Raw genomic sequence first — 144,179 nt, 5'->3', positions numbered from 1 at the left:
CCATTAATCTTTGGCGAACATGTTATGACAGTTTAATGAGAAAAGGAAAGTCTTTCCAACAAATGTGGGAATAAGTTGGGGGGGAACAAACCACATACTCCTTCCTTAGACCACAAACAAAAATTATTTTGAGATGGATCATAGGCATAAACATAAAGCTAAAACTGTAAAACTTGTTGGAAAAAAAGTAGGTGAATATCTTTTAGACTTTGAATAGGGAAAGATTTCTTAAAGGATGCCAAAAGCACTAATGTAAAAAAAAAAAAGATAGATTAGGATTTATCAGCATTAAAAACTTGTGCTCGTCAAAAGACTGTTAGAAATTGAAAAGGCAAGCCACAGGCTCAGAGAAAATATAAACAATACATATATCTGACAAAAGACTGGCATCAATATAAAATGAACTCCTATAAGTAATTTTTAAAAAATCACAATTTGAAAATATTGGACTAAAGACTTGAACAGACACTATGTAGAAAGATATGCAAAAAGCTATGATTAGCCACCAAAGAAATACATATCACAACCTCACACTGGAATGGCACAAACTAAAAGTCTGCCAACATCAAGTGTTGGTGAATCTGTGTAAACTGGAATTCTCATATGTTACTGATGGGAGTATAAAATGATACAGCTATTTGGGGAAAATGTTTGGCAGTTTCTTATAAGGTTACATGCACCAACTCTATAACCTAGCATTTCCACTCCTAGGTATTTACCCAACAGGAATGAAAATATTTATTCATAAAGAGACATGTAAGAATATAATAGCTTTAGACATAGTAGCCCCAAAATGGAAACAGCCAAATACCCATTTATGAGGGGAACATATTAAAAAGTTATGGTATTTTCATACAATGGACTTATTGTTTAGCAATAAAGAACAGTGAACTATTGATACACTCAACAGTGTAGGTGAATCTCAGACACATTATGCTGAGTAAATAAAGCTAGTACATACTATATGTTTTTCTGCAACTCTCTTGCTTTTTTGATGATCCAGCGAATGTTGGCAATTTGATCTCTGGTTCCTCTGCCTTTTCTAAAACCAGCTTGAACCTCTGGAAGTTCACGCTTCACATATTGCTGAAGCCTGGCTTGGAGAATTTTGAGCATTACTTTGCTAGTGTGTGAGATGAGTGCAATTGTGCGGTAGTTTGAACATTCTTTGGCATTGCCTTTCTATGGGATTGAAATGAAAACTGACCTTTTCCAGTCCCTGTGGCCACTGCTGAGTTTTCCAAATTTGCTGGCATATTGAGTGCAGCACCGTCAGAGCATCATCTTTTAGGATTTGAAATAACTCAACTGGAATCCCATCACCTCCACTAGCTTTGTTCATAGTGATGCTTCCTAAGGCCCACTTGACTTCACATTCCAGGATGTCTGGCTCTAGGTGAGTGATCACAACATTGTGATTATCTGGGTCATGAAGATCTTTTTTGTTCAGTTCTTCTGTGTATTCTTGCCACCTCTTCTTAATATCTTCTGCTTCTGTTAGATCCCTACCATTTCTGTCCTTTATTGAGCCCATTTTTGCATGAAATATTCCCTGGGTATCTCTAATTTTCTTGAAGAGAACTATACTCTTTCCTACGCTATTGTTTTCCTCTATTTCTTTGCATTGATCGCTGAGGAAGGCTTTCTTATCTCTCCTTGCTATTCTTTGGAACTCTGCTTCAAATGGGTATATCTTTCCTTTTCTCCTTTGCTTTTTGCTTCTCTTCTTTTCACAGCTATTTGTAAGGCCTCCTCAAGACAGCCATTTTGCCTTTTTGCATTTCTTTTCCATGGGGATGGTCTTAATCCCTGTCTCCTGTACAATGTCACGAATCTCCGTCCATAGTTCATCAGGCACTCTGTCTATCAGATCTAGTCCCTTAAATCTATTTCTCACTTCCACTGTATAATCATATGGGATTTGATTTAGGTCATACCTGAATGGTCTAGTGGTTTTCCCCACTTTCTTCAATTTCAGTCTGAATTTGGCAATAAGGAGTTCATGATCTGAGCCACAGTCAGCTCCTGGTCTTGTTTTTGCTGACTATATAGAGCTTCTTCATCTTTGGCTGCAAAGAATATAATCAATCTGATTTCAGTGTTGGCCATCTGGTGATCTCCATGTGTAGAGTCTTCTCTTGTGTTGTTGGAAGAAGGTGTTTGCTATGACCAGTGCCTTCTCTTGACAAAACTCTATTAGCCTTTGCCCTGCTTCATTCTGTACTCCAAGGCCAAATTTGCCTGTTACTCCAGGTGTTTCTTGACTTTCTACTTTTGTATTCCAGTCCCCTATAATGAAAAGGACATCTTTCTTGCTTTATTGACTATGCCAAAGCCTTTGACTGTGTGGATCGCAATAAACTGTGGAAAATTCTGAAAGAGATGGGAATACCAGACCACCTGACCTGCCTCTTGAGAAACCTGTATGCAGGCCAGGAAGCAACAGTTAGAACTGGACATGGAACAACAGACTGGTTCCAAATAGGAAAAGGAGTACGTCAAGGCTGTATATTGTCACCCTGCTAATTTAACTTATATGCAGAGTACATCATGAGAAATGCTGGGCTGGAAGAAGCACAAGCTGGAGTCAAGATTGCCAGGAGAAATATCAATAACCTCAGATACGCATATGACACCACTCTTATGGCAGAAAGTGAAAAGGAACTAAAGAGCCTCTTGATGAAAATGAAAGAGGAGAGTGAAAAAGTTGGCTTAAAACTCAACATTCAGAAAACTAAGATCGTGGAATCCGCTTCCATCACTTCATGGCAAATAGATGTGGAAACAGTGGCTGACTTTATTTTTGGGGGGCTCCAAAATCACTGCAGATGGTGATTGCAGCCATGACGCTTACTCCTTGGAAGGAAAGTTATGTCCATCCTAGATAGCATATCAAAAAGCAGAGACATTACTTTGCCAACAAAGGTCCGTCTAGTCAAGGCTATGGTTTTTCCAGTGGTCATGTATGGATGTGAGAGTTGGACTGTGAAGAAAGCTGAGTGCCGAAGAATTGATGCTTTTGAACTGTGATGTTGGAAAGACTCTTGAGAGCCCCTTGGACTGCAAGGAGATCCAACCAGCCCATCCTAAAGGAGATCAGTCCTGGGTGTTCATTGGAAGGACTGATGTTGAAGCTGAAACTCCAATACTTTGGCCACCTGATGCAAAGAGCTGACTCATTTGAAAAGACCCTGATTCTGGGAAAGATTGAGGGCAGGAGGAGAAGGGCACGGCAGAAGATGAGATGGTTGGATGGCATCACCGGCTTGATGGACATGAGTTTGAGTAAACTCCAGGAGTTGGTGATGGAGAGGAAGGCCTGGCATGCTGCGATTCACGGGGTCACAAAGAGTCGGACACGACTGAGTGACTGAACTGACTGACAGACAGACACTATATGGGCCCATTATTTTTTTAAAAGCTCAAAAACAGGCAAAACTAATCTTTGGTAATAACAATGAGAACAGTGCTTGCCTTTGGGATGTGGGGGATTGATTAAAAGGCACCTGAGGAAACTTTCTGGAATGATGGAAAGCTTCTGTATTTCTATTTTGTTCGGTTATTGCACAATTGGATTTCTTTATCAAAATGTATCAAACTATAGGTAAAACCAGTGTTTTACTGAATGTAAATTTTAATTTAAAAAATGATATTATTTTTGTAATTTCCTCTGAGTCTATATTACTTCAAAATAATAGGTTCAGAAAAGTACTCTATCATTTCCATTTGTTGAAATTTGTTGAAACTTTTGTGATCCACATGTGGTTAATTTCCATAAATGTTAATGTGTGTTCTTTAAGCACTATGTAGTTGAGTGCAGTTTTCACTGTCTCTTTTTTTCTTGAAAGAGAAATTGTTTCCTAGTAATTGTTGAATGACTGCAGGACATTATATATAAACTTCCCTGATGCATAATGGCCCAGCGAGTAAAGAATCCACCTGCAATGCAGAAGACACAGGAGACTCTGGTTCAATCCCTGGGTGGGGAAGATCCCCTTGAGGGGTAAATGGCAACCCACTCCAGTATTCTTGCCTGGAGAATTCCATGGACAGAGGAGCCTGGCAGGCTACAGTCCATAGGGTCACAAAGAGTCAGACATGACTGAGGGATTAAATACACAGATGTATAAAAAGTCATAGATACTATGGATGATGGTATCATTCTCCAGAGGCTTACATTTGCTTCTGATAGGCAGTTGGAGTAACGCAGACCTCTTCAATCTAATGAGGGACTGAGCTGATTGAAAGCTTCAGTTGTATTTTTAAGGCCGTCATTCTAGGATGCAGCCCTTTAAGGCATCCTAACTGAGAGCATGGGATATTCACCTGGGCTTTTCCTGTATCAGTGGTCCCTGAACTCTAGTTTTCCTTCCTCCAGCATCATTGAACTATGAAATGTCCTCTTTAGCTCCCCAGCCTCTTGGCTGCTGTTTTCTGCTTGGTCTACATTGTCTATCGATGAGCACGTGCTTAGAGAGACAGAATGTGGAGCTGGCTTCTCTGGACTCCCCTTTACTTTGGGGTCTCCTCCACCTTGTGAGCCTGTTAAAAGGCCTCCTCACTTCATGTTGTCTACAAGCAGCTGCTTTCTGCTTGGCTTCTCAGCGGTTTTGTCCTGCGCCTCAGTAGATTTCAGGGGCTTCCCTGGTGGCTCAGTGATAAAGAATCCTCCAGGCAATGCTGAAGACACGGGTTTGATCCCTGATCCCGGAATATCCCATATGCTCCAGGGCAACTGAGCTCATGTGCCACAACGATTGAGCCTGTGCTCGAGAGCCCAGGAACCTCAGCTGTTGAGCCCATGTGCTGCAACTGCTGGAGCCCACATGCTCTAGAGCCTGTGATCTGCAGCAGGAGTAGCCCCTGCTCACAGCAACTAGAGAAATCACCAGCAACGAAGACCCAGCACAAAATAATGAGTAAAAAAAAAAAAAAAAAAAATCAGATTTCTTGAGAGGAAAAGTAGTATGATGACTACCCTCATTTTTATTTACCTTCTCCCTAAGTTCTTGGCCTCTTATGTCCTGTCTGCCTTGGTAGTACTCCAGTACCTTCCAATAGCCTTTAAAAATAATTCTGTCTAGCTGTTCTAGTTGTTTCAGTGAAAGTTGGTCTGATACAAGCTTTCCACCTTAAACATAACTGGGAATCCTTCTCTAAGCCCACACTGTGAACTCCTCCCAATGGCCATTGCCATCCTGAGAATTGAAATGATTTCTTTCTGTGTCATTGTCTTTTCCTGGGGTTTGTGAAGGGCATATATGAATCTGGAGTTGTTCCTGGACATTTCCCACCTCCTTTCCAGTTAACATCTCCAGTCATTAAGTCATTCCCATTCCAGTGTATTTAAAGGGATTGTGTGTACCCTACCCACAGGGAGCCCATTAACCTAGTTAACACTGTGGTTGGTATTTGAATAAAAAGGTGCCCTCATTATTTCTAGGGAAGGAAATAGTCTAATGATTACTGTCTTCACTAGACTGAATTTGTGTCTTCTATCTCCTTGAATTTTAACTGAATTACCATGAAAAATAAACATGAGAATTCTGTGAATAAAAGGATGGGAGCCTCAATATTCATGAACATGATCCTTTCAGCCTCTTCAAAAGTGGAAACAGTTTGTAATAAGTGTTTTCAAGGCCCTAGAACAAATTTAGGCTAAAGAATGCAAATTTAATATCACTAAACCTAATTAGAAACCTCAAGAAAAAAAAAAACAATAAAAAGCCTCTTTTGTAATGACTTCTGCCAGGGAATGGAAAAGAGATTCATTTTATTTTATTTATTTATTTTTTTATCTTTTTTTAAAATTTATTTTTATTAGTTGGAGGCTAATTACTTTACAATATTGTAGTGGGTTTTGTCATACATTGACATGAATCAGCCATGGAGTTACATGTATTCCCCATCCCAATCCCCCCTCCCCCCTCCCTCTCCACCCTATCCCTCTGAGTCTTCCCAGTGCACCAGGCCTGAGCACTTGTCTCATGCATCCAACCTGGGCTGGTGATCTATTTCACCATAGATAATATACATGTTTCGATGCTGTTCTCTTGAAACATCCCACCCTCGCCTTCTCCCACAGAGTCCAAAAGTCTGTTCTGTATGTCTGTGTCTCTTTTTTCTGTTTTGCATATAGGGTTATCATTACCATCTTTCTAAATTCCATATATATATGTTAGTATGCTGTAATGTTCTTTATCGTTCTGGCTTACTTCACTCTGTATAATGGGCTCCAGTTTCATCCATCTCATTAGAACTGATTCAAATGAATTCTTTTTAATGGCTGAGTGATACTCCGTGGTGTATATGTACCACACCTTCCTTATCCATTCATCTGCTGCTGGGCATCTAGGTTGCTTCCATGTCCTGGCTATGATAAACAGTGCTGCGATGAACATTGGGGTGCACGTGTCTCTTTCAGATCTGGTTTCCTCGGTGTGTATGCCCAGAGGTGGTATTGCTGGGTCATATGGCAGTTCTATTTCCAGTTTTTTAAGAAATCTCCACTGTTCTCCATAGCGGCTGTACTAGTTTGCATTCCCACAAACAGTGTAAGAGGGTTCCCTTTTCTCCACACCCTCTCCAGCATTTATTGCTTGTAGACTTTTGGATAGCAGCCATCCTGACTGGCGTGTAAAGGTACCTCATTGTGGTTTTGATTTGCATTTCTCTGATAATGAGTGATGTTGAGCATCTTTTCATGTGTTTGTTAGCCATCTGTATGTCTTCCTTGGAGAAATATCTGTTCAGTTCTTTGGCCCACTTTTTGATTGGATCATTTATTTTTCTGGAATTGAGCTGCAGGAGTTGCTTGTATATTTTTGAGGTTAATCCTTTGTCTGTTGCTTCGTTTGCTATTATTTTCTCCCAATCTGAGGGCTGTCTTTTCACCTTGCTTATAGTTTCCTTTGTTGTGCAAAAGCTTTTAAGTTTCATTAGGTCTCATTTGTTTATTTTTGCTTTTATTTCCAATATTCTGGGAGGTGGGTCATAGAGGATCCTGCTGCAATTTATGTCGGAGAGTGTTTTGCCTGTGTTCTCCTCTAGGAGTTTTATAGTTTCTGGCCTTACATTTAGATCTTTAATCCATTTTGAGTTTATTTTTGTGTATGGTGTTAGAAAGTGTTCTAGTTTCATTCTTTTACAGGTGGTTGACCAGTTTTCCCAGCACCACTTGTTAAAGAGGTTATCTTTTTTCCATTGTATATCCTTGCCTCCTTTGTCAAAGATAAGGTGACCATAGGTTTGTGGATTTATCTCTGGGCTTTCTATTCTGTTCCACTGATCTATATTTCTGTCTTTGTGCCAGTACCATACTGTCTTGATGACTGTGGCTTTGTAGTAGAGTCTGAAGTCAGGCAGATTGATTCCTCCAGTTCCATTCTTCTTTCTCAAGATTACTTTGGCTATTCAAGGTTTTTTATATTTCCATACAAATTGTGAAATTATTTGTTCTAGTTCTAGCTACCGTTGGTAGCTTGATAGGGATTGCATTGAATCTATAGATTGCTTTGGGTAGTATAGCCATTTTGACAATATTGATTCTTCCAATCCATGAACACGGTATATTTCTCCATCTATTTGTGTCCTCTTTGATATCTTTCATCAGTGTTTTATAGTTTTCTGTGTATAGGTCTTTTGTTTCTTTAGGTAGATATACTCCTAAGTATTTTATTCTTTTTGTTGCAATGGTGAACGGTATTGTTTCCTTAATTTCTCTTTCTGTATTCTCATTGTTAGTGTATAGGAATGCGAGGGATTTCTGTGTGTTAATTTTATATCCTGCAACTTTACTATATTTGTTGATTAGTAATTTTCTGGTAGAGTCTTTAGGGTTTTCTATGTAGAGGATTGTGTCATCTGCAAACAGCGAGAGTTTCACTTCTTCTTTTCCTATCTGGATTCCTTTTATTTCTTTTTCTGCTCTGATTGCTGTGGCCAACACTTCCAAAACTATGTTGAATAGTAGTGGTGAGAGTGGGCACCCTTGTCTTGTTCCTGATTTTAGGGGAAATGCTTTCAGTTTTTCACCATTGAGGGGTGATGCTTGCTGTGGGTTTGTCATATATAGCTTTTATTATGTTGAGGTATGTTCCTTCTATTCCTGCTTTCTGGAGAGTTTTAATCATAAATGGGTGTTGAATTTTGTCAAAGGCTTTCTCTGCATCTATTGATATAATCATGTGGTTTTTATCTTTCAATTTGTCAATGTGGTGTATTACATTAATTGATTTGCAGATATTAAAGAATCCTTGCATTCCTGGGAGAAAGCCCACTTGGTCATGGTGTATGATTTTTTAAATATGTTGTTGGATTCTGTTTGCTAGAATTTTGTTAAGGATTTTTGCATCTATGTTCATCAGTGATATTGGCCTGTAGTTTTCTTTTTTTGTGACATCTTTGTCTGGTTTTGGAATTACGGTGATGGTGGCCTCATAGAATGAGTTTGGAAGTTTACCTTCTTCTGCAATTTTCTGGAAGAGTTTGAATAAGATAGGTGTTAGCTCTTCTCTAAATTTTTGGTAGAATTCAGCTGTGAAGCCATCTGGTCCTGGGCTTTTGTTTGCTGGAAGATTTCTGATTACAGTTTCGATTTCCTTGCTTGTGATGGCTCTGTTAAGATCTTCTATTTCTTCCTGGTTCAGTTTTGGAAAGTTATACTTTTCTAAGAATTTTTCCATTTCTTCCAAGTTGTCCATTTTATTGGCATATAGCTGCTGGTAGTAGTCTCTTATGATCCTTTGTATTTCAGTGTTGTCTGTTGTGATCTCTCCATTTTCGTTTCTAATTTTGTTGATTTGGTTCTTCTCCCTTTGTTTCTTAGTGAGTCTTGCTAATGGTTTGTCAATTTTGTTCATTTTTTCAAAAAACCAGCTTTTAGCTTTGTTGATTTTTGCTATGGTCTCTTTAGTTTCTTTTGCATTTATTTCTGCCCTAATTTTTAAGATTTTTTTCCTTCTACTAACCCTGGGGTTCTTCATTTCTTCCTTCTCTAGTTGCTTTAGGTGTAGAGTTAGGTTATTTATTTGACTTTTTTCTTGTTTCTTGAGGTAGGCCTGTAATGCTATGAATCTTCCCCTTAGCACTGCTTTTACAGTGTCCCATAGGTTTTGGGTTGTTGTGTTTTCATTTTCATTCATTTCTATGCATATTTTGATTTCTGTTTTGATTTCTTCTATGATTTGTTGGTTATTCAGAAGTGTGTTATTTAGCCTCCATATGTTTGAATTTTTAACAATTTTTTTTCCTGTAATTGAGATCTAATCTTACTGCACTGTGGTCAGAAAAGATGACTGGAATGATTTCAATTTTTTTAAATTTACCAAGACTAGATTTATGGCCCAGGATGTGATCTATTCTGGAGAAGGTTCCGTGTGCACCTGAGAAAAAGGTGAAGTTGATTGTTTTGGGGTGAAATGTCCTATAGATATCAATTAGGTCTAGCTGGTCCATTGTGTCATTTAAAGTTTGTGTTTCCTTGTTAATTTTCTGTTTAGTTGATCTATCCATAGGTGTGAGTGGGGTATTAAAGTCTCCCACTATTATCGTGTTACTATTAATTTCCTCTTTCATACTTGTTAGCATTTGCCTTACATATTGCAGTGCTCCTATGTTGGGTGCATATATATTTATAATTGTTATATCTTCTTCTTGGATTGCTCCTTTGATCATTATGTAGTGTCCTTCTTTGTCTCTTTTTCACAGCCTTTATTTGAAAGTCTATTTTATCTGATATGAGTATTGCGACTCCTGCTTTCTTTTGGTCTCCGTTTGTGTGAAATATTTTTTTCCAGCCCTTCACTTTTAGACTGTGTGTGTCCCTTGTTTTGAGGTGGGTCTCTTGTAGACAGCATATATAGGGGTCTTGTTTTTGTATCCATTCAGCCAGCCTTTGTCTTTTGGTTGGGGCATTCAACCCATTTACATTTAAGGTAATTATTGATAGGTATGGTCCCATTGCCATTTACTTTGTTGTTTGGGGTTCACGTTTATTCCACCTTTCTGTGTTTCCTGTCTAGAGAAGATCCTTTAGCATTTGTTGAAGAGCTGGTTCTGGTGGTGCTGAATTCTCTCAGCTTTTGCTTGTCTGTAAAGCTTTTGAATTCTCCTTCATATCTGAATGAGATCCTTGCTGGGTACAGTAATCTAGGTTGTATGTTATTCTCTTTCATTACTTTAAGTATGTCCTGCCATTCCCTTCTGGCCTGAAGGGTTTCTATTGATAGATCAGCTGTTATCCTTATGGGAATTCCTTTGTGTGTTATTTGCTGTTTTTCCCTTGCTGCTTTTAATATTTGTTCTTTGTGTTTGGTCTTTGTTAATTTGATTAATATGTGTCTTGGGGTGTTTTGCCTTGGGTTTATCCTGTTTGGGACTCTCTGGGTTTCTTGGACCTGTGTGGCTATTTCCTTCCCTATTTTGGGGAAGTTTTCAGCTGTTATCTCCTTGAGTGTTTTCTCATGGCCTTTCTTTTTGTCTTCTTCTTCTGGGACTCCTATGATTCAAATGTTGGGGTGTTTCACATTGTCCCAGAGGTCCCTGAAGTTGTCCTCATTTCTTTTGATTCTTTTTTCTTTTTTCCTCTCTGCTTCATTTATTTCCACCATTTTATCTTCTAGCTCACTTATCCTGTCTTCTGTCTCTGTTATTCTACTCATGGTTCCCTCCAGGGTGTTTTTTATCTCATTTATTGCATTATTCATTTTTAATTGACTCTTTTTTATTTCTTCTAGGTCTTTATTAAACATTTCTTGCATCTTCTCAATCTTTGTCTCCAGGCTATTTATCTGTAACTCCATTTTGTTTTCAAGATTTTGGATCATTTTTATTATCATTATTCTAAATTCTTTTTCACGTAGATTCCCTATCTCCTCCTCTTTTGTTTGACTTGGTGGGCATTTTTCATGTTCCTTTACCTATTGGGTGTTTCTCTGCCTTTTCATCTTGTTTAGATTGCTGTGTCTGGAGTGGGCTTTCTGTATTCTGGAGGTCTGTGGTTCCTTTTTATTGTGGATGTTTCACCCAGTGGGTGGGGTTGGACGATTGGCTTGTCAAGGTTTCCTGGTTAGGGAAGCTTGCGTCCGTGTTCTGGTGCGTGGAACTGGATTTCTTCTCTCTGGAGTGCAATGGAGTGCCCAGTAATGAGTTTTGAAATGGGTCTATGTGTTAGGTGTGACTTTGGCCAGCCTATATGTTGACACTCAGGTCTATGTTCCTGTGTTGCTGGAGAATTTGTGTGGTATGTCTTACTCTGAAACTTACTGGCTCTTGGGTGGTGGTTGGTTTCAGTGTAGGTTTGGTGGCTTTTGGATGGTCTTAATGTTCCATGTAGTCAGGAGTTTTCTGGTATTCTCAGGTTTTGGGCTTAAGTCTCCTGCCCCTGGATTTCAGTTTTATTCTTCCAGTAGTCTCGAGTCTTCTCCAACTATACAGCACTGATAATAAAACTTCTAGGTTAATGATGAAAAGATTCTCCCCCATGAGGGACACCCAGAGAGGTTCACAGAATTACATGAAGAAGAGGAGAGGGAGGAGGGAGATAGAGATGACCAGGAGGAGAAAAAGGGGGACTCAAGAGGAGAGAGACAGATCTATGCAGTTCTCTGTTCCCAGAGTGTTCTCCGTAGCCCAGACACCCACAAAGATTCAGAAAATTGGATTGGGAAGAGAAGGGGAAGGGAGGAAATGGAGGTGTTCTGAGGTAGAAAACGGAGAGTCAAAAGTGGGAGAGAGTAATCAACACACTCCTGAATAAAAATGGGAACTGAATATTGGATTCTTAAATGTCCACAATTTATATCATATACTGAAAAAGAAAGATTAAAAATCTAGAGTAGAGGTTAGACTCTTAAAAATACAATATTAAAAACAAAAACAAAAAATTTTAGAAATATATGTGAAGTTCAGTTTAAAAATAGGGCTTCTCTCTCTCTTTTTTTTTTTTTTTTTGCAAGGTTATAGTGAAATGAAAATGAAAATTAAGGAGTAGTAGAGGAGTAATAGAGGACTTTAAAAGAAAATAAGAGAAAAAGAAAAAACAAAAAAATTTTTTTCCTAATTAAAAAAATCGTAAAAATATATGAAAATGAAAGTTAAGGAGTAATGGGGGAGTAATAGGGAATTTTAAAAGAAAATAAAAGATAAAAAATAAAAAAGAAAAGAAAAGGAAAAAAAGGTAAAAATAGATCTAGGAATTTCTCTGGAGCTGTTGCGGTCAGTGTGGGTTCGGTTCAGTTTCAGATAGCTCCTCGTTCCAGTTTACACTTCTCAATAACTGTAGGCCCCTTCCCGTGTAGTCGGTGTTATCTACAGGGATTTTAATCTGTTGCACCGGTCCCTTCTGAAGCGGTTCCCTTTGTTTCTTTGGCTTCTGTTTGCCGGTCTCTTCAGTGCCTAATTTCCTCCCTGACACAGGCGGGCGGAGGTGGTCTCTTGTTCAGGTTGCTAGTTCCATCACGCTGCGGGGAGGGAGGGGCACTGTTTTCCCCGTCTACGCTGCTCAGGCTCCCGGCTGCTCTATATGGAGCGGGCCCTGCGTTGTGTGCGGTTCCAGTTTTAGGGTGTTCCACAAAAGTGCGGACTCGGTTGCGCCTGCATTTTGTGCCTTCCCCGCCGGAGCAGCTCAGGCATCCAGGAGCTTGATGGGCACACTCTGCCCGGGTGCAGTGCGCCTTCTCCCCTCCGTGGCCCCAGCCTCAGTTTCCGCGCACGCTGGTCGGGTGCGTGCGCCTTGTGTTTAGCCGCGACCCTCCCGGCGGATGTCAACCATACAGAGTTTCAGGAAGTCTTTGGTTAGAAACCGGAGGCATGTTTGCAGTGCGGTAGGGGATGCGGTCCTTGGGGCCGAGCCTGCCCCTTTCCCCTCCTCCCTGCCTCCTGCCTCCGGCCGGGGTAGGCCGGTCCGCAGCCGGCTAGCTCCTCTGGACTTGCTCAGACCCTTTGTTCTGCGAATGGCCGGCAGTGTGTCTGGGCCGGTTAATTTTCTCTCTCTTTTGCTATCCCACAGTTTAAGTTGATATCTCACAAAAGCTCCCTCCAATTGTCCTCAGGGCAGTCAGGCCCGGTCCTTACCCTAAGCAATGCCTCCCGCTCCTCTCCGTTCCGCCCCCACTTGCTGGTGGCGGATGCGGGCATCTGGGGTACTTTTCTGCTGGGAGTTGCTTTTAGGCACGTAATCTGTGGGTTTTATTTATTTTTCCTCCCAGTTAGGTTGCCCTCTGAGATTTGAAAACTTCCCCCAGACCCGCCAGTGCGAGGGTTTCCTGGTGTTTGGAAACTTCCTCTATTAAGACTCCCTTCCCGGGACGGATCTCCATCCCTAGCTCTTTTGTCTCTCTTTTTATCTTTTATATTTTGTCCTACCTCCTTTCGAAGACAATGGGCTGCTTTTCTGGGCGCCTGATGTCCTCAGCTAGCGATCAGAGGTTGTTTTGTGAAGTTTGCTCTGCGTTCAATTGTTCTTTCGATGAATTTGTAGGGGAGAAAGTGGTCTCCCCGTCCTATTCCTCCACCATCTTCAAGAGATTCATTTTAAAGCTGTCTTCGGAGAGAAATGAAGATATAAAGCTCATGATTTTTTTTTTTTCTCAACAGTTCACAAGAGCAGTGATTCCCAGGCTTTCTCAACAATGTACCCTATTTCTGGGCACACTTACCACTGAGGATAAATTCTTCTTTTTACAAGAAGAAGAAAATTTTGGAGGAGCGCTATCTACAAGGACGTGTAGCTATTCAGAGAGGTGAGTCGTTTGTTTAGAGGATGGGGAAAGAGGTAGCTCACAGAGAAAATACTGAAGAATGTTTCATTTATTGTGAGTGGGACTTGACGTGGATGGTGTGCATTTCACTAAATATCAAGTTAAAAGATCCTTGTCATTGATGGTCTTCTAATTCTAGATTTAATTCTCAGTTCTTTACATGCCATCTGTGTAAATTTGGACAAGTCAATTAAATTCTCAGAGCTCCAGTTCTTTTATCTGTAAGAGAAAATTTCATATGAGAATGCTTTGCCAATGGGAGAGTGTAATATAAAAATAAAACTGTTATTGCTTATTGTTAATTACTACTATTTGCTGCTGTTATAAAATTCTGTGGAATAAGTTAGTGGCCTTGTGTTTCATGGTGCAATTGGTCTGTTGAGCTTTGTACTGTAGATTTAGGGCTTTGTCCTGAGAGCCTGGAGTAGAAGGCGTTCCACACCTGTCCCCCAGTAAATGCAGCATCATACTGTTCTTTCAACTGCAGGTATCTGTCACCTACTTTTTGAAACTTGGAGGAAAGGGTGGAAGTTAAAGACGATCAAAGATGAGAAAACAACAACTGCCTGTATTATTTGTTACAACAAGCATTATATTCAGTGTTGTTTAATGCACACACCAAACCTTGGAAAGTGAGTGTTATTCCTACTATGACATTTTTTCTTAAGAGACAGGATTCCTTAGGGAATTGCTTAAAAGCAGATGAAAACCGTTTTGTTTTACCATGATTGGGGAGATATTATTGGATGGAAGGAACTCGAAGTTCATGATTTTTCTTAATGTTTTCGATGACATGTACAGTTTCTATAATGATAAAGTGGCTAATTAAAGATAAACAGTGGATGAACAAAATCTTTGTGGAGCACCTCTTATGAATTAGGTCCTATTGTAGATGCTAATCCCCGTCATGAATGAAGCAGGTGAATGTCCCTGCCCTCATGGAGCTTGTTCTACCATGGAGAGAAATAGTAAATAGTGTACACAGTAGAGAAATAAGCTAAAAGTAGTCAGGATGTTAGAAGCAGAAAGAACACGGGAAAAGAAAAAGCAGAGCCAGGTAAGGGGAAGTAGACATATGCTGGGTGGGTGGGAAGATAGATTTCAGGGTCAAGTGAGGTGGCAGGACCTGCCTCATGCAGGAAAGACAGGAATTCCGGGCTTAGCCCTGGTGTGTTCAAGTGGAGAAGGAGCTAATACAAAGCTCCTAACAAGGGGACATGGTGATGTCCCAAACAAAGCCAGGAGGCCTGTGAGCTAGAGTAGAGTGGGTGGGAGAGAGAGGAGCAATGTCAGCTCTAGAGGAAATAATGTCATTTCCTTGGTTTAGATACGTAAGGAAAGTTACCTTGTCTTCTTGTCTCTCTGGTTTATTCTAAGTATTTTGTTCTATTTCCTCTGCAATTAAAACACACACATGCACAGTAAGTAAACTGTACCTCCACCGCTGTATCAGTTTCCGAGTGGTGCTGTAACAAAAGACCACAAACTGGGTGGCTTAAAACAAAGAAATGTATTGTCTTGCAGTTCTGCGAAAGTCCCAAATTAAGGTAGGGTCACGCTCCCTCCCATGGGATGGGAGGAAGTCACGGTGGTGGCAGTCATTGCCTCGCGTTCCTTGGCCTGAACTGCATCACTCCAGTCTCTGCCTCTGTAGTCATGTGACTTACTCCCTAAATGTTTGTATCTTCCCTTGGTGGTCCTTTCTTTTTGAGGAATCTAGACATATTACATTAAGAGCCTAACCCAGGCGTCCACAACCTCTGGGATCCAGTGCTTGATGATCTGAGGTAGAGCTGATGTAATAATGATACTGGAATTGAAGTACATAATAAATGTAATGTGCCTGAATCAATCCTGAAACCATCCTCCCCACCCACCATGGTTCATGGAAAAACTGTCTTCTATGAAACCAGTCCCTGGTGCCAAAAAGACTGGGGACTGCTCTAGTTTGACGCCATCTTAACTATGACATCAACAATCACCTTATTTCCAAATAAGTTCACATTCTGAGGTACTGGGGGTTAGGAATTCAATACATCCTTTGGGGGGACACATTCAACCAAAACAGCACCTTAAATAATATGTAATAGCCATTATTATCCCCATCTTGCAAGTAGAGAAACAGGCTCAGAAAGCTTAAATGACTTGGCCAAGATCAGAGTCAGTAAGCAGAAGAGCCTGGTCCGTGTTATTTTTATCATGGACATATCAGTGCTTTCATCAGTGTGGTTTTATCATGCTGTGACCGTTGACGGAAGGATGGAGGTGACAGAGCCCTGCCCAGGTCGAGGGCAGGAATTACTCACATACACACAACATTGTGGTCCTCATCCGTACTGCTTAACCCCAAGGTAGCTCACAGTTAACACTCTACCTCAGCTTCCTGTCAAAAGGAAAATAGGTGCCCCTCCATAGACCACTCCCCATTTTGCATTTCATTCCATAGCATGATAAACATAGGAAACAGATGCTTTTCCCCTCCTTCAGGATTTTTTTCCAGGAAAATATTGCTACAATTTCTGTGGCTTGTAGAACATTTTGTAACAGGACCACATGTTTTTTTCCTCACACAACATAGGAAAAAAAAAACAACACACGACTCTCTGAGTCAGTTGGCACATTGCAATAAAATTAGGGGACTTTGAAAGCATTTAATTTATTTTGCTTTCTCATTATATTTAAGCATTTCTTCTTGACGTAAAGCTTATCTAGCCATTGGTAAGCCTGAAATCAACTCTAGAACCTTGTTTATGCTCAGTCTTAAGACTAAAGGAAACACCAAGAAAAAGAAGGATGCAGCAAAACTGAACTGAACGCTTTTCCGTGGGTCACAGTGAGCAGTGACATTGTTACGGAACCAAACTTTACCCACTCATCCATGTGCAGTAAAGCACATCTCCTCACACCAGGTTCTCATGAAGGGAAATACCGCATTTATCGTAGGGCACCAAGCAAGAACAGGCAGCTCATGGTCGAAAGACCCGAACTCCCTGGGTCTTTTCAGAAGGGATTTTAAAAGCAGCATGAAGGAGGGGACCCAGGGTATGTGATCAGTGCACAATTCTCGGATTGGTTGGCATCAAGGTGGGGTTTCACTGGTTGGCATCAAGCTTCATTAGCCTTTTGGTTTCAACCGGTCTGGGGTCTGTGTTCTTGTGGTCAGTTTCCATCTGGAGCTTCCTGTAAAAACAACCTAGGAACGTGTATCAGGCCTTAATCTGTGTCTTTCAGGGAACCTTCAGTCTGATGATTCTGCAGTGTGTCAGATTTATATGCTAAATTATTAGCAATTTCCTGGCCCAACCGCTCTTTGTTTCTATATCTTCACATTTCCTTTTCCTTAACTCGGAGTCAGCCTTTAGAGACTCAAGGGAAGCCTGGGAGACTGAAGCAAAAGCCTTTTACTTCAAAGAACAGGTACACAGGGGCTTTTTTAGGGTTTCCCCTTTTCTTTGATACTCCTCAATCTTCAGGGGAACAGGTTCAGGAAAAGAAAGGAAGCAAAGTTTTGGATAAAGGGGTTAATCATAAACTCAGCAGAGAAACTCAGTTTCAGGGGGACTTGGTTTCAGCATCCCCTGGCCAGGCTGAATACATGAAGTCCTCAGAGGCAGGGGTCCCAGAGGAATGTCTAAACCGTGGTCTAGGAAATCAAATGTTCAAGGCTAAGCAGTAAGTCTAGGAGATGGGACCAAGCCTTGGTTGAAAAAAGAAGTCATAAGGTCAGAAGTGGAAAGGTCAGAGCTAGATCAACAAGTCTGGTGGGAGACTACCTGAGTGGTTTAGCAAATCGGTTGGGTGAGCGTTTGGGAGGCCTGATATTCTATGGCCCTAACTGCACGGGGTGCGGCCCCAAGAAGGAAGGTGTGGGGTGAGACGGGCCGTCCCAAACCTGCTCTTCCCAAATATGATCATTAGCGGTTTTGTTGTTGTTACATAGTCTACAAGTTTCTTTTCAAATTCCCTTCTTTTTATCCCAACTCAGTATTTTCATTCCCCCTACATTCTGGGACTTTTCTTTCCACTTAACAGCTGACTGCTTTGTGTCTGTGTGTGGAAGCGTATGTTCTTCTTACTATCAAAAAGAAGTGGGGAAAAACTGCCTTTCTTCCAAAGATGCTTCTACTCTTTGTTAAAACTGATGATCTGTGATCCTGAGAGTGTGTGGAAAGAGCAGTGTCTTCATATTTTAATACTAAACGGAAACGACCCCTGGCCTTTGACGTTACCACCACAGAAGGCCACTCCCCAGAGCACAGCTTGGTCACACAGCTCTGGGAGGGGGCAGGGGGCTCGTGAGCACGGGCACCCGCTCCGCTCGAGATTCTCCAGCCACACAGGTAACCGGGTGGGCAGTGGCTCTTGCTGCTGCTGCTGCTGATGGTGATGATGATGAAGGACCAGGCAGATCAGGGAGCAATGGTTAGAAGTACTTCCCTGAAACAGACATTATGGCAAAAAGCTGGAGTTTCTCTAAGACTAAAGGGTGACAAACACTGGAAATGGCTCTTTGCAACCCCATGGACTGTAGCCCGCCAGGCTCCTCTGTCCGCGGGGTTCTCCAGGCAAGAATGCTGGAGTAGGTGGCCATTCCCTTCTCTAGGGGATCTTCTCAATGCAGGGATTGAATCCAGGTCTCCTGCACTGCAGGCAGATATTTTGCCATCTGAGCCACCAGGCTCTGGGGGTTTACCTCTTCTAGCTATTTCATATAAAGGACATCATGCAATATTCTTTCTGTGTCTGGTGAAACATTTGTTTTCTGTTACAAGTCATTTATTTCTTTCAGTCTGCTCCTAGCATTGCCCTCGGATAGCTGAAATGCTCTGGGAAAATTAAAATTTCTGATTAGGACCTAAGAAGACCTCTTTGGGAATATCTACTTCACCTTGGTTGCTGGTGAGCTTATGAGACAAGTAACAGTTGAGAATGAAGTTACTGACTTTGCAAGGATATGAAGAATTGGACGTTACCTTATTCACATCTATCTTGACTCTCAGTTCCTTCCAGCAGCATCTCCAGTTTATGTCTTGTGTAGCGGTCTGGACACCAATTTATCCCATTATCCAAATGAACCTGTAATTGATATTTTGGCATCAGGATACTAGAGATAATATTGCTGGCCTGAGCAACAAAGCATAGTCTCCCCCCAGGGAGTAAAATGATACTAGCTGTTGAAGATGAAAATTTGAGAAATACTTTACACTCTCCTCTCTTAGGGAAGCTGCTCATCCTCCCTCCTCCCTTCCCTCCCTGAAGAAATAGAGGCTGCCCAAGAGGGCTCTGGGATGCAGACAGCAGAGGCTTGAAATAAGATGCCTCTCTCCATCTGCCGGACGTAATCCAAGATGAGCTGCACAGATGAAGCTGGCAGAGAAATGGGGAACCGGATGGCAGACAAGGTTCTAAGGGGACGAAAATCCTAGCTAAATCCTTTTGTGGGAGCAAAAGAGCCTGCTGGTCTAATAATGCGGAATCCAAGAAAGAAATTGATGTAGTGCTAGTGGTTTAGTGAATGAAAGTTTCTTTTCTGTAGACCCCCTGGGATCTAACTAGTAAAAACTAACTAACTAGTAACAACTAACTAACTAGTAACAACTAATGTGTTCTGTGGGATGACAGTTAAATATGGGACAAGTGATGACTCATCTGCACCAATGGTGATTATCATGTACTGTTTTATGTGCTAGGTGAGATTGAATCATTGACTGCCTGCTCTGAAATATCTCTTCCAGGAGCCTGAAAATTCCACTTTAGAGTAGCAGATGGATTTGATAGGGTCCAGCAATGACAGGGAGGGGTGGAGCATTTTTGTTGATTCCTGCTCCCGTCTCTCCCTCCTTCCCTCCTTCTCTCCTCTCTCCCCATCTCCCTCCTTTCATTCACCTGTAAGGAACTTGTTATGCACCAGACCTTGTGCTGAGGACTTTTGTTGTTGATCTTCAGTCTAACTCTTCATGACCCTGTGGACTGCAGCACACCAGGCTTCCCTGTTCTTCACCATCTCCCGGAGCTTTCTGGAACTCATGTCCATTGAGTTGATGATGCCATCCAACCATCTCATCCTCTGTCACCCTCTTCTCCTGCCCTCAGTCTTTCCCAGCATCAGGGTTTTTTCCAGCGAGTGGGCTCTTCGCATCAGGCGGCCAAAGTTTTGGAGCTTCAGCTTCAGCATCTGTCCTTCTAATGAATATTCAGGGTTGATTTCCTTTTGGCTTGATTGGTTTGATCTCCTTGCTGTCCAGGGGACTCTCAAGAGTCTTTTCCAGCACCACAATTCAAAAGCATCAATTCTTTGGCCCTCTGCCTTCTTTATGGTCCAACTCTCATATCCGTACATGATTACTGGAAAAGCCATAGCTTTGACTATACAAATCTTTGTTGGCAAAGTGATGCCTCTGCTTTTTAATATGCTGTCTAGGTTTGTCATAGCTTTTTTCCAAGGAACAAGCATATTTTAAGGGCTAAGGATGTGAAATGAGACCCTGCCACCCAGGGGTTCCTGGTCACTTCCTTCTTATTTTCTCTCTTTTGTTTCCTGTTCTACTGTTACAGAGAACTGTAAGCAGGTGTGTATTTGTCCATCTCTCATAGTAGGAAGTAGCTTCCAAAGGCCAGAGTCCTTCCTGCCTTTAAGCCTTTGATTCTATTGATAGCATTGCCCTAGCAGAAATTCACTGAATTGAATGCAGATATGTAAACAGATAACTGGATAAAATACAGTTAGTGATATTTGAGCGAATTTTGCACAAAGTGCCTGGAAGCACATGGGGCAGAGTCAACAACTGCCAAAGGCAGCCAGCAGGCCTCCTGGAGGTGTCACTGGAGCTGTCCTGAAAGATGAGAAGGTGTTTGCCAGACAAACAAGGGGGGTGCCCAGTCTCCTGAGGTCATACCTGCGTGAATGTTTCTTGGGAGGTGATCCTCTAATCCTGCCCTTTTCTTTCTTTAATGAAATTTCAAATGAAGCAAGTGATTCTGCTTAATTTGCCAGTAGCTTTGGATCAAGTCCTGGGATTAAGTATGGGCTTCCCTGGTGTCCCAGTGGTAAAGAATTCACCTGCCAAGAGACATGAGTTCACTCCCTAGGTCGGGAAGGTCCCCGGAGAAGGAAATGGCAAATCACTCCAATATTCTTGTCTGGAGAATTCCATGGATAGAGGAGCCCCTCGGGCTATAGTCCATGGGGTCACAAAGTGTGGGATGCGGCTGAGTGACTAAACAACAACTGCGACGGTCCAGGTGCCTTTCCAGAAAGTGACAAAGCTGGTTTCTTCTAGGGGCTAAAGCCCCTCTCCCACCAAAAAAAAGAAAGTCTGTTGACTTCCTCACCCCTAAAATGCAACCTGCTTTCATCTTCCTTTTCCTTATTGAAATATGAAATATTCAAAATTTCATTTCCTAAACAAGTTTGAGTTGGAGCCAAGATTTCACTCCAGTGATCCTTTCACCATCGCAGCAAACACGCCCAGAGAATGCCTGCACTGCTCTGGAGTGGAGACTTACAGAGACTGAAGGGGAGAGACTTTCTGCTCCTAAAGAGCCTAATGCTGTGCTTTGCTTAGTCACTCAGTCGCATCCAGCTCTTTGCAACCCCGTGGACTGTAGCCTGCCAGGCTTCTCTGTCCATGGGATTCTCCAAGCAAGAATACTGGAGTGGGCTGCCATGCCCTTCTCCAGGGAATCTTCCCAACCTAGGGATCGAACCCAGGCCTCCCACATTGCAGGTGGATTCCTCACTGCCTGAGCCACCAGGGCAGCCCAGAATCCACACCAAACAGGAAGCGAACATCAGCCCAGAGGTGCTCCTCTCTGCTCTTTACTGTTAAAGCAGATCTTCCTTGCACACAGAGTTGACATCGACACTTTTTGACACAGCTGACTCTAACCCTGAAGTTTTTAAAATTAATCTATTTTTTTTGCCACACCATGTGGCTTGTGGGATCTTATTTCCCTGACCAGGAATCGAACCCGGGCCCTCGACAGTGAGAGGGCAGTCTTAAAAACTGGACTACCAGGGACATCCCTAAACGGAAATTTAGAAGTTCCAAGGCCCAGGGAACAGTGAAGAGAGCCATACTCACCACCAGAAGATTTACCAGAAGAGCATCTTTAGTCTAAACTTGACAGTTTTTACATTTTAAGTTTTTAATATATTTTAAGAAACCTCGGAAAGTCCTTTCCACGCAGAAAAATACCCCCCAAAGGAGCATTTACCTAAAAGGAGCATTTATTATTTGGTTATATATATTCATGTATTTTAAGAGCCTCTATCATTTTATTTTCATTTATCTATGATAAATTTCAGTGTTTTGTGGAACTGAAGAATTTTCTTAGGACTGGAACCCCAATTTATAATTCTGATGATTACACAGATGAGGATGTCACTTAGCAAAGCTCGTCCTGCCTGCCCCCCGCAGTTCCTTTTTAAAAATGTTTATTTATCTTTGGTTGCACTGGCTCCTTGTTGCTGTGTGTGCGCTTTCTCTAGTCGCTGTGTGAGCTCACTGCGGGGGCCTCTCAAATGTTGCCGAGCACAGACTCTAGAGCTAGGGCTCAGTAGTTGCAGCACACACAGGCTTAGTTGTCCTGCGGCATGTGGAATCTTCCTGGACTGAACCTGTGTTCCCTACACTAGAAGGCAGATTCTTTACCACTGGACCACCAGGTAAGTCCCTTAGTGATTCTTGAGTTGGGCAGCAGTTGTTATAGGTAAGGTTGCTCACCCAAACTTCCCTCTTCTCTCTTGCTTTTCTAGTCATCAGCCTAGCTGTGCTTCAGTTCAGTTCAGTCGCTCAGTTGTGTCCGACTGTTTGCGACCCCATGAATTGCAGCACGCCAGGCCTCCCTGTCCATCACCAACTCCAGGAGTTCACCCAAACTCATGTCCATCGAGTTGGTGATGCCATCCAGCCATCTCATCCTCTGTCGGTCCTTTCTCCTCCTGCATCCCCCAATCCCTCCCAGCATCAGGGTCTTTTCAAATGAGTCAGTTCTTCGCATCAGGTGGCTAAAGTATTGGAGTTTCAGCTTCAGCATCAGTCCTTCCAGTGAACACCCAGGACTGATCTCCTTTAGGATGGACTGGTTGGATCTCCTTGAAGTCCAAGGGACTCTCAAGAGTCTTCTCCAATACCACAGTTCAAAAGCATCAATTTTTTGGCACTCAGCTTTCTTCACAGTCCACCTCTCACATCCATACATGACCACTGGAAAAACCATAGCCTTGACCAGACAGACCTTTGTTGGCAAAGTAGTGTCTCTGCTTTTTAATATGCTGTCTAGGTTGGTCATAACTTTCCTTCCAAGGAGTAAGCGTCTTTTAATTTCATGGCTGCAGTCACCATCTGCAGTGAGTTTGGAGCCCCCCAAAATTAAGTCTGACACTGTTTCCACTGTCTCCCTATCTATTTGCCATGAAGGGATGGGACCAGATGCCATGATCTTAGTTTTCTGAATGTTGAGCTTTAAGCCAGCTTTTTCACTCTCTTCTTTCACTTTCATCAAGAGGCTGTTTAGTTCCTCTTCACTTTCTGCCACAAGGGTGGTGTCATCTGCATATCTGAGGTTATTGATATTTCTCTGGCAATCTTGATTCCAGCTTGTGCTTCTTCCAGCGTTTTCTCATGATGTACTCTGCATATAAGTTAAATAAGCAGGTGACAATATACAGCCTTGACATACTCCTTTTCCTATTTGGAACCAGTCTGTTGTTCCATGTCCAGTTCTAACTTTTGCTTCCTGACCTGCATACAGGTTTCTCAAGAGGCAGGTCAGGTGGTCTGGTATTCCCATCTCTTTCAGAATTTTCCAGTTTATTGTGATCCACACAGTCAAAGGCTTTGGCATAGTCAATAAAGCAGAAATAGATGCAAAGAAATAGAGGAGAACAACAGAATGGGAAAGACTAGAGATCTCTTCAAGAAAATTAGAGATACCAAGGGAATATTCCATGCAAAGATGGGTTCGATAAAGGACAGAAATGGTTTGGATCTAACAGAAGCAGAAGATATTAAGAAGAGGTGGCAAGAATACACAGAACTGTACAAAAAAGATCTTCACAACCCAGATAATCACAATGGTATGATTACTCACCTAGAGCCAGACATCCTGGAGTGTGAAGTCAAGTGGGCCTTAGAAAGCATCACTCTGAACAAAGGTAGTGGAGGTGATGGGATTCCAGTTGAGCTATTTCAAATCCTGAAAGATGATGCTGTGAAAGTGCTGCACTCAATATGCCAGCAAATTTGGAAAACTTAGCAGTGGCCACAGGACTGGAAAAGGTCAGTTTTCATTCCAATCCCATAGAAAGGCAATGCCAAAGAATGCTCAAACTACCTCACAATTGCACTCATCTCACATGCTAGTAAAGTAATGCTCAAAATTCTCCAAGCCAGGGTTCAACGATATTCGAACTGTGAACTTCCAGATGTTCAAGCTGGTTTTAGAAAAGGCAGAGGAGCCAGAGATCAAATTGCCAATATCTGCTGGATCACCAAAAAAGCAAGAGAGTTCCAGGAGAGCTGTGCTTTAAGGACTTCAAATCCAAATGCCAGGTCTTTCATAATTAATTCTCTGACACCTCCCACTCTTCCCAGAAGTTTTTTTTTCTTCCTCCAAACATCCACAGCACTATGGTCCCTTCATCCACCCATACACACTCAAAACCTAACATTTTCTACCTGGTTTATAATTTTTTGGTAAATATCTCATCAATTCAGTTCAGTTCAGTTGCTCAGTCGTGTCCGACATACCTTCTACTAATTAATATTTCCCCTGGAGTCAGTGATATTTTCTTTATGTCTTTATATATATCTCATCTCCTCTTCCCTCATCCCAATAAGCCGTCTCAACATAAAACCATCACAGATACTTGGTAATAATTCACTCAATGGAGTCAGTGGATGGAATTTCCATCTTGATAAATGTATCCAAGAATGTCTACATCCTTTCTAGATACCGTAATCCATAGCATAAATCCTTATACCAGTGTTTCCCAAAGTATGTTTCATGAACAAATATTCTGAAGAATGTTTAAAAAAGAATTCTTAAAATGTCTATGGTTAAAAACTTTTGGGAAATTCTAACAAAGTTTTAAACAGGATTCTTACTGTGGGACTTCTCACGTAAGCGTTGAGGAGTTTTAGTTTCAGAGTCTAAAATGAGGCAGTAAGGCTGTGTTCCTTCTGTAAGCTTGAGGGGAGAATCCCTTTCCTTGCGTTTTCTAGCTTTTAGAGATGTCTGTCTTCGCTGATTCAAGGCCCCTTCTTCCATCTTCAAGGCTGGCAATGTAGTATAAGGATGGAAAGTTTTTCTGTTTTTCCCTTCTAGGTTCTTTGGCTAACCTAATAATTAAATTGCCACATGAAAGACCGTTGTTGAGTCACTCAGTCGTGTTCGACTATTTACGACCCCATGAATTGTAGCCCACCAAGTTCCTCTGTCCATGGGGTTTCTCAGGCAAGAACACTGGAGTGGGTTGCCATTTCCTTCTCCAGGGGATCTTCCTGACCTAGGAATCGAACCTGCATCTCTTCTGTCTCCTGCATTGCCAGGTGGGTTCTTTACCACCAGCACCATCTGGGAAGTTATGATAGATTAACAGGAGAAAAGCAAATTTAGCTTTGTATATATGGGGGTCCCATATATACATGAAAATATGAAACTCAAAGAAATCACCAAAGTAGGAAGTTTGCATACCTCTTAGACAAAGGAACAATAAATTTGTGCAACCTTGACAAAACAAAGAGATTTGGGCTTGGGGTAGTAAATTAGTGAAGAAATAACAAATTTTCTTTGCACAGCCTTCTTGGTCCTGAATTCCCCATGTCTGGTGAGAAGGATGCCTTCTATCCCCCAGGGAGGATACCTTTCACATGGGATACTTATTTCCCATTTTTAAGGGTGACACGTGAAGGTCAAAGTGCCCTTTTTGCACTGGCTCTTTCCCAAGTAACTTCAACTCAAAGTAATCCGTGTTCCCAGATGGCATATTTTAGGGTGGCATATTCTGCTTGCCTTCAGTCTTATGTTCCAGTCTCTCTCCCTCTCTGACGTCTGCTTCTGTCATCACATCTCTTCCTATGACCCCTGACACTCCTTCCTCCTACTTATAAAGGTACTTGTGTTTGCATTGGGCCCACCTGGAAAATCCTTCCCATGGGATACTCTTCATGTCCCAGTACCCTTAATTTAATCATCTCTGCAAAGTTCCAGTGCACAGAAGGTAGCACATTCACAGGTTCTGGAGACTAAAAGGTCACCGTCTCTGGGGTTCCTGTGTCTGCGGCAGTTAGGGGAATAAACCTTTCATTCCTCGACAGAGAACTGGATGGAATATCCACCACCACCTCTACCATTATTTCTAAAGGAAAGTGAATTCTGAGTTGTGGTGCAAAACAAGTTCACATCTGCAATACACAATCACGGACAAACTGTGAACTCTGTGTATAGTAACATCAGCAGTTATGACAGTAAAAATCACTGACAGCCACTCTACACTCAAATCTGCCTAAACTCTTCTCTCACCGTCCCAGGTATATAGCCCTTGTCTTCACAGTACATCAGACAAATTTTGTGATAGAACTGTCCACTAGGATTATTTTTCCCTTCAGAGTTTTCCATGACCTTTTAAATTGTTTACAAATGTGAACCTGTTATACATCATTTTGCAATGAGTTTATATCTCTGTACAGGAAGCTATACTCTTCCGGTAGTCTTGTTTTTAACCATGTCTTACCCACTGCCCCAGAGACGTCAGTAACATCTATCCAGTGTTATCATCACTAAGTAGGGCGTGATGCAAATGGTAAACCAGAAACATGGTACATGAGAAGCTTGGTAAGGTGTGAAGACTTGTGGGAAGAGGCTGACTATGAGGAAGACTAGAAATATACAGTGGAATATTACTCAGTTGTAAAAGGGAATGAAATTGTGCCATTTGCAGAGATGTAAATGGAGCTCGAGACTGTATTACAAAGTGAAGTAAGTCAGAAAGAGAAAAGCAAAAATATCATATATTAACGTATGTATGTAGAATCTAGAAAACTGGTACAGATGCAGCTGTTTACAAAGTAGGCAGAAGAAGCATGGACACCAGTGAGGGGAAAGTGGAGGTGAGATGAATCGGGAGGTTGACATATGTACATGTTGATGCTGTATATAAAATAGACAGCTGATGAGAACCTGCCGTATGACACAGGGAACTCCACTCGGTGCTCTGTGGTCTCTATGGTGACCTCAGTGGGGAGAAAATCCAAAAAAGAGGGGCTATAGGTAAACATAAGCTGATTCACTTTGCCGTACAACAGGAACTAACATAGCGTTGTAAGGCAACTATACCCCAGCCAGATGTTTTTAAAAATCAACCTAGAGGTGGAAAAAAAAAAGCTGACCAAAGAATAGAATTATGAATTGAAGTCTGAAATGTGTCGTGTTTTAAAAGACTTTGTGGGGAGTAAACCCATAAACATTGTCCCATGCAACGGAAATCAGGTTACCTAAGGAAGCTACTTGATTTCACATAACTAGAATGATTTCTCTAGTGTCAAAAAACTGGACTTTCCTTACAAAATACAGGCATGAAAGATCTTTGAAACTTCATACTGAATTACATTATCAGGCATTAGGAGGGAGCAGTGTAAAACTGATTAATAGCAGCCTCCCTTCAGCCCACACAGACAACATTGTCTCATAACACACCAAGTTCCTCCAAGGCAAGGACATTGTCTCATTAATCTCTGAGTCCCCAGCCCGCACATGTAATTTGGCATATTGTCATAATGTTTGTTGATCACCAAGTAAAATGGTTGCAAAGTTAGTCCCTTCCTGTATGATGATTCATTCTGAGGAAATTATATTTGAAAAAGCTGACAAGGGAGGAGTGTATGAGAAAAGAGAAAGAGTGTGGTATGTTGAGATTTTCGAAGGAGATGTCTAGAGATTTTCTTCATTCCCAAAGTGTTCATTTTACTACAGTTATACCAAAGTATTCCATCAAAAAAAAAAAAACAACATATGCACTATCAATAGAGAGCAACAAAAGTATATTGAGATTCTGATGTTGATATTAAGTTATGAGAATCATTCTTCAACTAAATTGCATATGTTGTTATATACCCACTGTTGCATACATAATCTTAAGGAATCACTTGCAAATAATCAAATTGGCAATTACTAAATCAAAGAATTCTCACAGGCTACTATGTTTTCCTTAGAAGATTAGGAAGACAAGTTTTGTCATTTTTGTATTCCAATTGGAGCATTCTCTATCCTGCCTGTTGAGATTATAAATTTTCTGAGGATAGAATATGACTTATGCCTCTTTTCTCTCCCCAATTTGTGTAGTTCCATTTTGTGGGCTTCATGGGCATTCAGTAAGTAGTAGAGGACTTGGATTAAATGGAAAAATATACCGTTGTGAGCACTGTAAAAGTCAGTGTGGATAGGCATAACAGGATGAGAAACAGATTTGCATGTGTTAACTATATTGATACATTTTCGCAATCCCGTCCTAACATTTCACATAGGTTGGGTAGATTATGCTTTGTAGTATACCAATAGAACCTGTGAAAGAAAACATGTATCTGATTCCAGGTCCATCTGACAGAGCACTTTTGTAAATCAGTCCTAGGAAATTGCATTCAAAAACAATATTGTGTCCTTTATAGCAATATGACAGTGGTACCAAAGAAGAAAGTAGTGAAGCTTCAGAATATCCAGTTGTTCAGTGATGATGGAATTTAAGGCTACCATTAACAGAGTCGTGAAGCTAAAGAAGCAGCTAAGAGGTACATAAAAGGAATCAAAATTGAATAAAGAACTGTTAATATTATAGCTTATTTTTTAAAGATAATCACAATGAAAAGTAAAACCGTGGGGATAGAAGTAGTGCTCTGAAAGTGGTTTGACTTCCTCCTGTGGTTTGACCAGCTTGGATACATCTGGACTAGTCTCGGTAGAGAGATGACATTTAAGTTGAGACTGATTGTTTTCTCAATAAATTCAGTAACCGTAAGAGAGGGATGGAAGTAATAACTTTAGAGATTTGTGTTGTGGTGTTGAGGAAAGGTGTAAGAAAAACATTCAGTTTCATCTTTCTACCTGAGATTTTTGGTGAGCAACGTGGGTCATGAAAAGTATATTTTGAGTTTTAAGAAAACACTTCATACTGGGATGTAAAAGTAGGGAGGATGTTTAACTTGCTTAACACAGCCACTGTGATGTGGGAGCTTCAAGGCATAGAAGGGGGTATAATCACAACATGGCTTTAATATGCAGGGGAAAGGTGTGCAAATGCTTCGTGACAGAATGTTATAAGAAACAGCTGATAAACTATACAAATAACAAAGATCCAAAGTTAGAATTTTATGGAAGCGCAGAGAAATGAATGCTTCAAAAATGTGATTGGAATTTGAAAAAGTTTAATAAAGGTAAAAAGATATAAAAGACATTTTGATACTAAGACAATTTAGGTGATTATTTGGGCTTCCCAAGTAGCTCAGTGGGTAGAGAATCCACTTGCAATTCAGGAGACACAGAAGATGCGGGTTCAGTCCCTGGGTTGGGAGGATCCACTCCAGTATTCTTGTCTGTAGAATCCCATGGAGAGATGAGCCTGGTGGGCTACAGTCTCTGATGGGTCTCAGAGAGTCAGACATGACTGAAGTGACTGAGCACATACATAGTTGATTACTTACACTAAGTAGAGAGATAGTTGCCAAAGGAACCTGTGGGCATAAGCTAGAAAAACTCATGGAACTTAATTTTTCTAAAGAAACAGAACTTAAAATGGAAATGTGTTATAGCTGGGAAAGTAGGAGGATAAAAATTGACCTTATATAAATGCAAACATTTCAAAAAATGATTTTTGCCTTAGTTTGTCAAGCCAGGAAAATTTTTTCTCTAATAAATAATCTCTGCAAGGTAAACACTTCTGAATTACTTGGGAAATAATACAGGAATAAAAGAAGATGATGATGATGTTTTTTAAACCTGTTCTCTTATCCTAAAAATATTATGAGAAATTAGACATAAAACAGAATACAAATCTTGGGTATTCATGAGCTTTTGAAATAGAAGAGATGAGATGTGAGAAAGTTGTATATTTGGCAGGATATATTTTTCTTATGCATAGTTTGGAAATTATGTCGTTTTACCCAGAATAAACATTGACTTTATTACTACTAAAAGAGAAAACATCCCTGAGCTAATCCTGCCTTTCCTTTTCAGGTATGAGGAATACAGTAAATTTCTCCCTAGGGGCAGGGGTCAGCAATTTGATGGAGACTGTAATTCACTGAATGTGCAGTTTTGTGGACTGTGAAATGCAATAATAATTTCAGGGTTTTATTACAGGTATTACTTTGTCTCCTCCATCTCTTCCATTTTATTACATATCATATGCATCAACATGATGAATGGTAATGTGTTTTCTTTCGCTGAAGTGGAAGACATAGAACAGAACTGGTAATATAAGTGTGGGCCACTGTTTTTTTCCAGTGTCATAAACTTTGTGCTCAAAGTCTGTATGCTATACTTTTTATTTCAGTAACATTTAACAAAATCTTGGCCATGGAGGAACTTAAACTTACACAGAATGTCCATACTGAGTCTCTGGGTGCTGATGCTGCAGGTATGGTACCAAGTGGTGACTCTGAGTTGCAAATTAAAGAGACAGAAGCCATCTCTTCCCTATTGTTTTTCATGGATTTAACTACAAATAATCCATACAATAACCTCAACTGTGTGGGACACAGAGAAACACCCAGATGTAAGTGAGCAAAGCAAAGGCCGCAGAACCGGAGCCATTCATCCTCTAAACTCCTGGGGGACCTTCCTAGCCTTTCCCTCAGCACCTCGTGATTCTCTCTGCATATGATCTTATCATGCTGGATGATCTAATTTCCTATCTCACAGGCCCAAGCAGCAGCAGCAACCTAATAAGAGGGCTTCCCAGGCGGCCCTACTGTTCAGGAACCCATCTGCCAGTGCAGGAAACATGAGAGATGTGGGTTCGATCCCTGTGTCAGGAAGATCCCCTGGAGGAGGGCATGGCAAGCCACTTCAGTATTCTTGCCTGAATCCAATGGACAGAGGAGCCTGGTGGGCTACAGCCCATGGGGTTGTAACGATTTGGACACAACTAAGTTGACTCACACACACACAACCTAATAAGAAGAGACAGTTAAACTCGTGAAAGAAGGAGGCAGAAAACTTATTTTGAAATAGGCACAAAAATGTTTTTAAGGCAGAAGGGCCATTGATAGAGACAGACCATCCTGTCTACTTTAGTTTCTCTTCAAGTTATTGCATCTGAGGTTAATAGTAATAGCCCTGAGACGTCAAGACTTTTAATTTACATTCTACACAATTTATTATTTATTAAAAATAAATTTTCTGTTCAAAATGCTTTAATGTTTAAAAATTTTGATACTGGTAGGGATAATGTTTACTTAACCTCTTCCTTCAGCCTGCTTTGCTCAGCTTAGTCACTAAGTCATGTCTGACTCTTTGGGACCCCACAGACTGTAGCCCACCAGGCTCCTCTGTCCGTGGGATTTTCCAGGCAATAAGACTGGAATGGCTTGCCACTTCCTAGTCCAGGGGATCCTCCTGACCCAGGGATTGAGCCTGTGCTTCTTGCGTCTCCTGCATTGGCAGGCAGATTGTTTACAATTACTGCCGCCTAGGAAGCATTATAATATAGTGCATTGAATGAACCCTGAAATACATCTGTTTTTGTTACTGGTAATCAGAACATTTTGATTTTCAACTTCCATTTCCTCTCTTTTTCCCCCCTCAAAATTCCTTCAAATGAATTACATGGAAAGTACCAACAATTGGATTTACCCTACCTTCCTTGGCAGAGAGAAACATGATATGTGTATACTAGTCGATCCTTGCTGGTTCATGTCCTGGGTTGTTCAATGTTTTCATTTTATTTTATCCAGAGCAGTTTTCTCTCCCTTTAAAAAAATTAGTTAGGTTGAAAATAGCGTATTGAGATGTTTATATATTTTTCTTTTTGAGAAAATAGAAATCTAAACCAGGGCAAGGAAGAACTTTGGAAAATATTCTGCGTGATGCCTGTACTAAACTTCCCTTCCTTTTCCTCCTCAACACACACCCTTGGGCCAACATGGCTTTAGTGTGTTTGTGAAAGCCTGTCCTGAGAGTACCTTTCTGTGACTCAGACTGTGAAGCTTTTACTACATCTCTAGGGAAATACAAAGTCTATGAGATCTCCCTATTTCCTTATTGTATAGGGTAAAAAAAACTTTTTTAGGACATGTATTTTATTTTTCTTGATCAGGTGACTCAGTTGACAACATTATTTCTTTTTTTTTCCATCAGCAGCAGCTTTTTATTAGATGGAGGATACCCAGGGTTGGCTCAAAGAAAAGTGGTGACAATTAGTAAGCAAGGAGTGGAGACACTCCTGGCAGTGGAGATGGGCACTCATGATGTTGAGGGTCAGGGTCTCCTGCTCAACTCTGGCCACCCAGGAAGCTCTTCCCCTTGCCACTCATTATCACCAGTGCTGAAAGGCATGAAAGGGTCTGCAGTGAGCTAGTTCAACTTGGCTAACAGTTCTTCCGGTTTTGGCCGAGCTCTGAACCTTCCCTTGAAGTCTTCTTCAGTGTGTTCTCTCTGACAATTTGACTCCTTCAGGAGGATTGCTTTGGATTATTTCCAAGAAAATCTCTGCAAACGTAGCGCTCAAACCACTGATCTGAGCCGCTCACTCATGGGTGGTAAGAACTGAGTCCAGTAACATTTTGTTGCCTTGGTCCTGAAGCTGCAGCACCTCTGTGGTTTTGGTGGGCATCGCATAACTTTCCTCGACTTTTAATGGAGAGACGATTGCAGAGGTTGTGAACATACTGGGCATAAGTCTCTGTCAGGGCCATGTCATGCGATCAGGTGAATGTTTAAAGCCCCGTATTCATGATCTGTCCCCAGATTAATGGGTCTCACTTCCACTTTCCCCTTCTTTTTGGGCTCTTCTGGCTTAACTAGATGCTTGTATCTTCCAATGCCATGCGTGGGCCTTGACCTGTAGTGCCGACTGGTGGGCAGCACTGCAGAACAGATGGGATTCTCTCCTGAAGTTCTGAACCTCAAGAGGGAAAAGGCTTGCTTAAAAATGGTGTCATTCTTCAGACACAGCATCTTTCCTAGTGCTCCCTTCATCCTTGGCGGCCGAAAACATTATTTCTTATCTTTCATCACTAGAAATCACAGTTTCACTTTGCTATGTGATTCATCTACACAGTTCTATAGTTATTTGTTGTTATCTGGAATATAAAAGGGGCTTCCCTGTGTGGCTCAGATGGTAAAGAATCCACCTATAATGCAGGAGACTCACTCAGGTTCAATCCCTGAGTTGGGAAGGTCCCAAAAGCGTTGGATTCTCAAGTTTCTGTTATCTTAACCCCAAATAAACCAGGTTCTATTTTTGGATTAGGAAAAAAGCATATATACTACCATATAGATAATGGCAGTATACCTCCTATCTGTTTTAAGCTATTATTTCCTTGAGATACGAGAAATTGTGCAGCCCATTGGCCGTGAACCTCAATAGAAAGTTGAGAGAAGGCAAGTTCTCCTTAGGGAATTTATACTATTGTTGGTCTTTGACTCTAGCCTTTAATTGGGAAGGAAACAGACCTGTAATGATCTCATTCCTCCACTTCTGTAACACAGCAAGATGTTTCTCTGTTCATGGACAAGGTATGGGTGGTATTTAATACAGGAATGGTAGTGGTTTAGTTGCTAAGTAGCGTCCAACTCTGGTGACCCCAGGGACGTAGCCCACCAGACTCCTCTGTCCGTGGGATTCTCCAGGCAAGAATAGTGGAGTGGGTTGCCGTTTTCTTCTCCAGGGGATCTTCCCGACCCAAGGATCAAAACCTGGGTCTTCTGTGTTGCAAGCAAATTCATTACCAACTGAGCCACGAGGGAAGCCCAATACAGGAATAGGAAGGAGAAAAAAAGAAAGTATTTGTTGAACTGCTTAGTACCTGTGAAAAAGCAGATACATGAAACCGTCATAAAAAGAGCTGTTATTCTGTTCTTATTGGAGTTGCTTTGATTACCTACTGTGTGCCAGGCACTGTGCTCCACATTACATCACACGTATCATTTTTTTTTTTCTTGGAGCCATGGCTTTATTGTCCACAGGATGGAAAGAGACCATTTGTCTGTTTCCCATGCTGACTTAAAAAAAAAAACAAAAAACGCAGAATAGAAGACTGTTGTCCTTAAAGTTGAAGGGGGAAATAAATGGCATAGAGAAAATAATGTACTTTAAAATGAGGCCAAAGAGTTACCTTAGGGTGCTAATTTTCATGCTGCTGATTGGCAATTCAAATGTGGAAAAACCTGAGCAGCCATAGATCACTTTCCGTTCAGTTCAGTCACTCAGTCGTGTCTGACTCTTCGCAACACCATGGACTGCAGCACGCCAGGCTTCCCTGTTCATCACTCCTGGAGCTTCCTCAAAACTCATATCCATCGAGTCAGTGATGCCATCCAACCATCTCATCCTCTGTCTTCCCCTTCTCCTCCCACCTTCAATCTTTCGCAGCATCAGGGTCTTTTCTGAAGAGTCAGCTCTTTGCATCAGGTGGCCAAGTACTGGAGTTTCAGCTTCAGCATCAATCCTTCCAATGAATATTCAGGACTGATTTCCTGATTTCCTTGAGAATTGACTGGTTGGATCTCCTTGCAGTCCAAGGGACTCTCAAGAGTCTTCTCCAACACCACAGCTCAAAAGCATCAGTTCTTCAGTGCTCAGCTTTCTTTATAGTCGAACTCTCACATCCATACATGACTACTGGAAAAACCATAGCTTTGACTAGACGGACCTTTGTTGGCAAAGTAATGTCTCTGCTCTTTAATATGCTGTCTAGGTTGGTCATAACTTTTCTTCCAAGGAGTAAGTGTCTTTTAATTTCACTGCTGAAATCACTATCTGCAGTGATTTTGGAGCCCCCCAAAATAAAGTTTCTCACTGTTTCCATTGTTTCCCCATCTGTTTGCCATGAAGTAATGGGACCAGATGCCATGATCTTAGTTGTCTGAATGTTGAGTTTTAAGCCAACTTGTCCACTCTCCTCTTTCACTTTCATCAAGAGGCTCTTTAGTTCTTCACTTTCTGCCATGAGTTGTGTCATCTGCATATCTGAGGTTATTGATATTTCCCAGCAAACTTGATTCCAGCTTGTGCTTAATCCAGCCCGGCATTTCGCATGATGTACTCTGCACATACCAGCCTTGACGTACTCCTTTCCTGATTTGGATTGGGAATAGATCACTTAGGTTTAGTCAAGTTTCCTACATTTTTCACGCATCAAGCGGATTCCCTTGTACTTTATCAGCTTCCAGGTTTTTGTCTGTGTTTTGGTAGGCTCCTTCTTGGCTCTTCCAAAGAAGAGTGGCATTTTGGGGAGGTCAGCCCCCACAGCGTGAGGCGTAGCAGACAAGACAGATCCTAAAGGAAGTTATTTCTAGACGAAGATGCTTCCCCTAAGATACACTCTCTTGGGAAGATGATCTGAAAAAACAGCCTTGGAATAAGGTTCTTCCCACAGAAATGTTGTCAAGGTGGTAAACTGAAAGTAGAAGAAATGCCGAGCTTCTGTGGCAAACACCGTTTAAATCTCTAAATACTTCGGATGGTATGTTCATTTGAAAATGAGGGACAGGCTTGGTTAGAGAGAACCTCACATTTCTTTCTGCCCTTAGTTTGAAGTCTAACCAATACTGGTGGGACTTATCCCTTGATCCCTGAGAACTTCTCATGTTTCCTTCCAGAAAGAAGTATTCTTTCCTCTGAACTTCCAAGAACAAATTTCATGTCATTGAAAGCTAAGTGAAGTTTCTAACTTTTAGACTCCCAAGATGGGGGTAGTGACTCTTTCCAGAGACCAGTCAACCATAACATGGAAATATCCTTTTGTTCCCGTGCTTGATCTGGGAATAAAAATGGATTTTAGTTTTGTTATTATCTTTAAATAATGTTAAAAGTAGAAACTTTAAAACATGCAGAAGTCTATTTTTATCAAGTTTATTAGAATGAAACAGTTTCACTTGTATCTTGATTACTCCAGCTTCTTGATTAGCATCCTGGATGCAATATTTGTTGCAAGTTCTCCTTTCTTTCTGGCTTAGCATTCATTGGTGGTAGTGTGTTAGTCGCTCAGTCATGTCCGACTCTTGCGGCCCCATGGACTGTAGCCTGCCAGGCTCCTCTGTCTATGGGATTCTCCAGCAAGAATACTGGAGTGGATTGCCACTTCCTTCTCCAGGGGATCTTCTCGACCCAGGAATCAAAGCCGGGTCTCCTGAATTGCAGGCAGTTTCCTTATTGACTGAGCTACGCGTTCATTTAGGACGTTCTAAAAGAATAGCCATCCCCCAGAAGTGCTCTCATTTATTACATTATGCTAGTGATAAATAGAATTAATTTATTTTTTTCTGCTTTTTAATTAACCTAAAACTTAAGTTTTTTTTCCTATGAAATATTTCTACACAGTGAAATTTTCATTAATCATCAGCTGGTACCCCAGAAGTTCAGCCAGAATAGAAAGAGAAGGAATGGCTATCTTTCTCTCAATGTTTTTGAGGGTAGGGATGAAATAGAATAGTTTTATTGCTTTGCCAGGCAAAGGGGGCCACAAGGGCTAATGCCTTCAAGATTCTTGAGCCTTTCTTCCAATATCAACACTGTTAACTTCTAATAAGCATAATGGGAGCAAGGACCACTCTCTGCAGGATCTATAAGTTGCCTTAGGATAAAAGTCACCCAGACGTTTCTGAATATGCTGACAGTCTTTTCACTGATTCTCTAAGAAGCCACTCCACTTGCTCATCAGATATTATTATAAAGAACAAGGGGTTACAAAGAGGCCTATTACACTGTAGCTTTTATGTGTCCTACCATCTTCTAGAATTTTCAACATAAAATTAATGAGAACAGAGTACTCAAGGTTTTTTGTTTTAAATATATTTTACAGAGCAGTTTTAGATTCAGAGCAAAATCAGTGTGATATTTTTTTTTTTTCAGTGTGATATTTTAACTTTAAAATTCTACTTATACAAAAACAACTTCATTGAGATATTATACACACATAAAATTTACCTTTTTAACTTGTATAATTCTGTGTTTTTCAGTATGTTCATGGAGTTGTGTAACCATCACCACTCTAAGTTCAGGATTAAGATTTACTTTTAAATGATGAAATTAAAATGCCATTTAAAGAATTTAAAGAAAAGGAGAAAAATATCCTTCAAACTCCCCATTCTAACCAAATTCTTGTCATTCTTGGTGCATTTTACTTTAGATTTTTTAAGCATTGAGATATTTTTATGACTAGTGATGAGAGTGTTCTATGTCATTGTTTAAAAATTTGAGAGTAGATGGCTTTGTCTCTTTAAGCTGCTCCCAGTGTGATGAAGTGTGCTGTGATTCTTACTGTGGTGTGTGAACATGAAATTATTCAAGTGAAGAAATAACTTCATGGCTGGCTGTGTATCCTGTGGTGTGATGCTGTTTCTCTTGGTATTTGAGCATTTCCAATGCACTGTTAAGCTTTAGACTTTTGATCACTAATAGTGAATAGTCTTTTATTCCTTTGTTCTGCGGTATGTAAACATTAGAAGCTGGAATGTCCTTAGATGATGGTGTCTCCTTAAACTCAGGGCAGATTTGGTATTAGGTATTGTGAAGGAGTGATTTCAGCAAACATCAAAGAGAGGACTGAACAGTAAGTATGTAAGAGTGAACAATAGGAAAAAGACAGTAAAACATTCATAGACAGTGGATCTAAACATGTTTACAGAAGTTACAGAAATGGCCAGAAATATATGGAAAGGTGCTCTGGGGTTATGAATGAAAACCTTTTTTCTGGAATCAGATTAAGAACAGTTGAAAAAAATGGATAACTTTAAATGGAATAAAGGACATGGAAAGGAGGTACTTCCACTTTGAGAGTATAATCGTTCAACCTTTTAAGAGGCTAATTTGAGAGCATTTGTTAAGATTTAGAATAACTTATCTTTAATTGAAGAATAGCACTCTTAAGAATTTTGCAGAAGTAATATCACTGTATATAAAAATACATGTATATAGATGTTCATTGAAGCCATAATTCAATTACAAGAACTTGGAAAAAACCTGTTACTTGGCAATAGGAAAATTGGCTAAATAAATTATGGTTCAGATAGCCAATAAAAAGGACAAGGTACATATATATGTATTGCTCAGTGCAGATGTATATGTGAAAAAGTAGAAATATGATAATCCCTCTTTTATTTTTTAAAAGGTGCGATTGTAGGTAAGTCTGTTTCTGTGTAGGAAAACAGGGATGGGGGAATATTTTACTTTTTGTTTTATATACTTTTTTTCAATTGATTGGATTGCGAGTGATTTTTACTTTCTTCCCCACCACCCCATGTTTCTCAAATCCAGCATTTGGAAAATTAAGTGACATTCTTATAAGCCTCTTGCAAAGAATGCAGTAATTTGAACCAAGCTGTCAAAATATTGCCAAGTAGAACTTCTTAAGGAACCAGCTTTACTGAATAGCTAACTGATTTTTAATTAGGATATTAGCAATTTATATGGAAAAAGATATTTCTTAAGTAGGTGGAAATAGTTTTCACTTAGGTTAAATCTTTTGAAATAATTTTTATTTTTCTAATCATAAAAGTAAAATATCATTAGAAAACACTTTGAAAAAAATTTAAAAAGATAATAAAAATTACCTGTAATTCTTTCACCTACAGATAATAGTAGGCTAAGTCTTAAAACCTCATTTGTGCCATCAGTTTGAAAGTTAAAAAAGATTTTATTTTCACAGTGAGAGTATGCTTCACCTTAATCACCTTGTCTAATTGCTGAATTAGAGAAGGGATCCATACAATCTTATTGAAGTTTCCTGAAATGTTTCCTATAGAAAATTAGCTTTGGTAATGTCGCACGTTATAAATAGAGTTAAAAGAGGAGGGTAGAAATGCTGAAAGGTGAAAAAGAAGGGAGCTCAAAGACAGACAAGTGTGACAAGCAAATCCTATGTTTTCATGTAATTAAAGAAGGGAGCAGCAGTGTCTGCGATCAAACCAGCCAGAAAAGGCATTTATTTCCCTTCGCTTCTCCCCTCCTGCTGATGGTGCTGGCGACAGCCTAGTGCGAGTGGAAAGCACCAGCAGTGGCAGGAGCGCTTGTGTTAGCTCGTGCGTGCGTGTGCGCTCAGTCCTTCCAACTCCGGCAACTGCATGACTGTAGCCTTCCAGGCTCCTCTGTCCAGGGGATTATCCTGGCAAGAATAGTGCAGTGGGTTGCTATTTCCTCCTCCAGGGGATCTTCCCAACCCAGGGATCAAACCTGTGTCTCCTGCATCTCCTGCATTGGCAGGCAGATTCCTTATCTCTGCGCCACCAGGGATGCCCTGTGTTATTTGGTACCTGGAGGGTAATCGTCTAAGGGACTAGAATCCTCAGGATATACTCATACTTGTTGGCGGAGAGACTGGATTAGAGAGTTAACTACCCTAAGCTTCTCACCCCTGGTACTACTCCTTAAGTCTCCTCTTTGCTACGACGGACCCCGACTCCTCCCTGATTAGCCCACACATCACAGGCAGGTCTGGTCACGGCTTCTTGCAGCCCCTTCGTCCCCTCACTCCCAAGGCCAGAATCGTGTATTGTGCTGTGCTACCAGAGGCTAGAGCCTTGAGTTCTTCCTAACTCCTCAGCACTTTCCCCAGGCCATCCTCACCTTAAGGATGGCCCATAAATTTTGTTGTCCAGTGCTAAACAAAAACGTGGGCCCCTTGTTCAAAAATTAAGAATTTTAAGTCAAAGCATTAGAACAAGTGGGGGCCTTTTGGAACTGCGGGGTGCAGGCCCACGAGGCTGGCTCTGCTCACCTTAGCCCCATCTCCTGAGCAGAGGTCTCCTATTACCGAGAGAGGGCACATAGATAGTACCCCTATTCTGCCTCCTTTCCTTTTCTGAGTTCATTTAGTACTTAATATCCACATGGGGCTATGGGTCTGCTCATCCTTGGAACAAAACTTTGAGAAGGACAGGTGTTGTGGGGGAGGAAACACATTCTCTTTCCTACTGCCCTCTTGATTCTCCATCTGGGACCCTGTAGCTTGTACTGACAAGGACATATTAACAAGGGGGAAAGAAACAAACGTTTATTAACATCTGGAAAACACTTACACATGGGCATACCCAGAGATGGATAGTTCCAAAGAGTGGTTAGAGCTTGGGCTTATATAGCATCTTAGCAAGGGAACAGTACATTTTTAGAGAAGTGATGAGACAAAGGAAAAGGACTTTGAGTTTCTAGGGGCAGAAAATTGATAGAAAACAAATATATGGGTAACTAATGGATAATGAGTAAGAACTAGTTAGTAAGAGTTGTTATGTAGAATCTTCTGGAGCCATCTCTGGGTGGACACAGGTCTAAAGAACAAGTCTACCCTTGTTCTTCATGGTAGAGAGTTAGAGGGAGGACACCTTTGTAAATTTATGTTCTGCTTTAGGCAAATAGGGGCTTCCCTGGTGGCCTAGATGGTAAAGAATCTGCCTGCCATGTTTGAGTCCGAGATTCGATCCCTGGGTTGAGAAGATCCCCTGGAGGAGGGCATGGCAACCCCCTCCAGTATTCTTGCCTGGAGAGTCCCATGGATGGAGGAGCCTAGGGTTTGGAAGAGTCAGACTTGCCTGAGTGACTAACACTTTCACTTTGGGCAAACAGGAGGAAGACAGAGAGCTTTCCTCCGATCTGCTTCTTCTCAGTTGCCTTCAGCTCATTCTAATCCTTAAGGTGAAGTGGCCTACATGGGGGCGGCATTTTCTGCTGCCCTGTAGTGTCCTTCCTGGGCGGATGGAAGCCCATCTGACACCTTGCGGATATTTCAGAAAAGACTGCCCTTCCTGCAGACACGGCCCTGTCCTGGGGCACCTAGCTCAGCGTTCGGTGAGTGGGGTGCAGGCTGGATTTCATTCCGCTCCAGTGTGCCTGACGGGGCATCCCCATGCCAGCCACAGCCTGCATGATCCTATCCAATCGCGTGTCCTTCTCCTCCGTCGTTCCCGTGTGCGTGCATGCTCGGTTGTGTTCCACTCTGTGTGGTCCTGTGGCCTGCAGCCCTCTAGGCTCCTCTCTCTGGGATTTCCCAGACAAGAAGACTGGAGTGAATTGCCATTTCCTCCTCCAGGGAATCTCCCTGACCCAGGGGTCAAACTCCCGTCTCCTGTGTCTCCTGCATTGGCCAGAATTTTCTTTACCACTAGCGCCACCTGGGAAGCCCCACATAAAGATCCAAATCCCTTGACTTGAATACTTAGTGGGTTTGTACCCTAGGATATAACTCTTTGCCCTTTTTGCTAGTTGGTTTTGCTCACTTATTTTCAAAATTCCTTTTCTTATGAATAAAAGTTATTTGTTATTGGGATCTATCTACTAAGAGTAGGCAAACAGATCTATTAGACTCTTCCATCTTTCTGTTCTAAGCCGGAGGGGTTTTCAGCCTCACTCTTAAGATGGTATATGTTTAAACAAAGAAAAGGAATGAATGAAATATAAAAAGAGAAAGATGAATTGTTATACTCTTTATAGTATTTTATAATTTATAGCTAGATTCGCTTGAGAGTAAGCCGGGGAACGGTGAGGACTGAAGTGAGAGAAGAAAGAACAAATGAAGTCCTGTTTTTGAGAGGGTTGGGTTTTTTTTAGCTGTATCAGGTCTTAGTTGCAGCATGTATAAGCTTTAGTTGTGCAGAAATTGTAGTTTGGCATGTGAACTCTTAGTTGCAACATGTAGGATCTAGTTCCCTGATCAGGTATGGAACCTGGGGCCCCCACATTGGGAGTATGGAGTGTTAATCACTGGCCCATCATGAAAGTCCCTTGAGAGGGTTTTTTTAAACTCTATTTTGACACATTAAAAGGAAGTTAGTTTCCCTTTGTTTTCCCACCCACCAAAAATAAATAATGCATATGCCAGAAAGAGTTATGGAAGTTGGGATCTATTTATATTGGCCTTTTAAAACCCTGCGTATGTTCCTCCCATGAAGTCATAATAGAGCAGCAGAAGGGCTGTGCTGAGTTACCACCAGACCATGTAGCCTGGTATTCAAATTGTAGTCATACCCAGGAATGGGACAGGGGGAAATCATCTAAAACACACTAAGCCCCCATGAACTTTTCTAAGCATTTTTATAACCTGTGTAAACACTACAACCTTCAGACACTGTGTGTGTGTGTGTGTGTGAGCATGCATGTGTGAATGTGTTGGAGAGAGGACTGGAAACTAAAACTCCAGTACTCATTAAAGAAAATAAAGTAAAAAAAAATTATGTGCTTGCTTGGATCCTCAGATCTATTTCTGATTTGTTTGCCATTTCTGATGGCAGAAATTCAGGCTCTATGATTTTGGAACAGATTTCGGTACTCCTGTGGCTTGGTGTTTTACTTATGAATTTAGAGATACTGTATATGAACAGATTTATAAACAAAGATTTGCCAACAAAGGAAGCTCTAGTCAAAGCTATGGTTTTTCCAGTGGTCATATATGGATGTGAGATTTGGACTGTAAAGAAAGCTGAGCGCCGAAGAATTGATGCTTTTGAACTGTGGTGTTGGAGAAGACTCTTGAGAGTCTCTTGGACTGCAAGGAGATCCAACCAGTCCATCCTAAAGGAGATAAGTCCTAGCTGTTCATTGGAAGGACTGATGCTGAAGCTGAAACTCCAATGCTTTGGCCACATGATGCAAAGAACTGACTCATCGGAAAAGACCTTGATGCTGGGAAAGATTGAAGGCAGGAGGAGAAGGGGACGACAGAGGATGAGATGGCTGGATGGCAACACCGACTCTATGGACATGAGTTTGAGTAAGCTCTGGGAGTTGGTGATGGACAGGGAAGCCTGGGATGCTGCAGTCCATGGGGTCGCAAAGAGTCAGACATGACTGAGCAACTGAACTGACTGATAAACAGAAATGTACAATATGTGTGCATAGGTTTTTGCTCATCTTTTCTCTAGGCAAATTCAGAATTTATAGGAATATGCTGTTCCTGCCATTACAAGTTTGTAACGCAGACTAGAAGAGTATTTTCTTTGCTTTTTATTCGAAAGCAGAACTTCTTTTTACTCTTCCATATTGTTTTGTTTCTGATAAAGGAATTGGATTTCTAGGTGAGTGTGAATTGATTTGTGCTTATTTTACCAGTTAGAATGTGATCGTGACCATGAAGACCAAGACACCAAATAACAGAAATACGATGGGAACGCATTTCTCTCTCTTGTAACAGCTCAAGGGTAGGTGGCCCAGGACAGTACGGTGGCCCTGCTCCATAAGGACATCTGGGACCTAAATTCCTTCTCCCTTGTTACTTGGCCACCCTTAGTGTGTGTTCCTCACCAAGGTGGTCCAGGATCGTTTCCTACTGTGTGCATGTTCTTGGCACCAGAGTGGAGGACGGGGAGGAAAACGGCCTGTGCCTTCCTTTTAGCACACATCCTGGGAGTTTCCTCCATCCCATCAGCCTTACCTTAGCCACAAACTTCAGAGTGGATGGCCAGACACTTCACTGAAAGTCGTGGGGTTTAACCTTGTTGGAGAAAGGGAGAGTAGAAACTGGGGGACAGCTACAGCTGTCAGTCTCCATCTCCCTCATCTCTGAGATCATTCTGCTCATCACATGTTAAAACCAGAGCTCTAAATGTTATATGACATAATTAGCTCATTAAGAAGTTAGACACAAAATCTGACATGAATTGCAAATGGTTTCTGTATCGGCAGTCAGTTTTGATCATATGCCAGTGGCTGCCTGTGGCATGTTAAGAAGAACTATGGTTCTGTATTGGCGCTGAACAGGAAAATAATTATATGATCAATAAGTGAGAAGTTATTCTCCTATCCTGGGCCCAAAATAGCATGATAAGGTCATGTGTTTGCTATCACCATCTTAATTCAGAGAAGAACTCTTGTAAAGTCATAGATTTTTTTTTTGTCAGTAGCACTGTTAGAGATGTTTTCTCTTTTCCCCAATGAGTCATTTCACTGCCACCAAGCAAGCATTTAAGTTGGAGGATGGGGCTGGGGTTTTATGTGTAATGGAAATACCACTGACTGGTGGAAAAGCAGGGTCTGTTGAAGACCAATTGAAATAAAATTTTAGAACACAGAAGAAAACCTGAAGGTACTAAGAAACCCCACCATTGTGTGATTATATTCAGAAAAGAGTGAGAAACAGGTTGGTAAGAATCAGTTAACTTTCTCCTTGCTCTGAACTTGTTTACATGACTGAGTTTGTAGTTTTCAAGTTCTGTGTGTATTGCCTTGTTTTGCTTTATCTATGTGTCTCCTCTCAACCAGCCATGAGGTCTTGAGAAGCAAGTCTACACGCAAGGTCTCACACACAGAGAGAGCGAGAGATATTTGTTCATTGCGGGATTGAAACCATGCACGGTGTTCTAGTTAGCAGTGCTTTTGTGTATTCAAGGAGTTTGCTCATGGCATAAGCATTACTACCTCTGTTTGTCTTCCGGACGCTGAGGTTGACAGTGACTAAGTGGCTGTACCATTTCCCAGTGGTTCTGAGCGCGTTATTGATTAGTAGCAGAATTGACTAGCATAAATGGCAACTGAGGGTTTTCTTCCTCTCTCCTACCTTGTGCTGTTGTGGCAGGAGAAGTGAAGGGCCATTTTCAAGGCTCTCCAAGCTGCATGATAAATAATTGTTGGATAAATTAATATCCTCCTTTAGACGAGCACAAAGCCAGGGGTCAGGTCCGGCTGCCCTGACTGTGATTTCCCCGTGCAGCCCACTGGTGGGCATCGCCTCCCGTTTGGTTCAGGTCCCAGCTCCTCCCTTACTTGTCTGTAACTGGGGGTGAGTCATGGCAACCTTGCTGCCCTCCTTTTTCCAATTGTAAGAGAGATGCCTTTGCCACCAGATGTCTTAAAGTGCCTCCAACTCCTGGAACGAAGTCCCTCTAGAAGCAGGAAGCATTGTTGTCGCAGTAAATGGGCTCTTTGCATGATAACTGCCTCGTCTTCCCCTCTCCCCTCACCCCGATTTCCTGCTGAGGTAAGGAATGTGGAGTGGGTTTTGTGTGTTTCTCTTCAGCTTTCAATTCCTTTTGTGTATGTCTGGCCTTGTAAATGTAGTGAATAAATGCTATAATTATAACCCTTTTTGACAGCTCTGTAATTTAATTGTAATTCACTCTGAGCATCTTTTAAAGACAGTGATGTGTATTGAAAATGCAGCTGTTGCGATCTAGTCTCCTAAACTGACAGGAACCGTTGGAATCATTGTCCCAGCAACTGTGGAAACTTCCAATCTATTCAAGGCCAAATGTAGGAATATACTGTGTGTGTGAGTGTGTGTGTGTGAGTGAGACCACTTTCTGTACTCTAGTTTGGCAAAAGTAGCTGTGTGATATTTACAGAGAAGTATTGGTTAAAATTTGCCTTTGCATAAATATGTGAATTACATATTATAAAGTGGAAAAACCCTTGGATTTATTTTGTGCAGTAAGCTGAGCGGTATACCTCTGTTAACATTCCTTTGCCAACCTGAAGTTGATTCCCGCCAGCATTGGCCGGTGGTCCTTGGAAACCTTGCTGTTGTTAATCGCTCACTCATGTCCAATTGTTTGTGACCCCGTGAACTGCAGCACACCAGGCTTCCCTGTCCTTCACTATTTCCCAGAGTTTGCTCAGACTCATATCCATTGAGTCGGTGATGCCGTCCAACCATCTCATCCTCTGTTGTCCTTCTCCTGCCCTCAATCATTCCCAGCATCAAGGTCTTTTCCAATGAGTTGGCTCTTCACATCCGGGTGGCCAAAATATTGGAGCTTCAGATTCAGTGTCAGTCCTTCCACTGAATGTTCAGGATTGATTTCCTTTAGGATTGACTGGTTTGATCTTCTTGCAGTCCAAGGGACTCTCAAGAATCTTCTCCAACACCACAGTTTGAACGCATTGATTTGTCGGCAGTTGGCCCTGGTCATAAAATGTCGTATTATTTCCTAGGGCTGCCATAACAAATTATCATAGACTGGCTGGCTGGCTTAAATAGCAGATATTGATTGTTCTGTTCTCTGTGTCTTGGAGGCTAGAAGTCCAAAATCAAGATGTTGGCAGAGTGCTGTCAAAGAGCATACGTTTATTCCTCTCTCGAAGCTTCTGGTACTTTAGGTGTTCCTGGGCTTGTACGTGATGTTCTCTCGGCATCCTCACACCATCTTTCCTCTATGTGCATCTCTGTCCAAACCTTTCCTGTTTATAAGGACACCAGTCATAGGATGAGGGCCCACCCCACAGACCTCATTTTAACTTGATTACTTCTGTAAAGACCTTCTCTCTAAATAAGGTCACATTCTAAAGCACTAGGAGTTAGGACTCAACATATCTTTTCTGGAGGGGACACCATTCAGCTCATAACAGATGTCTACTTGAATATGCAAAAATTTTCTTCTGACAATAGCTACAAATAATTTGTGCCCTGAAGACTTTTGGATGATTGCAGGAAGCCTCTCAAAAGTATTAGTTATTTTATATTGATATTGTTCCTTTTATTTATTTTGGGCTGTGTGTGTGTGCTCAGTCACTGCAGTCTTGTCTGACTCTTTGTGACGCCATGGACTCCATGGAATTTTCCTGGCATGGATACTGGAGTGGGTTGCCATGCCTTCCTCCAGGGTATCATCCCGATCCAGGGATTGAACTCGCATCTCCTGTGTCTCCAGCATTGCAGGTGGATTCTTTACCACGGAGCCACTGGGGAAGCCCCTTGGGCTATACTACAGGGCATTTAAATCTACCGTCATCCTTTGGAAAAGACACTGATGCTGGGAAAGGCAGGAGGAGAAGGGTACGACAGAGGACAAGATGGTTGAATGGCATCACCAACTCAATGGAGATGTGTTGGAGCAGACTCCAGGAGAAGGTGAAGGTCAGGGAAACCTGGCATGCTGCAGTCCATGGGGTCGCAAAGAGTTGGACATGACTGAACGAGTGGACAACAATAACCTGCTCTTTGGTCAAGTAGTTGCAGTGGAGCCTGCCTGCCTTTTGACTTTCATTGCCCTGAATACAATCTATGAATACAGGATGTTGTGAAAGAATTGATAATGTCAGATTGTCTCAGCACCTTCTAACTGGTAGGTGAATTGAAGATGAGTTCCTCCAATTAAAGCTGAATAACATGGGTCTTTCCCCAACCCTAGTTCTCCTCTTGCCCACCACTTCTACTTCCTGTTACAGAGGAGTTTGAATATAATTCAGGAAGATGTTTTTAATATCAGGAGACTCCTTCATTTGAAGATTCTTGTGGGCTTGATCAAAGTTTGTTATGAAACAGAAATTTGAATATAATATCTCAGATTAAGGAAATAAAATGGAACAGATGAAGATAGCTTGATGCAATAGAAATAATGCTCAGCTGGGTATTAGGAGACCAGATTATGGTCAAGATTCTGCAGTTAACTAATGTGACCTTGGAGGAGCAAATTCACCTGTTTACTGACTGTACACTGTGGGCATTGGGTCATTAGGTGACCTTCCAGCTCAAGTCCTGTGATTTCAGGGTCACTGATACATAAGTAAATGCAGGTAGATAGTAGTGATTTAGGTCAGTGCCCAAACGTGGTGCTTGGCAAGATCTTAAAAGGTGTTGTTAGAGATCCAACATAATTTGTGAAACAGATAAATGATTATCAGGTGCACTGAGGCTTAATGCAAGGAGGTAAAATAAGGAAATGAATTGGGGAAATTCAGTTGTAAGAAATATGAGAAAGGAGACCAAAGGATTGTATTTGAGTGAAAGAAAGAAAAGGAGGAGTAGAAGCTTTCAGAAGCCCTCCCTTGGCTGTGGTTGGCAGGCACCTGTCAGAAGGGCCTCCTCAACTCTAGCAGCCACACCTGTGTCTTTATTACCACTCAGGTGTATTTCTGAAGCCAAATATTTACTTTCTCTGAATCTCAAATATCCTGAACATGCTAAAGAAAAGTACTCAGGTTGCAGGCTTTCTTTGGTTTCTAGGAGATCAGCTCAGGAGTCTCATTAGGACAACTTCTGGTTTCCAGTCTCTGCTCTTGTGACCAATTTTTGGCTCTCATCTAAGCGAGCTCTTTGCACTTCACTCTCCTCCCTAGGAAATGAGACAGTGGCGTTTTAGTTTTTGTGCCTAAGGGAAACTTGCCTGTCTTTGAAGGAGTGCATAGTCTGCCGGAGCCTGTTGGAGGAGGGACCCAAGCCTCACTTCAGTTCTTGGTATGCTGTATGAATAATACGGGATGTTGATTTCAGGACCATCTGCAATGAGGAGAGGCTGATAAATTCATTTTGGTGGCCTAGTCTTTTTTTTTTGCAAGCGTGGCTTTTGATTTTTTTTTTTAATTTGTTCTTTGAGCTTAACGACCCTTGAAGAAGGAGTTGGATTGGCTATAAGGCATGATTATTCATTTATTAAATACCAACTAGAAGAAACAATAATTATGGCATGCTGTGACATATGCTGTATTAGATGTTTGAACAAAGGACTCTGTGAGCCTAGTGAACGGGGTAAATTAGTGGAAGGGGAACTCCTGCCTGGAGAAAGCGAGGGCAGGCTTCTTAACGGATGTAGCATTTTAGCTGGGTCTCAAAGGATATATAGAAAATAAATAATATCCAGAAGGAAAGGCAGATGGATAACCATGACCAAGAAAAATGTGCTTAATGTGTTCAGAATATAGCCAATAATCCAGTGTGCTTCTGTTGAGGGTCTGTAGTGAGGAGGGATGGGGCAGACCTCTGGAAAGGGAGTAGGTTAAGGCTAGATTATGAAAGATGTCAATGTTGTGCCATGCTCAGGAGCTGAACTTGATCCTGTAGGTAAAGAGAGATACTGAAAGTTTTTCAACATGATCAGATCCACATTTTAGAAAATCATTCTGACAGTCACATGTGGTATAGACTAGAAGGCCCAAAATCAGTCAGGAAAATGAATTTGGAAACTATTGCAATACTTCATTGAGAAAAGCAAGGCACAGTCTCTTGGTTCAGGTGTTTATTTTTTCTTGTCTGCTGTTAACTGCTTCAGGGGCTTCTACTCAGGAGTTTTTATCATGATCATTACCCGGTTAAGAGCTGAGGCTTTTTCTTTGTCTTTACGTTCATTGGGTTTTTAATTTCTTTTCATTTTAAAATAGGTAATGAATTTACATATGTCAAAAACACCAAAGTTTGGAAACTATAAAGTGAATTCTTCTTCCCATCCCATTTCTCATGTTATTTTCTCCTTCCCCAAGGTATCACTGTTCTTAGTTTTATGTGACTCTGTCTAGAGATTTTTTTAATGTATATACAAGAAGATTCTATTATGTATCTTTTTATACCTTATAACAAATATGGTTGCCGGGCACACGATTCTTACTGTTTCCACTGGAGCTTTGCCTCGGGGGTATCCTAGAGAGCCTCCCACAGTCTGGTTTTGCTGATTGCATCCCTGCAGTGGAGTTTAACTGTTCCTCAGTCCTCTGTGGTTTTCGTAAGTTAGTAGTTTGATCAAAGCGCTATCAGATTTAGATTAGATTTTCTTCCCAAGACTGTTTCATAGGTGGTGTGTCCTTCCAGCAGAGGCAGACAACACTTGTTGTCTCTTTTCTTGTCGCTTCCAGTACTTTTACTATTTTTTAATGTTTTAATCTTTGCCCCATTTGGAGGTTTTTTTAGTGAGTGGTGTGAGTATGGTTCCAGCTTTGTCCTTTTCCAGTTGACTATCCAGTAATTCCAACAACATTTACAGAATAAGCTACCTTTCCCCTCTGGTTTAAGATGCCACGTGTATTAAATATTGAATTCCCAAATGTATTTGGGTCTATTTTACGAGTTTCTATTCTGTTCTATTGATCTATGTACTCATGCAGTCTTTTCATTTTTTAAGTTTTTTTTTTTTCCTATGTGGACCATGTTAAAAGACTTTATTAAATTTGTCACAATACTGCTTCTGTTTTATGTTTCAGTTTTTTGGCCACGAGGGGATCTTAGCTCCCCGACGAAAGGGCAGACCTATACCGTTTGCATTGGAAGGTGAAGTCTTAACTACTGGACCTCCAAAGAAGTCCCCATGCAGTCGTTTCATACTGTCTTAATCATTCTTGTTGTTCAGTCGCCAAGTCGTGTCTTCATGGACTGTAGTATGCCAAACTCCTCTGTCGTCCACTATCTCCCAGAGTTTGCTCAAATTCATATTCATTGAGTCATTGATGCTATCTAACCATCTCATCCTCTCCACCCCCTTCTCCTTTTGCCTTCAATCTTTCCCAGCATCAGGGTCTTTTCCAGTGAGTCAGCTCTTCGAATCAGGTGACCAAAGTATTGGAGTTTCAGCTTTAGCATCAATCCTTCCAATGAATATTCTGGGTTGGTTTCCTTTTGGAGTGACTGGTTTGATCTTGCAGTTGGAGAGACTCCTGAGAATCTTCTCCGGCACCACAGTTTGAAAGCATCAATTCTTTTGTGCTCAGCTTTCTTCATCATCTGTAAATAATGTGATTTAACTTATTCTACTCCAGTCTTTAATTTATCCAGCTCCTTTCTATTGTGTTGGCTAAACCTTTCACTTACTTAGCTGCTAGTGCTGTTTTACTGCAAATTTGCTTTGGATTAAGTCCCACTTCTCCAGCACTACCTGGCAGCAGGTGACATAACTGCCTCCTTTGCCTGGAGCTGGGTGCCAGGTGTGATCAACTGGTATCAGATCTAGGGAGAGTTGGGTGTCAGAGGATACAAGTGCTAGGCCATGTCTCTCCATCTAAACAGTAGGCTCTTCACACCCTTATTTTTTTTTTTTTTAAGGGAAATAGGTAAATAGCTCTTCATTTGTGATCATCTCTCAACATTGTAATTTTTTGAATAGCCCTCTTGATTGAATCTTCCCCTTCGATGCTAGATTGTCTTTCTTTTGCCTCCATTTCTCTCTGCCTGTGTGTGTGTGTGCTGAGTTGCTTCAGCTTGTGTCTGACTCTTCGCAACCCTATCAGCTGTAGCCCGTCAAGCTCCTCAGTCCATAGAGATTCTCCAGACAAGAATACTGGAGTGTGTTGCCACGCCCTTCTCCAGGGGATCTTCCTGACCCAGGGATTGAACCCATATCTCTTACGTCTCCTGCATTGTAGTCGATTCTTTACCACTATTGCAATAAGGGAAGCCCCTTCCCTGGACCCTTTTCTTTACCTCTCTTTTATTTCTCTTTCCCCAGTTCCCCATTATTCTCTGTATTATATTTGATTTTGAGTCTTGGGGTAGTTAAATTCTTCTTATAAAGAAAAAATCTTCTAGCTGGACTTAGCATGCTTTATTGGGTACCGATATTTAGGACTTTATCTTTGTCATTTGAAGCTGAGGCAGGATGACAGGTTAGAGTGGCAGGAGCCTCGTGTTGGAGACTCCCTAATGTCTCCTGGACCTTTAGGAAGTGATTCAAGATTGTTTTAAAATGATTCTTTGAGATATTACTGTGTAATACAGAGAAGCCTCCATTTTTTTGGATAAAATTTATTCTTGGAAATGCATCTTGAAGGTCTTGTTGTGAGTTAAAATCCTGACTATGAAAAGCAAGTGTTCTGACTGCTCATGAAGCTCCTCAGTATCCTGTTAGACGTGGATGTATAAGGAGCATTGAGTCAGCCTTGCTGCTGGTTCGACTTCCACTGTGTACTTGGCTTCGGTGTTGGGGCCCTAACTTGGAGCCCTCCTGGCATTCTGGTTCCTCTAAGACGGACATTCTGCCTTATCCTCTAACCCCAGTCACTGCAGTGATGGTGTCCTCCTCCAACGTTAGGCACTGTATTGAAACAAAACCAAGATAATCAACTTCTGTTGTTGAGCGCCTGTCCTGAGCTGGGCACTGGTGCACGTCCATGAATCAAGCCTCGGGCACCTCCCTCTGTTGCCAGATGCTGTGCTGTGTGTGGATCACCAGTGCAGAAACAGCTCAAACACAATTTGAAGAATCCACAGTACGACTTTATTGAACCTGTACCCTGATGCTTCTTTGTTAATACAAATGCCACATTATTATAAACTTCAGTTCTAAAAGAATGGTATGCTATTTTCTAAATAAAGAGAACCTTGCCCTTTCATAAACTCAGCTAGGGAAAGGCATGGACCAGCATTCAGGAGCTCCTCTTCAGCCCACTGCTTCCTTGGATATCTCTGCTGTGCACTCTCTCACCAGCTGTGTTATTTCCTCTCTCCAGCACTCGCTTCCTTTATTGATGGAGCAGCAAGTGACAGGATAAAACTTGGAGCCAATATAGTAATAAAAATCAATATAGCAATGAAAATATTTCTTGGACAACAAAGAAAGGCATGCCCTCATGTTTGCCCCTGCACTGTGGGGCTTACTGCTTATTATTTCTTTGTGTCTTTTATCTTCCTTTTAAAGCTTGAAAATAGTCCACTTCCCTTCCCATCTGTTCACCACATTAATTGCTCTAGGCTGGTAGGAGTTTATTCAATATAGGTCTTCTTCCTGCTGTTGATTTTAAGTCCATTACATAACCCCAGCTGATTTATTGTTTAACTTCTTAATCTTCCTCTTATTGGTGTTGGGAAATGTCCTTGGTGCCACCGAGCAGATTAGGTTTGGAGACTGAAATGGTCCCTAATTTCTTTATAAAAAGCGTGTGTAAACTTTTTTATATATATTTCACCTTGGGTGGTGATCTGGCCTTTTCCAATTGAACAGCAAGTGTATATCAATTGTTTGATTAGAAAAGATGGCCTGAGTACTGCCGTCTGTCTTTGCTGGCCTGGATGGAAGACATGGAGATGTAAGACATCACTTCTATAATTGGAGAGTGTAGAGTCCACTTGAAATGCAATCTTAAGTCGCTCAGTTGTGTCCGACTCTTTGTGGCCTCATGGACTATACAGTCTATGAAATTCTCCAGGCCAGAATACTGGAGTGGGTAGCCTTTCCCTTCTCCAGGGGATCTTCCCAACCCAGGGGTCAAACCCAGGTCTTCATGTTGCAGGCGGATTCTTTACCAACTGAGCCACTAGAGAAGCCCAAGAATACTGGAGTGGGTAGCCTATCCTTTCTCCAGTGGATCTTCCCGACCCAGGAATTGGACCGGGATTTCTTGCATTGGAGGTAGATTATCAGCTGAGCTACCAGGGAAGTCCATAATGGGTTGGAAAAGATTAGACTCCCAAGTCAAAAGATCTGCAGCTGTCTTGTTTTATGGTCTTGTTTTGGCTTTTTTTTTTTTCTTTAGAAAATGAATGGATTGAATCGAAGATGCTTAGGACCATCTTCCTTAGAGAGCTAAGCAAGTGGGCTCTGGTTCCAAAGGCTTCTACCAAATGCTCCAAGTCCCTCACTTTTAAGTATTAGCTTTCCATATAAAATGTTAAAAAAAAAAAAAAAAAGGCTTGCAGAGCTAAAGGTATTTGAAAACACCTCTTCTAATTGTGAATTTTTTTGTGAGTCCAAGACTTTGCAACAAAATATAAGAACATTTAAGAAGCATATGCTAAGTGTGTGACATGGAATTCTCTATTAGTCATTCAGCTTTCACTGGGTTCCTTACAGATTGGAAAATATTGTAGCTTCTGAACACCGTACTGTCTTCAGTTAGGTATGCTGTGGACTCAGATCAAAACTTATGTGAAATTTTATATGGCTGGTAGTCCTAGAAAATATAAAAAAGTAGAAAAAAATTGTTAATAGATCTTCCACTTAATAAAGACAATTATTCTTATGTTGCTGACTTATTTTACTTCCAGGTTGTTTTCCTGTATACCATGATATTTTAACATAGTTCTGAATATATTGTGTGTGTGTATGTGTGTGTGTGTGTGTGTATATACACACACACACAGAGTTTTATATTCTGTGTGTGTATACATATATATATACATACACACACACACACACACACACACACACACATATATATATATACAGTTTTATATTCTTTTTATTTAATCTTATAGCAGAAATGTTTTCCTGAGGGCTATGAGGCAAAAGCCAGAAAAAAATATGTAGCACAATGCGTGGCTAACAGGAGGTGCTCAACAGATAGCAACTAATCAAATTACTTGTTAATTCCAAGCAAATCTGAAAGTTCTATTTCTGCCTATTCTGTGATATTAAAAGTTCCTATTGCCTATTTCTAAAACTGAATGTACACACACTGTAGGATCCACCAACTCCAGTCCTAAGTGAATCTTGAATAGAAATGCATACATATATTAACTAGAAGATATGTTTTAGAATGTTGTAGGAGCAATGCTAATAATAGCCCTAAACCTAACCCAACAGTCTGTCAACATATTTTGAGATAAATCTGTGGATTCACACAGGGACTACAAAACAGCAGTGATAATGTGCAATCCACAGCTAGACACAAAGCCAGACACAGAAGAATTCGTGCTACATGATTTCATTTAAAAGTTCAGGAAAAACCAGTCTGTTCTGTTAGAAGCCCGTTTAGGGAGCATGGAGAAGACTTCTGGATGCTGGCACTGTTTGATTTCTTCTTCTGGGGGCTGATTACATGATTGTATCAGTTTGCAAAGGCTCATCCTGCTGTATACTTAAGATATGAGTGCTTTCTGTATGTTTATTATACTTAAATATAATTTAATTTTGAAAGAAGCTGTTGTTTGCTAAATTACAGATGATCCAATATAATAATAAAGCACTATTAAGTACTTTAAGGATTTCATAATATATTCATTAAAAGGTAGAATGGAATCTCTTATGCATCTATTTATCAAGGTACCCCTTGGACATATTCTGATGTCATTCTATAGTTCCCTGCTACATAGCACATACCAGACTATATTATAATTGTCTATATTTCTCTTCTCCACAGTAGACCTTAACTTTTCTGGGGTCAGGAACATGGTCTAGTTTGATCACTCTTATGTCGTCAGCACCCAGTAGGACTCAAGAACTTGCTGAGTGTATAGAGTGAATAGGCCACACGAGGGAGATCTGTGAATAGGGGCACTGTCCTGGGTTCCCAGTGGCCATTCTGGTGTCTTATTTATGATGTTCCGCAAAGTTTATGTCCTTATCCTGAGTTTGCACATGTTTTGTACAGGAGAAAACTGTAGTTAAAGGAATGTGCTCTAAATCCCTTAAAAATAGTGCTTCAGAACCATAGTTGGAATCATATCAGACCAACACTCTATTCTGTCCTATGATAATCTTTTATGTTTTGACTCAGAGCACCCACTAGTTACATGTAACTAAGTTACATAAGCTTCCTTTACATTGGTAATGTATAACTAATATGGTCCCTATATCAGTTAGAGGCTTCTCTGCTGGCTCAGTGGTAAAGAATCCTCTTGCAATGAAGGAGACACAGGAGACATGTGTTTGATCCCTGGGTTGGGAAAAACCCCTGGAGGAAGAAATGGCAATCCACTCCAGTATTGTTGCCTGGAAAACCCCATGGACAGAGGAGCCTGGCAGGCTATGGTCCTTGGGGTCGCAAGAGTCGGACACAAGTAAGGTGACTGAGCACTGTATCCATTAATGTAAAATCTACATAAAAAATAACATGAAAGAAAAGAAAAAATAAAAATATGTTCTATATACACATGGGAAAAACAATTAGTGAGTAATAATATCGCATGCTGGGATTATAAGGCCAACAGCAGCAACTAATAAGAGGCCCGGTCAGGCCTCTACATAAGCCACACAAAGACAATATCAACATATATACCCACATTGTATGGTAAGGTGATAAAACGCCAAATGATTCAATACAAATAAAAATATATATTAGAGTGTTAATTGTGTGCTATACAAATTTGGTACAAAAAGAGCTAGAAGAAGGAGTGAAAATGGCTAATAAGCAAATAAACAATAAAAAAAAGTCAAATTCATTGATAGATTATTGTTGTTGTTCAGTTACTAAGTTGTGTCTGACTCTTTGTGACCCCATGGACTGCAGCCTGCCAGGCTTCCCTGTCCATCACCAACTGCCAGAACTTGCTCAACTCATGTCTATTGAGTCAGTGATGCCATCCAGCCATCTCATCCTCTGTTGTCCCTTTCTCCTTTTGCCCTCAAACTTTACCAGCATCAGGCTCTTTTCCAATGAGTCAGCTCTTCACATCAGGTGGTCAAAGTATTGGAGCTTCAGCTTCAGCACTAGTCTTTCCAGTGAATATTCAGGGTTGATTTCCTTTAGGATTGACTGGTTTGATCTTGCTGTCCAGTCTTGAAGAGTCTTCTTGAAGAGTCTTCTCCAGTACCACAGTTCGAAAGCATCAGTTCTCTGGCACGCAGCCTTCTTTATGGTCCAACTCTCACATCCTTACATGACTACTGGAAAAACTACAGCTTTGACTATACGGACCTTTGTCAGCAAAGTGATGTCTCTGCTTTTTAATACACTGTATAGATTTGTCATAGCCTTTCTTTCAAGGAGCGTCTTTTAATTTCATGGCTGCAGTCACCATCTGCAGTGATTTTGGAGCCCAAGAAAATAAAGTCTCTCACTGTTTCCGTTGTTCCTCCGTCTATTTGCCATGAAGTGATGGGACCAGATGCCATGATCTTAGTTTTTTGAATGTTGAGTTTTAAGGCAGCTTTTTCACTCTCCTCTTTCACCTTCATCAAGAGGCTCTTTAGTTCCTCTTCGCTTCCTGCCATAGGGTGGTGTCATCTGCATATCTGAGGTTATTGACATTTCTCCCAGCAATCTTGATTCCAGCTTGAGCTTCATCCAGCCCAGCGTTTCGCATGATGTACTCTGCATGTAAGTTAAATAAGCAGGGTGACAATATACAACCTTGGTGTACTCTTTTCCTAGCTTTGAACCAGTCTGTTGTTCCATGTCCAGTTCTCGCTGTTACTTCTTGTCCTGAATACAGGACAATAGAAAAATAATTGCATGTTTAAAAAAAAAGGCTGAACATTTTCATCAATAGATCAGCAGTAGTTATGTATGGATAAATTATGGTACAAAAAAATAAATATAAACCCACTTAACAGTTGGCGTCTTTTTGGAGTAAAATTTGCCACTGTATAAAAATTGTTAAAATCTGGCTGTTCTTTGACCCAGCAATTTAGTTTTTCAGCCTTTACATTCAGGCAGCTATACAGTTAATCCTCCAGTGACTAATTCACTAAAGAACATTTACTGAATATACACTTTGCATCATAAAAGAACACTACAGGTGAATAAGGCTATTTTGGCATTTTTTATAAGTTTGATAATTTTTGATAATGTTTATGGCAGTTTGGGTCAGTTTATAAATATGGACAAAAATGAAAACAACCCATCTCCAACAGCAGAGACATAACCTCTTCCTCCGTTCCCATTCCTGTTCCCCTACCCCCACCCTAGGTAACCACTGATCTACTTTCTGTCATGTTGTATTAGTTTACATTTTTAAGAGTTTTGTATAATGGAATCATACAGCATGTTCTCTGTCTGACTTGATAACTCAGCATAATTATTCTGAATAACTCAAACTCATCTGTGTATAGCGTGTACAGACTGTTCATCCCTTTTCATTGCCTACTGGTATTTCATCGTACGGCTGTGTCGCAGTTTGTTTATCCATTCATCTACTGATGGACATTTAGGTAGTTTCCCACTTGGGGCTTCGATGAATGAATATTCTGGTATAACAGAATACTGTTTGCATGTTTTCATTGTCTTTGTTATGTTTTCATTTCTCTTGGGGAAATTCCCAGGAGTGAAATGGCTGACTGTATGATAGATGTATGGTTAACTTTGAAAGAAACTGCCAAAGTGTTTTTCCGAAGTTGCATTCCCACTAGCAGTATATGAATGACATTTCCTCCACATCCTTGTCAGTAATCCATGCGTTCAGGCCTTTCGATTTTAGCAAATGTTAACAGGTGTGTAGTGGCTTAAAATGGGTTTTCCCTGATGACTCAGTGGTAAAGAACCCGTCTACCAATACAGGAGATGCGGGTTGGATCCCTGAGTCAGGAAGATTCCCTGGTTCATGGCAACCAACTCCAGGATTCTTGCCTAGGAAATCCCATGAACAGAGGAGCCTGGCAGACTACAGTCCATGTGGCTGCAAAAGAGTCAGACACAACTCAAAGACTAAAAAACAATAATAATATTTTACTACAATAGAAGGGAGTAGATGTATAGTCAGTGTTTATTGAATGAATAAATGGTTAAAAAGTCAGCAGGATTTGATTGGGTAAACAAAAGGGCAAAGGTGACTGCAGGATTTCAAGTATTGGTGGTACCACTGACAGAAGTTGGGAAATGGTAGGCTGATGTGGTTTTACTTGACTTCATTGTGTGACATGACAAGTGGAAAAGTTTTGGTAGACAGTTAGAACTTAGGTGGATGATTACGACTGAAAATATAGACTCAGAAATTACCATAGTGGTACAATTAAAGCCAAGGCGGCCCTCTGATTTTCCCCAAGCTTTAATAGGGAGCTGAGCACATACTGCCCTCTGCCCCACCTTCCTATCTTATTCAGAGGATGACACCCTATTTTGTTTTAGATCATGTTTTCAACAATTCATTGACATTTGTAGGCTTATAATAAAAGTGAATTTTAAGGTGTCTTCATACTGTGGATTTTAAAAGAATTAAAATGCCTCACACTATTTTCACTATAGAACACAAGGTTATGTGCTTGAAGAAATACAATGGGACTCGAGGAAGAATTCTAAAATCTCATGAACTCATATCTAGCCAGATGCCATAAAGCAATAAATCTTAGGGTATTTGTCAAGTCACGGCTTTCATCAAAAGCAGATAAGACATCTAAAGCTGGTGCTGCCTGGGTTTGCATAAACCACTTAAAGATTCTGTTTTGGAAAAACTATAGAACTTAGAAACTTGCATTTTATGAAATGCCTATGGAAAGATTATTTTGAAGGTTATTTTTGTTTCCTTGGAGGAACAAGAAATATATTAGCATGCTTTGTAGTGCTAGAGGCACATTAAATACCAGCTCACATCCCCATCAGTAAGGCTTAGTTCATTGAGGAGTGGAATTGCTCTTTTTTGAACAAAAGTATCAGACAAACCACTTGTCCAGATCCCAGGATCATAGAAGTATAGGCTCCCCGAACAGTGGCAGCAAAGTATTAACTGGAGGTCAGACTTCAGTGCTCAGGGCAGGAAGGACAGGCCCGTTCAGATGAGTCTTTTCAGCGGCTCTGGCACTTACTAATGCTAATGATTAACAGTGTCTTTAGCTCTTAAAACAAAGGTCTAAGCAACTATAAAGGAAACGATTGAGAGGTTTGACCATGTAAAATCTGACCATGTGATAACATCTGTGCTACAAAACATGCCATGAAGACAGTTTAAAACAGACAGGAAAAATATTTGCAACATATGACAAGAAGTTTATATCCTAGATATATAAAAAATGGGACTGTTTTCTACCCATGAGAGAGAGAGAAGGAGAGGGAGAGAGGGAGGGAGGGTTAGTTGCTGGTGAGGGTGTACACAAATATCCTTTGATATCTTTGTATGAGTAAAAAAATTTAAAAAGAGCCAGGCATGAGCTACTGATGAATATGATTAATCTAGTTTTTTATACCCAAGGTCCATTTGTGTGTACATAAGATCCTATAAGAAACTGGTAAGAAAAATGGACCTTATGCACAAAGAATTTGATTAATTATAATGAATCCATGACTCACTATCTTGTCAGCAACTGCAGCTTCATATCATCACCTTTTTGTTGGCTGCTTAGTAACTGATCATATGAATATAGAGAAATATATTTAGGCATTTGCCTATTGCTGAACATTTTAGATTGTTTCAAAATATTTCATTTTATGAATGCTACAGAGTCATTTTTGCTTATTTTCTAAGTATTAACATAAATTCCTAGAATTGAAATTGCTAGGTTAAAAGATATCTATCTGTATACACCTATATATAGATAGACTGATATGTAAATACAGATGTATAAATTATATAGATATCTTTAAATGCAGCATATATAATATAATATACTAGCATATATATAATATATAGTATTCTAGTTATCTAGTACTATATAACTACTCCAGAACTCTATCTATATATTATATATGTATGAATACAGATATCTTTTAACCTAGCAATATATATATATAATGTTTTTATTATTTAGTGCTATACAACAAACTACCCAAAACTTTGTACTTGAAACATCATTAATTTTACTCATGAATCTGCAGTCTGGACAGGGTTCAGTTAGGGTGGCTTATTTCTGTTCCATTTGACATTAGCTGGGGAGGCTGGACTCTTCTGAAGGCTTTTACTCGGCTGTGTGGTGCTGGGGAAGAGTTTCATCCCTGGGGTGGGAACAGCTGGCACTCCCCAGCTTCTCCGTCTGTGTGTCATCTCTCTGGCCTGCCACTTCAGGGTAGCTAGGCCTCTCACATGGCAGCTTAGGGCTCCAAAGGCTTGTGTGCCCCTAGAGCACTGGTAGAAGCAATGTGGTCTTTTCTGACTTGGCCTTGAATCCTTGCGGCATCACTTCCACTGCAGAGGCCCATGCAGGTTGGGGAGGACACGTAGACTCCCACCTCTCAACAGAGCAGCGTCAGGACCACATTGTGGGACGAGCATAAGGGGATAAGGGGATATGTTGTTGTGGCCATCTTTGGAAAATATAACCTGCCACCCTGATGCTGGTAGAGATTGAGGGCAGGAGGAAAAGGGGACGACAGAGGACGAGATGGTTGGATGGCATCACCAACTCGATGGACGTGAATTTGCTCAAGCTCTGGGAGGGGGTGAACGACAGGAAAGCCTGGCGTGCTGCAGTCCATGGGGTTGCAAAGAGTTGGATGTGACTGAGCGACTGAACAGCAACATGTGTTTTTAAGATGTTTTGTGCATAGTGCCAGATAGCACTTCAAACGTTGTACAGTGATGAAAATTATTTTTTTTTTGAAAAAGGAAGTGCTACACAAGAGTCTTATTATTTTTCATTTTGGCTAATCTGATCAACAAAGATGGTGCTTCATTTTTTAAAATTAACTTTTTTGGTTACTCTTGGTCATTTTTATCTTGCGAGCTACCTATTCTCATGTTTTCCAGAAATAATAAGATAGTCATAATATCTTCTTTATAAGTCTGATTTTTAATTGGGGTTTCAGAGGGCAGTTTCTTCAAACCCACTCCTTTTACTGATAGGGAAACTGAGTCACAAAGAGCCCCAGGTTCAGAGTTCCACGAACTCGTGTAAAGCTTATGTCAGGTTATCCAGCACTTCAGACTGATACTAAACACTGGTTGAATGTAGCTGTGATTGAAAACAATTCATCATATGGAACCGTGGTGGGTTGAAAATAATGTCTTGGTAGAAATTTTGTGAAAAGGAACCCTTCTCTATGAAGATTCTTCCTATAGATAATATATATAATATAGCTCTTAGGAAAGGTTGCAGTACTACTCCAGAGGACATCCCCAACAAAAGAGTGGGTGCTTAACATACACCTTTTTGCTTTCAACTTACTTAACAGGGCTTCCCTGGTGGCTTAGTCGGTAATGAATCCACCTGCAATGCAGGAGACCTGGGTTCGATCCCTAGGTTGGGAAGATCCCCTGGAGGAGGTCATGGCAACCCACTCCAGTACTCTTGTCCGGAGAATCCCCATGGACAGAGGAGCCTGGCAGGATACGGTCCACGGGGTCACAAAGAGCTGGACACGAGTGAGTGACTAAGCACACACACTTAACAATGAGTCAAGCAGAATGTTGGGTCCTGGCTACACAGTGGTTCGTAAAACAGACTCTCTGCCCTCAGGAGCTTTTCCTCTGCAGGTGACAGTGGACATGAAACAAATAATCATGAAACGAATATAAAATTGTAAGTTGCCATGAATGTTGTGAAGGAACAGTGCAGGGTGCGTGAAACACAAGCCGGGGGTCTGCTGAAGTGCTGCTGAGGCAGTGGGCAGTTCAGCTGAAACCGAAAGAGGAGGAGGAGACGCTGAGGCAAGTTAGGGGAAGCGTGTTCACCGAGGAGGCAAAGACCCAAGGAAAGGAGGGGACTGGAAGGATTTAGCAATGTGCCCCAGGGGAGTGAGCAAAAATGCATCTAGAGAGGCGAGCAAGGCCGGAGCTGGTGAGCCAGCAGTGCAGATTCTGGCCCCTCTCTGACCTACTTTGCTAAAAGATCCTCTGGCTACTATGAAAGTATGAAAGGCCTGGCGTCGGTGAGCATGTAAATGGATTGCAGTCATTCAAGCAAAAATGAGAGTGACTTAGACAAGGGTGCTGATGGTGGATAGGCAGAATGTGACAAGTATTTTAGGTAGGGGTGACTGGAATTGTGCTTCGCACTTCAGTGCTGTCTTTGATTCATTCTGTGTCCTGGGACCCTGGAGGGCTCAGCCTTTATTGGCCATGGCCTCTTCTGAATCCATCTCTACCATGTCAGAGTGACTTCGCTGTGGCCCCGTGGTGCCCGAGCTGTCCAGAGGGAACCGTGGGTTTCTGATTTGATACTCCAGCAGGCAAGGGAAGAAAAGACACCTTTTGACATGCTTTCTGACCCCTCCTTTGGCTTCCCCTCACCTCCTGAAGCAGAGGAGAAAGAGCACGATGAAGGCCTCGGGTTTCTCAGCAGAAGAGAATTGAGTGGGGTTGGAGCAGCTGGAGCAGCTTAGAGGAAGCAGGGAACAGCATCCAGATCCTCGTTTTTCAGACTTTTTGTTCCCCACTGTTTCATCAAAACTTTCTGTTTTCTCTACGGCAATCCTCTGAGAAAGAAATTCTTTATAAGAAAAGTTGCCTTCCATGAGGGGAAAAAAAAGAAAAAGAAGCATCTTTGAACTTGAATTCTTATTTAATTAAATTGGTTCAGATCCATAAACATGGACCAAGAACCTGCAATGTCCTAGGCAGGCACTGTGGTGAACTGACACCATCTTATTTATCCCTTCACTGTGGCCTTGGGAGAAGGATGTCCCTCTGCTCAATTTACAGATATGGAAATGGACCTTTATGTAAAACATCAACATCAAAGAATAAGAGAACCGTCAAAGTCTCCCTTTTCTCCAAGTTTAGCTGAGACGAGTAATGGCCTACATGCCATCTAGATGCATTTAAGCAGAACTAAACCTGCAGCAAATTCAGGTCATCTTTGCACCTGGAAAAAAAAGTCTCTAAATCTAGAAATAGGATGGTTATTGTCAGTTTAAATCAACCATTGTGAAAACAAAATCAGCCACCATCAGAGTCGATTAGTCCTCAGCTTTGTCATGAACCCCAGCCAGCCTCCCTGCACTAGTCTCCTGTGTATTGAAGACTGACCATAATAAAGTTTTGTCTTATAATTACCTCTGAACTTACAGACTTCTGGAAGGTGAACATATGGATATCTGCCCTGCTGATATTAATGTATGAAATCAGGTGAAAGTATTAAATCTATATAGAACTTTTAAAAAGCAATTAATTTCCAGATGTTTTAATTTAATTCCTGATTTTTTAAATTGCTCATTGTTCTAACATGACCCAGGTGTATACTAGACTCCACGATTACAGACCTTATGGCATAATATTCATTTATTAAAAGTATACCCATGGGGGGAGGGAGGCTCAAGAGAGGAGGAATACATATATAATTATGACTGATTCACGGTGATGTACGGCAGAGACCACCACAACATTGTAAAGCAATTATCCTCCAATTAAAAAAAAAAAAGTATACCTTTGTTCATACCAAAAAATACATGGTATCATCCCCAACCTCAAGAAGTGGGGAAGATTGACAAGGATGCAGGTGATAAATATCCTGGGAGAGATATGCCAAAGATCTCCCAAAGCACAGGGTGGTTGGGGAGGGAGCACCTAATACAGACTGAAGTGGGGGAGTGACCCCTGAGAAAGAGTCCCTGGAGGAGTCAATAAACTGCACAAAAATCAACACAGTCTTGCTGAGTATATGTGCTTTACATTTTGCCCGGTTTGCCTGTCTCCTCGCTTGCTTGGTCCTTGGAGACCAACCACGACTTTAAGCAGGGGGTCGGTGGTTAGGCTTAGTCACATAGGTGCTCTTGCATTTAGCTAGGTGCATGCCTAATGGTTGATCTTCCTACGTAGCTCAGATGGTAAAGAGTCTGCCTGAAATGTGGGAGACCCAGCTTCGATCCCTGGGCTGGGAAGATTCCCTGGAGAAGGAAATGGCCACAGACTCTAGTATTCTTGCCTGGGAAACCCCATGGACAGAGTAACCTGGCAGGCTGCAGTCCATGGAGTCGCAAAGAGGCGGAGACGCCTGAAGCCACTAATACTATGCCTGGCCATTTAAAAGAAGATTCCTAGGTTGTGTCTGCTTTCCTCCAGCCCATTCCTGTCTTCCTCAGAAACTTACTCTGATGCTGCCCTTCCGCCACCGTGAGTCCCATTAGTACATCTGTAAGTCCGCCTGCATCCCCCGTGACTTGGGAGCCATCCCACGTGGCGGATGGGCCGCTGTCATGGCAGCTGCAGTGGATGAAGGCAGTAGGGAAGCTCAAAACGTGCCGTCAGCTGTTCAGCCTGGGAGTCAGAATCCACACGAGGGCAGCTGCTGTTTCTTCCAGGTACCTGGTTGGCATATAGAAAAGGGAAGACTATAACCCAAGGTGCTCATGAAGTTTTCCTGTCCTCTAAGGCTCTTCTCTCTAGTATGGCTGCACATTACAGGGCTTCTGTGTTTTCTGAGTCCATAAATTCTACCCCCCACCCCCCACCTACTTTAACCTGCCCATTGCAGCCAAAGGGCCTTGACTAAGACAGATACTCAAAGCCTCCCTTTATGCATTGTTTTATCTGACCAGCAATCCAGTGGCTTAATTCTCCAAGGTGAGCTTCCCTTCCTGAAATGTCATTGAATTGGGTCTTACAGAAGATGTTTTCTATGCTTGTCTCAGATAATACTGAGCCATTGAGGGAATGAGTAAATGGAAATAACCAAAGTGAATGATCCCTCCTGACTCCTCTGCCCTTCATTTCATCGAGGGACTTTTATCTCAGTTAGAAGCCAGGATTTCTTTTATTCCTTCAACAAGTGAATATATAACCAGCAAGTGCTATGTTCCAGGCATGGTTTATAGGCGCTCGGAATGTGAAGATTAAATAAGATATGGACCTTGTCCTCCAGAAGCTCACAGTTTAGTGGAGGAAAATGACAAATAAACCAGGGACTACAATATAGTAAATGCTATTTAGGGAAGCACTGAGTGGTACAGAAACACAGGGTCAGCACTTGATCAGCCTTTGGAAGAGCTCCAGCAGGCAGTCAGGACGGGCTTCTTGTAGGAGCTGACACCTGAATGAGTCTCCAAGAATGAGCACGAGCTAGCCAGAGAAGGAAATTGAAGAGGGTGTACTGTGTACATAATCTAACATAAGCAAAAATAGGAAAGTAAAAGACATGCCAAATTATGAAGTTTTTACATAAAGTTTTGTTCCTCAAAATTATCTTTCAGGATAAAGAGAGTTGCCTTATATTAAGGTCTTTAAAACCTTTTATGTCGTAGGGCACTCTGTCAATTACTTTATTTTGGGCCACAAAGAACTGTTTAGGAAAGACACAATAGCCTGGAACTACCTATGTCACTGCTGGTTTGTATGCATATAGAGGTCATTTGACCAAGGAAACAAAGAAATTCAATATAGATTTAATAAGTATTTGGGGGCAGGGATGGGGAATGACTTTGCAACTACAAGTCTTGGATATCATTGCAAATAAGCCTTTTAAAGATCATTTTAGAATGAAATACAATTAGTGGTTACTTTGTGGAGATCATGAGTGTACACCCACAGGATGAATGGAAAAATAAAACTCTTCTTATTTTAAAATAGCAAATGGATATTTGTGGCTTGGGATAAAATTTCCAGTGATAATATCATGTACAGATGAAAAAACTATTTCCAGTTTCAAGATGGAGAAGGAAAGCCATTTTCACATCTTTCCCCTTTTTCAGTTCCCCAAAATAATAAAGTGAACAAGAAACAGAAACTCAGATTCACCTTTGATGACACTAGGAGAGATATATGTAGCCTTGAACTAGAATTTTTAAAGACTGAAAAGTGACAGAAGGATGGTAAGAATGGTAAGGAAAGTCAAACAAAGTTCCTGCAATACAGGCATTCAAAGAACACCTGAAAAAATAAAGGCATTAGGGACCACAGGAGACAGGTGGGGTAGAAGGCTGAGAAGTAGGGGATTTAGAAGAAAGTCTGTCCAAGGAGTCATTGCACCCCAGATCCCCATCCCATTCCCCTCAGACAGGAAACCAGACCTTCCCTCCTTCCCCTCCTCACATAAAACAAGAAGGTTATCCTCTGGAAGAAGTAAACCAAAAGACTGCCAGACTCAGGTATAAGGCACAGAGGAGGTGGCATGAGGAACACTTGAAAGTGGGTGCCAGCAGCTTGGATATTGCAAGGGAGGAGGTTGGACAATCCACCTGTATCGAGATCCTGACATTTGGGAGTCCATAATTTGGAGAAGGCTCTAATGCCCCCACCCCTATCTCTTTTCCCTTCTATCCTTTTTACTAATAGAATACCTGCAAGTCTTGGCAAGGCACGTGGCTGCCTAGGCTGCAGCTAAATTTCCCAGCCTCCCTTGCAGTGAGATGTGGCCGCTGACTAAACTTTTCTGAGCCCTGTGAGGAGCCCCTGCTTCGTCCTCCCCTTCCCCTCCTTCCCTTCTAGGGTGGGCTGTGGTTGTGGTGCCGCTAAGGGAAGGACAAGACCCTGGGAGACAGCGGAGCGGCAGAATAGAATAGAAAGAGCAGCAGCAGCCCGGACCAGCCATCGACTGTGAAATGTTAAAGGAGACGGAAGTAAACTCTCAACGTGTGTGAGCCACTGTATTTGGGGACCTCTTTGTTGTGGCAACTTAGCCTATAGCCTAACTAATATACTATGTAGTAAAAAAAAATTAACCTGGCGTTTTGCTCAAATACATTATCGTGAAGTCTCCCAGTTCATATGCTAGCTTCAAAACAGCTTTTTCATGCTTCATTATTAAATGTGAGTAGATAGCTAAGAGTCACTCAACCTTTGATTAAAGTATCCAGCATGAAAGACAGAGACCAGAGTGAAGAAACAGGACAAGAGAACTCAAAGACATCAGAGCAATGCAGGGAGCAGAAGAAAACTTCAAAGAAAACAGTTAAATCCTCAAAGCTATAAGAGAAAGACACAGCCTATGTGAAAAAAACCAGTAGGAACCTATTCATTCAGAGAATAAGAAAGAATTCCTGAAGATTAATCATTTATGAAGTAGATCGTTCAATAAAAGGTTTGGAAGATGAAGCTACAGAAATTTCCAGAAAAATAAAAAAAAGGATGAGCAATGGTGAGAAAAAAAAAAATTAAGAAAACTGAAGAATATTCCAGTAAGACCAACATATTACTGAGTTTCAGAAACAATGGGAAGAGAAATAGTGAGAATTCTTAAAAGAAAAATTATCAAAAACAATTTATTATTGATTTATAAAATGTCAGAGTTGAATAATAGAGTATTTCCAGATTAATATATTACTTAATTTAATATAGGCATAATTAAACTAATGTATTTCAAGAACATGTTTGACTATTTCAACTGTATCCCTAAAATGTTATGGAAGGTGATCAGAAAGTCAGGGGATAGGAAGATAGTCTTACAGGAAAAATGCAAGAGTCCCTGAGATTCAGGACTACCTTATGTTTGATTTGTTCTGGAAATTTTAGAAGGTCCTGGAGGCAGACACACAGTGTGAGAGAGAGAGTAGCTCTGGCTCCCATAAAAATTCACTCAATGATGGTTCACCCAAACTAGGAAGGTGGTTCGTGTGCTGACAATGATGTTCTAGGCCTGATAGTGATTCCCAGATCATGGCATGAGTGCCTGAGGAGTTTATGGCACCATTCCCTTAAGTGATCATAAGGTGTTACATGTTTAGGAAAGAATACGATGGGGTTAGTTTTAGACCTGCTGAGTTTGAGGTATCTATGGGATGCCCAAGTAGAGATCCAGTCCACATCCAGGTCCAGATCTGAAAAACAGAAGCTTAAGTAAGCTTTAGGTATGCATTTATATATTTATTTGTCTCTCTCTTATTTGTTTACTTAACCTTAGAACTGAAATCCGGTTAGCATACCTTGGTCGGTTGTATTAGTTGCCGAGATTATGAAATGCCCTGTGCTCGTTGGTAAATGGTCACCCCCCAGTGCTGCTTCTCCGCACACCCTCGCTGTCCTCACTCCTGTCGATCCATTCAGTCCTTTGCCAGAGGGCCCAGAAGAGGCTGTCCCAGCCCTGTCGCTGTCCTGCCTGCTCTAATTGTGAAAGCTTTTGTTTAAGTCCTGCTTACAGCTTGTCAAGGCTGAACCCATTTCCCACATGTCCATGTGTTTAGTCTGTGTCATGACCTTCCACGAATCTGCTCTGCAGATCTGGTAGCTGTCTTCTCTGCCTCTCCTCTGCCTCTGCCTGCCTGAATTACTATTCACTGCTGCTGGACTCCCTACACTTTCTCACCTCATCTCTGTGCTCGTTATTCATAAAAACTTCTCCCTTATTTCTGAACATTCCACATTTTTATTCAGCCTTTAAGATCAGTTCATTGTCCCCTTCTACCAGAAAGCCTTCCTTATCTAGAAATGATCATTCCCACCTTGAAATAACCTGTTCCTTCCCATGTAACATACCATTTCCTGTCTTAGGCAGGTGATACCTTAATCCTTGCTGTAGAGAATTTTTCATAGTGGATAGGCAATAGTAATTGTTGGGTGGATTAGGATATAAATCTAAATTTAAGAACTCTACCAATTATCACTGGTATATAGTGGCTAGCAGTTTCATCATTTCTTTAGAATATTGATGTAGTATAACTTCAGCTTCTCCCCAGATCTCCTTGGGCCTGACTTCTATAATATTGTATTTCATTACATGCCAAAAAACAAAATAAGACAAAACAGCAGCAACCACAAACAGATGCAGAAATGTCTGTGCTGATTTTCTGAACTATCAACTTGTGTTGTGGTCATCCCCCTCTCATGTGAAAGGGTGATGGTGTTTTTCCATTTTCTGCACTGACTTTAATTAATCTTTCAGAAACGCTAGAGCGGAGCTTTTCTTCTAAGGAACGTTTGCTCCGTCTGCTCTGCTGCTGCAAATCAGGCTCCTATTGTGACATTGGCAGCGGCGGATGAGTCATTGCTTTGGCTGGGACGAAGTGTTTCCTGAAGTCAGATACAAGAGCAGAATAACTAATGGTACCTCGCTACCTGTAATCTCTCTCACTCACTCTCCTATTGCCCTGTGTGGAAGTGAAATAAAAATCAAGCTTCCAATGTTTGGTTGAGGTAGCAAGTAATTTGTACTTAAGGTCATTGGTATATCAGCATACATGTAATTTCCTTTTTTCTCTCTCTTCTTTTAAATAAGATTCAGGCAAAAGATAGACTCTGATGTGTTTCTCACATGACACCTCTGTCTGTTTTGCTCAGAGGCCATGCCTGGTATTTGCTCTAGGTAAATGTGATGGAGATAAGGATTGGCAAAGAGCTGCGGGTAGATACGGCTGTGATGTCCAGCCCCTGTGCCTGGCCGCATCTCGTGTCTGCAGTGCTCAGAAAATCTTTATTTGCCAGACGTATGGGAAATGAAACTTCCTTGACATCCACTTTCCTGTCTTCTAACATTAGGAAATGCTGAATGGAATAAAATATCTAATCTCTTCCCTCTCAACTCCCTTACTTTATTTATTTTATTTTTGGCCACACTGCCCGGCATATGAGATCTGTGTTCCCTGACCAAGGGTCAAACCTGCACCCCCCGCATTGGGAGTGTAGAGTGTTACTGCTAGACCGCCAGGGAAGTCCTCAACTCCCTTATTTTAATGAAAAGATTATATATGTATACACACACCCCTTTCTTGGGGGCCATGTGTGGGAGTGAATCTAAGTGAAGTTAGCTGTTGTAGAAACAACTAAAGCGGACACAGTAGCAGAGGCCAGTTCTGCTGTTTCACACAGGGTTTCTTGGAGTAACTGTCAGGGGCAGAATCCTGAGCTGAATGCTCCATCGGCAGTTTTCTCCTTACTGGAATTAGAACCATGTCAGAAGCCACGCCAGGGGTACCTGGACCTAACCTGAGTCGAGCTGTGGAAGGTCTTATCCTAACACACCATGCATCCCCCTCATATTGCAGTGTCTCTGACTGGAATAACTTGCTGGCTGGGAGAGTCTCGTTTGTTTGATTGGGAAACTGCTGGCTTTAGTTAGTCCAGAAGGTAAGTGTGTGGAATGTGAAGAAAAGGCCCTGGATTTGCCCTCCGAAATTGGGAAATGGGGGGAAAAAATAGGCGACCAGTGTCAACCCTTACTGGCATCAGAGCATGGCCTCCGTGGCAGCGATTTTCTACAGTGGTGTTTCCCCTAAGCACTCTGTGATTTTTATTAGGGGCCTGAGTTCTCAAAAGAGTTCAAGTGCATTCCTAGTTAGCCCTCTGCAGATCATCCTACTTGCCTTCATTTGAATAAACTTTGTTGCATGTGAGAAAACACAGTGCATTATCGCTAGGTCAGGTAGTTACTCATAATCCAGGCTTTGTGCTCTGTGACCATCGTCTGCCACGGGGCTTGTGGGAAAGGCTGAAAACCACTGTGACTTGAGACCATTTTTCAAACTAGTCATCTCTTTCCATCTCAGTAGCTAAGAGTCGAGACCCAGATGGAGTCAGTATCTTCTGACACTCTCAAGTCTCCCTTGCTGGATCCATACTGTCTGATGAAGCACTGTCCTCGTGGCCTTTTCTCACCTGGCTTTATTTCTGTGTTGGCGAGCGAGCAATAATGTATTGGCCACTTTTCCAGCTGTATGATCTGGTAGATGTTGAGTGGGAGATGATGGTAACTCGGACATTTAAAGAAAAGCCCATTTTGGTTTTCCAGAGTTACATACGGAGAAGGCAACGGCACCCCACTCCAGTACTCTTGCCTGGAAAATCCCATGGACGGAGGAGCCTGGTGGGCTGCAGTCCATGGGGTCGCTAAGAGGCAGACATGACTGAGCGACTTCACTTTCACTTTTCACTTTCATGCATTGGAGAAGGAAATGGCAACCCACTCCAGTGTTCTTGCCTGGAGAATCCCAGGGATGGCGGAGCCTGGTGGGCTGCTGTCTGTGGGGTCGCACAGAGTCAGACACGACTGAAGCGACTTAGCAGCAGAGTTACATAATGGATCTCAGCTTCTCTCCTCTCTCTCTGGAGTTGGGAGCCTTCCAGTTCCTAACTGGGAGAGGAACTCACCAGAGAGTTCTGTTGTGAAATTCGGGAGGGGATTTTGCATCAGATGCCTCACACTTACAGCATCCCACAGTATTTTCTCATGATAAATAAAATGGGGGAGTGGATTCTGTGAGGCTGAGGATATTTCTGTAGGTGCCCCCCGCAAATACCTAAATGAATGAATGAAACATCCCAGTAGCCCCAGATGTGGAATTAATCTTCAAGTGCCAGCAGGGCTGTGGGGTCACATTAGCGGGTACTCAGCTGCTGGTCCTCATGCAGCCTCCTCTTGCATACAGACCAGGAGCATGATTGTCTCTGACTCAAAAGTCAGAAGCACTGCAGAGGGCAGCCTAGTGCAATTTGTTTTCAGAGAGCTTTTTCACTCAGGTTATTAGAAAGATATTTATTGAAATAATTCGTCCTGAGAGCTGATGCCTTACTTGGCAAAATGCACATTTGAGGGACCTGGTGTTGTTCGTACATACATGCAAGACTGTGTTTTAAACTTTGGATAATTCATCTGCTCTGTTTCAGGGAGCTAGAAGTACAGCTCAGCCAGGAAATATTTATTAAGTGCCTCATTCTTCCACCACCATTAGATGAAAGGAAGCACAGGGCCCTGCTCTCATGGAGCTTGCAGTCTGTTTGGAGAGGGAACAACAGCGTGGATTTTTAGAATTAAAAGGTAGTCAAGGCTCAGTGCATTATTTAGAGACACTAAATTTTGCTAAAAAGCCTCCATTTCCACAAAGTCCTGTTGGATTGTGTTGGAGGGAGGGGGAGGATTCCTCTTGGAACGTGTCTATTTGCCTTTTACCCCAGAGCCTGGCAGCAACCTGGAGTTAGTGTAATTATTAGGATGTAGGTTGGTTTCTCGGAGAAGGACATGGCAACCCACTCCAGTATTCTTGCCTAGAGAATCCTGTGGACAGAGGAGCCTGGTGGGCTGCCATCTATGGGGTTGCACAGAGTCGGACACGACTGAAGCGATTTAGCAGCAGTAGCAGCAGCAAGTTATTTTCTAGCCCTCCTTGAAAAAAAGAGAATGCCTCATCTCATGGTTATTTGAACTCTAAATTGTGCATGTGTCTGTTATTGCCTGCGTAGCTGATGTATTGCAAACATTACTTGTTTATATGTTTGTCTAGAACTGTAGGCAACTGGAAAGAGGGTTAGTATTACTTTCTCACTATCTGGAACCCTACCACGTGCCATTGAGATTAAATATGTTCTGGGATTGGGGTGAGGTAGGATCAAGAAGCCTCTTTTACATCTTCTGAATAAGTCTGAAATACTCCAAAAAATATCTAAAATTAAATTTTTTTCTCATTAAATATATCCTTACATTCCTTTTTCCTCTTTATTTTCTTCTTTCTCCCATTTTGCACCCTTATTTCCCACTCTTCTCCTTTCTCTTCCTCATCTTTTTTCTTTTTTTAGTAGTAACTAAGAAATGGTGCTTAAAGGTCATGACATATCCATTCATCAGTTCAATGGATTTCTTAATACTATCACTATAATTCCTGATTTTTTTGAGTACTTAACTATATGCTCACATTCTGCTAAATGATTTATATGCAGTATTTAACTCTTAAACATCAATAAGCTTTGTATTATTATTATTCATGGTTTATAAACAAGAGAACAGAAACTTAGGAGACTGGGAAGCTTGCCCAGAGTCTTATTTCTAGTAAGTAAGTGAATTGAGACTCAGACTCAGGATCTTCAGAGCTCATCTGCCTCCTGTAGAGGGAGTGTTCAGTCAAGAAGTATCACCAAGATGCACATTTGGAATGCAGCAAAGATGCTTGATATCATGGTATTTGGAATTAGACAGACTTGGTTTGAATCTCAGCACTGCCACTTATTAGCCATATAACACTGGAAAAATCATATCACCTCTCTGAGCCTCAGTTTCCTCACCTATAAATGTGAAAAATAACTTACTGAGTGATTGTGAGATATTACATGTAAAACTTAAAGCCTGGCACATAGCTAAAGTTTACAAGTTTTATTCTTTATGGTAAAAAAAAAAAAAATTTACCCCTCTGCTAGCAACTTCATTTCCTTACAATCATATTTTGAAATATTCTTTTAAGGTTCCTCTGTAACCACTGGGAATTTAGCATTAAGGGTATCTAAAGATTCCTTGAATCCATTGATATCTGCACATGTGTGGTTCTGGGGGTTAGTGACAAATTCTGAAATTTCTCACATGACTTGTGAAGGAGTCTAATACAGTACTTCTGTTCAGCAGTTCCAGAATGATCTCCTTCATTCTTTTGCCTAATATCCTAGTATGTTGGATACCAGCCTAGGAAAGGAATCCTGGGAAAAGTGATGGAGAAGAGTAGGTTATTCCTCAGAGGTCTGTCTTCTGGTCAGAGCGCCTCCCTGGCTGATGGCTGGATGGACATCAGGCTCAGAGGCAAGAGCCCTGATGTCTTCACTCACTTGGCATCTGACCTTATTCTTATTCAGCTAACTTCTCAAGTAGTGACTTAATTGTCACTCCCAGCTCCTTGGAATTGTCCTGAGAAAGGCATTTGAAAAATAAAGTGATGTAATTCAGCAGAAATGAATCTTGTGCTAGCAGATTGGATTTCCTGTATGAAATTTCATATTGAGGGTAAAGAAGGTACAAAAGGTGGGGCATAATACCTTTTTAAAAGTTGTTTCCCAAATTAGAAGTTTTTAAGTTATGCTCCAAAACCCAGCTCAGCAGCCACAAAGGCGCACGTTTAATGAAGCTTTCTTCCTTTTTTAGTTCAGCAGTGGAAGATTTTATAGAATGATGAAAGCCGAAGTAGAGGGCAGTATGAACATCAGCTTTGGCTTTGGCAGTGTCAGGGAGCTTATTGCTTTGGCAGCTCTTAGCTTGTTTTTGAATGTATTACTTTCTCTCATTTAGCCAGCCACATATGCAATGGCTTGTGTTGATAAACAGTTGACTCTTGCATTGAAATGCATGCCTCACTCACTGGGAAGTGTGTTAACTTTTTTATTAGCATCTCTCAAGTATTTTTGACTTGATCTGGAGCAAGAAACACATCTTATATCAGAACATATGTGTGCATAAAGTTGTGTATACCCACAGACATAAACATACATATATAAACTAGAGACAAGAGTTTTCTGAAATCGTACTCATCCTGTTTTGTGTTCCATTGCATTTTCTTCTCTTCTTTTCTTCTTAGTTTTAAAGGATTCTGAATTCTACTAAACTGAATGTGGGGTCTACTATTAAGTGTGCTATCACTCACTATGTACAGGACACTGGCCTTAGGATTCCCTTTGTCCAAACTTCCCTAGCATCACCAGCACTTGTGGGAAGACTTTTTATCTTCTTTTCAGCTCACCCATGGTACACACATACCACCATCACCACTGTCAATAAAACCTTTGGACCATCAAGTAGGGTAGTGTTAAGTCGCTCAATCATATCTGACTCTTTGCAACCCCACGGACAGTAGCCCACCAGGTTCCTCTGTCCATGGAATTTTCCAGGCAAGAATACTTGAGTGGGTTGCCATTCTCTTCTCCAGGGGATCTTCCCGACTCAAGGATCAAACTTGGGTCTCCTGCATTGTAGGCAGATTCTTTACCATCTAAGCCACCAGGGAAGCCTAGTAGAGAGAGCCCTACAAACCATTACCGGGATGTTTTCTTCTAGGAAGTCTCTACCTTTTTCTCATAGGAGACCAGAATCTTGAAAACTTCTTGAGTTTTGAAAAACAACTTATTCTCCTCCTAAATTTTAAGTTCCTATTAGCTGGCGTCAAGAACTCAAGAATTCCTGTGATATGCCAGTGCCAGCTCAGTGCTCTGTGCCCAGTAGGACTGCAGTCAATATGCTTGATCAGTCAGTGTCCCAGATCTGCACTCAGCACCATGGAAAAGGGACTCTTGCAGAGGTAGCAAGGACCTGTTCTAGACAGAATAGCACTGCTCCTCCATAGATGGCGTGAGTTGGTAGACAGGACATGAAGTTGTAGGATTGTTAAGTACAGTAAGAATCCTGATAGGGTGTGCATTCCTTAATATACAGCTAAGAAAAGCAGACAGGCAAATGCAAGTCTAGCAGAATCTGAATATTCTTGTGTGACCCCATGGACTGCAGCATGCCAGGCTTCCCTGTCCTTCACCATCTCCCGGAGTTTGCTCAAATTCATGTCCATTGAGTTGGTGACGCCATCCAACCTTCTCATCCTCTGTCGCCTCCTTCTCCTCCTGCTCTCATTCTTTCCCAGCGTCAGGGTCTTTTCCAATATACTGCAGTAGAATTGGTCAGCAACTAAAGCTGTCTCCACTTGTATCATTGGCCCATAAACCTGAGGTTGTCTGGGACCCACCTGACTTTGTCCTTCAGAACTTAACAGGAACCCTGAGTGCCTAATGTAATCCCTGAAATCTCAGAAGTGTATCTGAAGGCAGGTCCCCATGTTTTGCCCCAGAGTTGAGGCTCACATTAGTCACTTTTCTTAGAAAACCTCACTGAGTCAGACCCAGGATGGCAGTGGGGTTGTGGGGTTGGGGATTCAGGTTCTAGGATTATGACACTGTTTCTTCTCCATCAGCATTGGCATTCCTAGGACTGGGAACCTGGATTCTGACACAAAGAAGTGGAGTGACTTGGCTCTCTTTGCTGACTTGCAGACTCTGTTATTGCTTCTTCCAAACCCTGAAGGTCCTTAATTTTGCAAAATAAGTACGATGGTAACAAAACCAGTGTAATCAGGAGACAAACCAGGAATGGAGAAAATATAATGAATATAATTAACAGATAACTTATGAAAAGAGTTCGAGGTTTTATCAGCCAGAATATATTCTAACTTCACCAACATTTTTTTTAAAAAGGTTCATTTATTTATTTATTTTCAGCTATGCTGGGTCTTCACTGCGACACGCGGGCTTCCTCTAGTTTGTGTGGGGGCTGCTCTTTGTTGTGGTGCCTGGGCTTCTCACTGTGGTAGCTTTTGTTGCCGAGTGCAGGCTCTAAAGCGTGGGCTCACCAGTTATGGCACATGGGCTCAGTTGCTCAGCAGCATGTAGTATCTTCCCAGACCAGGGATCGAACTGGTGTCCCTTGCATTGAAAGGCAGAGTCTTAACCACTGGACCATCAGGGAAGCCCCTGAAGTTCACTAACATTTTAAAGAAATGATTCTTGGAGTTTTAAAACAGGGAGGGACCTTCGTATAGAGCTTAGACACTTCATTTTGCAGATGTGGAAACTGAGGTCCCAAGAAGCTAGAAAATGGCAGCAGTGACCAGATAAACCCAGATCTCCAAGACTGGGGGGCCTGTTTCCCCACATTTACATAAACTCTTGAGATGAAGAGCATCTCTCCTTATCATTGGGAAATAGTATACACACAAAAAAATCACAGGTTTAGCCACTGTTAGACTTGGTGATGCTAAAACAAACAAACCAAAAAGCAGCAGTATTTGCCCAGAGGGCTGTGTTTAGGTCTTAAAATCTGAGCCATAACATTTTTGGTTCAGGAGTGACCTTTGTGTTCACAGTAGAGCTCCTGTGACTCTCCTGGAAGGCTGTGGACAGTGAGTTATGTGGGAAACATTTGCATTTCTAAGGTGCTTGTGACTCCTGAACCTAGATTACCTTACAAAATGATGCCCAACCATAAAAGGACAAAGGACACCTTTGAGGTTTCTCTTCAACTTCCATATCATGTGAACCCAGGAATTATTAAGGAGGTAGTATATCTCAGACACTGGAGGAAATTTAAAGTCCACCTTCCCTTGGACTCTCAGGATTGGGTTGTCGTTTATTCTACCAGCATCTGGTGCACAAACTAATGTAAAGTTTCTATAAAACACAGTGGTTGTGTCTTTTTTTTCTCTCCAGAATAGGACATTGCCAGAGTGAATCTATTACCTGTCTGAGCTATGGTCCAAGGTTTAGCCTAGGTGTGAGAAGCCTGCCGGGAGGGCAGTGATGCTCAGAGAACTGCCTTATCCCCACAAAGTGCTCTCCAGGGAGAACAGAACAGAGTCAAAAGAAATAAACCTGGTGCAAAGGAAGGGGTTCAGATCAAAGAAGAATCGCCCGACAGGACTGTCTGACACAGTCTGGAGTACTGACACAGACCATGTAATTCCATTTGAAAATCTTTTAAAACAGTGTTTTTTTCTGTTTTCAGAAATTATATCAGAGTAGGTGCACCCATAGGTGCTTCCCTCGTGGCTCAGCTGGTAAAGAATCCACCTGCAATGTGAGAGACATGGATTCGATCCCTGGGTTGGAAAGATCCCCTGGAGAAGGGAAAGGCTACCCACTCCAGTGTTCTGGCCTGGAGAGTTCCATGGACCGTATAATCCATAGGGTCACAAAGAGTCAGACATGACTGAGTGACTTTCACTTTCACTACCCATAGGTAGGCACAGAGGACCCACTTCCATCACGCAAACAGCAGCACTTTATTCTTACTAGAACAGGCAGATCTTTTTCCAGAATGTCTTCTTTGCCTGTGGTGCTTCTGTCAAAACTATCATTCATGCACTTACAGACTATCTTATCTGCTATTATGATAGTTTGGGGCTTCTCTGGGTCTCAGGTGGTAAAAAATCCGCCTGCAATGTGGAAGACCTGAGTTCAGTCCCTGGGCTGGAAAGATCCCCTGGAGGAGGTCATGGCAACCCACTGCAGTATTCTTGCCTGGAGGATCCCCATGGACAGAAGAGCCCAGCAGGCTGCAACCCACAACATCATTTTTAATCAAGGAACTTGAGAGGTCCCGGCTTGTGGAATTCACTGGTCTTGTCTCTGCTCCCCATCATCCTGTGGCTGCTGGCTTGATATCATACTGCAGTGGCCTTGGAAGACTCAATTATATAGTGCCAATGACATAGTGATACCTTGTGGGGCTGGGACAGTGTCTTCTAGGTTATGATATATGTTCTATGTCAGTGTCCAATATGTAGTAATGTCTCTCTCATAGCCAAGCTTCACTGGTCCAGGAATCAATGGGTGGAAATGGGAGTGGCTTCATTTTCTGTGATCCACTAGGAAAATTTTTCTTCCTGTCCTCTTGACCTCAGGTTCTGCTTGTCTAGAATTCTTAGTTACAGTAGGAGGAATACTTCCACCAGTAGACACGGCAGTGATTCCAGGAGACAACATAGTGAATTGTTGGGATTCACGTGGTCCCTGCGGGTTCCTCCTGCTTCTCATTCACTGGGCGAATAATAATCAGAGTGATAATCAGAGTGATTGACTCTGATTATCAAGGGAAAATTGCCACTACTCTATCATGGAGGCAAGGAAGAGTATGTCTGGACTCCTGGAGATCCCTTAGGGCATATTAGTATTCCCACATCCTGTGGGGTAATCAAAAACTACAACAATCCAGTTTGGGATAGCTAATGGACCAGGTTCTTCAGGTGTGAATCAACTCACCAGGCAAAGAACCACAACCAGCTGAGGTCCTTGCCGAGGGCAGAAGCAATGGGTAGTGGAAGAAGATAGCTATGATCAAACCAGTATTGTAAACCAATCATCAATTAAAAATAAATATTAAAAAAAAAAGAAGATAGCTCTGAAGACCAGCTACACCACATGACTGTTGGAGAAACAACCCATACTAGTTACGGGTACTTCTTCCTTATTTTGTTATGAATATGTTTCTCTGTGTAGTAACAAAATATGTTTTCCTATCTCCTGATCATCGAATGTAAGATGTTTTAATAATAACTTTATATCTCAATGGGGCTTCCCTATTGGCTAAGACAGTAAAGAGTCTGCCTGCAATGCAGGAGACCCAGATTCGATCCCTGGGTCGGGACGATCCCCTGGAGAAGGGAATGGCAACCCACTCCCAGTGTTCTTGCCTGGAGAATTCCATAGACAGAGGAGCTTAGCAGGCTGCAGTCCATGGGGCTGTGAAGAGTTAGACATAACTGAGCGACTAACACTTTCACTGTTCACTTTATATCTCAGTATATAAGTTACAGGAGAAGTGTGAGCATTGCCCAAGGACTTTGATCTTCTTTTGTGGAATGGGCGTTTGCAGATGTACGTAGGATAGTTGTATCATGTGGGTGGAAGTATGACTTTATTATTGGCTTTATTTGGAAATGAAGTGTGGTGTGAGTGTGCATGAGAGCCAAGTTGACAAAGGGTGGAGTGTGATGATCATTTTGTTGCTGTGTCAATTTGGCTAGGGTGTACTCCCCAGTTATTTAATCAAACATATTTCAGTTCAGTTCAGTTCAGTTCAGTCACTCAGTCGTGTCTGACTCTTTGCGACCCCATGAATCGCAGCATGCCCGGCCTCCCTGTCCATCACCAACTCCTGGACTTTACTCAGACCCATGTCCATCAAGTTGGTGATGCCATCCAGCCATCTCATCCTCTGTTATCCCCTTCTCCTCCTGCCACCAATCCCTCCCAGCATCAGGGTCTTTTCACATGAGTCAATTCTTCGCATCAGGTGGCCAAAGTATTGGAGTTTCAGCTTCAACATGAGCCCTTCCAGTGAACACCCAGGACTGATCTCCTTGCAGTCCAAGGGACTCTCAAGAGTCTTCTCCAACACCACAGTTCAAAAGCATCAATTTTTCAGCGCTCAGCTTTCTTCACAGTCCAACTCTCACATCCATACATGACCACTGGAAAAACCATAGCCTTGACCAGACGGACCTTTGTTGGCAAAGTAATGTCTCTGCTTTTTAATATGCTGTCTAGGTTGGTCATAACTTTCCTTCCAAGGAGTAAGCATCTTTTAATTTCATGGCTGCAGTCACCATCTGCAGTGAGTTTGGAGCCCCCCAAAATTAAGTCTGACACTGTTTCCACTGTCTCCTCATCTATTTCCCATGAGGTGATGGGACCAGATGCCATGATCTTAGTTTTCTGAATGTTGAGCTTTAAGCCAGCTTTTTCACTCTCTCTTTCACTTTCATCAAGAGGCTTTTTAGTTTCTCTTCACTTTCTGCCACAAGGGTGGTGTCATAAATATGCATATCTGAGGTTATTGATATTTCTCCTGGCAGTCTTGATTTCAGCTTGTGCTTCTTCCATCCCAGCGTTTCTCATGATGTATTCTGCGTATCAGTTAAATAAGCAGGGTGACAATATACAGCCTTGACATACTCCTTTTCCTATTTGGAACCAGTCTGTTGTTTCATGTCCAGTTCTAACTGTTGCTTCCTGACCTGCATACAGGTTTCTCAAGAGGCAGGTCAGGTGGTCTGATATTCCCATCTCTTTCAGAATTTTCCACAGTTTATTGTGATCCACACAGTCAAAGACTTTGGCATAGTCAATAAAGCAGAAATAGATGTTTTTCTGGAACTCTCTTGCTTTTTTGATGATCCAGCAGATGTTGGCAACTTGATGTCTGGTTCCTTGGCCTTTTCTAAAACCAGGCCTTTTCTAAAAAACATCTGGAATTTCATGGTTCACGTATTGCTGAAGCCTGGCTTGGAGAATTTTGAGCATTACTTATTAGCATGTGAGATGAGTGCAATTGTACGGTAGTTTGAGCATTCTTTAACATTGCCTTTCTTTGGGATTGGAACGAAAACTGACCTTTTTCAGTCCCATGGCCACTGCTAAGTTTTCCAAATTTGCTGGCATATTGAGTGCAGCACTTTGACAGCATCATCTTTCAGGATTTGAAATAGCTCAACTGGAATTCCATCACCTCCACTAGCTTTGTTCTTAGTGATGGTTTCTAAGGCCCACTTGACTTCACATTCCAGGATGTCTGGCTCTAGGTGAGTGATCACACCAATGTGATTATCTGGGTTGTGAAGATCTTTTTTGTACAGTTCCTCTGTGTATTCTTGCCACCTCGTCTTAATATCTTCTGCTTCTGTTAGGTCCATACCATTTCTGTCCTTTATTGAACCCATCTTTGCATGAAATGTTCCCTTGGTATCTCTAATTTCCTTGAAGAGATCTCTAGTCTTTCCCATTCTGTTATTTTCCTCATTTTTTTGCATTGATTGCTGAGGAAGGCTTTCTTATCTCTCCTTGCTATTCTTGGGAACTCTACACTCAAATGGGAATATCTTTCCTTTTCTCCTTTGCTTTTCACTTCTCTTCCTTTCACAGCTATTTGTAAGGCCTTCTCAGACAGCCATTTTGCCCTTTTGGATTTCTTTTCCATGGGGATGGTCTTGATCCCTGTCTCCTGTACAGTGTCACAAACCTCCGTCCATAGCTCATCAGGCACTCTGTCTATCAGATCTAGTCCCTTAAATCTATTTCTCACTTCCACTGTGTAATCATAAGGGATTTGATCTAGGTCATACCTGAGTGGTCTAGTGGTTTTCCCCACTTTCTTCAATTTCAGTCTGAATTTGGCAATATAGAGTTCATGATCTGAACCACAGTTAGTTCCCGGTCTTGTTTTTGCTGAGTGTATAGAGCTTCTCCATCTTTGGCTGCAAAGAATATAATCAGTCTGATTTCGGTGTTGACCACCTGGTGATGTCCACGTGTAGAGTCTTTTCTTGTGGTGTTGGAAGAGGGTATTTGCTATGACCAGTGGGTTCTCTTGGCAAAACTCTATTAGCCTTTGACCTGCTTCATTCCATATTCCAAGGCCAAATTTGCCTGTTACTCCAGGTGTTTTTTGACTTCCTACTTTTGCATTCCAGTGCCCTATAATGAAAAGGACATCTTTTTTGGGTGTTAGTTCTAAAAGGTCTTGTATGTCTTCATAGAACCATTCAACTTCAGCTTCCTCAGTGTTACTGGTTGGGACATAGACTTGGATTACCATAATATTGAATGGTTTGCCTTGGAAACGAACAGAGATCATTCTGTCGTTTTTGAGATTGCATCCAAGTACTGCATTTCGGACTCTTGTTGACCATGATGGCCATTCCATTTCTTCTAAGGGATTCCTGCCCACAGTAGTAGATACAATGGTCATCTGAGTTAAATTCTCCCATTCCAGTCCATTTTAGTTCACTGATTCCTAGAATGTCAGCATTTACTCTCGCCATCTCCTGTTTGACCACTTCCAATTTGCCTTGATTCATGGACCTAACATTCCAGGTTCCTATGCAATATTGCTCTTTACAGCATCGGACCTTGCTTCCATCACCAGTCCCATCCACAGCTGGGTATTGTTTTTCTTTGGCTCCATCCCTTCCTTCTTTCTGGAGTTATTTCTCCTCTGATCTCCAGTAGCATATTGGGCACCTGCCGACCTGGGGAGCTCCTCTTTCAGTATCCTGTCATTTTACCTTTTCCTACTGTTCATGGGGTTCTCAAGGCAAGAATACTGAAGTGGTTTACCATTCCCTTCTCCAGTGGACCACATTCTGTCAGACCTCTCCACCATGGCCCGTTGGCCTTGGGTGGCCCCACACGGCATGGCTTGGTTTCACTGAGTTAGACAGGACTGTGGTCTGTTATCAGATTGGCTAGTTTTCTGTGATTATGGTTTCAGTGTGCCTGCCCTTTGATGCCCTCTCGCAACACCTACTGTCTCACTTGGGTTTGTCTTACCTCGGACGTGGGGTTGCTCCTCTCGTGGGGTTTGCTGCTCCCGCAAAGCACAGCCGCTGCTCCTCACCTTGGTTGTGGGGTTGCCCTTCTCGGCTGCCACGCCTGACCTCGGACATGGGGTAACTAGTCTCAGTAGCTGTCCCTGACCTCGGACGTGGGGTAGCTCCTCTCAGCCGCCGCCCCTGACCTCGGACGTGGGGTAGCGCCTCTCGGCTTCTCCTGCGCAGTCGCAGCCTGGTGCTCTCGGTCGCTGCCCCTGACTTTGGGCAAAGGGTAGCTCCTCACAGCCACGCTTCTGTGCAGTCCGTCACAGCCGGCGTGCTGGTTGCTGTGAAGATACTTTGTATGTAATTAAAGTCCATAATCAGTTGACTTTAAGCAAGGGAGATTATTCAGTATAATCAGGGTGGGCCTGATTCTCCTCATTGAAAGACCTTGAAAAGAGCTGAGGCTTCTCTGAGAAGAGAAATCCCACCTGTGAATGAGCAGCAGATTCGAGCCTGCCCTTCCTAAGGACTTGCCTCTTGGGTTCAAACTTGCTTAGCCAGCCCCCGCCTGGCATAAGCCAGTTTTTTTGCAAATAATCTCTTAATGGATCTTACATGCACACACAAACGTACGCATGCACACACTTATGCATGCCTGTGTAAAAACACCTCTTGCTTGTTCTGTTTCTCTGATTAAACCCTGACTAATACAGCCTCAGATGTCCCTAAAACTCTTTACTCATTAGTGTTGCCAGCTGGGCTCCACGCAGATCCTACAGGTGTTGGGTGTTTAGTTAGCATGTGTGGAATTGAAATGAATTTAAGGTCTTCAGCCCTTGGGTAGAGGTATCCTTTGTTGAGGTAGTTTGCTACTGCACTAAATTGTAGAGCAAGGTAGCAGGCAGCTCCCCAACCAGTATTTCCCTCTCAGAGTTGGGCGTTGATTCACAGCACCCTGTGAAACTCAAGTGACAGAAATTGGCAGTGAAAAGAACCACCACCCACACATCTTCTAGTATGTGGGAGAAATGTGGCCAAACACTGAGACTTCACATTAAAAATTATGTCTGCCTCTGTAACTATTTCTCAATATTATTTAGTTTCTCTTGTGAATTATTGTGAAATCTGTAAAAGGAGGTTCTGAGAGTCCCAATGGGGAAAACTGGGAAAATTAAAAATTGGTTTTGAGAAACAAAGGACCCGAGAAGCAGCCAAGAAGTTACATTTTCTTTGGTTGGTCCTTGTGTAGATCTAATAAGTACAGTACAAACCTATTTCAGTATGTTTTTCCTTAGTATGTAGAGTGAGTTCTAGTATCATGTGACATATGTGTTGCTAAAAATCAGTGAGCTATGCTGAATCACAAAGGGAAAACCAGGGACTCATTGGAAAATGGGAGAGCAGCAGAACACAAAAAATTATCCATGACACATTTAAAAGGGTGGGCACTAATAAAAAAAATGGTAGCACAGTTTTACACATGTTAAATGGCCATGAAATAAAGCAATACTGTAATATATATGGTATTCTACCTTGAAAAAGACCTAGAGTTTTCTTGTGGATTGGAGTATTGGAGGGCTCCACCTTGTGAGTTGCTGTGAGGCTGTGGGAGGGAGACAGAAAGCTGCACCACATATACATGGGTTTATCTCAGAGCACGGGTGGCAATCTGGGGGACGTGGTAGACGTTTGAGGTGTGTGTGTGTGGAGCTTTTGTGTGTTCCTACACACCTCATTTCAGAAGAATGCAGTTTTCCAAGCGCTCATCTACCGCTGGTCGCGGATGAGATATCAGTCACATTGGAACAAATTTGCATTTTCAAAACAAGCGTGATTGTGAGACTGACTGTACTGCCCAAAGAGATCACCACCTCTTATCTGTACTTTCAAACTCCCAAAGGTTCTTCATCAGCTTGGTGCAAAATTCATTTATTAACACTAAGATGAATATAAATATTTCCCAGAAACACTGCATTTGATTGTAAAGTGCCGTCACACACACCCGTGGGGCTTTGACCTGCCTCTATACAGTCTGAAGACGTCTCATTTCTAAAGCACATCTGACTCTAATGGAACAGTCGATCTGTATATCGAGTGTCTGCTTTGCGTCAGGCATTGTGTTAGGACACGGTACACAGCGATTGCCTGAATCCTGTAATTTCACTAATTTAAGAGGAATCCTGCAGTGCTTTTCTTAATTCTGGAACATCAGAATACTTTTGAGAAGAAGCTGTTCAGTTAAAAAAAAGATCACTAGAGCTACACTCTAGTAAACTCCTGTGTGCTCTGGAATTTAGGGGAGAAATTTTAGAGTGTATAAGAATATAGTACCTAAAGAAACTACAAGACATTTGAAAGAGATAATGAAGACATTGTTTCCCAGAGTATTCAGAGGAGCACTAATCATGATGGATGTTCAGAAAGTCAAGTTTGGGCAGCACTGCTCATTTGGAGCACAGTACTTGGTATCAGCATAGTAAAAACTCTCAAAGGTCCCATAGTGAAGAAACAAGTTTAACTTTGTTTTACATGGATTCTCAAATGGACTGGTCTTTGAATAAGAACCTGGTACTGACCCACAGAGCACAATCTGAGAAACTCCAGACTAAGATGTGATGTTCTAAATGAACTAAGAGAGGAAATTCTGTTTCTCGTTTAGAACAGTGTTATATAAATCTAAGGCAGAGAAATTGTATGCTTTTATTATTTTAGGTTTAGAAATGAAAATGTAAGAGTTGCATCATCATGACAAATGGAAAAATGAATCAGATTTGCTTGACTTGCCCAGTGATTTTTAATTTTTGGAGTCTTCTGTATAAACTAGTAATTATACTGATGTAGCCATCAAATGGTATGTAATTATATCCATGATATAATAGATAGTGAGCACTTTTTTAAATGAAAAAAATCCCCTTAAGTAATTATTAGATGATGAAAGTAAATTAATTCAATTCAGTACTTAAAGAATGAAAATTATTGTGATCCCTGAAGCAGTGTGTATGCAGATATAGGTTCTTTCATGTGAAAAATTATGGCAGAAAAATGCTGAAATATTAAGAAAATGTGATACCCACTGCTTTTTCTCCTATAAACTCAGTCATTTTAAGATGGTAAATATCCACAGAGGCTGGTAAGGAGATGTTTCATAGCTAGAAAGACATGGGATCAGGATTCAGGCCAATTACACGCGCTCTCATCTCTGGGGCCCACACGCTTAACCCCTAACTAGAGCCACAGTCAGTAAGAAAAAATCAAATTTAGTAGAAATAATACTCATTTCTTCTTCTTTCTCTCCTTTCCCCACTTCCCTAACCACCCAACAAGAGTAAATTTCTGTTGTAAAGTTGTAAAATGCCATCCTAAATATTCTAATGTTAGAGAATATTTTGCTATGTCCTACTGCTTCTGTTTGACTGTCGTATTTTGGGAGTATTTCATATTAGCATTGCAGAAGTTGTCTGTTTTGCTACATTGTGAAAATTGCTTTGATTTTTTAGGCCCATCTGTACAAAACTATTTACAATAACAATTGGCATTATTTGTCAAGAAAATAGCTGCTAATGATGACCACTCACTTAATCCAGTTAATTCTGTGGAGACAGACTGTTGATACAGCTGCCAAATCATAAATTGATCATAAAATAGTTTACTGAAGGATATGTACAGACATATGCTCAAGTTTTCATGATGGTTGTTGTGGCATAGAATTGCAAATTCTTCATAAAATATAGGTACTTGCCTTTTTGATATGGAAGATCTTAGACCTAAACATTGAGAATAAAACTGGGGAGTCAAGTAAATAAGAGTATAACTCCTTACCTGATTTATAAAATTCTATTCTCTATTCAGATTGCTTTTTCATACTGTTCACACCTAGACAGCGTATTAAAAAGCAGAGACATTACTTTGTTAACAAAAGTCCATATAGTCAAAACTGTGTTGTTTCTAGTAGTTTCATGTATGGATGTAAGGGTTGGACTCTAAAGAAGGCTGAGTGCCGAAGAATTGATGCTTTTGAACTGTGGTGCTAGAGAAGACTCTTGAAGGTCCCTCGGCCTGCAAGAAGATCAAATCAGTCAATCCTAAAGGAAATCAGTCCTGAATATTTATTGGAAGGACTGATGGTGAAGATGAAACTCCAATACTTTGGCCACCTGATGCAAAGAGCCAGCTCATTAGAAAAGACCCTGGTGGTGGGAAAGATTGAAGGCAGGAGGAGAAGGGGATGACAGAGAATGAGATGGTTGGATGGCATCACTGACTCAATGGACATAAGTTTGAGCACGCTCCGGGAGATGGTGAAGGATAGGGAAGCCTGGCATGCTGTGGTTCAGGGGGTCACAAGGAGTCATACACCACTGAGTGACTGAACAATGACAATATCAAGGTTGCTTGGTCACAGTTTGCTGTCTGAATACTGGGTGGGCCTAATGTTAGTTGCAATTACTAAATTTTTTTTCTAAAGTTAATCTTGGAAAATTAGTTAACTGCCACAGTCAATAATAAAATAATCATAAAAGTAAACTTTTGAATTTTATTTAAAATGTAAAGATATTTCCAACAGGAACATTAATTAATTGTGAAAATGGGGCCGGGGGAAATTTTGTTTAATAATTGAGATGTCACTAAACACTAAGACTTTGAAGCAGACTTCTAATGAAAGCTTCTGTGTTATGATTTCTCCTCTGAAGAAAGATTGGTGTTCCTAGGATTTAGAATCTTTTTTTTTTTTTTTTGTGGTAAGAGGAATGGTTATTGGTTGCAGAGTTCAGGTAGGTTTTCCTGTTCTTTTACCTTCCTGGTAGTAAGTAAGGCATTGAGGAAACAGCCTTTGCTGAGTAATTCACGAGCAAGGTGCCGTCTGACATCTGGACTTTGATACGTCTTGCCTGATCATGTGTGTGGGCTCATGCCAAGGGATTGCCCATATAACATGCAGCACACAGTGCCAGGCTGGTGGGTTTACAGACAGCCCTTAAACAGCCAGCTCTGCAGAACAAGTCCCCCGGAGGGGGCCTTTGTGTGCTTGCCTGAAGCCTGCTAAGTTCTCCGAGCAAAGGCTTCCACAGCCGGGTGTCCTCTCCCAGACTGTTCACTTTCTGTCCTCCCCATCGATATGATCAGTGCAGCCAGTATTTTACATGGTGCCTGCCACCCTTCAAGACACTGGGGCATTACAAAGGCCCTCATCAGCCTTCTTGCCTGACCATGTAGACCAAGTCACCCATCAGTTAAATAGCCATTCAAGAAACTGTCATTTAATTTGCCTTTAAGTATAGATAAGTCCCTTGGTTCCAGCTTAGTTGAACCCCATCAAATCCACCTTAGCTTTAGAGCAAGGGATGACTTTTTTCTTATCAGTAAATTCTAACAGTCTAAAACTCTCTACTTAGCTTAAAAGCTTTATTTGTGGACCCAGGCTGGGGGTAATGATGTCATCATAACTTATATTTTTAGAACTTTACTATGGTCTTTTAGAATATTTCCAATTAGAAAACTTGGGGTTAGGTATTTCTACAGTGGGAAGAGAAGCAATTGATATAAAAGGAGAATTTTACCTTCTAAATAAATGAAATGTAGCTCAAGTTGCTGTTTGACCATTTCCTATTGCCGTCGACCTAGAAATTAGATGTGATGTCAGTTACATGTTTTGAACCTTGGACAGTCATGGAGAAAGTACTGTACTCATTCATTTCATCAGGCAGTGCCAAAGACCAGTTATGCAGTAATGTAATAATACTTGTGGCACTTACAGGATGTTATTAGTTTAAGTTTTTTAATGGACTCATTTTATATAGAGTCAGTTCTTTTAAAAAATATTTATTCTCGGCTGCCTTGGGTCTTTTTTTTTTTTCCATTTATTTTTATTAGTTGGAGGCTAATTACTTTACATCATTACAGTAGTTTTTGTCATACATTGAAATGAATTAGCCATGGATTTACATGTATTCCCCATCCCAGTCCCCCCTCCCACCTCCCTCTCCACCCGATCCCTCTGGGTCTTCCCAGTGCACCAGGCCCGAGCACTTGTCTCATGCACCCAACCTGGGCTGGTGATCTGTTTCACCCTAGATAATATACATGTTTTGATGCTGTTCTCTTGAAACATCCCACCCTCGCCTTCTCCCAGAGTCCACAAGTCTGTTCTATACATCTGAGTCTCTTTTCTGTTTTGCATATAGGGTTATCGTTACCATCTTTCTAAAGTCCATATATATGTGTTAGTATACTGTAATGGTCTTTATCTTTCTGGCTTACTTCGCTCTGTATAATGGGCTCCAGTTTCATCCATCTCATTAGAACTGACTCAAATGAATTCTTTTTAATGGCTGAGTAATATTCCATGGTGTATATGTACCACAGCTTCCTCATCCATTCGTCTGCTGATGGGCATCTGGGTTGCTTCCATGTCCTGGCTATTATAAACAGTGCTGCGATGAACATTGGGGTGCACGTGCCTTGGGTCTTAATTGTGGCACACAGGATCTTTTCTTGCGTCTCAGGTTTCTTCCCAGTTGCAGTGTGTGGGCTTAGCTTACCAGCGGCCTGTGGGATCTTAGTTCCCTAATAAGGGATCCCCCCGGAATCCCCTGCATTGGAGTGTGGATTCTTAACCGCTGGACCACCAAGGAAAACACATGAAGTCAATTCTTCTAACACTTACCTAATATTCTGTGATGGTCTTCAAAATCTACTGATTATAATTTTTAACATTAACCATTGGAGACTTTACTGATGGAAACCAAAAGTAGGTTTTGTGAAAATCTCTGACCTATATGCCTGAATAAATAATCATTGAAAACATTTTGAAATTAAACCCTCCAATTTTGTTTTTGCCATTTTAAAATAATGTGATCTCAGTTATATTGCACATTTCCTTGTCTTTTGGTTAATTTAACTCTTTCTGAGGACTACATGCCTAACACAGTGCCTTATTTGCTGTGTTATCAATCTCCTTTCCTGTTAAGGGGGATACAATATGTTATTTCTGGGATCGATGAAGTTGGAAGGTGTGTTTGCATCTATACTAAGGATCCCAGACTGTTATCTTCTTGTAATTGGTAATTATTCTTTATGCTTCCTCACCTTCTCTCACCACTGCTTAGGGCAAAGTAGTTTAAACCACTTCTTCCTCACATCAGACTTTCTGTGAACTCTTAGTAAGGCCAGAACTGTAGATCACGAGAGGAGACGAGATGACCATCTTGAACATCGTTAGCCTCGCTTTGATAGCCAGATCTCGGGACAGCAGAGATCTGGGGACTTGACACCCAGATGGGGGCTCAGTCCTGTGTGTGTGTGTTGTGCAGGTACTTTTCCATACATATGATGAGCGTTCATCTCTCCTTTCACCTCAGAGCTCCTGACTCCAGCTTCCAAGATAAGTTTCCCAGGACACAGACAAGTAATTTCATCTCTCTGGGCTCAGGTTTCTCATCCGGAAAACAGAAATGTTTGCAGTATCTACTTCCCAGGTGGTTTTGAGGATAACTGAGGTAGTATCTGTGAAGTTCTCACAGCAGTCATACATGGGTCAGATATGTGCATGCTTAGTCACTCAGTCGTGTCCTACTCTTTGTGACCCCGTGGACTGTAGCCCACCAGGCTCCTCTGTCCATGGGATTCTCCAGGCAAGAATACTGAGTGGTTGCCACTTCTCTAGGGGATCTTCCCGACCCAGAGAGCAAACCTGCATCTCCTGTGTCTCCTGCATTGAAGGCTGATTGTATGCTGCTGAGCCAGCAGTCATACATAGCAAGGGTTCAATAATTAAAAAAGAAAAAAAAAAAAAGATTGACCTCTGGATAAATGACTCTTTAAGCTTTTGAAAGGAAAGATCTGAGAGGAAGCTTATCCTAGTTGAGGTTGATTTACACTTTCTCCTCTGAGGTAGGAGTGGGGTAATTTAGACGAATTTGTATACCAAGGTGCAGAACTGAAAGGTATTACCTAAAATATCTGTAGAAAGTGCTGGCAGTAAGCCTGGGTCCTGCCTGGATCTAATAACGTATGGAAAGATGTTCATAACAGCTCCTCTGAGGCTCTTCATAGTATGTCTTAAAAGGAGACAAGAGGAATAAACTGCAAATATATGGGGATGGAGGGAATTGGGGGCAAAGCTTATGCCAAGAGTTAGCAGTTATCTTCTATTACCTAATAAAGGCCGAAAGAGTGAGTCTCAGGGAAGATGATATATATATATATATATATATATATATATGTATCTCAAGTTATATGTGTGTCTATCTATATCTATCTATATCTATCTATCTATCTAAAACCTTTTAACCACCTGTCTAACCTAGGTGTTTTTCTCAGCATCTCCCAGGGAAAGCGGCCCTGGCCATCTGCTTTGTTAAAGAAAGCAGGCACCAGCGTCATGTAGGACACACAGGGGATGCCCTGCCGGCCAGCATGAAGCTGGGCAGCCCTTGGTGGTGCCCGCAGGGCTGAAGGCCCTGCCCGGGGCGCGGCCCCCCACCACTGTGTGGCCCTGCTGCCCAAGGACCATGCTGGCGCCGGGCCAGGTGGCTGTTGGCTCCGACGGCCGCCCTTTGCCCCGGCTCACAGCCCCGGTCATAATTCGCTCTAGGCTCAGAGGTGCAGCCTTGTCCAGCTGCAGCGTGTTTATCTTGTAATCCACAGACAAGAAGAAAGGAGGCAAATTCCAGCCTTTTAAGAAGTTGTTCGGCAAAAGGAAAAAGAAAGGCACGTCGGTGTCCCAGGAGGCATCTGCGGGGCGCAAGTGCCGCTCTCCCCCAAGTGTCAGCAATGGGACCTTCTCTTCCGACGAGGAGACCCTGGAGGACAGTCTGAGGTAATCACTCACGCTTTTTGCCCCCAGACCTTCCACGGAGTTCCGGGGTGGGGAGTGGCGTCCCAAGGGAGGCAGGGCCACCTCGGCCCGGGTTCCACCTCCCAGACGGTAGAGGATCGGGGTGCACGGGGCGCTAGCTCTGTGCAGCCGCCTCGGGGAGCTGGCACATGGGTCTCACTTGCTGGGAGAGCCCCGGAGTCTAAGCCTTTCTCTTGCTGCCCTCGCCCTGGAGGAAAGTGGCAGCTCACTGCCTCAGCTCAGCAGGCTTCCTTGGCTTGAAGGAGACTGTGTCCCCTGTCCCACTGCCTGGCGAGGAGGAGGTTTCACACCCACATTGAGTACATAGACTGCTGGGGCACGGACGCCACCCTCACACCCCTGGCCATCTCTTGCAGCTTCCAGAACCCACCTCCGATGAGTTTCTGCTCCTTATTCTCTCTCCACCTGTCTCCCCTCTTCTCTGCTCTCCTCCACCCTTCCCCGTCTCCTCCTTCTCTCTCTCTCCCTGTCTCTTTTCTCTCCTTCTCTCTCCCTCTCCCCATCTCTACTCCCTCCTTCTCTCCCCTCCTGTCTCTGCTGTCTCCTCCTCTCTCCCTCACTCCATCTGGCTGTGACAGTGTCAAGAACTTAGACAAGCAGGGTCAGGCAGTACTTTCTCACCTGAGTGCTGGGAATTGAAGTCAGAGTCAGAGATGGTTAAGCTCTGCTCCTGACAGTTCTGCAGTCAGCTCCTCTGTGAAGGCCTTTCCCACTACCAGTTCTGGTTTGTCTGCCCTTGACAGCATTCCCGCAGCATCGGGCGCCTGGCTCCAGCAAAGAGCTTGTCACTTTCTCCGGACATTATTGATGGGCTTGTCTGTCTCACTCACTCACCTGTCAGTTCCGTGAAGTCAGGGAGCGGGTTTTCTTCAGCCTCATCTTAGGCTCTCAAAATGTTTCCTGTGAATGCTTGGCAATGCATTAAGTCCGTGTTGATGGCATAGATGATGTAATCTGTGATATTCTTATTGTGTTTCAAGGACAAAGACAAAAACAGCCTCAGTGGCCTGTCTGTGAGTACAGTGCTGTCAACTGCAGTTGAGCCCAGATTACAGAATCCTGAAGCAGGCCATCCACATTAAGCTTTACAGTGCCCACGACAGCATTTGTTAGTTCCAAGTAAATGCCGACTCCTTTTCTCCACAGGCCCGTATTTATTTTCCATTCTCTTTAGTAAGGAAATTACTAACCAAAGGAAACAATCTCAGTGAAAGAGAACACAGATAGCACCAAACTAGACCCAACTGTTGGCATGTCAGCGCTGATGTAGAACTGAGTATTGTACAGCGTGAATCAATTGATTTTACTTCAGTTTCTTCCTTTGCAAAGTAAGAGTCTGAAGCTTTCTGCTTCCCACATCAGAATGATGTACAGATACTGAAATACGACTGAGTAGCGGATTAATGCAAAATCTGAGCGTGTCTGGAAAGTTCTCCTTGAGAAGGACTGTCCTGTGAAAACACAGCTGATCCTTTTTATAGCTCTGTCAAGTCTCTGATTTCTTGTCGAACTATATTCGACTCAGAAGACCCTAGACTCTGGTTCTCATCCCACTTAATTGGCATTCCAATTACCCTTAGGTTTTTTCCTTAAGGTTTAAAGTTTTACGAAGCCTTGGGGAAATCTACATTGGATCTAACAGCTACATTTCTAGTAAATATATGTAATGCTACCTGTTCTTAATAAACCTATATTTATGAAACATACGCTGTATTTTAATTGTTTAACACATTTGTATGATACAGGAAGCTAAAAGGATAAACTTTGGACAGTGAGCTTTAAAATGGCTCTTTAAATATTTTTGAAATTAAAAAAACCAGGAAAATCGAAGTTCCTTAAAATAGATATATTCCTGTTTTCTTCTCAGAAATTTCCTTTTTTCAGTATTAAATTATTTACATATGTATTGCCGCTCTGGGTCTGCCCTGCTGCAGGCCGCCTTCTCTGGGTGTGGCCAGCAGGGCTGCCCTGTGCTGTGGGGCACACGGGCGTCTCCCTGCGGGACTTGCCTTGTTGCGGACCACAAGCTCTAGGTACTCGGGCTTCCAGAGGTGTGGCACATGGCCTTAGTTGCTCCGAGGCATGTAGAATCTTCCCAGACCAGGGATTGAACTTGCCCCTGTGTTGGGAGGCATCTTCTTATCCACTGTACTACCAGAGAAGTCCCAGAAATTTCCAGCTGAAAAATAATTCCACCCATGAAGTAAGTATTACATGCATCATCTACAGTATAGCTGAACTTCTGATTATTTGCCCTATTTACAGAAGGAGAAGATGAAAAATGCTGCTTCTGATAATTCTTATTTTCAGTTCACTGCTCAATTAACAGATATGCTCCTTTATGTTGTGTAGGATTCAAAAAGTATATATATATATATATATATATACATATATATATATGTAGTGTATTTTATTTGTTAATCTCCAAAACGGGCAGCTGGTACTAAAATACAAAACTCAAAATTCTGTGAACATGATCTCAGGTGGAGGCTCCAAGGAGGCAGACTTCAGCCTAGTGTGAAGGAGAATTTCATAATTACTAGAGCTGTTTAAAAATGGAGAGGCTGGGTGTATGCCAGGGGGATTGGGACTGATGAAGGGCAATTTCTGCACCGGGTAGGAACTTAAAGGAGCTGAACTTTAACATGCTGTCGAACTCCAAAAATCTGTAATTCTAGAAATGTCTCTATGGCCAAAAATAGCTCATTATTGATCTGCTCCTTCTGCCTGAAATTTCTCATTTCCTTTGGGTCTTAAAGCATTCTGTTCTTTCTCTAGCTTAGAAGCCTTTATTTCTCCTAGGCTGCTACTTTTAAATTACACATGCCAGTGGGAAAAGCAAAACAGTAAAACATGATCAGTTTTTAACAATTTAATATGACTTCCTTTATTAACTAAAGACAGCTAATACCGTGTTTCCCAAAGTATGCTAAATAGATTTTAAATTTCAAAAGGGGGAGAGAGTCATTTTGACAAAAAGGTCTGGGAAATCCTGGACCAAAACGAATTAAATGGAATTCTTTACGTAGGACTTATCAGAGCTTTTACTATGCCATTGTGCCCTGGGAATTTCCAAGAAGAGAGATGTCATTTGCAGCATTTCTAAGATTCCTTTAACCACACATTTTTTTTCCCCCTCAGAGAATAGCCATTGGTGTATATTAAAGTTACCACGTGTTAAACTTAATACAAATGTGTTTTACATAGGTGAATTCATGTAATATTTCCCATGACTCTCTGAGATTGACATTATTCCTCCCATTTCAAAGATGAGAAAGCTAGAGCCAGAGAATGGCTTGCTGGTAAGACGCTGAGGCGGGACCCAGCGAGTGCACTCGGAACCATCCACTCCCGGCCTCTCTGTCCTGCTGCAGCTGGACTAGGGAGCTAGTCACGTGGCCCTGGGTTGTCCTGCCGGCCCTGGGTCACTAAGCTCGGACATCCTTTGGTCCTCAGCTGCCTGCCAGGGGTTCTGCGACTTCCGGGGACAGCGCTTGTCCTGCCTCCAGTTTCTGCTTAGCACCTGGCGTTGACTGTATCACACGCAGCTCCGGCGCTGGACAGTAAGTGCCCGCTGTGAGCATGTTAAGTACTGAAGGGGCTCCCTGGAGGGGGAGCTCCCCTTGGGGCTGGAGCAGGACAGGAAGGGGCTCGGGAATAAGGAGGCCTGGAGCTGTCTGCCAGCAAGGGACAGGACTTGGAGTGGCTGAGAGACAGGCACGGATGTTTCCAGTCAGAAATGGCATAAGCAGAGGCTTCCACAGGAGGACGAATGTGGCAAATAGGAGTAAACTTTCCAGCTCATTCTGTGAGGCCACTGTTACCATAATACCAAATCCAGGCGAAGACATCACAGAAAAAGAAAATTATAGACCAATATCTCTAAGGAATCAAGACATAAAAATTCGAAACAAAATACTAGCAAACTGCATCCAACAACATATAGAAAGGATTATATGCCGTGACCTAATGGAATTTAAGCCAGAAATACAAAGTTAGTTTTATATGCAAAAATCAATCAATATAATACACTATATTAACAACATAAAGGACACAAACCACAACATCTCAGCTGATGGAGATAAAAGCATTTGACAAAATCCAACACCCTTACATGATAAAAAACACTCAAAACTGGGAGTGGAAAGGAATTTCTTCAACTTAATAAAGGACAGTGATGAAAATCCACAGCTAATATTATGCTTAATGGTGAAAAAATGTGTTTCCCTTGAGATCAGGAAAAAGACAAGTATCACTTTTTAACACTGTACTTACTGTAGGTTATAACTAGGACAGTTAGGCAAGAAATAGAAGCTTTAATTTTGGAAAGGAAGAAATAAAGCCATCTATCTGCAGATGCCATGATCTTATATATAGAAAATCCCAAGGAATCCACAAGAAAACCATTCAACTAATAGAGTTGAGCAAGATTTCAGAATACAAGATTCAGGTTTTCTAAATGTCCATCGACAGAGGAATAGATACAGAAGACGTGTTACATATATGTGGTGGAATATTACTCAGCCATGAAAAGAATGAAATAATGCAATTTGCAGCAACTCTCTGTTTGGACCTAGAGAGTGTCATACTGAGTGAAGTAAGTTAGACAGAGAAGGAAAAATATCATATGACATCCCTTATATGTGGGATCTAAAAAATGATACAAATGAACTTACTTACAAAACAGAAAGAGATTCACAGACTGAGAAAACATATTTATGGTTGTGGGGGTGGGGTTGGAGGGGGCTTGGGGGAGGGGATAGTTGGGTGGTCTGGGAAGGTCATGTACACGCTGCTGTATTTAAAATGGGTAACCAACAAAGACCCATGCATGGCACATGGAGATCTGCTCAGTGCCATGTGCCAGCCTGAACGGGCGGGAATACTGAGGTAGAATGGATGCATGTACAGCTGAGTCCCTTCACTGTTCCCCTGGAAGTACCACAACATTGTTAATTGGCTAAACCCGGATACAAAATAAAAAATTTTAAGTTTGGGGGAAAAAAGAAAAAAGATTAGGGTTTTCTATGTCAGTGTGCCCACTACTCCTAAGAAAAAAGTCCAGGCTTCCCAAAGCCCTCCTGTTAGTCCCTCTGACTGGCCCTCCACCCCGCCACGGGGGCTAATCTTCCTGCCTTGGACCCCAGGACTGGGGTACCCATTATGTGGCTTGAGCCCCTCACTGCCTAGGCAGGATCTCTGCCCATATGATCTCCGTTTCCTTCTGAGTCCTCTTCCTGGAGCACAGGTTCTGACCTGATCACACCCACTAGGACGACTGTAATAAAAAAGACAGACAGTAGTAAGTTTTGGTAAGGATGTGGGAAATGGGAACCCTCCTACATTGCTGATAATGTGAAATGATGCAGCCACTTTGGAAAACACTTGGACAGCTCCTCCAAATTGTTAAACGTAGAGTTGACATATGACTCCAACTCAGCTGATTTTCCACATGGTAATTCTTTTGTCTGGAAAACCCCACCCCCCACCTCTATCTCCTTCCTCATCTAATTCCTCTTCATCCTGCAGTTTTCTGCACAAATGCACCTTCCTCCAGGGAGCAAGCTTTCTCTGGCTCCCTGAACCTAGACCAGGACCCCCTGCCCTTGTTCTCACAGCTTTCTTTACTTTTCCATAAATGTAGGCCTGCACACCTTACCTTTCATCCTATTTCCAGCCTCCAGCACTGTGCCTAGCACATAACAGGCATTCAGTAATTATTCATTGAATGAATGAATACATGAATCCTCCCCTTTTTACCATACTGACTCTTTCCACTCACTGTACCAGTCAGTATTCTCTTAATTCATCCTTCGGTTTCCCACCGTGGTGAAGAGGATCTCTGTCCCTTTGACCTGCTGGAAAAGGAAAATTACACGGTTGGTGCAGTGAGACAGCATGTCACCAATGAAATTACAGTGAAGCCCAGGCTCTCTGATTACCGTGTGTGCGTCGGTTCCTTGGCCTTGCTGCTTTTCAAAAGATGAAGTCAGAAAAGACTAGTTTACTTTATCATTTCTCCTCTATCCATGAGAACCTGGGATGTGCTAAAATTGAATAGAGTAGAGAAGAGGTGCAAAAAAGCATTAAATGCATGAAAATTAGGACTAAGTAGGAGAACTAACAGACCTGGGCTGAATAAGTCCAGGAGAAAGAAGGTTGATGATCAGTTTCAGTAATTATTAGAGATACAAAATGTGGAAGGGCAGAAGATTGGAAGCCAGGATCCTCTTGTGAATCCAGGTGTTTTCAGAGCTGTGTGACCTTTACCAAGCCAGCCTCTTGATCTCTTAAATGGATATGCTGTCTTCCAGGACAATTCTGAGGACAAAAAATGCATGTGGGGGCTTCCCTGGTGGCTCAGTGGTAAAGAATGTGCCTGCCAATGCGGGAGACATGGGTTTGATCCCTGGTCTGGGAGGATCACACTTGCCGCTGAGCAACCAAGCCTGTGAGCTGCAGCTCCCGAGCCCATGCACTGCAGCTGCTGAAGCCCATGTGCCTAGACCCTGTGCTCCCCAAGAGGAGAAGCCACCGCAGGGAGAAGCGTGAGCACCACAACGAAGCGTAGCCCCTGCTCACTGCAACTAGAGAAAAGCCCAGGCAGCAATGAAGACTCAGCACAGCCAAAAATAAATAAAATAAAATTATTTTAAAAATTCATGGGACCTGACACTAGTTGCTATGAAGAAGTACTTTCCAAATGCAGGGTAATATTACTACTGAGACGAAGAGGATGTTGATAACTAGTTTTCTATTTCCAAAGCATAGACCAAGACTAAACCGATTGCCACGGTGGCTAGAGAGGTTTATGGAAAGACCTTACTCCAGGTGGGGCACCTGCAGGGTGCATGGAAGGCTGAGGAGCCCCTACAGAATGTTCGAGGCAGGCTGGATGACTGATGGTCCTAAGTGACGTAGACTGGGGACTGAGCCTAGAGGCTGGAGTAGGTGATCCTTCGACTTCCGTTCTCAGTGTCTGTTTTAAGACTCCAAACTTCCTTCCTCTTCCTTGAATTTTTTATGACATACCCTGTTTCTCTTGTAATTATAGGTGATTCGGTACCCTTTAGCCTATTGAGAACTGTGTATTTTCATAGAAGGTCAGAGTCCAGGATGAGTCTCCAAGATGTCACACAAAATGTAATCTGACTTCAGTCTCTTCCAGCAACTCCGGTTTGTTTGATGATGATAGTTAATTGCTCTTCAGCATTTCATTTAAATGAGACTCACGGCTCTGTTTAGGAAGAAAAGTGCTGATCAATTACAATTGCCCCTGTTGTCATGGAAACAAGCTGCAATTGGACTATAATTATATTTCCTTATTCCTGAAGTGAATCCCTAATCATTGCCATGGTAATTACCCAATATCTATGGTCCCAAATTACATGATGCTTGTCCAAAAAGGACAAAGGAGAAGTACGAGGGCTGGCCTGAGACATGTGTTAACTGTGCAGCTGCGGAGAGCCTTCTCCTTTTTTGGGTGGGGAGAATTTCCCTCTGTAGGCTCTTACTCCAAGGTTCGATGATGTCAGTGGGTCTTAGATGTGACCAGAGTTTAGAGTAGTGGCTAGAAGACTGTATCAGGCATTATGAGTTAACAGAAAACCCATCTACAGGTATCTTTCTGCAATGGTAATGAAGTGCATTGTCTGATTCCTGATAGTCTAGAAGACTTTCCATGTTCCAAGGACCATTGATGAAGCAACCTAACAACATAATCAAGATCCAGTCTGATTCCTTTTCTTCTCTGGCATTTTCAGGGAGCATAGCTATCCCCAGGCTTATTTCCTCAGGGTTCCAATGTGGCTGCCTCTGTTCCAGCTGTCACCTGCAGATGACACGAACCAGGAACAAAAAAGGAGATCATCCCTGTCTTGTGTCACATTTTATTCATGAGGAGACTTTTCCCCAAAACACCTCCACCAGCAAACTATCCCTCCCTTTTCATTGTTCCTTTCACACCAGACCCCACTGGAAGCAGTAGTTCTAGACAACACAACTTAAAATGGAGATGGCCCTCCTGTGCTCCTTAGCACTCACTGCCCAGTGGGTGAGGGATGCAATAGTATGTCTAAGGGATAACTTTGTTTTATTTTCCTTCTCACTTTCTCTCTCTACTGTTCCTTTCTAGGGCTTAAGCTCCAGGCCGCAGACCCATCACACACCCTCTATCTGATCTCTGCCACTTCTGCAGATAGGCATGGGCATAGGGCACTGGAGATAGGTGTGGACATCCAGGAGCATGGGGTGTGGCATCCTTTGCTCTCAGGCCACAGCCTGTGCCGCTGAGAAGAAAGACAGCCTCTTGGAGGACAAGTGGAATCCGAACACCAGAGAGCTAGCTGTTCAAATGACTGGTCTGTGCGGATGGGCTGAGTGGGAGACGAGGATCGAAAGGGGATCCCAGAGCATAGTGGTGGCTGGTCTGGGGTCATGCAGCTGTTAGCTCCTGGTTCTCCTTCTCCAAGCACCCAAGTTTCCTTTCAGGGAATCAGTTTTGCTGTGTGCCCTTCTGACAGAAGTTGGTGCCTGCTTCCTCGGACAGAAGCCAAAAGGCCCAGATCTTCTACTTGCCCTCCTGCTGAAGCCTGGCCTGAACATGTGGCCCAGCCTGGCCAGTCAGCCTTTGTCTCTAGGGCTTTGACTGGGCAGGTGGATCCAGGAAGTAAAGACACAACCCGGAGAGCAGGCTGTAACGGGGCTCTTTGAGCGCTATGTTCCAGCTGCTGTGGTTCCTGATGCCTTGACCTCTAGAGCTCTCTTCACCCCTGTCTTTCTCCAGGCTCTCATTCTAACTTTCGTTGTCCTTTGAGCCCTCACTGTTCATCTAGTAGCTTTTCTTTTCTTTTCCTAATTAGTTTATTTATTATCATTATTATTTTAATTTCTGGCCACCCTAGGTCTTCGTTGCTGCAGGCAGAAGCTATTCTCTTGCTGTGGAGCATGGGCTCTAGAACTCTAAATTTCAGACAATGAGTTTTAAAACGGCTCTTTAAATATTTTTAAAATTGAAAAAATAGGAAAATAGAAGTTGCTTAAAATATATATTCCCGTTTTCATCTCAGAAATTTCTTTTTTAAATTGTTGATGTATCTGTGGCTGCACCTTCACTGCCGCACACAGGCTTTCTCTGGCTATGGCAGGCGGGGGCTGCTCTTCGTTGTGATGCATGGACTTCTCATTGCCGTGACTTCTCTTGTTGCAGAGCGCAGGATCTAGGCACTAAGGCCTGGGTAGTTGTGGCACTCGGGCTTAGCTGCCCCTCGGCATATAGAATCTTCCCGATCCAGGGATCAAACCCATGTCCCCTGCATTGGCCGGTGGGTTCTTAACCACTGGACCATGAGGGAAATCCTAGCAGCTTTTCTCTTGGTTGCGTGAGACAAAGTTAGTTTCTCTTACTTGCAGCTAAGAACTATAACTGACACATAATGAAACCTGGAAAACTTGGTGAGAGAGAGACGGGAAACAAAGCCAGAAGCAGTTTGCTGGTTTGAGTTGAGAAGGAGGCCTAGAAGGAACCTTTGAAAATGCTGATCATCCTGACTTGCCCACTTTTTGCCTTCTCAGGACTTTCACTCCCTCAGTGACCTCCCCATTGGAGACCCATCTGATGAACTCCGGTACACTGTTGATCCTTTACGCATCCACTGAAAAAACATACAGCCTTCATTTTGTAGAGCGCTGTGGGAGAAGCTGGGCTTCCCTATCATGGACTTCCTTGGCGGCTCAGATGGTAGAGAGTCCTCCTGCAATGCAGGAGACCCAGGTTCAATCCCTGGGTCAGCAAGATCCACTGGAGAAGGGATTGGCTACCCACTTCAGTATTCTTGCCTGGAGAATTCCATGCACAGAGGAGCCTGGCAGGGCTATAGTCCATGGGGTCGCAAAGAGTCAGACATGACTGAGCAGCTAACACTTTCACACTTTCACGGAGAAACAAAGATAAGTTATGATCCCTGCCCTCAAGCAATTCCAAGTGCTGTAGTGAAAATATAGTGATACATCTTACAACGCGAAAGCACTTTTGTTTTCCTTCTCATTTAAGGCGTGATTTTAGTAACCACAACATAAACATGTATGTAACGAGAAGTGCATGTATAGGGCTTTCTGAGAGAGAAAAGGTCCCCTTCTTCCAGCAAAACAGGCAAGGCTGTGTGGGATTGATAAGGTGCTGTTGGACCTTGAAGGATAAGTAGGACCTGCACTGAGAGATTGGCAGTGGGCAGTCAGCCCTGCAGTGACGGAGCCAGGAGAGGGTGTCTGGGGGACTGAACGGTTGGGTTTGCGTTTCTGGATGTTTGAAGTAGGGTAACACTTGATAATAATAGGTAATATTTATATAAACACGTTACTCTAAGGTGTTTACCTGTGGTAGCTCATTTAATCCTAAATAAGCTCCATGTGCTGTGCTCGTCACTCAGTCGTGTCTGACTTTGTGACCTCATGGACTGTAGCCCACCAGGCTCCTCTGTCCATGGAATTCTCCAGGCCAGAATACTGGAGTGGGTAGCCTTTCCGTTCTCCAGGGGATCTTCCCAACCAAGGGATTGAACCTAAGTCTCCCACATTTCAGGCAGATTCTTTACCATCTAAACCACCAGGGAAGCCCTAAGCTGCATGAGGTAGGTCGTATTATCATCATTATTTACGGATAAGGAAACCGATGACCTAGAGGTTTAGTGACATGCCCAAGGCCACACAGCTGTAAGTGGGAGAACCAGGTTTCATAGGGAGGCACATTGGCTTCAGTCTGAGTACTAAATCCCTGCATTGCAGGGCCTCTGTTTCAGAAAGCCAGAGTGCTTTCGGGTACCTAAATGCCTTCGTGAAGAGCCCTAAGTGCCAGGCAGCCATTGCAGCTTCATCTGGTAGAATTTGGCAAAAAGGAACCACTAGAGGTTTCTGAGCTGGCAAATGAACTGCTTAAAGATGAGTGTCAGGTTTGAGAGGAGGTGGAACTGGAGGAGACTGCAGTTGGCGATCATTTACAGATGTCGGTCATCTTACAGGAAATAAGCAGAGATCTGCTAAGGGCAGTTAAAGGGCTAGTGAGCATTGTTGTCACTGTTCCTCCTGGTTTCAGTTCTTTTTAAAAAGAAATGTATTTGGCTGCAATGAATCTTCGTTGCAGCGCACAGGATCTTTGACGTTCCTTGCAGCATTTGGGTTCTTGTCATTGCAGCATGTGGGATCTAGTTCCCCGAGCAGAGTCAAATCCAGACCCCCTGTGTGGGGAGCACGGAGGCCTAGCCAGTGGACCACCAGGGAGGTCATTCAGTCCTGTCTCGGTAAAGCCTCTGTCTTCACCTTCGGGGCCTCAGCTTCTTTGTCCAAAAGGATGAGTCCTGGCCTTGGTGACCACGGAGGCAGCAGAGACTGCTGGCTGGCAAGGCTGGCTGCCGCCCTGGGTGCGCGGCTCTCTCCTGGTGCTGGACTCCATGAGGGGCCCACTGGAGACGGGGCAGGGAGCTCTCAGGGCTCCAGGCACAGCCGAGCAGACTCCAGTGCAGGTTTAAATGGGTCCCGGAGCTCAGATTTGCAGTCTCACTCATTGATTTCGATATTGTTTTTGAAGGATTTCTACCTGTGAAAGGGCAGATAATGTTTACTCATTAAGGCCTTTGGTACAATACCTTTCCCCTAACCTGGATCTGACTTCACTTACAAAATATTATAGCACAGAACCTAAGGGATGCTAGTAACAAAGAAATAGGAAAGATTGGAATTTTGTGGGAAACGCCTGATGAGTTTGCTTTTGTTTGTGTCAAATCTGTAGAGACACAATGGGCTAGCCACGTAGTAGGGTCCACTGAAGTATCAGTCCAAGTAGTAAGCGTCCCTGGCGGCTCAGTGGTAAAGAATCCGCCTGCCAGTGCAGGAAACGCCAGTTCAACCCCTGGGTCGAGAAGATCCCCTGGAAAAGGAAATGGCAACCCACTCCAGTGTTCTTGCCTGGAGAATCCCAGGGACAGAGGAGCCTGGTGGGCTACAGTCCATAGGGTTGCAGAGTCAGACACAACTTAGCGACTAAAGAGCAACATGGGGTCCACTAGTGTAGCAGGAGACGGGTGGGTAGAAGAGAGTGCAGTACTGGAGTTACTCATTGAAAGTGATTGTTGGGACTTCCCTGGTATTGAAGTGTATAAAAAGTTGCCTTGCAATGCAGGGGACATGGGTTTGATGCCCAGTCGGAGAGCTAAGATCCCATATGCCACAGAGCAACTAAGCCTGCACGCCGCAACTACTGAAATCCTCGTGCCCAGCAACTGGAGCGTCCCTATGCTGGAAAGAACCTGCATGATTCAGCTGACCTGACAAAGCCAAATAAATAAATAAATAAATAGTTTTTTAAAAAACTGATTGTTAAAGCCCAAAGAGTAGCCTCAGGCCATTCTACTGTCTCTGCCTTTGGAAGGATAACCAAAGGAGTCAGTAAGGCAGTTGAGAAGATGAACAGTGGTCTCCATGAGCTGATTAGAAGCTTCTGATAGATGTTTGGAATCCCAGTCTCTCTGCGAATAGCAATTTTATCAATGACAACAACAACAAAAACCAGAACAGAGATCTGGAGATGAGAGTTGTGAGTCCTTTCTTTCCATAAGGCCCCAGGAACTTCTCTGCTCTTTGGACCTCTAAGTCCAAAGGGACCATTTTTGTGGCATCTGTAAGTCACGGTTCAGTAGTTCTTCTCTAAGCTTAGGAAAACGGCTCCTCAGGGCCCAGTGTTGTTCTAAATTTCCCAAGTGGGCCTCTCTCCCTGTCCTTCTAGAGTTTGCTTTTCCCACATGTGCTTTACATTTGACTTCAGGTCTTGCTTAAATTAAGATGACTGTTAAATGACTGTATTGATCATCTTTCAGTTAGAAGTTAAAAATCCGGGGAGTTTTAGAGGTCTTTATACATCTCACAGTTGATCAAGAGGCGGCTAGGTATTCTAAGCATCACAAGAGAAGTTTGCCACACGGCAGGTCCTATTTCTTCCTTCCGAACAGATACTCCAAGGGTAGGTTGCAGCACAGAGGCGCAGAGACCCCTCGCCTCTTAGCTCACTCTTAATAAACAGAAGGCGGAGAACTGGGCTACTTTGCAATCAGTCGTGAAAGATCTGTAAATGTCAAGAATAAAGAAGTCCAGATGAACTTGGCTAAGGTGCAATTTGTGGTAAATTGCCCCTCCACCTCCTAATCACGTAATTCATAGTTCCCAGCTGGTTAAGGACAGAGATTCCCACCAAGCTCTTTGTTCATTAGAACATAGTTTCAAGCTGAGCTCTCCGCACGTGGGCTATTCAGTTTCCATTCCAGCCCTGTCTCAAAATCTGGAACTTCGGGCAACATTCTTACCCACTCTTTGTGTCAGCTTCCTCTTTAGAGAAAAGAAAATAATCTGCATTGTAGAGTTGTTTGGAGACCAAATTGGTAACCATGATTACCAAAGATCTAAAGTTACACCAATTGCCAAGGATGTAATGTTAACTCGCGTTATGTAAAGTGAATTATCTAGAAGAGAGTGTTCTTTAGTGTTACTAATAAATCAGTGACCGCTCTCCTCTGCCGTTTCTTCTCGGGGCTTTAAAAAAGGCACAAAAACGGGGCTTTAAAAAAGGCCCAAAAACAGATATAAGAGAAAGGTACGAATGTTTTTCATCACTTTGAAAAGTAGGTACTGTCTTCCTGCCTGTGTTCTAGGAGGCTGGATACCAGCCCTGGAGGACTCAGGGCGTTGCCAAGTGACTCTTTCCTTTTATGTCACAGCTGCTTCTGTGTTTATCCTCAAGTTAAATTTTGGAATTATCATACTAAAAGGCAAAATAAACTAATTTGTGTAACAGGAAAAAGTAATTCTCGTAACAGCAATGGCCATATCAAAAAATAGATTCTGACGTGTGTAGAAACTTAATAAATATCAAAAAAATTAGTTATTTTCACTTCTGGCTGTGATGAAGTAGCTTATAACAAATCAGTGCTCTCACCGAGAGCAACTGAAAATACAAATAAAATACTCTGACGGGGACGTCTGTTTGAAGGTGTCAGATTGCTGCTAGAGCACCAGACTTGAGCAGTGAGATCCTGGAGAGAAGGGAGATCCACTGAGTTGAGCCATGCTTTCTGCATATTGCTTCTTTCCAGTGGGCATTAGTTGATTCTTGGGTACAGGCCAAGAGACCAAAAATGTTCAGGGTGGCGACCAAGACGAGGAGAAGGCAGAAGAGCTGTAGGCAAACTCATGGGGCTGGGAGCACAAAAATTAGAGTTTGAGACTGCCAGGACAGCCAGGACTTGAGGGACTAAATTCCCCGAGAAGAGAAGCCCAGAATGAAATCTAAATCTAAGTAACAGTTTTCCTTTTGAGGCATTTGCTGGTAAAACTGCACAAGAATGAAGGCTGAAAAACAGCAGAATTTTTGGCAATCTTTGGTGCCAGAAAGACAAAAATTGTAGTTTGAGATTGTTGCCAAAACTCAGCCTCTGTTCACTGGTGCCACATAGAAACATGGAGACAGGGTTTTGGGTGATGTAGAAAAGAGTAGCTTTTATTGCTTTGCCAGGCAAAGGGGACCACAGTGGGCTAATGCTCTTAAGACTGTGTGACCCACCCTAGAGTGGATAGTGAGAAGTTTTATAGTATTCAGGAGTGATCAGCTTGTGGAGTTCTCAGATTGGTTGCCATCAAGGTGAAGTTTCAAGCTTAATCAGCCTTCTGGTTTCAACCAGTCTAGGATCTATGTTCTTGCGGTCAGCAGTTTTCATCTGGAGGGGGTCTGCTTCCTGTAAAAAACAACTTAGGAATGTGTGTCAGACCTTTATCTGTATCTTTCAAGGAACTGTAAGTTCAATGATTCTGCTATGTGGCAGAATTTTAGTCTAAATTGTTATCAGTTTTCTAGTCTAACAGCTGTTCTTTGTTTCTACATCTTCACATATCCCAGTCATTAACTCTTTTAAAATATAATTTTACTCAATTTTTTCTTTCTTTTTAAAATAACTTTTATGATTTATTTTTATTTTTGGCTGTGGTGGGTCTTTGTGGATTTGCGGAGCCTTTCTTTAATTGCAGTGAGCGGGGGCTGCTCTTGGTTGAAGTGCGCGGGCTTCTTATTGCAGTGGCCTCTCTTCTTGCAGTGCGCAGGCTCTAGGCATGGGCTTCGGTAGTCGCAGCACATGGGCTCAGCGGTTGCAACTTGCAGGCTCTAAAGTTTCGGCTCAGTAGTTGTGATCCAAGGGCTTAGTTGCTCTGTGATGTGTGGAATCTTCCTGGACCAGGGATCGAAACTTTGTCTTCTGCATTGGCAGGTGGATTCTTGTCCACTGTGCCACCGGGACAGTCCCCAGTCATTAACTCTTGAATCAGCATTTTACTTCAAAAGACAAGGACACGGGTTTGTACACAGTTTCAAGACTCACCAACCTACCCAGGAGAAGGACTTTTAGGAAATAACCCATGTATGTTTTTTTTAATTAATTTATTTTAATTGAAGGGTAATTACTTTACAATATTGTGGTGGTTTTTGCCATACATCAACATGAATCAGCCACGGGTGTACATGTGTTCCCCCATCCTGAACGCCCCTCCCACCTCCCTCCCCACCCCATCCCTCTGGGTTGTCCCAGTGCCCTGCTTCATGCATTGAGCTTGCACTGGTCACTATTTTACATATAATAACCCAGGTTGTTATTTGAGACTCCAGGAGGCCTATACGCTAGAAGCAAGGACAAAGCAGACGTAGCCTGAGCCTTACAAAGGTTGCTGATCACTGTGATCATCCTGATTGGATTGATGTGATCTAATCCTTTACTGCTTGCTAGCTGCTGCTGCTAAGTCACTTCCGTCGTGTCTGACTCTGTGCGACCCCAGAGACGGCAGCCCACCAGGCTCCCCTGTCCCTGGGATTCTCCAGGCAAGAACACTGGAGTGGGTTGCCATTTCCTTCTCCAATGAATGAAAGTGAAAAGTGAAAGTGAAGTCTCTCAGTCGTGTCCAACTCTTAGCGACCCCATGGACAGCAGCCTACCAGGCTCCTCTGTCCATGGGATTTTCCAGGCAAGAGTACTGGAGTGGGTTGCCGTTAACCTTCTCCGACTGCTTGCTAGAGGAACCTGCAAATCCTCTTTGGAAGGAGAGAACCCAGCCTTTACAATTTTTCATGCATATGTGTTGAATTCAAATTACCAGGCATTTAAGAAACAGACTGAGGAAAACAAGATAATAGAAATAGACCCAAGCCAAATAAATAAAAACAAGTATTTTTTTCTTAAAAAGGGACTTTTTTGGTGGGCTAGTGGTTAGGACACTGCTTCTACCTCAGAGGGCCCAGGTTTGATTCCTGGTTTGGGAACTAAGATCTTGCATACTGTGCAGCAAAAAAGAAAAACCCAAAGGGACTAAAATATTGCTTTTTCAGACAGAGCTTTTCAAATAATTGTGATTACCATAGTCAATAAAATAGTTGACAAGATGGATAATTTCATGAGACAACTGGAATCTATTAAAAAGATTCAAATGGAGATTCTAGGTCTGAAAAATGCTACTGATAGTAAGAACTCAGTAGGTAGTTTTCACAGCAGACTGGACACCGCTAAAGGGAACATTAATGTAAGCTGAAAGTTAGGTCAGTAGAAAAATCCAGACTGAATCATATTGATTAAAAAGAATGATGAAAACAGAAAAGAACATGAAAGACATGACTTATATTGTAAAGGTCTAACATTGCAGAATCAGAAGAGGATAGGGAAAAATGGGGCAGAAGCAGTATTTGAAGAAACAATGGCTGAGAATTTTCCCAAACTGATGAAAGACCCCAAGCCATGGGTTTAAGGAGTATTACGTACCCTGAGCTAGATAAATCAGAAGACATTCACAACTAGCCACAACAGACAATAACTGAGAAAACCAAAGACAAAGGAAAATCTTAAAATCAGTTATAAGAGACAGATTGCCTGTTTTTTCAAAGAAACAGAAATTCTACAGCTGAATCGCTTCAGTCATATCTGACTCCTTGCTACTCAAAGGACCATAGCACACCAGCTCCTCTGTCCATGGGGATTCTCCCGGCAAGAACACGAGTGGGTTGCCATGCCCTCCTCCAAGGGGTCTTTCCAATCCAGGGATCAAACCCACGTCTCCTATGTCTCCTGCATTGGCAGATGGGTTGTTTACAGCTTGTGCCATTTGAGAAGCCTACCTAACATCATAATTTATGGAAAAATATTGAACGATTTTTGGTCAGCTTGGGAACATGACAAAGTCTACCATCACCTCTTCTGTTTTAAGTTCCTATGAAGATTGTAGCTAATTGCAGTATGGAAGGAAGGAAGGGAGAGGGAGATTGAAAAATGAACGAATAGGGTAATTCCCTGGTGGTCCAGTGGTGGACTCTGTAAAAGGGGCCCAGGTTTAATCCCCAGTCAGAGAACGAGCGACCAAAAAAGGAGAAAGAAAGAAAATGAACAAATAAAGCTGTCTTTTGTCACAGATAAAATGACTGTATACATAGAAAATCCAAAAGAATCAACAATCACATTATTATGATTAATAAATGTAGTTAAGCCTAATTATGATGTCAGTAATCAATAACCAAGTGATACGTTAATACTCTGCCAATAAATAATTAGAAAAATAAACGTTTTAACCTATACCATTTACAGTAGATTCAGAAACATCAAATACGTAGGACTAAATCTATGAAAATATATAAAGACCTCTATACAGAAAACTACAAAACTTTATTGAGAGAAAGTAAAGAGGATCTAAATAAATGAAGGGATATCCAGTGTTCATGGATGAAAAGAATGACTGTTGTAAGGATGTTAGTTATCCCCAAAGTTTATTTACAGATCCAGTGCCATCAGGGAAGCAATCCTAGGAGTGTTAAGAGGGTGTGTGTGTGTGTGTGTGTGTGTGTGTGTGTGTGTGTGTGTGTTATGTAAGTTTACGTAGAAATGCAGAGATAAGTATAGGCACCTGGGAAAAAAATCAAAGCTGGAGAACATAAACTGCTAGATATCAAGACTCATAAAACAGCTGTAAGACTTCCCTGGTGGTGCAGTGGGTAAGCATCCACCTGCCGGTGCAGGAGACACTGGTTCAACCCCTGGTCCGGGAAGATCCCAGATGCCGTCGAGCAGCTAAGCCCTTTTGTGCCACAGCTACTGAAACCCACCCGCCCAGGAGCCCTTGGGAGAAGCCCCTGAAGTGAGAAGCCTGCACACTGCGATGAAGAGTAGCGTCCGCTTGCCACAACTAGAGAAAGCCCACACACAGCAGTGAAGACCCAGAGCAACCAAAAATAAAAAGTAAATAACTTCGGGGGAAGGAAAAAGCTATAGTAACTAAGACAGCTTGGGACTGTTGCTATAAAAACAGACAAATAGACCAGGAGAACACAGGCCAGAAACAGGTTCACACATGTACAGTCATTTAATTTATGGCAAGTCTCTCACTGTCTTCAAGCCTCAGTTTCCTCATCTGTGAATGGGCTTAATAATAGTTCCTACCACATAAGGTTTAAATAGTGTATATCATAAGGATTGAGATGGTATATTAAAGAAGTTATCACATATGGAGGAGACATAGCAAGTGCCCAATAAAATTTAGCCAGTGTTAATATCACCACTTTGATTACACTAGTTTATAATTATTACTACTCCTAGTACTGTTCATTTTCTCTATTTTTCAGTAAGATAATCTAGAAGTGGAGAATGTGGGGACATTAAATCCTGGCTAGCAGCAAGGAACATTTGGGACAAACACAGAAAAGCAGGAAACTGTCGGTTCTTAGTTTTTCTGGAAAAAAAAGAATTTGAGCTGAGAGTTAAACTTCATGATTCAAGGACTTCCGTGGCTGCCCAGTGGTTGACTTGCCTTCCAATGTAGGGAGTGCGTGTTTTCATCCCTGGTCAGGGGCTAAGATCCCACGTGCCTCAAGGCCAAAAACCCAAAACATTAAACAGAAGCAATATTGTAACAAATTCAAATAAAGACTTTAAAAATGGTCCACATTAAAAAAAAAAAAAATCTTTAAAGAAAATGTCATGATTCAGCCAGAAGATTGACTTGGAAACTGGAAGAGAACTTGGCCTTCCAGTGTCGGCCTATTATGTGCATACAACTGTGAGACATTAGTAAACGTTTATTAAGCATCTGAAGTGGGCTTGTGCATATATGTGTTTATAAGAGTATCTGAGAGCCCATGTGTGTACATAAGCCATTTGTAAAAACACTGTGTAGAAAATGAAGTTCGTTACCTCTTCTTTCATCTGAATCCTAGCCAGGGAATCTGAGAAAAAAAGTTCAGACAGGATAGTAAAAGGTTCGATTCCATAACTTTGAATGAAATTTTAATTGCTAGCATCGTTGGGTGAGTTTGGAAGTTCATTTGGTAGCACAGGTCACACAGTTTCTAAGGAACGAGGACATAATGACGCATTTAATTCCCTCTGATAATCATATGCTAAAACAATGCCTCGTATTTCATAAAGTGGGTTGCTCCTCCTCAGTCTCCTGTGCTATGTAGCTGAAGGCTCACCCATTATTCCAGCTGTTTCGCGTCTCCAGCCTTCCCATATTCCAGCCCCCAAGACACTGGCATCCTGTATTCCTCTCCCACTGCTCCACCCAAACTCCATCTCACTCATGGGAAGGAATACTAGAGCCCTTCTGCCACTTTAAAACACTTCAGCTGCCTGCCATGGGGTTGTGTTCAGCTGTTCTGAATCCTGTTTCTCATGCTACAGCTTCTATTTAGGTGACTTTGCCTACTGTATACTAAGTCACTTCAGTCATGTCCAACTGTTTGTGACCCCATGAACTGCAGCCCACCAGGCTCCTCCGTCCATGGGGTTCTCCAGGCAAGAATACTGGAGTGGGTTGCCATTTCCTACTCCAGGGGATCTTCCCGACCCAGGGATCGAACCTGCGTCTCTTGTGTCTCCTGCTTTGCCAGGCCGGTTCTTTATTGCTAGCACTACCCTATAAGGCTGTTTATCCCTTGAGTTTTATTTGCAACAATAAGTTGGTGATGAGATCACTAAAGTAAAGCTTTCAGCACAGTGTTTTCATCAAAGTCGCAATTGGTGGTTATTACTGTTTTTATGATCACACAGCCAGGAGGCTTATGTCCAAGTCTTTTGTCTCTAAACTTCATATGCTTTGTTACCATGCTGCTGGTAATTTGGCCAATTTGATGATATAGTTTGGTACTCAGTCTTCCCAAGAAACTTAGTTGGGACACTGCCTGCTGCATTTCTGTAATTCAACTCAGAGGTACCAGCCAGAGAGCCCTTTCCCCCAGTACTGGCTCTTCTTTCCTGCCCTTGATCACTGATGAAACCCCCCCGATGGGACCCCTTTCTGTGGGGGAGGGGAGAGGGAGAAGTAGAGTTCTCAGCCCTGGGATAGCTGCCCGTGTGTCTGGCATCGTGGATGTGTGCCTGTCTTGCCTTACGGAGAGTGTGTGATTCTGTCCCTGTGTATTCCTTCCCAGAAATAGCTTAATTTCCCATATCAAGTGAGGAACAGTTGGCGTCTGCTGCCCCCTCTTCCTGCAGTTCACCCAACCTATACCTCACAGTCAGGGTAGAGGTCTAGAATTCCTCCGAAGTCCAGCCTTTCAACTGAAGCGTTCTTATTGTTAGGAACCTACCACTGATACATTGCCCGATGCATGACGCCCATTTAGAGTCTCCTTAGCACATGTGCCCCCACCCCTCTGAATTCCTGAGGAGTCTCCACAGAGAGGCTCTTTATTCCGATAGTGTCCATCAGCAGTTCCAGTCCTCATCAAGTCTTTGTTTTAGATGTACGTATTTTTCTTCCCAATGGATTACAATCTGAGAGGGAGAAATTCTTGCCTCATACTTCGAGATCTTCATGTTGCTTAAAAAGGACTGCTTGACAAGACTTGACAGCTCATCAGGAGAAAGGCTCCTGCAGCTAAATTTTTGCAGTGCTTTCTGTCCTGGGTCCTCCACAAACAGGTAGCAAGCACGCTGAGTTCTCCCAGTGAGCGGCTCTAAAACATGCTGTGTAGGAGACATGCTCTCTTATTCCCAAGGGACACTTCCGTCTGCCTGGCTACTTGGCTGACCCCTCGCAGAAGAGGACAGCGGGCTGGAAGCACTTTCTGAGTGAGATTGGGGATGTGGGTGGAGTCCCCTGAATCAGGAGCAACAGGAGATGGAATTGCCAAAAGAAGTCTTATCATCCTAATAAAATGAAGCACATGATTTGCATTCCAGGTCCTTCAACTATTCTATGGGAACACGGGCATTTTCCCATGACAGTATTTTTATCCCTGATGGGGGAGCAGAAAGTGAGCAGACAGTTCAAGCAATGTCACAGGACAACATCCTGGGCAAAGTCAAAACTCTTCAGGTAAGACAGCTTGAAGGTCAGAGGCATAGGAAGGGGGAGGGGGGCGGCCACGGAGGGAAGTGGGGAAGGTCCCTGGCTTGGCCTTGAGTCATGGATTGGGAAGTCCAGGGGTCACTCCCGGTGAGAATGTTTGCTTTCTGAAACCTGGCTTAGTTCTCTGGAAGCTTCTGTGCACCCATGAGAGGTACATTGTCAAGTGGTACCCACCTTCAGAACACCCCGTCTCCTTTTCTCTCAAGTTGCTCCCTCATTTTTAACTGGACTTAATGAGGACAGGTGCCCTAGGGAAGCTGCAGAACTTGGGTGGGAGGAGAGCACCCCTTACCCCGAGTGTCGGCCGTGACCCCTGAGCACAGGGCTGGCTGTCGGCTGCAGGCACGCTCAGCAGGCACCCTCTCCGATGCTCTGCGCTTGGCCATGAAGGGCTCTCACGGGTTCTGCTGTGTTTATGGCCCTGGCTCCCCCGAGCCGCCCTGTCCCAGAGGGACGCTGCGAAGCTCTTCCGCTTCCCTCCTGTTCGCGCTGCAGAGGTGGGCAGTTGTCCGCCCTAAAATTGACTCAGGTGGTAACTCCCTTAATAATGAAGATAAAATAATTCTTCACTGAATGAGAGTGAAATAACGGGAAATCCAGGAAAAGCAAGGGGAGCGAAGACCCCTGGGATCCGACAACCTCGGTTTGCCTGAGTGCTCAGTAGAACTCAATTACCCGGCAGAGGTGCCTAAGCAAGCACTTCTCTGAGCTTGGGCTGCTTGGAGGCGATCCAGACTGTACAGGGGACTCTGGTGTGCTGCTTTCCATCTCTTTCTAAGTCTGCAACAGTGAAGGAACAAATGAATGAATGAACCAAGCAAAAAAATAATAAAGGAGACAGCTGGCTTGAGTAGCTATTGACATGATGAAGCGTGGTACTCAGAATTTTCCTACTTGCTTGAAATATTCTTCTTCCTACTGAATATTAAGCTATGTATTTTGTGACCTGTGTTTGGTTACATATTCCACAGGTACTCAGCTAAATATAGCATATGGCAGCTGGGAAATAGCCAACACCCTGGAACCACACCCAGACTTGCCTAGATGTTTATACCTATCCCCATGCTGCCCAAGGCCATAGTCCTGCCCTCAGAACTAACCTAGGCACTTCCTTCAAATTCCAGCACATCTTGACTAGCTCCCATTGTTGGTTCTTGCTGGACGTACAGCTACACATTTTATGGACTCAGAAAGGATAGTTAGCCTCAGTCCCTTCTCTTCAGCTGGAGAAGAGGAAAGGGCAGTGAGTTTCTGGCTCCTGGAATATTATTCCTAAGAAGTAATGAACCCTCATAATAGCCCCTTTCTGAGGGGAGTGACCTGCAGATCTCAGTCTACAAACCAACTGTATTGCACAAGGGCTTTCAAGGAGTTCTTTAAAAATTAGGGAATAGTCTGTTGTCTTAAATGGTAGCACCTTTGTAATACCACAGCACGTATCAGCACCGCTCCACTAAGTGGATTTGGAGTTGTAAAAAATAGATAATTCTGCAATATTGAAAATATAGAAACTCAGTAGAAATATGTGAATGCCTGTTGTTTGTATTAATGATGTAAGGCAGAAGTTGAAAGAATCTGATTTCATAGTTAATAAAATGTAAAACAACTTTTCTGAAGCAGCAATTCTGTTAATGCTGGAGGAGAAATGTGAGGGGAACAGAATAGCTGTCTAATTGAATGCTCTCCTCTGGACCACATCTACTCACACGAGGTCTGCCTTAATTTTGCTCCTGCTGCATGGATATGCACAAGCTTCCTTACAGCTCTAATGCTATGTTTTGAAACAATGTAATAAGAGACTTCTGCTTTTCAAGGAGGGAAATGGGGACCCCTATCATAGCAAATGTGATTTTTGGAGTGCCATAAGATATCACTGTGTCACCCCCAAAAGACTCTGCTTTATTTTTCAGTCGACTAAGCAGTATGTTCCTGGTAAGTCGTAGAAATAGTAGTTAACTTATTAACTTGCATGAATGCTTTGCATTTTTCCATAAAAACGTTATGCTGGTATTGATGCTTAGTAAGCAGCATAAAAGACCACCCCCTCGTAGACTCCAGCATGGAATGAGGGTGTTTATTTATGTCAGACGCATGTATGTTTTTTATGTCTGGAATTGTCTTTGTGTATGTGTGTATGTTTATTTTAAAAAGAGAGAGAGAAGTAGTGGATAACACCTATTTGACAGTAAATGTCCTAGCAAGCTAATTTGCCACCATTATTAAGACATTCTTTTGAAATGAGATTTCTACTGGAATGCCATTTTTAAAAAAAAACAAACCAAAAACGTGTTTTTTTTCTCGTTCAAGAAACTTCCCAGCCCATGGAAACCAGAGCTGTGCCTGTAATGACTGCATTTGGAAAGGTTGCCCCCTAGTGTCCACATATAGTCACCTCAGCCAGAACTGTCCTAGGTTGTACCAGTGATGGTTAGTATCCGTCTGCTGAGTACAGAATGACTGAATACAGCATAAATAAGCCTACTCTTTCCTGAACAATGTGAATCTACCACCTGCCAAAATTTCTGTAGCAAGCAATTGAAACTTTAAAAGAAAAATTACCTTTTTCCCCCTGAGTATAAAGATAATGCATGTGCATAGAACAAATTTTAACATACAGGATAGTCATAAGGGACAGAAACGACAGTGGTGTCCTTTTTGAGGACACTATACATACCAGTCAGTTGTTCTATGGCCAGTAAGTAAAATAAAAAAATGCCTGACAGGCCTCTGCCATCACCTGGCTTTGTGGTCTCAGGGCAAATCATTAAAGCTCTCTGACCCTCATATTCCTCATCTGAAAAACAAGAGGATGCGTGTAATGGATGATCTGAAGAGCCCCTCCAGTTCTTAAAATCTGCCATTTGTAGAAAATCACTGTTCATCTGCTAGAGCATGGAGTGGCTTTGTAAGCTTTGCACTGCAACGCATCGGACTACAATGACCTTGATGTTCCCAGAGCACATATCAGGGAGGTGCCTGTTTATTTCAGAGCAAACCAGGCTGTGAAGTATGTATGCACCTACTGATGATAGGAATCAGGAATATCACAGTCCAAGCCCACAGGTGATGTTTAGAATAATACTAGAGCTTTGTCAGAAAATGCTTAGTCTATTAGTCCACAGACTGTTTAGCTCAGGAGGGAGAACGTCTGTCTTCAGTAGCTGCTATCTCCTGCCAGGCTGGATTTCACTTTAAAATGCCAAAGTGTCTTACTTTTGAGGATTTGAGCACCTCGTGCAGCTGTCAAGGACACAAAGAATAAATACCTGCTCTTCATCACTTCTGCACAGAGCAGATGTCTTTAAATCTGTGTGCGTTTGATTTTGCTTATTCTCTTAAATTCATTTTAACTATGGGAGTATCTGGAGTTCGCTCAAGAAGACAGCGATTCTATTTTCTCTTTGCCTTGTTCTTATAGCCGTAGTATGAAGGATGGCTATGAAAAATCTGGGGAAATCTAAATTGGCAGTGTTGAGAACTACAGAATATGATGTGCTTGGAATTTCTACACCATAGGAAAAGAGCCTCATAAATATAGATGTGCATTCCTATAATATCATTCTCCAGCATTCCATTTTACAGCCAAATGGCCAAATTTGAATGAATAAAATATCGCCCCTTGAGCTCACATTCCAGTCTTAACAGTGAGTCCATTCATTGCCACAAGTAACATGGACTCAGTTTAGGCACAGAGGTTCCACTCTTCCCTCTGGTTATTATCTCAGTGCATATAAAGAATCCATGGGTATGTAAAAATATACATATCTATTAAAATACATCTGTGTATAGATGGAAGGAGTGGTAATAGTTTATTTCCCTGAAAGCTTACGGGCAAGCTCATCTTAACGGGCTGGTTTTGAGTGACTGCTTGTGTCTTCCCATGACAACCTGAGTAGTGGGAGGAAGAAAAGTCACCAAAAAGCCATGTTTATCCCTGTTCAATTCGTTCGACATCTGAGATGGCAGATAGGTCTCGGCAGTCATTTTTCAGTTGTCAATAAATCAGATGAAGTGTCCAGCAGCCCCGTCCCCTCTGAGTCAGTTGAGGGGAACATTTGGAGCAGGAACCACAGATCAGGTGCAAGAGCCTGGGCCTTGAGAGCCTGAGGCTTGGTCACCATGGCCGTGGCCCTGCAGCCCTGCCCTGGCCTGTGGCCACTGCAGGGTGCGTCTGCGAGGACAGTCCTTTGTCTGGACGGAGAGGCTGCCTTCCTGTCCCTGGATGGTGGCTGTCACTTTTTGCACGACCTGGGTCCTCCCCTCCTCCTTCCCTCGCCCTCCTCCCAAGCTCCCTAACCAGCAGCCTGAATTTGTTTTCTCCAGAGGAATTTTAAATCAGCTGCTTTACGGAGATGCTCGTTGTCATTCTCAAAGGCAAAAGCATTGTGTTTCTTTTGCCAGGATGAACATACCCGCAACATAAATCAGCCCCCAGATACACACACATTCTCATTCCCTCCCTGCCTCTCCCTCTCCCTCCCTTCCAGTCTCCCCCATCCCGCCCCCTTCGGCCTCCTGTCTGCCCCCTTCACCCTCCTCTCAATTTCCCTCTTTAACTCTCAACTTTGTTTGTTAACGTCATGCTCTCCATTTCCCCAGCTTTGTCCCACACACCTTATTTCACCTGTTCTTATTGCATCTGATGTATTTCCCCCATTTTCTCTTTGATTTTTGTCTGGTAACCACGATAAACATCGCATTTTCAGAGTTTATTTCAATATAAGCAATGTGAACTTGACATCAGTGTTATAAAAAGGGCTCTAACAAAAACAAACAAACAAACAAATCAGCACATTCATTCTTTATGTGATGGTGGCCAAAATCCTAACAAAAGAGCGTTGATGTGTTAAGCTTAGTTCTCCTTGGGAACTCATTAAAGAATTATTCTTTCCATTCTGAGTAGAAGAAATACCCTCATCTTAGATATTCAAGAACATGGTAGATGGCAGACCCTGACACGGGAGGTCTCATTCTAGGGTGATTGGAGAAACATTTTTAGCTCTTTACCAGCACACATAGAGAAGAGGTAACCAGATGACCAGATAACTGGTCAACCAAAGGCTGGGCTGGGAGTCCCAGAGGGAAGCCCTGCCCAGACTGTGACTAGGATGCAGGAGCTGTTCCTGCCGCTCCTGCCGAGGCCCCCATCCATCTCCCACAGGGCAGCAAGAGTGCCACAGGGCCTGTGGCTTTGTTACACCACGTCCTCTTGTCTGACATCATCGGCTGTTCTAACTGTGCCTGCTTATTGATCTGCTTAGAGTAGACACTAACTGCCGCTTCCTGCTAAACTCATTTTAGAAGACACCCTTTTGCAGCCTTCTCCTCCCTGAAACCCCTTTAGGCTGTTCAAGCTGTACTTCACTGGCTGAACTTGGGCTTTTGATGTGTGTTCCCTCCCCGTGGTGTCGGGGAGCCGGGTCCAGGCTGGGATACAGCAGATCAAATCCGAGTCCTTGTCTCTCTGTGCTCCTGACTTGGCATGCTGGGGTGCCCGGGGTGCGGGGAGGGGACCTGGGGCTCATCTCTTTCATGTCTCTGCAATCTCACCGTCTGCCACGTAAAGCTGAGGGGGAGCTGGGTGAAGGTGGATTTGATATTCTTGAGTTCAAAGAGAGAATGGGCATTTTCCTCAAGGGAGGCCACCTTCAGTAAGGTGGTAAAAATGCCGGATCCTCTCTTTCTGTCCCAGTAAGAAAAGGGAAGCACAGTGTAAATTTATGAGAACCAGTGGAGCACCATGAAAAGAGCACTGAATATGTTTTCGAAGATGTGGATTCAGGTCCCTTTGGTACCACTCATTTATTCCATAAGCTTGGGCCAGTCACTGGACCTTGACTTTTTTTGTAAAACGAGGGGTTCAGATAATGTGATTGCTAAGGCTTTTTGCAGCTTTGTGGGATTAAATATTAGCCACATTAAAGATAAAGATCAGATAATGTATTCTTTTTTTTTTCTTTTGAATTCATAAAAGACCTAGGTCTAGAGCAGTAATTCTCAGCCCGAGGCGATCTTCCCCACCGCGGCACATTGGACAACACCTGGAGGCAGTTTTTGGTTGTCCAGACAGAAATGAACAGGGGTTGCTGCTATTGTTTGGTGTCCAGAGGGCAGGGGTGATGCTAAACACCCTGTGATGCGCAAGAGAGCTCCCCACAACAAAGAATTATCTGGCCTCAAATGTCAATCGTGCCGAGCTTGAGAATCCCCACTGTAGATAAAGGCAGTAATTTCTACAGTATATTCAATTCATTACAGTCTTCTTTCAGATGACCACAGCTTACCTCTTTTTCTTCCTCAATGTCACTCATTTTCTGTACATATTAAATATTTTATATCTAATATATCAAGCCCATTATATATTTTGCCTCTTATTAAAAACTATTGTGTTTATATATTTTTCTTCAGGGAAAATAATTCCCTTTTTAATCCAGCTTTTCTTTAATTCTAAATACTATTTTTCTACCTAATTTCTGTCCTTTACCCTCCTCCCACCATCCATTCAGCTCCCTCCCACCATCGATCAGTCTCTCTCTGGCCCTTACTCCAGCCTCCTTCTCTGATGCACTGTGTTCTTTCTGGCCTGTGAGTCACAGTGGGTAGCTGCAGCAAGGCAAAAGGGACATCCTAGTGGCAGGACAAGATTGCTTTCATCTTTTCCGTGTATTTAGCATCAATCATGGAAAGATTTATTGGCCTGGCGCCTTCTTCCCCTTGGCCATGGTACCCACTGTAACCCAAACGGGATGTTTAAGTCAGGGACTGGTGAGGAAGGTAGATGAAATAAATATTCAAGGGGAATATGTCCAAAAAGGGGCTGGAGGGTTCCTTCATTTGTACAACCACAACAGTCTTGATTTCCCGCAGTGGTTCTTGCAGCTCATGAAACTATTTTCTATATAATTTTTGTACCTTTCAAGCACTTCTGTGCCTTTGAAAGACTTTTGATTTTTTTGACAAAAATCAAAAAATTTCTGTCATACGCAACTTTTTTGATCAGAAATATGATCTCTCTACCCCCCTTGGAAATGTTGGCATCTCCATGAAAGAGATGGCTGGATGAAAAGGCTGATGGCTCACAGGTGGGAAAGAAAAAGAAACGCTGGGAAGGAGACTCAGGTATTACAGGACTGCGTCCAGGGTTTCTGGCTTGGTGGCTAGTCTAGAAACCAGGCGTGTAGAGAATGTGCCTCAGCGCCTGCTCGCTGTGCTGGGAAACCTGACTGGGGTTATTATGGACCGCTTCACCGCTTCAGGACGTCTTTCTTTCGTTTCTCTCCAGCGACAGTTGGGCAAAAACATCAGGTTTGGGCAGCCGCCACCCGACGCCATTCCCATGAAGAAGGTGGACAGTGGCGAGCCTCGCTTCGAAGAGGACCTGTTCCTCACTGGTCCCGTGGAAGTCGTGACTCAGCAAGACCTCATCCTCTCAGACACCGAGAACAAAGTAAAGCTCCTCCGGGGAATGACTTGATTGCTCACAAGCCCAGGAGGAGGCTGGGCAGTGGGCAGGGGCGTCAGCAGCCCCGGGGTCTGCAGGGTGGGGAGTCGCCCAGCACCTCCGGCACAAGTGCCTTGAGCTGCAGGGGGGCCAGCTTGGAAGAGGGGGAGGCAAGGGAGACGTGCCCTTTGCACCCCGTCTTCCCAGGGTCGTCCACTTACCCTCGGAGACTCGGCTGCCCTCGGCCCCGAGCTGCACTGTCCTCCCTGCCGTCACTGTGCATCCTGAGTGTTTCTCACATGTCTTCACTCCGCATCTGTGGCCGTATAACTGTCTTCTCTCCGTCTCCACACTGTTGGGCTCCTTGAGGACAGGCTGGATCTTACACATCTGTCTCCCCAGGATACCATCACTGCCTACTTAGGAGCACTGAATAATTACTTGTGGAACTGGACTGACTTGAATGAGGAAAGAATGAAGTAGGTGCTGCACAGGCATAGAATATATCAAACAGGCCAGCTTGAAGTTTCCTTGGTGTGGAAAGTCACGTTGACCCAGCACTATCCTGTCCAAGTTTTGCCTCTTCTTATTTTTTTTTAATTCAGTTATGGTTGTGCTGGGTCTTTGTCGCCGTGCCGGGGCTTTCTCTGGCAGTGGGAGCGTGGGGCTACCCTTGATTGCAGTGCAAGGGCCGCTCGCTATGGCGGCTTCTCCCGTTGTGTAGTTCAGGCTGTAGGCACGCAGCCTTCCATCGTTGCAGCACGCAGGCTCAGGAGCTGTGGATCGTGGGCTCTAAGGCTTGAACTCAGTAGTTGGGGTGAGCGGGCTTAGCCCACAGCGTATGGGATCTTCCCAGAACAGGGATCAAACCCATGTCCCCTGTATGGGCGGGCAGATTCCTATGCACTGTACCCCCAGAGAAGTCTATTCTTTGGACACTTTGAAAGAAACACTCTGAGCAGATCCTGAAATAAGAGTCCCTTTAACAGCAGCACGAGTGCCTTCGGGCCTCTTATGGGAAAAGGAGAAACAGTCCTACCGGTAGGGAGATAGACGGTTCTTAGCTGAGGCTCCGAGTCTTCCCATGCTTACAAGAAAGCATTCTCTGTGCTATGCCTACCACGGTGCCTGAAATGATGTTGGGGGTTACTAAAATGCCCCTGGAAGAAGTCATACTAGTTATCAGCTAATGCATTATAATAATAGTAAGAAAGATAAGCGCTCTACAAGTTGTAGCACAAAAGAAGGAAAGGGATGAAAGATGACAATCTCCTTTGTTGTCTGTCTCTGCCTGGGCCCGGCCCTGATGACTCCCGGCGCCCACACCTGTGGGTGGTAGGTGAAGCAGGCACAGGGCCCCTCTCTCTTGGCTGGTCCAACAATCCTCATCTCCAGTCTCTTGAGAACTGGCCCGCAACATCAGCCATCAGCCTTGATTGAGGGATTCCTATGGACCAGATCTTCCCTGTCACTGAAGATCTGATAAGCACAGGGCACAGGGTCTGGGGGACAGGGTGGGTCGTTCGTTCAGTAGGTGCTCCCCCAGCTGAGGGATCACAGTGTAAACACAGGACTGCCTTAGTGCAGTTTATATTCTGATGAGAGGAGCGTCACACAACAAACAACTCAACAAATACATATCGTAATTTCGGACTAATAAAAATGCTGCCTAGAAAATGAAACGGTGATACAAAAGTGAGCAATGTGGTTGGAGAGGGGTTTGCTTCTTTAGATAAGGAGGTCAGATGGCCCTGATCAGGCCTGGTAGAGGTGGAGGGTGCTCTTGGAACAGGGAAGAACAAGTACAGACACCCAGAGATGGAACTGTTTGTCCTGCAGGAGGCACAGAAAGCAGGCCCATGTGCCTGAGGGTGAAGGGTGGCTGTGGATCACAGGATAGATGCTGGGTCATTTAGACCACGAGAGAACGGGTGAGTTGTTTGGAAAGTGGTAGGAAACTGCTGAGAAATTTTTGAATTTATTTTTTATTATTTTTATCTTAGTATCTTATTTTACCTTTTGACTGTGCCTTGAGGCTTATAGGACCTTAGTTGCCTGACCAGGGGTTGAACCCATGTGCCGCTGCATTGAAAGTGGAGTCTTAACCACTGGACTGCCAGGGAAGTTCCCCTCTGAGTAATTTTCAGCAGGGCAGTGATACAATCTGATTTATGTTTCTAAAGATGCTTCTAAGTGTGGTGCAGAAAATGGACTGAGGTAGGGCAAGCTGATGTTCTGGCTCTGGAAGGGGCAGTGAGACCCTTTTGTAAACATAGGTGATAGGAGGCAGAAGGTTTAGCTGGCACATGTGACATGATATGCGTGTACCCAGGACCTGCAAGGCGACTGGGATGGGAATCATTAGGCTTTTTCCTCCTCTTCTTTCTCTCTTTTCCTCTCTCCCTCCCTCCCTTCCTCCAAAGTTTTCTCGCTGCCTCTGGCCACCCACCTCCTCAGCCCAGGCCTGTGTGTGCCCCTGGAAGGACCCCGTTTCTTTCTCATGGAGAAGAGGTCTGGCAGAGGTGAAGGGGGTGGAAGGCAGCCAGCCAGGCTGAAAGCTGTGGGGTCAGAGTTCTGCCTCGCTGGCGACAGGGCAGTCCCCGACTCTCTCAGCAGTGGGGAAGCACATCAGGGACTGAGGTTGGAGCCCACCCAGATGGGAAATGAGTTGAACTCGAGGGAGAGGGGAGTGAATACTGAGCCTCTGGAGCCCTGGTGGAATCTGGACACCATGAACCTGCCAGCGCTCTCTGCTCGGGGGGGCGGGGGGGCGGCCCTCCGCACAGACGCCGGTTGTGTTTGCCCAGGACTTCCCGTGCTCCCGTGTGACTTGAGCACTCTCTCTGCCGTTCCAGCCCAGTGAGACGCCCAGTTCTCCAAGTCCTCTGGATCTGCCCGGAGCCAGAAGTGAGATGGAAGAGAAGGTAATGTGATTTGAACTTGTGTGTGTCACTTCCTTACTTTAACTTCTGTTTTTCTTTTTGTTGGGTGAGCTGCTGCCTCATTTTTCCATTCATAAATGCTGCCTTCATCCATTACTGTAAATCCCTTCAAAATGCAACCAGTGGTAGATGTTGGCATCTGTTTCCATGGCAATGCAATGGCTGGACCTGAACCCTGCTCTGAAAAACCGCCACACTCTCGCCAAGTCTGTTTGGAGTCTCGGGTGTTGGTAGTTTTCCTAAGAGCATTGTGCATTAATTCTTTAAGACACTGGTAAGCCATTGAAAAAGACATTCAAGAATACCTGAAGGTGAAGAGTCTGTAAGGAAAAGAGTATCCTTCTATTGTTGTTTAGTTGCTAAGTCATGTCCAACTCTTGCGAGCCCATGGGCTGTAGTCCGCCAGGCTCCTCTGTCCGTGAGATTTCCTAGGGAAGAAAGCTGGAGTGGGTTGCCATTTCCTCCTCTAGGGGATGGAATCCACGTCTCCTGCAGTGGCAGGCGATTCTTGACCATTGAGCCACCTGGGAAGCCCCTCTTCTATTTAAAGGTGCCCAGAAAAGACAATAGCATTTCTTCATTTCTGTGTATTTCTGGTTTTTAACTTTTCTGCATTCCTGCGACATTGCCTACAGGAGCCTAAGGAGCCCTGTGGCAATCATGTGATCAACAGGGGAGTGTCCCCAGGTCAGGGGGTGGCTCAAGATAGTCCCCCCACCCAGATGCAGAGGCCCAGCCTGAATAACTAGACTTGAAACACTGCATTTAAATCTCAGCTTCAAATGCTTCATCTTTGTCTTCTGTCTATCACATTTGGCTCTAACTGCCTTTACTCATGCATTCATTAGGGGATGGAAATAAATGTTTAATTCCTGTCTCTTCAACACAGGTTTAGAATTTGACGCCTATCATAAAGATAACCATAAATAAATAAAGTCTTACGAGACCAATGACTGGAATTATTTTTCCTTACTTCCATGCTTCTTGTCATAAATTATTATTTACCGAGCATTTACTTTGCTCTTGGAGCTAGCTGTGTCTTTTATCTTTGTGCATAAATATGGAGGGTAATTGCAAAAAGCAAAGCTATTGGCTAAACCCACCGACTTTGCACTTCGCAGCACACAGCCACACGAGCGAACCCTGGCCTCCGCGGATGCTGCGGAGGAGAAACGTGGGGCCGTGCGCGCCCCCTGCTGCCTGGTGTGGCCGGAGCCCTGGCCTCCCTGCCTGCCTGTGAATTCTCTGAAGTTACCGGCCTGGTTTCGACTCAGCCTGGCCTCTGAGCCTGGGTCTCTCTGACCTGCTTAAATGTTTACAATTGGTCTCAGGTTGTGGTTGTTAAGTGACCATACCCGTGTTACAGAGCTGCAAGCGGTTCTGCAGTTCATCCTTTCAAGAACTGCCCTTCACCTGGGGCCTCCTCCTTTTCGCTTTCAATGCATCAGTGCTCTGTGACTCTGGCACAATTGTGCTAAAGCATTTTTGCCGATAACAAATCTTATGCCCTAGGTGGAGAAATTATTGTTCCTTCTGTCAATAAATATTTATTGACCACTTAACAAGTGAGATTTGCTACTTGGGCATAAAGAGGACTGATACAAAGGTGAAAACAAAGATACGTTCCCTGTTCCGAAGGGGCTAAAGTAAGAGCTGAGGTGTGTACATGTCTGTGGCGATGGAAGGCGCTTAGAGTTACAGTGTTCTTAGCATAGAGATGAGCTTGTCCAGGGCTTAGCAAACTACTGCTTATTTTAGCCTCATGGCCGTAAGGTTGCCACTACCAGACTCTCCTTTGTTCTGCTCTTCCTTTGTAGTACAAAAGCAGCCACGGGCAATGGTGTTGCCATGTACCAGCAAGACTTTACCCAGACAGGACCCCTGCCTCTGTCTTACTGACCCCCGATCTAATCTAACCCACATGTCACTCACAGCAGGAAAATTAGTCCCTGAGAGATTAAATGGCCTTTACCAGTTAATACGGGTATCACTGGCGAAACACATGCTAACTGTCTTTTGGTTCTAAACGCAGTGCTCACTTCACTGTGCCCATGAGCCCCTGCGCCTGGCAGCATCTCCTGAGCCAGGCTGGGCCAGGAGAAGACTCTGACAAGGGCTGCCATGCTGGATTCTCTGCAGGCTCTTCTTTCCGCTGGACTGATTTCATATTTTCAATCTCCACTGTAGGTTGCTCCAGCTAAACCATCCCGGCCCAAGAGGCACCTTTCTTCTGCCGGCACCATCGAAAGTGTCAACCTGGATGCCATCCCCCTGGCCATCGCTCGACTGGATAACAGTGCCGCCAAGCACAAACTGTCCATTAAGCCAAAAAATCAGAGGGTGTCCAGGAAGCACAGGCGACTTGTCGGGGTATGTTTGGCCTGGCAGACATCCTGGTGCTGCCTAGCACGGTGGTGCTGAGAGGGGCCTATGGGAGGGACTTGGTCTCCCCCTGTTGGGGATATGGCTCTGTTGCCGGCACAAGGGTGAATGGGCCCATTTCCTTTCCACCACCCTTTCTGACCTGTTGCCTCCCATCAGTGGCTGGTGGACCTCAGAGAGACAGGCTCCCTTCCGAGGGGCTCCAGACATTTTGCTTTGCAGCAGACAGATGGCTCACTTTCCTGTGCCACGGGCTGAGTCAAAGGTTCTTCAGTTTGATTAGACTTCTGAGTCATAAGTTTCAGGGGACACTGGTGAAGTGCTAATCTTATTTTTCCTCACCTTTCTAATGCTGGGCTACTGGTTTTCCTATGATTACACATGTGTATTAAAAAAAAGAATTTGAGGATGACATAGAGCGAGGAAACCCAACGGTTGAAGCTCTTCCCTGCCTGAGGTGACCTGCGTCTGTGGTGGGAACGTGGTCCCTTTCACGACTACGAGGGCCACCCACATCGGTGCATGGGATTATAAATAATCCTGTGGCCTGTGCAGAGGGAAAGCTAATTCTGTCTCCCTTACCCATGTTAGGATCGACAGAACGAGCACCGTGGCCTCCCGCATCCGCCATCCCCGGACCAGAACGGACACCCTGGAGAAGACAAGCCAATCTGGCATGAAAGGGAGCCAGAGCCGCTGGACTCGGAGGAAGAGAAGCGACGCCAGGAAGAATACTGGCGAGAACTCGAGGCCAAGTGCAAACGGCAAAAGGCCGAAGCTGCGGAGAGGCGACGCCTGGAAGAGCAGAGGCTCCAGGCTCTGGAGCGGAGGCTTTGGGAGGAGAACAGAAGGCAGGAACTCTTGGTGGAGGAGAAGGAGGAGGAGGAGGAGGAGGAGGAGGGGGAGGAAAGAGAAATACAGCTAGAGGCAGAGAAGAGGCAGAGCGAAGAAGAGACGCAGAGCCTGGAAGAGCCGGGCTCCCAGGACCCAGAGCAGAGGGAGGAGGAGGAAGGAGGACTCCCGGAGGCCGAGGAGCCTGTGTACCCGGAGGAAGAGGCGCAGCACCTGGGGAGATGCTTGGTTCAGGAGGAGGGGGAGGCTCGGAGCTGGCAGGAGGCCGAGAAGCTGCGGCAGGAGGAGGAGGAGAGAGAGTTGGAGGAACTCCGAAGACTGGAGGAGCAGGGGCAGTGGGCAGCCGAGAGGCAGAGGCTGGAAGAGGAAGAAAGGCAGAGGGAGCTGGAGGAGGAAAAACGGATGGAGGCGCTCAGGAGGCAGGAGGAACTGGAGGCCCAGAGATGGCGGGAGGAGGAGGAGGTGAGGAAGAGGGAAGAACTGAAGAAGCGAGAAGACTTGGATGCCAAGAGGAGGCAGGAAGTGGAGAAGAAGCTTCAGGAAGCACCGAGGGTGGAAGAGGAGAATCAGCCACAGCTGGACTACAAAAGCGGCTTGAGGAGCCCATTTCAGAGCGACTTAGCGGAGAAAGCAGAAGAGCAAGAACACCCGAAACTCGAGAAGCCGAGAGAAAACGCCGAGAAACCGAGTATCTGGGTGAAGCAGAGCCAAGAGGCCACGGAGACATCGGGGGAGCAGCCCGGAAAGCAGGGGGATGTTCCTGGGGATCGCGGTTCTGGACAGCAGGAAATGAGGGAAGTAATCAACCTGCAGCCTCCCCAGAAGCCAGAGGCCCCAGGGGAAGAGATGCTGGCGCCCGGAGAGAAGGAAGCTGCCGCTCCAGAGACAGACAGAAAGGTGGAGGAACTCAGATGGCAGGAGGTGGATGAGCGGCAGACCATGCCCAGACCCTACACTTTCCAGGTGTCCTCGGGAGGGAAACAAATTCTCTTTCCCAAAGTCAATCTGAGCCCGGTGAAGCCCATGAAAGATGAGGGGCTCACCTCAGCTCCTCAAGAGCCCAAGGCCCCCAAAGCCAGCCCGGCCTCCCACGCCCTGCCCTCAACCCTGAGCATCCCCCACACGGCCATCCTGGTCACCGGAGCCCAGCTCTGCGGCCCAGCCGTCAACCTGAGCCAGATCAAGGACACTGCGTGCAAGTCTCTCCTGGGCTTGTCGGAAGAAAAGAAGCCGGTGGATGTCCCGGCCCTGGAGAACGCAGCCCGAACCCCAGGGGAACCCCGGGCAGGCAGTGCGAAGACCAGGCCCCCACCGGAGTCTCCGAGCAGCGCGGCCGCGCTCGCTGAATGGGCTTCCATTCGCTCCCGAATCCTGAAGAGCTCAGAGAGTGACCAGCGGGGCGAGAGAGAGCAGGCTCAGGCCAGGGATGAGCTCACGCCCAGGGGCCGGTGTGATTCCCGGGGAAACCTCCGGAGGACCCCGCCCGTAAATGCCAAGTTCTCCATTAAGCCTGCCTGGCAGAAGTTCTCCGATGGGGGCGGGGAGGGCTCCAGACCCAGCGCGGAAGGGGAGAGCGTCAGGAAGAGATGCGCGCCGGGACCCAGCGAAGAGCCCGTGGCCCAGCCGGCTGCTGCTGATACTAAAGAGGCCCTGAAAGCTGCAGAGAAACCCAGGGCGCACCAGGAGCCAACGGACACCACAGAGGGGTGCAAATTTGCCAAAGACCTTCCATCTTTCCTCGTTCCGGGCCTCCCTTACCCGCCACAGAAAGCAGTGGCCCAGGGGGAGCCCGGGACCACTTCAGACGGCCAGGCCGCAGACGGAGCAGGAAAGCCAGAGCCCGCGATGCCAGCTGGGGAGGATAAAGCGTCCCTTTTCGGAATAAAACTGAGAAGGACCAACTACTCCCTGCGCTTCCACTGCGACCAACAAGCAGAACAGAAAAAGAAGAAAAGGCACAGCAGCGCAGAGGACGGCGCCGACGGGGCGCCGGCGGCCCCGGGGAGCGCACACGGAGAGCGGGAGACGGAGGCCGAAGCCCCCAGGCCTGGCCCCTTGCTCCCCGCCGAGAGGAAGCCAACGCCGGCCCCCTGGAAGGACTCCTCTGAAAGCCCTCCCAGCCTCTCTCCTCCTGCGGCCCAGCCCGGGCCCCCCCTGGCCGGCAGCCAGCCCCCGGCTCCGGAGCAGGACAAGGCAGCCAACAGGTTGCCCCTGGCCCAGAAGCCAGCCCTGGCCCCCAAGCCCGCGGGCCAGACCCCACCATCCTCCCCGCTCTCCAAGGTGAGCAGGCCCTACTTGGTGGAGTTGCTGACTCGCCGGGTGGGGAAGCCCGAGCCGGAGCCCAGCGAGCGGTGCAAGGAGGGCCGGGACAGCGGCTGGCCGCCCTCGCCCCCGCCGCCTGAGGAGAGAAAGGAGCAGAAGCGGGAGAAGGAGGAACAGGTGGAAACCGAGAGGAAACCGGCTTCCCCGGCTCCATCCTCTGGGCAAGAGAAGCCTGCCCCAACGCCCGAGGCGGGGAGGAAAGGTGCGTAGCTGTAGATCGCTGAGTCGCAGCTAAAGGCAGGACTGCCCAGGGCCGCAGGTAGCCCCTGGAGCTGTTGTTGGAGCACTTCCCTTAATTAGAGGCTGGTGCCCTGTTCCCCAAGGGCCGCGACTCCTGAGTCAGAGTGGGGCTCTGCACTCGTCTTTACAGTTTTGGAAATGTGGACTGACCTGTGTGTCTGCAGCTCACACCCATTAGTGATCCTTCCTTACACAGGTAGGTAGTTAGGTGCTGCACAGACGGATACACTTTAGGTTGACAGTGAAAGTGTTACTCGCTTAGTCCTGTCCAACTCGGTGTGACCCCGTGGACTGTAGCCCACCAGGCTCCTCTGTCTATGGGATTCTCCAGGCAAGAGTACTGGAGTTGGTAGCCAGCCATACACTTCTCCAGGGGGTCTTCCCAACCCAGGGATCCAACCTGGGTCTCTGCATTACAGGCAGATTCTTTACTGTGTGAGCCACTAGGAAGAAGGTGTCATTAATCTTTATGAGAGGCCTGTACATGACGATAAAGGCTGATTCCTACCCAGGTGTGTGCGCTCTGTTTCTGGGCAGTAGCGGCAGAAACTAAGGAGGTGGGACCTTAGGGAACTTTTAACTAGCCCCCCAAGGAGCCGCAGTGTGCATAATCGACTTTGTTTATGCACAAGGCCCTGCATATGCACCCCAGCCCCACCAGCTTGCTACTGTGAAGCCCTCTGGTAAGGAAATTTTAGGGCCACCCTTACTCCTGGCTGCCCCTCGTGTTTCTTCATGCTGGATGTTCGGGGCAGTGTGGTGATCACTTGGTTTGACTTTGGGGCCCCAAGAACCTTCATCTGATTTTTCTTTTTGGTTTTGTAGAGTGTCAGGTGTGGGTCATAGCCCAAAATTTGCTCCTCAGGTTTTTCTAGGAAAGATTTAGGTAATTGTTTAGATTCGGGGTGGGTTTTGCAGAGGAAAAAAACTCCCTCAGGGACATTGCTTTGGTTACTTGCCTTACGGAAGACCCTATCGTCCTTTTTAACCAAGCTTTCCTTGGCTCCCTGGACTGGCACATTGATCACCAGATCATATCTCCCTGTTGGTTTCTGTTTGTCCTGCTGAAGAGGAGCCCATTTTCACGGGGTTTTTTGTTGTCTTACCTTTGCACTGGGCTCTCGGGGTTAGCTGCAGTAAGTCCCCACAAGCCTGTTAAGAGCTGTGCCTTCGATTCCCTATGGTCTTGTGGATCTTGTGGACATAAGCCCCACTGGCTTTCAGAACTAGGTGTTTTGAGGGCCTGTCACTGAGATTGAAGCCTTAAAAGTTGACGTCCAGAAGTGGGGGTCCAAATCCTTTGCTTCTCAGAGAGAGAGTAGGTGTTCTGCTGAGCTCCCTCCTGGTTGTGGATCACTGTACCTGGGGATGGGGTTTATGGTGAGATTGTGTCTCCGCCTCTCCGACCCATTTCCATGTATGGTTTTTGCTTCTGTTCCCCCGATGTGCTGGAGTCAGTCAGCTAGTTTCTGGATCTCTTCAGAAGGACTTGTTCTGTATTGTGACTATAAACGTGGTTGTCTATGGGAGAAATGGAGTTCAGGATCTTCCTACGTCACCGTCTTGAAGCAGAACCACTGTTTTCAGTTTTGACTTTAGCTTTTATGTTGTTCCCTTTTGTGGTATCATCAGAGCTTCTCTCACCGCTGACCCGCTCTCTTATTCTCTAATCTTCTCCCAGAGAAACAACGCTCTGTTTTCTGCTGCTCTCTCTTAGAGAGATTCTTCTAATTTTTACCAAAACCTGTTGCTGCCCCTGTTTTCTTTCTCAGTATTGAGATTCTGGGCTGACAGTCGTTGCTAATTGAATTTTTCTTTATTTGGTAGAAAAGAAGTGTGAGAGCAAGGACCTCATGGTGGTCTCTACCTGAGCCTGTTGGGGTTTTACACTACAACTCCAGGCCTGGGCGGACCAAATTCTTTAGCTGAACACCTATCAGTATAAAAGTGTTAAGCCTGGACCTCCAATTTATTTGTTAATTGTATTATATAGTACCATCCTTAGCTAAAACCCATGGAGCACCACATGTAGTGAGGGTGAGATTAACTGAAACAATAGTGGATGTAAATCCACATTGCAAATCATGGTGCAGATTTTTATTTTATTGGGTCAACTTCTTGTCAGATCTGATTTCTTCACAGAGTCTCAGGCAAAGAACATGACAGCTTTGCTGTGTTCTTATGCTTGCATTATCAGTAGTATGTTTAATCTGTGTTTGTTTGCTGGAATTTCATTATACCACCTGTCCATTTCATAAGAGATCATTTGGCTCAAAGAAGATATGATACGTCATAAGCTCACTGAACTGCAGAGCCTCAGTACAAATGAGCCAAGCGAGTGAGGACACGAGTGCAAGGTCTCTCCCTGCATCACATCACAGGGCTCCCAGCTTCCCTTGAGTCTGTCTGTATTTTCCATTTTTTAAAAAATTGAACTGTACTTGGTATACAATATGGTGCCATTTTAAGGTGTATAGCATAGTGATTCATTTTTTGTGTATTTTGCTTGCAGATTCTATTCCATGATAGGTTATTCCGGGATATTGGGTACACTTCCCTGTGCTGTTCAGTAGATCCTGTCGCTTGCATATTTTCTGTATAGAAGTTTGTATCTGTTAGTCCTTTACTTCTGATTTGTCCCTCCCCCCTCCCTCTCCCATTTGGGAACCATAAATTTGTTTTCTGTGTCTGTGAATCTGTCTCTTTTTTGTATAGTCATTGCGTTATTTTTTTTTAGATTATACATATTGTATAGTATTTGTCTTTCTCTGACTTTTTTCACTAAGCATAATATTCTGTAGGTCCATCCATGTTACTGCAAAAGGCAACATTTCATTTGTTCTTATGACTGTGGCTCCTCTTCCATAGGACAAACAGAAGCCAATAGGGAGATATGGTCTTTACACTGCTGATCAACATGCCTGTCCAGGAAACCAAGAAGATGTGGTGTGTGTATATATATGTGTGTATACATATGCGTGCTAGGTCGCTTCAGTTGTATCTGACTCTTTGCAACCCTATGGACCATAGCCCGCCAGGCTTCTCTGTCCAAGGGGTTCTCCAGGCAAGGATGCTGGAGTGGGTTGCCATGCCCTCCTCCAGGGGAGCTTCCTGACACAGGGATAGAACCAGCATCTCTCACATCTCCTGATTGGCAGGTGGGTTCTTTACCACTAGCGTCACCTGGGAAGCCTGTGTATACGTGTGTGTGTGTATTGTGTGAGCCCATATGTAAACATACAATATATACACACTCCACATCTTCCTAAGTCAGTTATCTGTTGACAGACACTTCGGTTGCTCCCACGTCTGGACTATTATAAATAATGCTGCTATGAACACTGAGGTGCCTGTATCTTTTTAAATTAGTTTTCATTTTTTCCACATATATACCCAGGAGTAGAATTGCTGGATCGTGTGGTAGTTCTATTTTTAGTTTTTTAAAGAACCTCCATAGTGGTTCTTTATAAAGTTCTCCACGGTGATTACACCAATTTACATTTCCACCAACAGTGTAGGAGGCTTCCTCTTTTTCCGTGTCATCTCCGGGATTTATTATCTGTAGACTTTTTGATGACAACCATTCTGACCTGTGTGAGGTGGTGTCTCCTTGTGGTTTTGATTTGCATTTCACTAATAATTAGTAATGTTGAGCATCTTTTCATGTGCCTGTTAGCGATTTGTGTATCTTCTTTGGGAAAATATCTATGTAGGTCGGTTTTTTAGAAAACATTTACTTGCGGCCACGCTGGGGCTTTGTTGCTGCATGTGGGCTTTCTCTAGTGGTGGTGAGCAGGGCCTGCTTCTCGTCGCTGTTCGCAGGCTGCTCACTGCTGCGGCTGCTTTTGCCGCGCAGCCTGGGCTGCGGGTTGTGGGCTTCAGCGGTCCCGGCTCGGGGGTTCTAGAGCTCGGGCTCGGGGGTTCTAGAGCTCGGACTCGGTGGTTGTGGTGCATGGACTTACTTGCCGAGCAGCATGGAGGATTTTCCCAGACCGGGGATCAAACCCACGTCCTTTGCATTAGCCGGTGGATTCTCAACTACTGGACCATCGAGAAAGTTCTCAGGTCCATTTTTTAATTGGATTGTCCTTTTTTCCCCTATTTTTTTGGCCATGCTGCATGTCATACAGGGTCTTAGTTCCCTGACAAGGGATCAAACCCGTGCTCCCTGTAATGAAAGCATTAGTCCTTTGACATGTAACATAAAGTAATTATTGATAAGTATATACTTATTACCATTTTAATCCTTGTTTTCCAGTAATTTTTATAGTTCTTTGTTCATTTCTTTTTGTTTTTCCTTTTGTGGTTTGATGATTTTCTTTTGTAACATGCTTCAGTCTTTATTTTTGGTTTCTGTGAATCTATTATATGTTTTTGATTTGTGGTTATGATGGAGTTCATGTATGTGGACCCATGACTTTATCTGCTTGCTTTAAACTGATAGTCATTCAAGTTCAAATACATTTTAAAAGATCTAGTTTTATACTCTCATCCCTCATGTTTTGTGATTTTGCTGTCCTATTTTACATCTTCATGCTTATCCTTTTACTATTTATTATAGTTATAATTGCTTTTACACTCTCTTGTTTGTTTTTTGATCTAAGTACTGGATTATTTGGGGGGCTTCCCTGATGCCTCAGTGGTAAAGAATCCACTTGCAGTGAAGGAGATACAAGAGACTCGGGTTTGATCTCTGGGTCGGAAGATCGCTGGGGGAGGAAATGGCAACCTGCTCCAGTATTCTTGCCTGGGAAATCCCATGGACAGAGGAGCCTGGTGGGCTCCATGGGGTCACAAAGAGTCGGACACGACTGAGCACACACTGATTATTTAGGTGATCTGCAGTTCTTACTGTAGGTTTGCCTTTCCTATCATGATTTTCCCTTTCCTAGAAATTCTTCTTTTCTATTTAGAGAAGAAACTTCAGTATTTCTGTTAGAGTAAGTTTATTATTGCCGAATTCTTTTTAGTTTTTGCTTGTTTGAGAAATTCTTTCTCTCTCCTATTCTAAATGATCACTTTATTGGGTAGAGTATTCTCAGTTCCAAGTTTTTACCTTTCAAGACTTTAAATATATCACTCCACTCCCTTCTGGCCTCCAAAGTTTCTGCACAGAAATCAGCTGATGGCCTTACTGGAATTCCCTTGTAAATGACTGTTTTTCTCTTGTTGCCTTTAGAATTCTCTTTAACTTTTGCCATTTTAATTATGATATGTCTTGCTGTGGTTCTGTTTGGATTCATTTTGTTTGGGACCCTCCAAGCTTCTTGTACCTGGATTCCTGTTTGCGTCTTTAGCTTTGGGAAGTTTTCAGCCACCATTTTTTCAAATACATTTTCAATCTTCTTTCTCTTTTCTCCTTCTTAGAACCCCTATTATACACAGGCTTGCAAGTTTTATATATACCATATATCTTGTATGTTTTCATTTGCTTTTTAATTTGTTTTTGTCTTGTGTTCTGATTGGGTGGTTTTCATTATTCTGTATTCCAGGTTACTTATTGTCTTTTAGCTGATGGAGAACCTGGTGGGCTACAGTCCATGGGGTCACAAAGAGTCGGACATGACTGAGTGACTTCACTTCACATTGCTCTTTGATTGCTTTCTTTTTTTTAATCTTGGCAATTGAGTTATCTATTTTTGATTGGTTCATCTTTACAGTTTCTATTTCCTTGTTACAGTGACCTGAATTTCTATTAGTAATCTTTATTAATCCAGTTAGCATTTTTACTACCACTGTTTTGAACAGGGTTGGGTAGACTGGTGAGCTCTGTTTCATTATTTCAGGGAATTTCTCTTGCTTTTTTAATTGGGAGTAGTTCCTCTGCCTTTTCATTTTACTTTATGAGTTTAAGAGAAACATTATCTGTTGTGGTCTTGGAGTATTTTTACATGGGTGCATCCCTGTATGGATTATGTGTGTCCAGTGTCTTTGGTATGCGGGCTGGCTAGATATGGATGCCAGCCACGTTTTCCTGAGGTTGTGCTGGCCAGCATCACCTTGAGGAGGGGTGTGTGCTGGGCGATCTAGAGCCCACGCGGGATGTGAGATGGGACTTCCCCGCTGCTCTGTGGCTCTTGCCACGCTTTCAGCAGGGAGGTCTGCTCCCCAGTCTTAGAGTAGCCTTGTGGGTCAGGCCGAGTCAGGCTCTGTTCTCCTTGAGTACATGCCCTGCTCCAAAGGGGGGGATTGCCAAAACACGCGAAGCCCGTGCATTCACAGAGGACCTACACACCTATGTAGGTGCTCTGCTCATATTCAGCCCAGGGTTCTGTCCCTTCCTCGTTGTGTTCATCCTAGATCTAGTGTATGGCTGTGGAGGGGAGAGACTGTGGCTGCAGGAATTGAGATGGTCATGCTGCCACCAGAAATCTGGCTTCCTCTGTGGCACTTTTCTCCCAGGATGGTCTCCTCCAGAACCAGCACTGAACTGGGGTGAGGAGTGGGTGGAGCATTCTTGCTAGGCTGGGAGGCAAAACTGGGGCAGGCTTCTGGGGGGCCACCCAAGCACATGCTGACAGTGGCCACCACCCCATTCAGATCACATCCCAGGGCCCCCAGTCTGTCTCTGAGTAGCTGGACTAAGTCTTTTTCCCAGGGGACAGTTGGCCCAGGTCACACGCCGAACTGCAGTGTGGAGTGAGGCCGAGGAGCTCACCCAGCTCAGACTGGGGAGCGCAGCAGGCTGGCACTCTCTCCACTTTGCTGGTTGACAAGCCCATGCATGCACCATTCTCATGGGTAGGTCTCTGCTTCTGCAGCCCTCTCTCTGTCCCAGAGGTCCTCCTGGCAGCCAAGGGGCCTTGTCTCCTCCACAAAAGACATTCGGACCGGGATGCCCAGTCTGTGGCTCAGTCTGTTAGCTCCCCAGGGTGAGGGTCCCCGAACAGGGACCAAACCCATGCTCTCTGCAATGCAAGTGCAGATCCCCAACCCCTGGACCCCCAGAGAGTGCCCAAGAACACTTACTTTGGTAGAGCAGTTACTGTATGCCAAACACTGCTCTCAACATTTTCACACCCAGGACCCCTTTTAATCTTCACATCAGCCTGATGAAGCCGGTGCCATTCTTGACTCTAGTTTATGGATCAGAAAATGAAAGCTTGGAGAGGTTGAGTAGCTTTTCTGGGGTCACATAAAGTCAAACTCGGGTCTGCTCAATTCCAGAGCCCAGTTACTCAGCCTCCGCTGCTCTCCACCTAGGAAGCTTGTTGGCCCGGCTTGCACGGTCCACCGTGGTGAGAGCGCAGACTGGAAGTCAGAAGTCCTCGGCTCAGGCTTCAGCTGTGGCTCAGTGACCATGGTCACTGCCCCTGACGGCTTTGGACCCACGTACTCACATCTATCACGTGAGGGCAGTGGGCCCAAACCGCCGTTCCTCACTGTCTTCCTCGGAGTCCTGGTGCCCTTGGCAGCCCCTCTAAGCAGCGCAGTGCCCCCTTTTCCTCTTTCATACATTGGGTCGGCTTGTTTCGTCAGGGCACAGTGCGGGGTTGAGGCAGGGAGAGGAGGAGTTTCCACTGAAAAAATAAATTTTAAAAAGCAGTAAAAAAAGAACAGTCAGCTGACTAGCTGGGTCCTCTGTAGGCCAGGTGTGTTTTGACAGTGGAGACGATTTTTTGTTCCATTTTGAGGGGAGAGAAATGCTCCTGTTTTTTCCATTGAAGATGCTGCTTTCCCACCCAGGCTAGTCACTCACGCTTTCGCACGCTGTGCGCCAGAAGGGGGTGGCTGACGGCTGCTTGGGCTGATGAATGTGTCACGAGTTTAGGGGGTGAGGGGCCGAGGCGAGTGAGCGGTTAGTTTCGGTGCAAACCTGCCATTTGTCTTGACTGATTTCTGTTGCGGGGTGGTGGGGTGTGGGGTCCCACATGGCCAAGCAATTCTCTGACACCAGCTGGTGTCAGTTCAGCTCGGTTCTGATTCCCTCCTGGAGACATCATTCAAGTCCACAGGTTATGGGCTCAGTCCCACCAGACTGTCCCCACACTAGGTGCCAGCTGCAAATTCACACTGTTCGGTTAGTTTGCTAGAGGATCTCACATAACTCAGGGAAACATTTTACTTACTAGGTTATCAGTTTAAAGTTTATATGTGTGCTTAGTCATTTCTGATTCTCTGCCACCCTTTGGATGGTAGCCCACCAGGCTCCGCTGTCCATGGGATTTTTCAAGCAAAAAGACTGGAGTGGGTTGCCATTTCCTTCTTCAGATTTTCCTGACCCAAGGATCGAACCTGCATCTTGCGTGTCTCCTGCACTGGTGGGCAGATTCTTCACCCACTGAGCCATCAGGGAAGCCTGTGTGTACACACACACACAGACACAGACACACACACACACACACACACACACACACAAAGGTTTATATAAAGAATATAACTCAGATGGAAGAGATGAAGAGGGCAAGGTATGGGAAATGGGCATAGAGCTTCCATAATTGCCAAGCTAGTCACTCTCCAGCATCTGTATGTGTTCTCAGCTTAGAAGCTCTCCAGACTAGTTCTTTTGGGTTTTTATGGACCCTTCATTACATAGTTGTGATCAATTAAGTCATCAGCCATTGATGACTGAACTCAGCCTCCAGCCCCTTGCCCCTCCCCAGAGCTTGAGGGTAGGACTCAAAGTTCTAACCCTCTGATCACATGGATACTGCCAACCAGACTCCATCTTTACATGCGTCCCAGGAATCACCTCATTTAGCCAAACAAAAGAGACCTTTATGCTCTCATCAGTTAGGAAATTGCAAGGGTTTTAGGAATTCAGTGCCAGAAACAGGGACAGAGATCAAATATGTATTTCTTACAGTATATCACAATCAGTCTTTTCTTCCCATAGAAAAGCCGATGCTTCAGAGCAGACATTCCTTAGATGGCTCCAAGCTTGTGGAGAAGGCTGAGACCGCGCAGCCACTGTGGGTCACGCTGGCGCTGCAGAAACAGAAGGGGTTTCGGGAGCAGCAGGCAACTCGGGAAGAGAGGAAGCAAGCCAGGGAGGCCAAACAGGCAGAGAAGCTCTCCAGAGAGCACGTAAGTAGCCTGGTCTTCGGCTTTAACTCTGAGCTCGGCTTGCTCTTTTATTTTTTAGCACCACAAGGCTCACAGGGTCTTAGTTCCCTGACCAGGGATTGAACCCAGGCCCTGGCAGTGAAAGTGCCAAGTCCTAACCCCTGGAGAGCCGGGGAACTCCCAAGCTTGGCTTTCTTTTAGTTCACAGGATTTAAAACAACAGTAACGAGAAAAGGCTGGCCAGGAATGGTGGAAAATAGATAGTAGAGCAGTAAATCAGTTGACCACTGTTAAGCCAAAGGGGTATTTTCAGTTAGAAAGTTGATTTGGTTTCCTTATGCTCTTAGGTTAACCTGATTTGGTAGAATCCTCGCACACAACAGTTATATGAAAAATGTGAAAATAACTTTATTTTAAGCAGTGGGTCGAGAGGACATGAGGAGCCTTGCTCTGTGGCCCTGACTGTATTGTGTGATGGGACTCTTCTGGGAGAGCATGCAGCAGCCCCTCGTTGGGACGTGTGCGCCGAGCTGGGGGCCAGGGTTGAGCACACACCGCTTCCTCTGCAGTTGGGCTCCTCCCCTGGAAGCAGAAGACGGGGCCAGCTGATGGAAACCTCCAGGCGGCTTTGCCCTGCATGGTCGGTCCTTCCCTGTCTTTCGGATGAACACGTGCTTCCCCTGACTTTCTGTCCATGCAGGTCAGTGTTACCCCGCAGCCTGGAAGCAGCAGCGTCGGCAGACCTGGCTCCCTGCACAAGCCCGCCGCTCAGCCAGAAGAGAAGAAGCCAGAGACGCCAGTGTCCAGGCTTGAGCGCAGAGAACAGCTCAGAAAGGCCAACACTCTTCCTACATCAGTGACAGGTAGAGAGAACAGGTCCATTTCTACTTAAGTGTACTTAAAGGTTTTTCCCCTTCAAGCATGTTTTATTTCCTCCAGTGTAAAAACTAGCACAGCATTTTAGGCATTTCAGAACACAAACTGTCTCACCACCCCATTCATAAACTTTGACATGGATAAATATCACCAGAAACATACCTACTATCAGTGGGGTGATAATACACATTTAATAGCCAGGTCCTCAGGGATTGGAGATACCCGTGATTTGTAGTATTTGTCCTTTTCTGTGGTGTAAATACTCCCACCCATGGCTAATTACAGACTACCAATGTGATGGAAATGGCAACCCACTCCAGTATTCATGCCTGGAAAATCCCATGGACCTAGGAGCCTGGGAGGCTACAGTCCGTGGGGTCGCTAAGAGTCGGATATGACTGAGCGACTTCAGCTCAGCTCAATGTGATACCAAGTGGCTTGTTAAGTTCCTGAGCCTTTAACAAGGTGATATGAGCCTTCTCCACCTACACTGCCTGTGGTCCAACAAAATGAGGCTTTTTGACTTCCTGTAGCAAGGAAGACTGCATACCACAAGAACCGTCTAAACAAAAGAAGAGACAAGATTATATTAGGATGTGGGGAAAGGGTGAATTTTAGGTAGAATTTAAATAGAGCCAGTGTTTTTTGATAGTCTCAAAGCCAAGTAGCTGACATCAAACCTGCGCTGAAAAGCAGATTCAGGAGCCTGTTTGATTCCACATGCTTAAGACCAGTGTGAGAAAGCTGTGTGCGAAATCCCCTACCTGGAGCTCTGCCCTGGCTGGAAATGGAAACTGCTTCTCTGAATCAGGGTGATCCAAGTGGCTCAGATGCTCCGGGCAAAATTGGGCTGGCCCCTCCTCACTGATGTGATTTCAGACAGCTAACTTCTGACCCAGCTGTGACATAAGAGAGCACAGCGGTTCTGCTCTAAGTCCCTGATGTTAATGAACAACAGCAGTGTTTATACAAATTCATGACATGTAAGAGACACGGGCAAGTTAAAAAAAAATCTTTATCATGTTACAAGGTAAAATGATCCGATAATGTTTATGACCGTTTCCTTATTGCAAGTCACCTGGAGGATGGAGAGTTTGAAAGAGCTTCCTCTCGGGGGCTGTTAGGGTCCCTGTTTTCCCCAGTAGGCAACCCTATTCCTCAGACGACACCCGCCCTCTAGACCCAAGATTCTTTTATGCCTTAAGAAATACCTGCTAGCTGAGGTCTGGAAATGTAGACAGGTCTCATGAGGAAAGCTGTGTTTACTATTTGGTGTGGAGGAAAAACACTTTATATTTGAAAACCACATTGGAACATTTTCTCAAGAACCCTCCAAGGGGCTTACTTCATTTGATCTTATACCTAGGAATTAAGGATTCTAAACATCATATTGATAAGGCTCAAGAGAGAATTCTTTCAGAACGGTGAAAGCTCCAAAGTCAACAACGAGATCAACCTTTGTCTGCCTGATTTCTTAGAGACACCAAAGGGTACATGTAGTTCAGAGTTGGCTCCACCTTAATAAAGCAAGCCTTCTTCTGAAGTTTTGTCTTTTTAATCAGTATTTCCAGAGTTCTGCATACCTGTAAGGCCACTGCCATAGGCACTACATATGACCCAAAGATAAGATGGGAGCCTTCACCATACAAAGCCTCTGAGGTCTGATAAACAGTGATGGGAGACAAAGGAGTTCGTTAGACAAGTCTGAGTCCTAAGGGCAGGATCCACGGGTCTTGGAGGGAGGAGAGACCCAGGGCATGCTGGGTTGAGGAAGTAGCTTTCAGCCTTACCAGCTAGCAAGTTCAAACTTCAGACTACTGGTTTAATCTTTTTCTTCATCAGATTAACTGGTTGCATGACTTAGAATCACAGAACTTACCTATTATTACTGTTATTGTGCAGGCATAGCTTCTGTGCACAGAGAAAACTGGGTTTCTAGAAATTCTCTGAAATTAAAATTGACTGCACTGTGATCACTGTGATTCTGTATGCAGCCGTTAGGATCACATAGGTTTTTTTTTTTCCCTAATTTCTTCTTGCCAGAGATGCTCAGTGCTTCAGTGGTTTTTGCTTTCTTAATCTCATACTTGTGATAAATCAAAAAAAAAATGTGGCTCTGACTTATATTCCTTTCTCCTTTTCCTTCAAAATATAGTGGAGATCTCTGATTCAGCTCCCCCAGCGCCACTGGTGAAAGAAGTCACAAAGAGGTTCTCCAACCCAGATGCTGCCCCCGTGTCAACAGAGCCAGCCTGGCTGGCTTTGGCCAAAAGGAAAGCCAAGGCCTGGAGCGACTGTCCGCAGATTATTAAGTAAAGAGTGACTCTTACCCATTCTTATTGCAGTCATTGGCTCTTCTCTTGCCCTTTTTATTTATTTATTTTTTATATGAGGTAAAGAAAACCAAACTAGGGAAAAGAAGCATGTTTTATAGGCTCTAAAATAATGTTTAGAAACTGAACTGGTGGTGTTCCTTGTAAAGAGTGTATTTGCACAACCCTAGGTCCTGGTGCCTTGAGCTCCTCCTAGTTTTGAAGAAGAAAATTCCGTCCGAGGGACCACATGAAGTAAAATCTCTTGACTGAGACCTCACAAGAGCCTGCCATACCCATTCCATGGCCCTTCCACACACACACCCACACACCATTCAGAACATGTCCTTTGGCCAACCTTTGTAATATTAATAGTTTTCTTGATTCTTCCCTCCAATTTCTTTTCTCTAAACCATTTATTTACCTTGTGCTTGGGGATTTCTACCCTTTTCTAAAGTCACAGTGAAAGGACAAGGATTTCCATTCTCCTGAATGCAGTCACCGGGAACAGCAGGTGAAAAGTCTGGCTTCCAACTCTGTGCCCATCTCTGCTTCTCAAGGTTTTGCCCCGACCGGAAACTGTAACATAGGGAGTCCATTCACTCTTCTACTGTGTTGTTGACCTACAGGCCCTGTTATACCAGAACTCTCCTTAGGGACATGTTAACCATTTGGCCCAGCTGGCTCCTAGGGAACATTTTTATTTAAATGTTTAAATAATAAATGATTAAAAAAAAAAAAAACCTACAAATTCTCTGTCTCTGAGAATCCCCATTTAGTGTAGTTGTTCTTAACAAGTTCAGACTCTGTCCCAGACCTACCCAGAGATTCTGTAAGGATGGGGCCAGATTGTGTATATTCTGGTAAAAATTCTTCAGATAATATCACAAAGGGTGAGAAGTGTAGGATACACTGCTTCTAGAGCTACCTACTTTTTAAAACTCTGAAGGAGAGGCTAACTTCACCCAAAGCAGCAAAAGCGAGACAAGAAAGGTAATAAAACAACCTCCAAACCAGCCATTTATTATGGAGTACAAGAGGCTACTGACATTACATGTCTCTGAAAATCTTTGAAGTCGCTAGGAAAAGTTAACAGTAAGACAAGATTTGAAGCCTTTTGTACTAAGGACTTCCGGTGGGGAATTTCTTTCTTTACCATAGCCAAGTAATTCATATTTAGAGTCAAATGTTCAATAGCATTAAAACATCTCAAGAGTTTTAAGTGGCCTTGTTATTATACACAAGATTTTTTTAAAAGGTGTGGGGGGAGCTTGGCAATTTAAAAGCCACAAATATTCACTTTTATTTCCCTAAATTTGCTTTACATGAAACCCACATATTGCTAGTACATTACATTTCATGATGTTGACATATTCCCTTTTTCTTCGATTCTGACTTCAAAAGCTAAATACAAATCCTTTGCTTAGTGCAGCAGGGGAAGAATTACACCCTACAAAAACACATTTTATTGGTCTTAGTATCATTTTCTTTATGCAATGACAGTGTGCTGTTATTCTATTATGTACCTTAAAGAAAGGATGAGTGCAAAGATATTTACCATATACAAGGCATTTTCTTTCTGGAAACAATGACAGCCTCATGGTAGTACCTGGCATGTGTGGTGAAGTGGATAGTTGTACTTTTGCAAGTTGGAGTTACCATATATAGTGGACCTTCAAACTGTTAAGAATCAATGGGACGTTAATTTTCTTAATGGCAATGAGACGCAATTAATATTCCACTGCACGTTTTCCACACTGTTCATTTCTAAATCAAATATGTAGGCATTTGTTAGCTTTGATGATTTCCTCACAAATATAACACTTTGTAATATGAATCTTTCCACTTAGAGCCCTAGAATTATAGTGCTACATTAATTCTTCTGCATTGACTTTTTCTTTCATGCTGTCAGCTTTGAATAATAATCACAGTAATGGCAAAGAACAGGCGAAGAAATCAGGTCATTAACAGAGAATGGTAGATAAGTCTGTACTGGCTTACCACTGAGCCCATGCAAAGGAGGAGAAATACCTCAGTTAAAAATTTTCCATCAAAATCTTTAAAAGAAGAGCATACTGAGAAGACAGTCATAGCACTTAACTTCCAACAGCTTCTAAAGGCTACATGTTTAATACTTCATGTGAAAATTACTCCAAATTTGCACTAAATACCAATGAAGTGTTATTTTTCTTTAGTTGTGTTGCAGTCTTTTCTGATCAACAAACTATGGGGGGAATTCTGTAAAGCATATGAGAATTCAAGACTTTTAGAAGAAATGAATGATTGCTGGTTAAATACACAAGCTTTTTTTTTTCTTTTTTAATTTAAACAAACATACACTTCTGGCAAGGTTATAGATGATTAACCTCTGTTCATAAGACTTAAATATACAAAACTAGAGGTTTTTTGTTTACTTTTTTTCAAGTGCAATTGTTTCTTATACATGTTACTATTAAATTATCATTTTAGCCAGTTATTAGCAAATTGTAGTATGTATTGTCTCTTCTTGTGACGTTTAGTTTTAATTGCTTATTTTAAAGCAGAAACATTAGAATTACAAGTGTCTTGCAATATTTTTATCAACAATAAAATGAAGTAGACTTAACAATGAAAATACCTTAGTGTGATTTTAATATTATTTTGAGATTTTGGTTGTATAAAGTTTTAATGTAAATGTCCATTATTGAAGGAAAAAGACCTTTCAATAAAAAATACCCACAAGATCTTTGGAACTGATGGAATTTCCTTTTGAAGTTGAAGTTTTTACTGATTTCAGTGACCATCTACAGAGAGCTCATATTTACATAGCTTTTGTTAACAGAAAGATAAATTTCAAAGCATTTTATAGGGTACCTTATTAATTTTTAATTAGATATTTTTGGAGAAAAATAATGAGTAGGGAACAAATAAAATGGGCTTCCCTGGTGGCTCAGATGGTAAAAAAAAGAAGTTGCCTGCAATGCAGGAGACCTGGGTTTGAAACCTGAGTTGGGAAGATCCCCTGGAGATGGGAA

General features: G+C 43.3%; 1 protein-coding gene, 1 long non-coding RNA gene and 1 pseudogene across 5 annotated transcripts; 1 reads left to right on the top strand and 2 right to left on the bottom strand.

Annotated features, from left to right (window-relative positions):
- Nucleotides 1–32,091: 32,091 nt before the first annotated feature.
- Nucleotides 32,092–32,959, bottom strand: LOC110135547 (large ribosomal subunit protein mL48 pseudogene; annotated as a pseudogene).
- Nucleotides 32,960–64,083: 31,124 nt separating this feature from the next.
- Nucleotides 64,084–69,799, bottom strand: LOC139032064 (uncharacterized). Its single transcript, XR_011484614.1, has 3 exons — nucleotides 67,912–69,799; nucleotides 67,743–67,806; nucleotides 64,084–64,360 (listed from the first exon to the last, which is right to left on the bottom strand). It is a non-coding gene; the product is annotated as an uncharacterized lncRNA (long non-coding RNA).
- An 80-nt stretch (nucleotides 69,800–69,879) lies between these two features.
- On the top strand, nucleotides 69,880–143,888 carry CRACD (capping protein inhibiting regulator of actin dynamics). Of its 4 annotated transcripts, none has more exons than XM_020890638.2 (10): nucleotides 69,880–70,048; nucleotides 91,171–91,342; nucleotides 112,624–112,759; nucleotides 120,075–120,239; nucleotides 123,089–123,157; nucleotides 125,363–125,545; nucleotides 126,149–128,933; nucleotides 137,808–137,998; nucleotides 138,678–138,840; nucleotides 141,009–143,888. In XM_020890638.2, exons 3-10 carry the CDS (start codon nucleotides 112,640–112,642, stop codon nucleotides 141,167–141,169), a joined length of 3,837 nt encoding a protein of 1,278 aa, XP_020746297.2. In that variant the 5' UTR covers nucleotides 69,880–70,048; nucleotides 91,171–91,342; nucleotides 112,624–112,639; the 3' UTR covers nucleotides 141,170–143,888. The 4 variants fall into 4 exon arrangements, with proteins under 4 accessions (XP_020746297.2, XP_020746298.2, XP_020746301.2 ...); XM_020890639.2 differs by lacking the exon at nucleotides 69,880–70,048 and adding an exon at nucleotides 70,435–70,643; XM_020890642.2 differs by lacking the exons at nucleotides 69,880–70,048; nucleotides 91,171–91,342 and adding an exon at nucleotides 114,703–114,724 and having other exon boundaries at nucleotides 112,674–112,759.
- The last annotated feature ends 291 nt before the right edge of the window (nucleotides 143,889–144,179 follow it).

This window comes from Odocoileus virginianus, chromosome 29 (assembly GCF_023699985.2).
Source record: "Odocoileus virginianus isolate 20LAN1187 ecotype Illinois chromosome 29, Ovbor_1.2, whole genome shotgun sequence".
NCBI classification, from domain to species: Eukaryota; Metazoa; Chordata; class Mammalia; order Artiodactyla; family Cervidae; genus Odocoileus; species Odocoileus virginianus.
The sequence above is the reverse complement of the archived record's forward strand: the minus strand, read 5'-3'. Positions and strand labels throughout refer to the sequence as shown.

What these genes read in the sequence shown, in the direction of transcription:
- CRACD (XM_020890638.2), top strand. Translation starts at nt 112,640, where the DNA reads ATGGGAACACGGGCATTTTCCCATGACAGTATTTTTATCCCTGATGGG. An exon ending in TCTCAGACACCGAGAACAAA is followed by an intron (nt 120,240 to 123,088) that starts GTAAAGCTCCTC and finishes CTGCCGTTCCAG; the next exon opens with CCCAGTGAGACGCCCAGTTC. An exon ending in GAAGTGAGATGGAAGAGAAG is followed by an intron (nt 123,158 to 125,362) that starts GTAATGTGATTT and finishes TCTCCACTGTAG; the next exon opens with GTTGCTCCAGCTAAACCATC.